Consider the following 144,179-nt stretch of genomic DNA (forward strand, 5'->3'; position numbering starts at 1 on the left):
AATAAGCTTGCAGGAAGTCCATATCAAAAAAGGTTACCAGAATTTACCCTTATGTCCCAAATTAGGTGATTTATTTGTATCCTTGGCTGACCAAAAAAAAAAAGAGGAGTTGCGATATATATACAGAAACATTTGGAACCCAAAAAAATCTTTGCTGATGAAGAGGGAAGATTCTTGCTAGTGGAAATTAAAATATGCCAAAGGAAGGTTTTACTAGGAAATATATATGCCCCTAACTAACCAGAAAAATTTTTATAACATGATTTATAACAAACTAAACGAATTGGAGTATGAACATGTTTGCTTAACGGGCGACTTTAATGTGGTTATAGATGCCACTAAAGATTATGCCAGGGGGTGGATATGGGGAATAGGAAAGGAGTAAGGAAGACACTGCCATTGATATGTGACCAAATTCGGGATGAATTAGGGCTGGAAAATGTTTGGAGAGTTGCACATCCAAGAGAGGCCCAATTCACGTATTTCTCCCCTAGACATAAGACATGGTCCAGGATAGATATGATTTGGGCTACTCCAGAAATATTAAGATTGGCTGTAGAAATAGAAATTGGACCAAACGAATGGGCGGACCACAATCCGGTGACAGTAAGTTGGAATGAAAGAAAGTGTAGGGGAAGATGGACAATGAGGACAGATCTGGTAAGGGAGGAGGACTTTGTCATGGGATTGAAAAAAGAACTAAAGCTTTTTTATGAGGAAAGCGGTTATAAGAGGATATTCAATAAAAATTTCGGCGCATAAATGGAAATTAGAAAGAGAGAAGAGGGGCAAAATTTTAGAAGAATTGGAAAAGGAAGAGAGGGCATTACAAGTAGATCCGAGAAATGAGAAGATAAAAGAGAGAAAAGAGCTTCTTAAACATAAATTATCATTACTGGATCAAGAGGAATTGGCAAACAAACTTAAGCGGGGGAGGCAACATTTTTTTGAACATGCTAATAAAGCAGGTAAATGGCTCTCGTATAGGTTAAGAAAAGAAACAGAAGCAAAGAGAATTGATGCCTTACAAGATGGTGAGGGAAATCTTGTGGGGAATGTGGAAGGGAAAAAGAGGGTGATTACAAAATTTTTTGAGAAATTATATCAAAAAGAGGGAATACAGGAGATGCAAGTAAGGGCATACCTGTCGAGCCCCGGATGGGTCTCGCCATTGTTGGGGAGGAAGATGAGAAGGGGCCGAGCGGCTGTAAACTCCGGTGACGTGCTCCCAGCTGTTTGGAGGGACCTTGCCGCTCAAGCACAAAAGAAACGAACGCTTTCATCGGAGCTCGGTGGAGCATAAAGCTTGCGAATGGCGCCTCCTTGTGACGTAACAGGAAGCGCGCCCTATCGTCGAGCAAGCTAGTGGGAAGGGGGGTGTGGTGTTAACTGTTTGATTGCCAAATGGTAAATTGCTTGTTACTAAGTGTATAAAGAGCGCTACACAGCGGCTGCGTGTAGCGCTAACTTTAAACGTCGATGCCGGCTTGTGCCTTACTCCTGCCTGTGTTGCTGTGCTTAACCTGATTAAAGACACTGCAAACTGCTTTGTTTCCTTCTGGTTGTTGTTTGCTTCCAGAGCGGTTGGGTGGACAAGCCGAGAATACCTTGAAAACTTAAAATTAGCTAAAGCCCCACAAAATATGAAGGATATTCTTAATTCAGAGATTAGGGAAGGAGAAATTGAAACTGTTATTAAGAAGCAGAAATGTGGCAAATCACCGGGACCGGATGGATTGCCAGTTGAATTATATAAAGAGATATACGACATACTATTGCCAAATATGAAAGACCTATTTAATGAAGTTCTAACTAAAGGTATAGTTCCCAGGTCATGGATGGAAGCTTACATCACGTTGCTTTCGAAACCTGATTCTGATTGAACACAGATTAAAAACTATAGACCCATCTCCCTACTAAATTCGGACTACAAAATATTTACATCAATATTAGCGGAAAGACTAAAGGTTTTTTTAAACAAATACATCCACCAAGATCAAAACGGCTTTTTGCCATATAGATACCTACGAGACAACGTTAGAACCATCATGGATACACTAGAATATTATGAAACACATACAGACAAAGAAATGGTTCTAATGTTCCTCGACGCGCAAAAGGCGTTTGATAGGGTTAATTGGGACTTTATTTTATTACAAATTGAGGAGATGGATTTTGGATCTAGCTTTACACAAGCTATCCGGGCACTTTATACGGCACAATATGCAAGAGTGTTAATTGAAGGTGAAACAACAGAGGAGATACAAATACGTAGGGGAACTAGGCAAGGATGCCCACTATCCCTGCTATTATTTATTTTGACTCTGGAACCTTTACTAAATCAAATCAGACAAAACAAAGAAATAAAAGGACTTAATGTTAGGAAAGAGGAGTTTAAAATACAAACGTTTGCAGACGACCTCGTCTTTATATTGGAGGAGCCAATGACCTCGGGGCCAAATTTGTTAAGAAGTATTGAGGAATTCGGCGCAGTAGCGGGTCTACAAATTAACAGGGACAAAACCAAATTACTTGTTAAAAATCTTAAGGGGACACGGAAATTGGAGATAGAGAATATGATGGGAATACAAATAGCTAAAAAGGTAAAATACTTGGGCATATGACTGACCCCAAAATGCTCCTCAATAAAAAAGAATAATTATGATAAACTCATCTTGCAAATGGAACAGGATTTAGATCGGTGGAGGAAAGTACAGCTATCCCTGTTAGGAAGAGTGGCAGTGATAAAGACACACGTGCTGCCAAAATGGATATATCTTTTCCAAACGGCCCCGGCAAGATTAGAGAAAAGTTTCTTTAGAAAAATGGATCAGATAATTGGAAAATTCATATGGCAAGGGAAAAAGCCACGTATTAAAAGGAAAATGATGCAGGAGCATAAAACAAGGGGAGGCTTGGGACTCCCCAACTGGGAGCGGTACTATCAAGCTTCTTGCCTGGTTTGGATAAAAGATTGGATAATACTGAAGAGGAAGCGTATATTAAAAATTGAAGGGTATAATCTACAGCAGGGGTGGCATTATTTTCTCTGGCCAATTAAAGCAGGACAGCATAAATATTTTACAAATCACTATGTAAGGGGATGTCTGATTAAGGTATGGAATAAGATCAAAGGAATGATGTATAGTAAGATTCCATATTGGTTTGTGACCCTTGAAGCGACTATATACCCACCTCTATACAACTTGGATAAACATGTGATATACAGGGAATTGTTGGACGGTGGGGGAAATCTTAGATCTAAAGCAGAATTACAAATACGGGGAATCAATTTGGTCTGGTGGGCATATGCACAAATTCAAGCAAGATATCAAAAAGATAAAGCCAATGGGGGGGTTTTCACTTCACCACAAGAGTTCGATAAGGCCCTCCTGGAAGGTGATAAGAAATGTATCACTAAGGTATATAACCTCCTCCTGTCCCGATTTGTAGCTGAGGAAATACTTAAAGACTCGATGATAGCCTGGGGGAGGAATTTCGGATATTCATTAGATCTGGAAAAATGGCAACAAATATGGAATAGAAATGCGAAAATGACGATGGCAGTGTCTTTTAAAGAAAATATATTTAAAATGTTATATAGATGGCATATACCACCAGCAAGAATCGCAAAGATGTTCCCTGGAACCTCAGCAGAATGTTGGAAATGTGGGTCAGCCAGGGGTACATTTTACCACCAATGGTGGACATGTCTACAAGCCCAAAACTATTGGAGTAAGATAAAAGTTTGGCTCATGGAGATTACAGGAGTCAGTTTTCAACTGAGACCAGAGGTCTACTTGCTAGGAATAAACCCTGGGGGCATAAGGAAAGCAGACTGGTACCTTTTCATACACATTACCACTGCGGCTAGAACTGCATATGCGCAACTTTGGAAAGGGAAGGAATTACCATCGGATCAGATGATTATCAACAAAATTTTGTGGTGTGCAAAATGTGATAGATTAACATATATACTTAAAGATAGACAAGAATCAATTTTCAATCAAAGTTGGGATAAATGGTACCAATGGATAGAATTAAAAATGTCATGAGGTAGATGTTAGGGAAGCATGTAGCATAGAAATGTAAATAGCAAGCTAAATATAAATAAGGGAATATTAGATATAAGATTAACAAATGCAAGATGCAGTATGATAAACCAAACTGAGGCTGTAGTATGATGATATGTAATGTTATTTAGAAACTATATATATGGGGGTTGAATCAACCTCAGTCGTATGTATGTGATTGTGTTTCGTTATAGTCTTTATTTTGTTTTATGTTTCTAAAACAAAACCTGGACCGGAAAACGTGTAAACTTTTGAATATGTACCACTCTTTACATCCACGAAGTGACACCGACAGGTTGTACCTGCCAAGAAGAATAGGGCTATTGCAAATCCATCAAACTGTAGAAGAAGAAAAACGAAGTTTGAATGATTATGTGAACAAAAGCCAGTGGTGGGTTTCAAAATTTTTTACTACCAGTTCTGTGGGTGTGACTTGTTTGGTGGGCATGGCTTGGCAGTCATGTGACTTGGTAAGAGTGGCTTGGCGGTCATGTGACTGGGTGGGAGTGGCCAAGTCGACATCACTGAATTCTTTGCCCTAATGAATGACCTGAAAAAAGAAGCTATACAAATAGGAAGTTTTTAATTTCGTGCACTTACTACTTAAATAAGAATAAAACAATAAAAGAGGTACACAAGTACTTACATAAAAGTGTTATTTGTCTTTAAGATGTTTTCACATCATTCTTTAATTGCCGCCCTCCTCACTTGCACTTTTCTTAATCTTGAATCTCGGATGATCGGCTGTGTGATGGTGTGCTCTTAACCATTGTCTGATGGTGGGAGTAGGGTCCCATTCTTGTAGAGGTAGGCCAATCACACTAATGGTCATCAGGCTGCTTATGTTGGAAACAGTTAGGCGACTTCTCTGTTCTGAACATATGAGGTTCATTTTTGAAAAACCCCTTTCCGCTTCTGCTGAACTTAACAGCAATTGTTCTGACAATAACGTTAGCTTTTTTAATACTGTCAGGAATTGCATAGTTCTTCGGATCTTTTAAAACATTTTCTACAAAATCTCTAAAATCATTCATATTAATTTGGTAATTAAAAATGTCAGTAAATTCAAGCAATTGTTCTTCGGCTTCTGGCCATGGAACTACTACTTCTTCAGTATTCCAGTAATCTGGCTCCAAAAAATTGAGAAATCGTAATTTATTCGTGTCTTGCAATTGGCTACCTGTCTTTAAATATTCACAATCCATTAGTCTTTTCTTCAAATTGGTTATGATGCTTTCCAAAAGTTTTTCCCGAGGAAGTCCGACAAATCGATGATTTTGTACAAATTTTATATTTTTGAAGGCTTCTGAAGCAATTACTCCATCAACCTTATTTTCGTATTGACCCTTTCCCTGTCTAAGCATTTGAAATGCTTTAATTGATCTCAGCACAAGTTTTTCAGCCTTTATGATGTCTGTATTTTTTCCTTGCAGTGCATTTGACAGAAGAGAAATTTCGTTTAGAATATCAATCAATGCCAAATCATTTTAAAAATATATAGTTTTCAGACGGGCAGCCATACCCGAGTATTTTTCTTTCTTTTTTTTTTTTTTTAAATGTTTTATTGTAAGAAATTATAATAATACAATTTTATCCATCCGGTTACATAGTATGGAAAAAGAAATAAATACAAATTGTACATATTATACATAAGTAGGTAATCTTTGCAAACCAGTTACATGGTAAAAAACAAACAAAAAAAAAAATTGTGTTCACATATCATTTTTAGTACATGTATATATGATAATCTTTAACAATAAATTAGTAAATACATAAGTTATGTCTTTTGCTTACCCATGTAACCTTTCCTTGCCTTATTATATTTCCTACCATCCACAGTACATCTTCTCTTATTATTTCATTTTTCTATTTCTTGTACTTGCTCTGGTCTCTTTCCTTTTTATTTCAATTTCCTCTTCTCTAACCACCCGTACCACTTATCCCATACGCTGTAATAATCCGAATCTTCTCTGTCATTAATTTCTAATGTTAATTTATTCATCTCGGCACATTCCATTATTTTGCCGATTACTTGTCCCTTAGTTGGTATATTTTTCTCTTTCCATTGTTGAGCGAAAGCGATTCTTGCTGCTGTTATTATATGCACTGCCAAGTATTTCTTCTTTTTTGCCATTTCCGTTTTAAGGATTCCCAGGAGAAGTGTTTTAGGGTCTAATTCAAAGGTTTCACCTATTATTTCTGAAAGCCAATTGCAAATCATCTTCCAATATTTTTTTGGTAAAAGGTGGTAAAAGGTACCTTGCTGGTGTCCACACTTCCAACACTTTGGGTTTGAGTTAGGGTAAATCTTGGCAATCCTAGCTGGTGCTAGGTGCCACCTATAAATCATCTTATACTGGTTCTCCTTGTAAGTAGTTGCCTTGGTAAGTTTTATATTGTTGTTCCATATTTGATCCCATTCTTCCAGATTTATGTTTTTCCCAATGTTTTTGGCCCATGCTAGCATTGGGCCTTTAACCACTTCTTCCATCAGGTCATATTCTACTAAATAGTTGTATATTTTAGCTAATAATTTATTATCTGTACCCATCCAAATTTTATCAAAATCTTTGCTTCCCATTTCTATACCGTATTGTTCTTTATCTTTTTTGTATCTTGATTTTATCTGTGCGTATGTCCACCATTCAACAAAAGTGCCCTGTTCTTTTAATTGTTCTAATGTTTTGAGGTTCCCTGCCTCATCTAGGATTTCTTTATATTTTACAGTTTTACCATAGTCCAGGACATTTGGGTAAATTATCGCCTCCATGGTTGAATGCCAGCTGGGAATTTTAGTGTAGTGTTTTCGTCTTATTTCTTCCCACGTTGACTTCAATATGTCCCTCAATTTATGTGTCAGGTTTCGGTGCTATCTTAAATGAGTTTCATTTTCAAGCGCAATCTCTCTAATGAAACATTTTTATTTAAGAACATAAAAAGCCGACAATCCTGATTTCATTTTTGCAGCCAAACTGGCCCCTCCTTCCAACCCCCTCCTCTTCCGCTCTCCAACCCCAATGTCCCATTGGCCATCATGCAGATCCATCTCTACCTCCCGGCACGTTCTTTTCACAGGAATGTAGCCCCCACCCTCGTCTCCCAGGAAACACTATCTGTACATACAAAACTAGGTAAAAGTTCATCTTGTTATGTCAGCGCTGGAAGAGAGTCTAATTTGGAACGCTGACATCCGGCCCCTCTCCCTTCACTTCTGCGACATCACCTATCCCATAGGGAAAACACAACAAGATTAGTCTCATCAGCCCCTTTGCTATTCTCAGCCTGCGGGTTCCCTCTTGCCACCAAATGATTGGGCCCCATTTGTCGAGCCATGAGAGTCCCAATATGACTGGTTCTGTCATCTTGGGGGCTATTATGAAGCGGATCGTCTCCCAGTGATCTGCGAGTTCTAGTCTCACGGGTTCAGTCAAGTGTGTGGCGTACGTTCCTCCCACTAGGGACCCATCAACTTGCTCGAAGCGAATTGGTTGTTTGAGCTGTTTAGCTCGGATTCCCAATTTTAGAACTGTGGGTAGGTTGATTAGGCACCGTGTGCTACCCGAGTCTATTAGGGCTTGGAAAGTCTCTTGGGCCCCTGTTTTGGGGGCTGTTAGGCGTATGGGGAAAAGAAAAGGATGGACGGGTCCACTCACCATCGGGTCATCCTCGCCTTCGTCTTCTGTGTCATAGGGTTCGGGGGACTGATCTCCCTCCACTGGGATTCCTCTGGTTTCGGTCAGATGAGCGAAAAACTCAGGGATTTGGGGAGCTTCCCGCGGTACGTGGGTGACGCGCTTGGGCCCTCGTTCCGGTCGTGCTTTGGGTGGTGGAGCTGGTCCCGGTCTAGGCGTTCCACATCTTGCTGCTATGTGGCCGCTTCCTCCACATCTGTAGCATTTCAGTGGGCTCCGTGGGGCAGTTGGTCTGTAGGAGGGCTGTGATGTTGGGGTTTCTCGTCTGTTGAGTGGCCCCTGGTCTGGTCGGCCTCTCTCCTTTTCCTCTGGTGGTTTTGACGTGTCACTCGCCCGCAGCCCTCTGTCGACTTTTATCGCTACCCGGAACCATTCAGCGAGTCGGTTTGGGATGTCACGATAGGCAGTCACTTGGGAAATTCTTTTATCTAGGCTTGTTCTAAAAAAATACACCAGCAATCGCTCTGGTAGGGGAGGCAGTGTCCCAATGACTCTCCTGAATTCACGGATATGCTCTCTGATAGGCTTCCCCCTCTGCATTAGGTTTCTGAGCTCGTCTTCCACATAGGGGTCCTCCTCCTCCTCCTCATAACGGGCTCTCAATAGTTGCAAGAACCCATCCGCATTTTGTAGCTGGGGGGCCCTGTATTTGTAGAGTGATGCTGACCACCTCTTTGCTTCTCCCTCCAGCCCTTCCGAGATAGCATTCACTAGGGCTCTGGGGAAAGGGTAGAGGTGTCCGAACCGCTCTATGTATATCTCAGCTGAATCGAGGAATTGGATGAGGTTGTCTGGGTCACCATCGAATTTCCCTCTGAACTGGGGTGGTTCCTCCCTCTCTGCCCTCTCCTCTCTGTGCTGAGCTCTGGAGGGCCAGCCTTGGTGTTGGTAGTCCTCTGCCTCGTCTCTCATCCTGGGGTGGGGAGGTGCTGCCTTGTCTGGGCTTCGCTGCCATTCCCATCCCCAGCTCGCCCTTCCCAATTCACTTAGGGGTTTTTCTTTATCTTTTACCTTTGTATTTTCCAAGTTGGCTGGAATCACGACCGCTTCTGCTCCTCCCGTTTCTTGAAGCAGGCTTTCCTCCGAGAGCTTGGCTTCAGCCATAGTCCGTCTGACCAGATGTCTGGGAGGGAACGGGATGATTTAAACTCAGCCAGCCTGGATTTGGAGGAGAGTTTGGCTGTCTGTCAGGTTTCGGTGCTATCTTAAATGAGTTTCATTTTCAAGCGCAATCTCTCTAATGAAACATTTTTATTTAAGAACATAAAAAGCCGACAATCCTGATTTCATTTTTGCAGCCAAACTGGCCCCTCCTTCCAACCCCCTCCTCTTCCGCTCTCCAACCCCAATGTCCCATTGGCCATCATGCAGATCCATCTCTACCTCCCGGCACGTTCTTTTCACAGGAATGTAGCCCCCACCCTCGTCTCCCAGGAAACACTATCTGTACATACAAAACTAGGTAAAAGTTCATCTTGTTATGTCAGCGCTGGAAGAGAGCCTAATTTGGAACGCTGACATTATGTTTGTTGAAATGTGTTTTGGTTTTTTTCCCGGTTTCCCATAAATAGGCATGCCAACCCATCTGGAGATCATGCCCTTCTAGCGTTAGAATTCTTTTGTTCGCTAACGTCGCCCATTCTTTTAACCAAACAAGAATTGCTGCTTTGTGATATGTTTCTCATATTGGTAATCCAAGCCCTCCTCTATTTTTTTTATCTTGTAAGCTCCTAATTGCTATTCTTGGCTTTTTTCCTCCCCAAATAAACTTCCTAATAGTAGTATTAAGTTCACTAAAAATTTTTTTATCAAATTTAATTGGCGCTGTTTGGAACAGGTACAACAATTTGGGTAAGATGCTCATTTTAATTGTCACTATCCTCCCAAGGAAGGAAATTTGTAACTTCCCCCACTTCTCTAAATCTTGTTTTATGCTTTTTACCAAGGGGACATAATTGTCCTCTTTGAGGGCCAGGTACTTTGTTGAGATCCATACTCCCAAATATTTAACTTTTTTCACAATTTGGATTCCCATAGATTCCTCCAGGGCATCTTTCTGGTTTTTCGTCATATTTTTGGTGAGCATTTTGGTTTTAGATTTATTTAATTTGAGTCCTGCTACTTCTCCATATTTATCGAGTGTTTCCAATATTTGTATGCCTGTTTCCACCGGTTCTTCCATAATTAGGACAACGTCGTCCGCAAACGCTTGAACTTTATATGTTTCCTTCCTGATTTTAAGCCCTTTGATTTGATCACTCTCTCTAATCTTCTTCAATAACACTTCTAATGCCAATATGTACAAAAGTGGTGACATTGGGCATCCCTGTCTTACTCCTTTGCTGATCTGAAATGTTTTGGTAAGCTCACCGTTTACTAAAATATTGGCCTTTTGCTTTTCATAAATCGTATTTATTGTATTTGTAAAATTTTGTCCAAATCCCATTATGTTCAGTTGTTGCTTTATAAACTCCCAGTTCAAATTGTCGAAAGCCTTCTGTGCGTCTAAAAAAACTAATGCCACCTCTTTTTCCGGGTGTTCCTCATAATATTCTATCACATCCAGAATCGTCCTTGTGTTATTCCTAATTTGCCTCCCTGGGAGGAATCCATTCTGATCGCTATGTATTATCTTATTGAGAATTCTTTTTAATGTTTCCGCTAATATATTCATGTATATTTTATAATCAGTATTGAGAAGTGAAATTGGCCTATAATTCTGTATCAATTTGGTATCCGATCCTTCTTTTGGTAAAAGTGTAATATAGGCCTCTCTCCAAGATTCTGGTATTTTGTTTTTCATTAAGGCCTCATTAAAAATTTGGAGCATTCTTGGGAGTAGAATGTCTTCTAGTTCTAAATTTTTGTATAATTCCCCTGGGAATCCATCCGGGCCCGGAGATTTGTTCTTTTTCAATTTGGCAATTGCAGTCTTTAACTCTGTTAATGTGATCTCTTTGTTCAACATCTCTTTTTCCTCCTCTCCAATCTGTGGCATTCCCTGCTCCAATAAATATTGTTTTACTTTCTCTTTGGGTATATCTTCTTCTTTATATAAAGACGCATAGAATTCGCATGCTATTTCCAATTTTTCTTCTTCTTTAGTTGTGATATGGCCTTCGGTGTCTTCTAGTTGGAGAATAATTCCTTTCTCTCTCTCTTTTTTGATTCTGTAGGATAACCACCTTCCTGGCTTGTTGGCATTCTCGAAGTAATATTGTTTTGTTCTCTTAATATTATATGCTAGTTTTTCTTGATCTATTATATTTAATTTGTGACGAATGTTCATCCAGTTTTCTTTTGTTGTTTCATTGTCAGGGTTTTGTTGCGCCTCTTTCTCTGCCTTTGCCAGTTCTTCTAGCAATATTCTTTGAGTTTCTCTCCTCTCTTTATTTCTGTATGCTCCGTATGATATCATTAGGCCTCTTAAATAGGCCTTCATCGTATCCCAAATTATCCCCCGGTCCATTGGTTCTTTTTCATTTTCTTCAAAAAAGATTTCTAACTCCCTCTTGACTTTATCAATATTTTTTTTTCTCGCAAAAATTGTGTATTCATTCTCCATCTTGTGTTTTTTCTCTTATATCTACTTTTCCATCTGATTTCCAGTGGATTGTGGTCTGCCCAGGTATTGGGTAAGATTTCCGCTGACGCAATGTCCATGCCCAAGTTCCTGCTTACCCACATCATGTCTATTCTAGACCATGATTTATTGGGGTTAGAATAAAAGGTGTATTGTCTCTTATTGGGGTGTAGTGTTCGCCAGATATCTACAAGGTTTAATTCATCCACTAAGTCGAAGAAAGTTTTTGGTAAATTTTTCCTTATTTTCTTTTGACCTCTGGGTCTTTTGTGATCTTTGTACGCATCTGCCACTCCGTTGAAATCCCCAATGATACAGATATTGTTGTTATCCAATCCTCTTATTATTTCTCTTGTTTTGTTATAAAACTCTTTCAAATTTTTGTTTGGGGCATAGATCGCTGCTATTAATATTGCCGAATTGCCCCTCTCAATTTCAACAATTAGTAATCTACCTTTGGGGTCTGCATATTTCAATTCTGTCTTTATCTCTTTTCTAATATATAGTGCCACCCCTCTCTTTTTCTTCATGGCTAAAGAGGTATAAAGGTTCCCCAATTTTTTATGTTCCAAATATTTTATGTGTTCTTGTTTAATGTGTACCTCCTGAAGGCAGACTATGTCTGCATTTTGTATAACTAATTTGTTAAAGAAGGTTTTTCTTTTTTTATGATCGTTAAGTCCATTTACATTAATCGATAGGATTTTCCAATCGTCCATCCTTGTTGCCTTGTATTGATTTACTTAAATTTGAGGTTTGTATTAGCTCGAACTGCTCTTTGAGGTCTTTGTTTCTTCCCTGCTTCGCTACTTTCTTTCTCTTCCTTTTCTTTCTCCTCCGTGCTCTCTTTCCCCGTCGGGACCTCTTCTTGGGATCTTCTTTGGGTGAGTTCTTCTTCTGTAGTAGCAGCTTCCAGTTCCTCTTTGCTACTTTGTTCGTCTTCTGACCCTCTCAGTTGGTCAAGGAATTCTTGAGCCTCCACCAGACTATTTATTTTAATTCTCCTCCCTTGCCAGGTAATCAGCATACCCTCCGGCAAGCTCCATCTAAAAAGTATATTCCTTTTATTCAGCTGTGTGGCCAGGAATCTGTAGTCTCTTCGTTGTTCTCTCACCCTCCTCGGCACTTGCTTCAGAACAATCACCTCCTTTTCCTTATAATTAATCGGTTCTTCTTTTACCATTTTATAAAAGATATCCTTAACTTTCTTTCGTGTGAACCTTATATGTACCTCTCTGGGTAGTTTGTTCCGTCTAGCGTAATTCGTCTGTATTCTGTACACCTCGTCCAATTCTTTTATTATGTCGTTTGGATCCTGTTGGAGCACCTCCGCTATTAATTCCGCCATTACTTGTCCTAAATTTTCGTCCTTGTCTTCTGTAACGTTTTGGAAACGTAGATAGAAAGAGGCCTTGTCCATTTCCAACTGCGTAATCGATTCCTCCAGATCCCTATTCTGGGCCATTAATTTTTGATCTACTGTCTCTAAATCTTTCTCTTGTTGTTCCACCTTAGATTCTATTTTTTGTATTCTCTGTTCGTTCTTTAGAATGGCTTGTTGTATGTCACCCATTTTCTGGTCAATGCCTTGTATGTCTGTTTTCATTTCCTGATGATTATTAGACATTTTCTCTTGCATTAAGAGCATTGTCTCTTGAATCATTGCTAATGATGCCTGCATCGCTTGCATTGTTGGGATCACTGATGTTTTCTCAATTTTTGGTAGCCCTTCCATCGATTTTTGGGTTGCAGGGGATGACATTATAATTGTGGGACTTGAGACGCTGGAGGTTACTTTCTTTCCTGTTTTTGCCGCAGTGGATGCAAAACTTGTCATCTCCCTAAGCACTTTTGCCTGTTCTTTGACTATCCTTTCTATGTTCCTCCAAACCGTCATCCACTAATTGACTTCCCTTGCTTAGTTTAACAGTACTAAAGAAAAGAATTTTTTTTTATAAGATATTCCCAATTTACAAGACAAGTAGAAATGATATAATCGACCTTTTCTCCACTATGCTGCCCACTACTTAGCTTTGTTGACTAATCATTATTTGAAAACTGTGTTTCTAATTTAGCTCAACTCCTAATTATCAATTAATTAGATTCTCAATTCTTAGAAAGAAAATACCAATATATATTATCAATAAATTAATACTCAATGTCCAATCAGTAGACCCTTAATTAATTGATGTTATAAATTAAATCATTATTTTATAAAGTTAATCCTTAATAATATTAAACACAATAGTCAATCAATAGTCAATCAATAGCCACTCTATGCTCACAGCCATGAAAAATAGAAAAACAAGACATAAAGAGTAGCTGATAAATAAATGATAGATATATAAATAAGTAAATAGTTAAATAAATATATATATAAATAGGTATATAGGTAGGTATATAAATAGGTAAATAAATAGAAAATAATAGGTTCTAATATGTCTATACAGGTATTTAGATATATTAATTAGCTATGTTGTATTACTGCTTTTAATACTTTGAATATATAAATACTTTGAATAATTTAAATACTTATATAAATATTTTGAATACTTTAAATGTGTAGAAAGGGGAAAAAAAGAAGAATAAATATGTATATATTATAGTCTTAGTCTTAGACTATTTTTAAAGTAATAACAATATGTATTAATACAGATTTAAATTCAGGTCTTCTTAGTCCCTTCAAGTACCACACTTATTAGAGTCTATGCGAGAAAGTACATTGATTTAATATCACCCTTCTACTTCTCGCTTCTTCAGGATCTCCAACACCTTGTAAAAAATAAGTTTAATTATTCCGTTGTTCTCTTCCTGGTGCTCCTTCCTTCCTCTCTGGCTCTTCGTTATTCCTCTCATTGGTATCAAGTATGGTTGCACTTCCGGTCCTAAATTTCCGGTCGGTCTCCTCTCCAGTCAGCAGAATCTCTTCCCCACGTCCTTAGAGCTCGATCTATGCAGCAAATTAAATCCAAAAAGGTAGTGCTGCTGGTCCGCTTGCCGATCTTTCCTCCTTCTTTCTTGCCAGCCTGTCTGCAATCTTTTTAGCTGTCAATCCTCCTCCTTTCTTTCAGTCACCGCTTTTTTCCTCTTTTGAGCCCTTCCACTCCGACCCGGCCAGCGAAGCTTTATCCGATCTCCCGATCTCAAGCGCGCTCTGGAGAAAGTGGTTGCTGGTGTACTCGCCTCTCTTTCCCGGAATCTTTGCTTCCCCTCTTGTTGGCTATCGTGGCTTCAGGTCTGCCATTAAGAGGCAGACGCGCCCCGTTAGCTTGACAGTGGAAATCGGTCGCGCCGGGTGGGTTTGCGCTCCGCCACTCAACTCACCGAAGCCCCACTATTGTCCGCGAAGCCCTCCAGGCTTCCACGCCTCGAACGGTCCCCAAAACGTTGCATTAAGTGGCAGTGGGAGAGAGCGATCACTCTCACCACGCTATAACACCACGAGTCACCAACCAGAAGTCCCCCATACCCGAGTATTTTTCATTCGCATGAAAATACTGATGTAGCACTGGTTAAGCACGCCACACAGCTACGGTTGACCTCAAACTACAGGCAGCCCATCTTGGTCCCAAAACTCTACCAATCTTTACGATTTCAAGTCCAAGTTGTTCAGATATGTTGAAAAGTTCCGTCTGGCTCTTACAGGATTTATAAAAAGTGGTGTGTATCTTGTCAATAAATATTTTAAAGTGGTTTAGTTGCTTAATGCCCTTTATGGAGTCATCTAAAACAAGTTGGAGGCGATGGTTTAAACAGTGCCATATAATGATGTTTGGAAACTCTTTTGCTGTTCTAGTGCTCACTCCAGATTTTCTCCCAAGCATAACGCTGGCACCATCAGAGCAAAATGCTATTAAATTTTTTTGTAGATAGTCCGTAGTAAACCCAACCTTATGTAAACTCTCCATAACTGAAGTACATATTGTTTCTGCATCTTGTTTTTCCAATTCAACAAGCTCAAGAAAAACTGTTGGTGGGTTATCTGAATCCTCAACTTTTATGAAAACTATCACAACCGGTTTGCATGATAGCGTTGAGGCTTCGTCAATGATCAAACACACTTTCAGATTCTGTGCAATAATGCTGATAAACATTTCGGTTATAATTTCTTTTGCAATGAAATCAATTATTTTCACTGCAGTTCTCCGTGAATGCAATCCTACTCCCAGATCTACTCCAGTGGTGGGTTGCCCCCAGTTCAGACCGGTTTGCAAGAACCGGTAGTAAAACCAGCGGGAGGCTCCGCCCACCGCCCTGGATGTCGTCAAAGGCGATCTGCGCATGCGCAGAAGCTTGGCTTGCGCACGCAATCCCGTTGCGAACCGGTAGTAAAGGTAAGTAGAACCCACCCCTGATCTACTCCAATTGTAGTTAGCAATTCTACTGTTGGAAGAAATATCCTTCTGGGTTCTGCTCCAAGTGGGGAAAGAGACACTGGAAACATGGAGACTGCTTGGAAAGATGTTTTAATGGTGGACAGGATCACATTTCTTGAGTTCCTGAACAGAAAAAGGGTGAGATACAGCGAGTCCCCGGGTTTTATGCTTTCTCTGGCTTTGAACTTCCTGGGGCCCCGAAAGAGTATCCTGATTGGTTGTCAGACTCCCAGGGGTTGGGGGTCTTAGCTAGCCTTGCTGGCTGATGTAATCTTCCCAGGTGCCATGTGGTGAGTTTCTGTCCTAGATGGGTCCTATTGTTTTTGCAAATGATGGTCCATTGACAAAGATGGGAGGGAATTGAGTTTCTGCCTTTGGCCCATTAACAAAGGTGTGGGGGGGGGAGGCAGGAAGCTACTTTGTCTTTAAAACATGTTTCTCCATTTCTCATCCAGGGAAATATAATATTCTGCCTTTTTAATATTTCCTAAAATATTTCATTCTTCCAGGAAAGGGGTGGGGTGCTAACTTCCTACAATCCCTACTTTTTTTTTTCAAAACGTGAGTTTTGAAACAAGTTCTTGGCAAAAGATTAAAACTGATCAGATCAGGGAGACTTGATGGGTGCTTTTAATTGTTTTATGCAAAGGGGAAGGTATGGATAGGGGCAACAGAAAAGGGATTCCTTCAGTGGCTTCCAAAAGCTTTCAACCATGAAGGTCTAGCAGCCAGGAGAAAAGTTCTGGTAAGAATTTTACAGTATCCAATTTCTATGCCAATTAATTTCAGATTTCAGATATCGCTTTCTGTGAGCTTCCAGTCAGATTTCAAGCAAGCACACGTCCCAAAATTTTTCACAGCCATGATTTTCCTTTAAATTGCAGGCTGCCCATTTCCAAGGGATGGTTACTTGAACCTGCCCTAGCTCTTACTTTAGTGCATCCAGGATTTGTGAGTCCTAATTGAGGTTAGTCTGTGCAATCCAGGCTTTTTTTTCTTTTTTCTTTTTTTTAATTACACACAATGAGCCCTGGGACTTCTACTCATGAGACCACCAATGCAACATATCTTTCTTTACTGGGCAACTGGGCAGCATCATTTGTGAGTCACAGTCAGGGCTTGGGTTTTGGATATCACTTTTCTGCTATCTCTTCAAGTGAGGGAATTGCCTGAGGGAGATTGCCCCCTCCCCCATGGAATTAGCAGGGAGATATGACTCCTTGGGCTTTTAGTGCCACAGAGCAAAAATCAACCTAGGAGAAGCTTTGTGTGGAGGTAAGTGAAGAGAATAGTTTCAGTCTAATTCTGAATAGTGTGTCTCTCTATGTGTGCATGTGTATGCAGCTACTTTTACAATACAGGCAATACAAACATTTTGGACATATTTCTCCTCCCCACCAGACAGAAATCTAAGGTGTACATAACTTGCTGTGGCAACCACTCCCAAATACAATTCTTACAATAAACTGATTACAATATAAATGGGACAAGAAAGAAAACCTTACAATGAATTTCCACCCTCCCCCATAGTCTCTCCAGAGTGTCTTCTGGGGATTGAAAAGAGTCTTTTGGTCTTTATACAACTCAGGGTCTTTTTTTTCATGTCTGCTGGGTGACGTGCTTGGTGGTAAGGCTGGTCAGTCAGGCTTGGGAAGGTCTGCCCCACTCTGGTTCCTGTGATGACTTTCAGTGGAGGCTGGATTCAAACCCAATTCCTGGTTCAAACAGATGGAGGGTCTCCTCTGGAGGCAGCATCTGGATCCATGTGCTCTGCTTTCACAGGTTGTAGAGTCATTTGTTCAGGGCTGAAAGACATTAGAACAGGGTCCCCTCCCCCCCTTGTGTAGGTAATCTTCCCAGGAAAGGCATTGTAACAGGATTAGAGATGGGGGGGTAGATAGCTTGCAGGCAGAGTTTGAAAAGAAACAACAACACATCAGTATTGCAGTTACTAAACAGATAATGCAGTTTCCACAAAATGGAGACACAACAGATGAGAAAGAAAAAACTGGATTCACATACTTCGGGAAAAAGATGAACAGGTAAAACCATTTAAACACATACAGTGAGTGCAAGACTGATTTTTTTTTCTTGTAAATGAACTTAAAACGTTTCCTCATAAACTTGAGTTGTTACTTTAAGATACAGAGAGGGAAGGAGAAAAAAAAAGATGAAAATGAAAAGTTCTCTTTACTCTGTTCTTGTTGGCCAGACAAACACAGGGTAAAGGCTCTTTCTTTTTTCTCTCTCTCCCCCATTTTTCACTGTTTCAACCTTCTTTTTTTCTCTAACAATTTAAAATTCTTGTCTCTAGGGATCAGATACATTTTACAGTTACAATTACCTCGAGGGCGCACAAAGACTTAGACACACACACACAAAAACAAGGAGGACAAAGAGAAGAAAACAGAACTCTGAGATTTACACACACACTGATCATTCCCGCCATAAATCTCAGTTAAATTAGGGAAGGCACAAATCTTAAACATATCACATGGTTGCATAGAAGACAGAGAAAGAGACAAACAGACAAAACAAACAAAACCCCCAACATTCCTATTTATACATTTCCCTTTTCCTTTAAGTACCTTTATTTAGCCAAATTTGTCTCCCCGTGTTCTCTCTTAGCATAGCCCATTTTTTGCACAATTTCCGAGCTTTCCTTTTGCTCATGCCAGGTAACATTGGCATCCGCCTGGCATCCTAGGCCACAATCAACTCTTTCAGGGGATTTCCCATCACCCTTGAGCCACTGCTTTCCATGGTCCTTGGAATGTAAGGTTCACTTTGGCTGTAGCCGGGCGACACTCCTTCGGTTTTCAGAAAAAAGGTTCTGGGAAGGACTTTGATTCCCTCATGAAGTACGGGCCCCTTCCTATTTAGGGAATTCTGCTAGGTTTTTGAATCAAAAAGAGATCCAGGAGGACTTGGCTGCCCCTACAGATAGTACTAGCACCTCCCCCACTTCAATACACATATACTCTGGGCTGCTTTCTTGGAATACACTGGGGACTCCTTTTTCTACTTTTAATTCCCCTTTCACTTTCGCTTGGCTTTCGCTCGGCTTCCATTCCTTTTAAACACAAAGTTCCACGTTTGGCGACCCCCCCCTTGCTTTCTCTATCCTTCCAGTCACAGCTCGGTGGAGCTAGCAGTAGGCAGAGGTGCGGCTAGAGGTCACTCAAAGAGGTGAAATCAGACTGTTTTCCAGATGGAATCCCCCCCACACACTTCCTCCTTCCCTAACAGAAGGTCCTGTGCTCTGGCAAAACCCCCATGCTCTCCAGACTGTTGGTCTTTCTGCGGTTAGGAAATGCACAGAGGAAGCAAGATCCAGCTGTGATTGGGAGAAGGGTCCTCACATACAGAGAGACATACACACATTTCCCATGCTTTAAATTAAAATGTAGAGGTACTCACCTTCTTTCCAAGCAGCCTTTGAGCTCAACACTCAAAACCCCTTTAAAACCTAGTTCCAAATGGCCAAGGTCCAGGAAAACTTGCCCACAGACTCAATGGGTCTGCTGCTAGCAAGGGAGGCTTACCTGGGCCATGTCCATTGGTTAGATTAGCTTGGAGTCCCATCTGGGGTGCCAAATTGTTGGAAGAAATATCCTTCTGGGTTCTGCTCCAAGTGGGGAAAGAGACACTGGAAACATGGAGACTGCTTGGAAAGATGGTTTAATGGTGGACAGGATCACATGGCTTGAGTTCCTGAACAGAAAAAGGGTGAGATACAGCGAGTCCCCGGGTTTTATGCTTTCTCTGGCTTTGAACTTCCTGGGGTCCTGAAAGAGTATCTTGATTGGTTGTCAGACTCCCAGGGGGTGGGGGTCTTAGCTAGCCTTGCTGGCTGATGTAATCTTCCCAGGTGCCATGTGGTGAGTTTCTGTCCTAGATGGGTCCTATTGTGTTGCAAATGATGGTCCATTGACAAAGATGGGAGGGAATTGAGTTTCTGCCTCTGGCCCATTAACAAAGGTGTGTGTGGGGGGGGGGAGGCAGGAAGCTACTTTGTCTTTAAAACATGTTTCTCCATTTCTCATCCAGGGAAATATAATATTCTGCCTTTTTAATATTCTTCCAGGAAAGGGGTGGGGTGCTAACTTCCTACACTACCTCTCCTTCTATGTCTGAAAATGGTTTACATCCTTGTGCCAGACTGTAAACTGTAATAAATACTCTAAGAGTAGTAGATAAATGTTTTTCAGTTGACCTATCTACTGATTTTGTTATAGCATCCTGCTCCCGTTGTTTTATGTTGTCTCTGCAAATGGTGTGAGATTTTGATGTAAAATGTTCTTTCATTTTTTTCCCTAAGAGATGCTTGCTGTACCTCTGTCCCTGCTGCCTCAATCTTGAAATGTTTTCATTATCTGGAAACATGAACACCTTTCTCTAATTCAAACTCATGTTTCGCGCAGTACTTACAACCTAATTTTTTGTTTGAAACTTCCAGTCCCTGATACTTCTTTTGGAAGTTGCTATATTGCTGCAATGTCCAGAAGTCAGGAAGATCAGGAAGACTTTCAGTTGAGGAGATTGACTTGCTGCTTTCTCCACGTTCAAGTGGTGGCAGTGGTGCTTGTGACGGTTTTGGATCCAATACTGCTGTATCTGATTGTTCCAGTCTTGGACTCTTGGTGAAGAAAGAGGTCAAACTCTGTTGCTTTTTCATCCTGTTAAAGGCTACTACTGCAAAAGAAAAGAAAAAAAAAACAATATTGTGCTTTGGACTTGATTGTGGTTGTAAGCTGAGGACTAAAGGTAACAGAAGGGATCTCTGTTTTCACCCAACAATGTACAATCTTTTCAGGATGTGATTGGGGTCCAACAAACAAGAAAGATAAAGTGTTTCAGCCAAGAAGTTAGATCAAGAAGAATGATTTCATAGGTACGTTCACAGAGCAATACTGAATTCTTTTTCATGAAATTTATTCCTCAGTTCAAAAAATAGGAATATATGAATTAGGTTGAGTATTTAGGTCAGTAAAAGTCAAGTAGCTATTCCAGAGTTAGTGGTGTAATCATGGTTAGAAACAATGGTAAAGCAAGATATGGATTTAAAACCAGAAATATATTGTTGGGTATTTTAAAGGGAATACTTATTTAATTTTACACATGTTAACAGCTGCTAGATTTGTGTTTGCACAACAGTGGAAAAACAAAGATATGAAAATGAATAAAAAATATTGGAATGTGCAGAAATGAATAAATTAACAATTTAAATTAAGGAGAAGGCTTGGAATACTTTTTAACGTGGGATTTGTTTTAGCAATGGCTAACTAACAGAAACAGATGTTAGAAATTGAAAAGTATAAAAGAAAACACCAATTATATAAGGAAAGTTCACTAAAATGGATAAGCAAATAATATTAGTATTTGATTATGATTAATGTGTAGATAACTGCGGGACCATACACCCCCGGGCCTCCCAAAACTAGGACAGTGCCAGGAAAACACCAAAAGAATAACAACAGGTTTTCCCCAAAAGACTGCAGATAAAACCAGTTTTTTCCCTAACCCTAAGGACAGGAAAGACAAAGCCACTGGAATAAAAACCATCATCAAGGCATTGTGGGAAGTATAGTATACCCCAAAAGGACAGTGCCAGAAACCTCACAGCACCAGAAACCTCAGAAAACAGTGCCAAGAAACTCAAGCCAGCCCTTCCCCCTTTAAGAAAACCCCAGGCAAAAGCACCAGCTGAATGGAACACTTAATTACAGCCATTAAGATAAGGGGAATCAGGCTAAAAATAACTCACCTGGAACTCCCCATTTCCCCATTTCCCCTTTCCTGGCAGAATTAACCCCCAGGATAGGAAAGACAAAAGACCTGGGACCAAGATTAACCCAGGAAAACAGGAAAACAAAACCCAGGGCATTCAGAAACACATCAAAACCCATCAAGCTGCAGGAACTCACGGACTATTGATAGTATTGATATTGGAGGGAAAGAAATCTTTCAACAAAAATTAATTAAAGAAGCTTTCGTGGACTATTATACTAAACTATATGCTAAAGATGAAGTGCAGAATGGACTTATAGAAAAATACTTAGATAATAAAAGAGTTACAAAAATTACTGACCAACAAAAGGAAAGAATGAATTATCCTATAACAGAGGAGGAGATAATAGTAGCAATTAAACAATTAAAAACAGCTAAAGCTCCTGGAACGGATGGTTTGACGGCAGTGTATTATAAAACTTTGCAAGCAGAAATGGTGGAACAACTTAGAGATCTATTTTGTAATATTCAACAAGGGGGTAAAATACCCCCATCATGGACAACAGTTTATATTTCTTTGATACCAAAAGAGCAAGCAGGTCCTAAAAAACCGGAGAATTATAGACCAATATCTCTTCTGAATACTGATTATAAAATTTATGCAAAAGTACTAGCCAACAGGTTGATGCCAGTAATCCAAAAGGTGATTCATGATGATCAAGCGGGATTTATCGAGGGTAGATATATGAAGGATAATGTAAGGCAAGTAATAGACTTATTGGAATATCTTGAGAGGAATAAACAGGTACCTGCAGTGCTGGTCTTTTTGGATGCGGAAAAGGCCTTTGATAGAGTGGATTGGAATTTTCTATTAAAGACTTTAAAAAAGATGGACTTTGGGGACCAATTTATACAGGCGGTTTCAGCAATTTACCAAGAGCAAAAGGCACAGATTATTATTAATGGAAGTTTGACAACAGAGTTTAAAATTGAAAAAGGAACAAGACAGGGATGTCCGTTATCCCCACTGTTATTTATTCTAACACTAGAAGTCTTGTTAAATACAATACGGGACTCTAATATCTTGAAAGGTATAATGATAAGGCAAGAGGATTACAGAATAAAGGCATTTGCAGATGATCTGGTCATTACCCTAACACAGCCAATGGAATCAATAATCCAGATGAAGGACATTATACAAGACTATGGTAAAGTTTCAGGTTTTAGACTGAACCAGAAAAAAACTAAGATGATAGTTAAAAATATGACACAAGATCGTAAACACGAGCTTGAAAGGAGGGCAGATTTTGAGATTGTACCAAAGGTAAAATATCTAGGAGTTCAGGTTGCAGAATCAAATATGAAACTGTTTCAAAATAATTATGAGGTGTTGTGGCGAGAGGTGCAGAAAGATATGGAGACTTGGAAAAAACTGCAGCTGTCTTTACTTGGAAGAATAGCAGCAGTTAAGATGAACATTTTGCCAAGATTTCTTTTTCTGTTTCAAATGATTCCGGTGCTTAAAAGTGATAAACAACTGAAAGTGTGGCAAACTGGAGTGAATAAGTTTGTCTGGAATGAGAAAAAACCGAGAGTGAAATTGAAAATTATGCAAGATGTTCCAGAAAGGGGAGGCCTTAAACTTCCAAACCTACAGTTATATTATGAAGCAGCAGCTTTGACGCAAGCAAGTGATTGGTTTGGAAGGAAAAAGACTGGAATACTGAATATAGAAAGTTTTGATCTTGAATTTGGATGGCATGCTTACTTATTTTATGACAACAAAGTGGATAAAGTATTTAAAAGCCATATACTTAGAGACTCTTTGATGAGAGTTTGGAAGAAGCACCGATTCAAATGGGATTATAAAATACCGCTATGGCTGGATCTTGGTCATATTATGTGGAATACAAATATAATGTCACTCGGGGGGGTTTTATACAAAGAGGTTCTTTTTACAGATGCGGGCAGATGGCAGTTGAAGACATTACAGACACTGTTGGACGAAGGGATTAACTTAACTTGGTTACAATATAATCAACTACAATTGAGATGGAAAGAGGACCAAAAAACTGGTATTATGTTGCATGAGGAAGAATTGGTTAGACACATAAAAGAGAAAGGTCCAATGCATATTAAAAGGCTTTATAATGTTTTGTTAGAAAGGGATTCAGAAACTGAATTGGTTAAAGATTGTATGATTAAGTGGGCACAAAATTTTGAGGAACCAGTGATGTTGGAAACATGGGAAAAAATTTGGGTTCAGAATGTTAAATTCACAGTGTCGCAGAATTTGAGGGAAAATTTCTATAAAATGTTTTATAGATGGCATTTAGACCCCAAAAAATTGTCGTGTATGTACCCTAATGTTCAGCCAAAATGTTGCAGATGTGATTGTTTAGATGCTACATATTATCATGTTTGGTGGACTTGTAGGAAAGTTAAGGCTTTTTGGATAAAAATTTGGTGGGTCATGCAGAATGTTTTGAAGAAAAAAATTCAATTTTCTCCACAATTGTTTTTATTGGGTATAGTTAAGGGTTTTACATTGGGTGAAACAAAATTGATATTGTACATGATAACAGCAGCGAGATTGTTGATAGGTAAATACTGGAAGAATGAAGCTTTGCCCACTATTGAAGAATGGATTTTGAAGATGGCCAGTTTTGCAGAGATGGCGAAGATTTCAGCATATTTAAAAGACTGTTCACAAGAGACTTATGAATGGGAATGGAAAAAGTGGATAGATTATGTTCAGAACAAATATCAAACTAGGAAGTATCAAATAGCTTTTATTTGAAAATGTTATATTAAGATAGAAATATTTTAATGTAATGAAGATGAAAAATTATAAGGGGGAGGGAGGGGTTCAAGTTTTATACAAGTTTTATACAAAGGAGGGTTTTTTTTACCTGATATGAGTATATTGTGCGGAAGTCTGGGGGGAGGGGAGGGTTAGGGTGGGTTAGGGAGGTTGGGAAGTTTGGGGTGGGTTGAGGGTGGGGGGAAAAGGGGTGAAAATGTAATTGTAAAACTTTTGCAATAAAAAAAACAAAACCCATCAAGCTGCAGGAGCTCACAAAGCTGAACATATGAAAGCAGCTATTGAGTCATGTAAAATGTGGTTGCTGCAAGAAGCAACCACCTCACAAAAATTACAGAACCTCAAAAACCAGTTATCACACACACAAAATCTCACAAAGCTGCACATATGAAAGCAGCTATTGAATTTGAGTCACATAAAACACAACCATGTTTTATGTGACTCAATAGCTTGCTTTTATATGTGCAGCTTTGTGCAAACTTTGTGAGATTTTGTTTGTTTGTGTAGTGATTCACACTCACTACAGAAACATAAAATCTCACAAAGTTTGCACAAAGCTTGCACAAAGCTGAACATATAAAAGCAGCTAAAATTTCCTAAATTATATGTGACTCTATTTCCTAAAAAAATACGTTTCCTAAAAACAATAAAAATTCCTAAAAAGAACATTATTACAATCATTTTTTTTAAAGCATAAAGAAAAAAAACCCAGCCACTTATCCAATTGAAGGTAAAAGGCAGGCAGGCAAATTCAGTTGCTCACCGATGAGATGGATGCAGCCATGGGATGTCTTCCACTTACAGCCAGGCAGGCGACCAAACCAGCTGCTCGGGATTCGACTCCTGAAGGTAAACTGGAGGCTGGGGGGAAGGTGAAAACTAACATTAGCCTAGGCCTGCCTGGGATGGAGCCAAGGTGGCTTCGCAACCTACTCGAGGACGAGGGGGGAGGGGGGAGGGCAGCAAGCAAGGCCTTAGCCGAGCGCTGCAGGCTTCATGACCTACTCGAGCCCGGGGATGGTGGGGTAGGCTAGTGCTTAAATGTAGGCGGGAGGAGGCAGCTCTGTTTGGGGGGCAGGCACTGCGGAAAGCGAATTCAGCAAGCCGCAGAGCAGACTGTGCATACACAAGCAAGTCCCGCCAGGGAGGTCACGTGAGGAGTGAGTCGCGAGGCAACTAGCGGGCTGCATGGCGAAGCAAAGGCATATATAGGGCTTGGATGGGTGGGGCAAGCGTCGAGCGGGTGAGTGAGCATCAAGCGAGCGTCATGCTGGCAGGCGGGGCAAGCGAGTGGCAACCAGGTGACCGGTTCTGGGGCGTGGCCAACAGCAGTCGCTACCGGTTCAGCAACCCAGGCCAAATTACCGCTACCAGTTCATGCAAACCGGTGTGAACCGGTAGAAACCCACCACCGACCAAAGCACAGAAAGATTGCTGCAGGCTGTGAAAATGGAGAACATTATAAAAACAACAGAAACAAAGGCAGAATATAAGGAAAAACAGTTGGATGACAGATTAAGTGGATGGAAAACCAAAGCTCTGCATTGACAGCACTTGAAAAACATTGAAGGAAAATGTGATAACAACTTGACATGGGCATGGCTTAAGAGAGGAACCATCAAGAAAGAAATGGAAGGTTTAATACTTCCTGCTCAAGAACAAGCACTACAAACTAATGCCATGAAAGTGAAGATACAAAAATCCACTGACAATCAAAACTGCCAACTTTGCAATGACAAAATTGAAACTGTTTCACACTTAATATGTGAGTGCAGCAAAATTGTGCAAACTGATTACAAAGCTAGACATGATCGAGTTGCTAAATTAGTCCACTGGTCATTATGTAAAAAATACGACATACCTGTATCTGAAAAGTCATGGGAGCACAAAGTGGAAAAAGTTATCGAAAATGAGACAGTGAAGCTCTTGTGGGACTTTCGAATACAGACGGATCATCATTTGGAACATAACACACCAGATATAACGGTTGTTGAGGACCGAAGCGTACAGTTTATCGATATCGCTGTACCAGGAGACGCCAGAGTCGAAGAAAAAGAACTGGAAAAAATCACGAAATATCATGACCTGGCCATCGAAACTACATGGCTATGGATGAAACATGTAACAGTGATACCCATTGTCATCGGGGCACTTGGTACCATGTCCAAGAATTTTACAAAACACATCAAGAAAGTGCAACTTCCTGCAATAACACCAGAGGAACTGCAAAAAACTGCACTACTCGGAACATCATATATTTTTAAAAGATACTTGGTTGATACCTAGGACGCTGGCAGCAACCCCTATCAACCATTAGCACCAGTCAATCATATTTGTGACACATTTTTAAATGTTCAGTTGACTGAGTTTCATGTTTAATGAATAGGCTATAAATACCTGGGCCATACCCGTCATCAGATATACTGCTGGGATTGTAAACTGGACACAGGCAGAGCTGGACAGCCTGGATAGGAAAACAAGAAAACTGATGACCATACACTATGTGCTGCACCCGCGTAGTGACGTCGACAGGCTATATTTGCCCAGAAAAGCAGGCGGCAGAGGACTTCTGCAAGTGAAGCAGACAGTCGAAGAAGAGAAGCATGCTCTGGCAGATTATGTGAAAGACAGTGTTGAACCAGCTCTGCTGGAGGTCAACAAGAGGAAGCTGCTCAAAGTGCAGCAAACCAAGACTCAATATAGGAAAACAGCGATGCAAACTCGGGCTGACAGCTGGTGTAACAAAGCACTGCATGGACAGTTCCTTGAGAAGATCCAGGGAAAAGTAGATAAGGAAAAGACCTGGTTATGGCTGATCAACGGAACACTGAAGAAAGAGACAGAAGGCTTGATACTTGCAGCCCAGGAACAAGCCATCAGAACAAATGTAATCAAAGCCAGAATAGAAAAATCTGCTGATGACCCCAAATGCAGACTCTGCAAAGAAGCGGATGAAACCATTGATCATATACTGAGCAGTTGCAAGTCAATAGCTCAGACTGACTACAAACAACGTCATAACACAGTCGCTCAGATGGTCCACTGGAACTTGTATCACAACTACCATCTGCCTGTAGCAGAGAACTGGTGGGATCATAAGCCTGAAAAAGTGGTCGAAAATGAGCATGCAAAACTACTGTGGGACTTCTGAATACAGACTGACAAAGTTTTGGAACACAATACCCCGGATATCACGATTGTGGAGAAGAAAAAAGTGTGGATCGTCGACATTGCCATACCTGGTGACAGCAGAATCGACAAGAAACAACTTGAAAAAGTCACCAGTTATCAGGACTTGAGAATCAAACTGCAAAGACTCTGGCATAAAACCAGTGCAGGTGGTTCCAGTGGTACTCGGCACACTGGGTGCTGTGCCTAAAGACCTAGGCAAGCACTTAAAAACAATTGGCGCTGACAAGATCACCATTGGTCAGCTGCAGAAGGCCACCTTACTGGGATCTGCTCGCATAATCCGCCGATACATCACACAGTCCTAAACGCTTGGGAAGTGTTCGACTAGTGATTTGGGATACGAAATCCAGCACGGTCATCTTGTTTGCTGTGTATACTGTAATAACAACAACAACAACATTTCATTACATTGCGGTTCTCTGACATGGTGTATTTCTGCCGCTTCTGAGGTTGTTCATCTTCTTCCAGTAGCTCTGCAGACCCATGCCCTGGTTGCTCAGCTATGGGACCCTTGGCCTGTAGCCCACTTATCGATGGATGCCCAGGTTCCCCAACATCCAACGCAGTCCTTGTTAACCCAGGTGACGACCGAGCCGGTATAGGCTTCGTTCAGTTGTGTTTCACCATGATTCATTGCATGGGTTGTTGGGTGCACTCAGTTCTGCTCCTCAGCCTAGATCTCTCTGACATGGTTGGACCTGCTGGTAGTTTACACTACCGCCAGCACAGCTCTTAGCTTCATTGGAGCAGGTAAGCCCCCCGCCACGTCAAGGCGGCACCCCGTGGGTTGTTGGAATCATCCTGGTGGGCTTCTCATGAGTCCAGATTAGGAAAAAACACAAGGACAGGTGTTTTCTCGGGATGAGAGAGCAGAGAACAAAAGCCTGCCATCTCTTTTATTAGTTATCCAAATACAGCGTCATCAGAAGGCGTTATTATGGCTACACATCTCATATTACATACAAGAGATAGAAAAACATCCATATATTCTCCAATATAAGTTTCACATTCTTACCAATTACAGAAAATCACGTGATTTCTAGGAAAGCGATACTTAAGGTGTAAAAAACAAAACTTAACTCTGGCTATATGGTGTCAGTTACTACCAGGCGAGAGGCCCATCTCCTCGTCTCCCCGCTATCAGAGATTACCTCAACCCTCAGGAATGTAGCAGGAAGGGATGTCTCTGGCTTTGCTAATACAGTCTATGTTAAGAACAAAGAGAGAATGAATAGGGCCCTTCAGAGAGTATCCATATGAACCCGCTTTTCATAGTCAGATTATTTCGGTGCTAAACTCCATACACGTGTCCAACCAGTTAAACTGGTCTATACATGTACTATGGCCACTGCATTCCCACAGTGGGTGACAGCAGATCCTGGTGACAGCAGAATCGATGAGAAACAACTTGAAAAAGTCACCAGATATCAGGACTTGACAATTGAATTGCAGAGACTCTGGCATAAACCAGTGCAGGTGGTTCCAGTGGTACTCGGCACACTGGGTGCTGTGCCTAAAGACCTAGGCAAGCACTTAAAAACAATTGGCGCTGACAAGAACACCATTGGTCAGCTGCAGAAAGCCACCTTACTGGGATCTGCTCGCATAATCCGCCGATACATCACGCAGTCCTAAACGCTTGGGAAGTGTTCGACTAGTGATTTGAGATACAAAATCCAGCATGGTTATCTTGTTTGCTGTGTATACTGTCAAGTTTGTGAATAATAATAATAATAATAATAATAATAATAATAATAATAATAATAATAATAATAATAATAATAATGCAGTCTAACAGCATCAAGTTGAAAAGAAGCTCTTTCCATCTGAGCAAAAAGGAAACTACCCAAACAGCAGAGGAACAAAAGATCAACTGCTAATTGACAAGATGATTTTGGAAAACTGCAAGAGAACGAAGACCAACTTGAATATGGCATTTGACTCCCTGCCACATGATTGGATAATCAAGTGGCTAGAAATAACAGGAGTCAATGGAAACATCAGAAACGTTCTGCAAAGATTGATTGCACAAGGGAAGACACAGTTGCAGGTCAATGGTGAGAGACTGGGAGAGGTTAATATAAAGAGAGGGATCTTTCAAGGAGATTCACTATCAGCACTACTATTTGTCATTGCACTGTTTCCTCTGTCAACAATACTGAATAACTCAGGCCATGGCTATCAAACATTAAAAACATCTGCTAGGCTATCCCACCTCTTTTACATGGACATCTGAAACTGTATGCAAAAATACCATCTGAAATAGAATTGCTGCTCAACACTGTCCATATATACAGCCAAGATATTGCAATGGAGTTTGGGCTGGACAACTATGCAATGCTCACCATCAAGTGTGTGTGTGGGAGATCCCTGGTGGCACAGTGGTTAGAATGCAGTATTGCAGACTAACTCTGCCCACAGCCTGGAGTTCAATCCTGACAGGCTCAAGGTTGAAGCAGCCTTCCATCCTCCATAAAGGTCAGTAAAATGAGGACCCAGATTGTTGGGGGCAATATGCTGACATTGTAAACCACCCAGAGAGAGCTGTAAAGCACTCTGGGGCGGTATATAAGTCTAAGTGCTAGTGCTATAAAAATAGTGAAAACTAAAGGAATGAAGATGCCCTATGGAAATAACATCAAAAGTCTGGATGAAGATAACTACTGTAGGAAGTTAGCACCCACCCCTTTCCTGGAAGAGTGAAATATTTTAGGAAATATGAAAAAGGCAGAATATTATATTTCCCTGGGATAAGCATGTTTTGAAGCAGCTCCCACCTTCCTGCCCCCACCCTTTGTCAATGGGTCATTAAGGCCTGGGCCAGTCTATTCTACATAACAAAGATCTACCTCCTTCAGGCAGAGCCATAGTAGGAATTGCCAAAGATCCAACAAAGATAGGATTAGCCTCTACACAATAGCAGCAGAAACTCACCACATGTGTCCTGGGAAGCACATGTGACCATCAGCCAGCAAGGCTAGCTAAGACCCCCACCCCCTGGGAGTCTGACAACCAATCAGGATACTCTTTTGGGGCCCCAAGAAATGCAAAGCCAGAAAGAGCATAAAAACCCGTGGACTCGCTGTATTCCTCCCTTTTCTGTTCAGGAACTCAAGCCATGTGATCCTGTCCACCATTAAACCATCTTTCCAAGCAGTCTCCATGTTTCCAGTGTCTGTTTCCCCACTTGGAGCAGAACCCAGAAGGATGTTTCTTCCAACACTACAAATACCTAGGCATCCTTCAAGCTGAAAAAATCAAGCAGAATGAAGTGAAGAAAAAGGTTAGAAGTGAATACATCAAGAGAGTGAAGAAGTTCTTAAAGTCCAAACTCAATGGAGGAAATACCATCAAGGTAATCAACTCCTGGGCAATTCCAGTCATTAGATACACAGCTGGAATAGTGGACTGGACTCAAGCAGAACTAAAAGCCCCAGATAGGAAGACCAGAAAAATATTGACAATGAATCATGCCCTTCATCCTTGCAGCGATGTTGACAGACTCTGTGTGCCAAGGAAAATGGGTGAATGTGGAATGTTGCAAGTGCATCCGATGGCTGAGGAAGAAAAAGGGCATTGGAAGAATATCTGAAGGATAGGGAAAAAGTTGCACTGAAGCTAGTATACCAGGAAGGCTTACTGAGTACTGGAGAGACCAAACTGGCCTACAAGAAAGACCAAATGAAGAATCTTAAAGAGACATGGAAAGACAAAGTATTACATGGCCAATATATTTTTTTAAAAAGCAGGCAAAGCAGATAATAACAAGAGTAGTCCCAAAACAACTGGAGCACCACTTCATGGGCATTAACAAAATAACCATCAATTGCAAAAGGCAGCTTTACTCGAACAGCTTACATCCTGGGAGGAGACCTTTAACACCATCAAACATCAACATCTGCCTATCACAGGTTCTTGGGAAGGACTCAATAGGTGGATAAAATGCCAAATCCAGTCTGAACATCTGGCTGAGTAATAATAGTAAAAATCTAACTTGGATGGCCTGGGTGTTTCCAGAAGTATTCTTTCCTTGTAATTAGTACCTTTCTAGAAGCAGCTAAATCTTTCAAAGGGGCAATTGTATCAGATATACCATGAGATTTGAACTTTTTTTATTCTTTTGTGGTATTTTACTTAGTTATAAAGACAATTGCACTTTCAACTATAACCCCCAAGACCAAAGAAAAAAGAAAAGCTTTCTCTTTCCCAAAGGAAGAAAAACCAATCAGCTGAATAATTGTGCTCTCTCTTGCTCTTTGCACATATATTGTATGCATACTAATTCCATTGTAAGTGTTGAGTACAGTACATAGGTACAACTGATATGTCTGTATGTGTGCCTTGTATCCACAAGGATGCAGTGTGTCAGAGTGCGCACACCGTGACTGTGAGACAACCCAGGAGCAAATACAGTAATAATGGTTTATCTATACAAAAGAATATACATACACGTACTATTTATTTATTTATTTATTTATTTATTGCGATTTATATGCCGCCTTTCTCCCTAGGGACTCAAGGCGGCTTACAAAATGACAACTTCAATACAAATCACAATACAATACCAAATTAAAATCAGTAACCCAATTAAAAACGATTTAAAATTATACCAGTGTACCCCCAAACGGATCAGTTTAATTGGCGGAAGAGCCACGTCTTCAGCTCGCGACGGAAGGAAAGAAGGTCGGGGGCTGTCCTGAGCTCAGTGGGCAATCCATTTCAGAGGGTCGGGGCTCCCACAGAGAACGCCCTCCCCCTGGGGGTCGTCAGCCGACATTGTTTGGCCGACGGCACCCTGAGGAGGCCGACTCTGTGAGAGCGCACAGGACGATGGGAGAACGGCTGGAGATGGTCCTGCAAGTACCCCGGGCCTAAGCCATGAAGGGCTTTATAGGTGAGCACCAGCACCTTGAAACGTATCCGGAGTGCCACCGGTAGCCAGTGCAGCTCACGCAGGAGAGGTGTTACACGGGAGTATCTAGACGCCCCCGTAACTACCCGCGCGGCTGCATTTTGGACTAGCTGAAGCCTCCAGACACATCCCAAGGGCAGCCCCATGTAGAGGGTGTTACAGTAGTCCAACCTAGAGGTAACAAGGGCGTGAGTGACCGTGGCGAGGGCATCCCGGTCTAGGAACGGGCGCAACTGGCGCACAAGACGGACCTGTGCGAAGGCCCCCCTGGTTACGGCCGTCAGATGGTCATCTAAAGACAGCCGAGAATCCAGGAGGACACCCAAGTTGCGGACCCTGTCGGAGGGAGCAAGGATTTCACCTCCGATCATTAAGGATGGAACCTCCAGATCCCGGGATGCCGGCATCCACAGCCATTCAGTCTTGGAAGGGTTGAGTCTAAGCCTGTTCCTCCCCATCCAAACCCGCACCGCTTCCAGGCAGTGGGACATCACGGAAAGGGCATCCCTAGGGTGGTCAGGGGTGGAGATGTAAAGCTGGGTATCATCAGCATATTGATGATACCTCGCCCCAAAACCACGGATGATCTCACCCAGCGGTTTCATATAGATATTAAAGAGCAGAGGGGAGAGAACCGATCCCTGAGGCACCCCACAAGTGAGAGGCCTCTGGGAGGATCCCTGACCCCCTGCCCAAACAGACTGCAGACGGCCCGAGAGATAGGAGGAGAACCACTGTAAAACAGTGCCTCCTAACCCTATCCCCCTGAGCCGCTGCAGCAGGATACCATGGTCGATGGTATCGAATGCCGCTGAGAGGTCAAGAAGGACCAGGATGGAGGAGCAACCCCCATCCCTGGCCCGCCAGAGATCATTTACTAGGGCGACCAATGCCGTTTCCGTGCTGTGGCCACGCCTGAAACCAGATTGGTAAGGATCCAGGTAGTCAGTTTCCTCCAGGAATTGAGGGAATTGCTGTGCCACCACGGACTCAACTACCTTCGCTAAAAAGCGAAGGTTGGAGACTGGACGGTAGTTGTTAAGTACGTCAGGATCCAGGTTAGGCTTCTTAAGGAGGGGTCTAGGTACTAGGTACTAGGTAAACAATCAATCAGTACTCAGCTATTACAGCACGGAAGCACACACAGAGACAGAGATATGCCCCAACAGGGCCTCTCTTATAATACAGACTCTTAAAGTGGTAACAGTCAAATAACCCTGCTGACTCATTCCTACCATTGCATCATCATCACAGCATTACAGCAGCTGGTCAGCTATTAAATCATCATTACCCTGACACAGTGTCTTATATTTGCCATAACTATGTGTAAGTAAAAGATATGTATTAAAGAGAGTAAAGAGTAATTGCAGCCCCTATAAAGGACAGGATTGCGCTCATGCCTGACCCTGGCATTCTCTCCACTCCTCTCCCGTCCAAAGTAATTATCTGAGTAAAATTAAATATGACCAAGATACTATGCAAGCGTATTATATAAACGCAAGGGGGAGAGCCCCTGAGTGGGGTGAAACTCAGGTCAGCTTGTCTAACAAATATTAAAATATTGGAGGCACTTGGGACACGCCTAGCTGTTTAACGAAGACTGACAAAGTATAGAGATTAATACAAAAACTTGCCGGTATCCGAATCGAAAAGCCTCAGTTAGGCCTACAGCTGCTTGAAAGCTAGTGGCCAATTATACTGTAGGCTAGCTATAAAGCCGAGAGAAAGAAGGAAGACAGAAGAAAAAGAGAAAAGCTTCCTACCGGGGGAAAATAATCTCTGACATGGAGGAGGGGAACATACAAGTGAAGAATCTACATTTCTGGTTAGTATTAAGGTTGAATGGTGTGTGTGTTGTGGCTGAAGTGGTCGGGGTAAGCAGCTGCATTTTTTATCCTGGCTGGCAGCAAGCCATCTTATGAATCTTTTTAACACGGGGAGCGACTTCAGGAATGTTTAAGAAGTCCCCCCCCCCAACTTTGGGAACCATGAAACAGGAATGGGGGTGAAGAAGCTGAGGGATTAGTTCCTGGGCCTCCTTTTGCGCATGCTGGCGAAGCAGAGGTGGTATTCAGCTGGTTCTGACCGGTTCTGGAGAACCGGTAGAGGAAATTTTGAGTAGTTCGGAGAACCGGCAAATACCACCTCTGACTGGCCCCACCCCCATCTATTCACTGCCTCCCGAGTCCCAGCTGATTAGCTGGGTCTTATTTTGTTGCCCTGCACAGGGAGCTGGAAAGCAGGTTAGTGGGGTGGGGAGGGAATGGCAATTTTACAGTATCCTTCCCCTGCCATGCCCACCAAGCCAAGCCACACCCACCAAGCCAAGCCACGCCTGCCAAGCCACGCCCACAGAACTGGTAGTAAAAAAAATTTGAATCCCACCACTGTGGCAAAGGGTGCTGTGAATTGATCATCCTCGGAAGTCAACGCAGTTCTAGCCTGAAAGAAGACTGAGTGGCAGCCATAAGCATTGTGGCGATTCTTGCGCAACCCCCCTCCCCCCCCCGAAAATGGAAATTGGAGCAACGTATGCCAGGCGGTTACAATAGACGCGACAGGTGTGTGCCGAAGTATTTAGGTGAAATGTCCTGGCAGGTGTTTTGTCCTATAGACTATGCTGGTGAGAAAGACTCCCCTAGGAATACCTTTTCTCACAGGACCCCGAAGGGTGAGTCACCTTTGTAGGCAATCCTTGCTCAACCATCCTCACCAATCTACTTAATTGTATTTCACTTTGCAAACAGGATCCTTGGCCACATTTGTGGAGGTTGGTTTTTGTTTTTGTTTTTAGCCCCATTAACTTTCCTGTTTGAAATGCAGAAGTATCTTGGCTAAATACGTCTTTCCGAAAAGTTGAGACATTTTTATTAGAGCAATCGAAAGTGCTTCTTCTCCACCTCCACCTCCCAATTAAGCGCAAAGGCTTAGGGAGTGGGGGGGGGATAGACGGGGACCGTGCTTTATCTTTTGATTTGCGGGTATGTGGAAGAGTAAAATGTGAACATTTCTGCTAAACGCTAGGGGTGCTGAGGATAATGGGATAAACCTCTTCCCCCCCATTTGTGTATTTGTACAAGAGATTTTTTAAAACTGGTACCGCTGTTTCTGTTCTTTGATTTGTTTGTTTTAACAGACAAAATGGTCCAAATGTTTTGTTTCCGGGAAAGCCTGTATCTTAAGGTGTTCTATGTACATTCTAGCCTTAAGTCGGTACATATAACACCCCCCCTCCCAAAAAAAGGAAAGGAAAAAATGAGAAAGATCCAAATCAAAAGAAAGACAAGAGTTGGTGTCTGAAAGATGTATTTTACCATATTTGGTAAACTTCCTTGAAGAAAGCAGGAATTTCTTTTCAACTTTGATCACCAGAATTGGGAAAAGAAACTTACTTGAAAGTAAGCCTCACTCATTGAAATCTATTCCTCATCAAGTGCTGTAGCTTAGTTCTGAACACCCTTTAATGTTCTTCTGCCAATCTATGAAGTTTGGAGTACTTTGGAAAGGGTTTATTCCCCCTTATAAAGACAAAGTGAATTGTCAACACTCCATTTGTGGTTGAAGATAGTAAATCTGGACATAGAAGACACTCCTGCTGAAAGCAGACTTGAAATATTATTGAAATTTTGATTATTGGAAAAAGGAACAAAGATGTTTTAAGAGTCTTTTTCAGTTGTGTGTTGTTTTTTTTTGGGGGGGGGATGTTTGTTAGGAAGTTGGGAAGTTGGGAAAACCTGAAAATAATGGTGATAAGTAGTGAGCCCTTGTCTAGACAAATTTCCTTCCAAATTTGTTTTGCTTTGTCTGAAATTAATATATCCCTGAAGTGAACAGTTTTGCTTCTCAAAATGCAACACATCCTACACAGCTTTAGGTAAGATCAAATTCTTATTGGTTTCAGTGGAAATTATTTCTAAACACACCTGTGTAGGAATGAATTGTGTGCTTATGTGCTCCGCTGATAAAGAAGGATGCCAGGCTCACAAATAGAAACCTGATACAATTTTATCTAGAGGAGCACACCTCAGGCTCCAGTAGTTAAATCCTAACTTCTGAAGAAAAGAAATAAATTGTTCTTCTGATAAATAAGTCTAGGTAATGAAAAGCTTTCTTTCTGCACTACGGTAACAGTGAAATCCTATGACCTACGAGACTTCCAGTGGCACCGCAGGTGCTGAGGACCCTCTTTTCTTGAGCGCCAGCCCCGCGATCTCGTAAAGCCGCTAGAACAGCGCAAATCAGCTGTCTAGCGGCTTGAAAACTTTCTCCCCGGGAAAAGGGGAGGAAGAGAGCAGACGGGCATAGGTAGAGCTCCCCAAGGAGCCCCAGGAACAATTCTGGGGCTCGAAGGGTGAGAGCTCCCTGGAAGCCCGACAGAGCTCCGGATCCGGGACGTTTCTGCTTCAAGCAGAAGAAGATGCCGCGACCACCCCTGCAAACAACGCTTGGAATAAACATCATTCGGAAGCAGGCTGAGCAAACTCAGGAGAGATTAGATCTGCAAGTACTGAACTTTAACTCCAAATGTGTATTACTTCCTTCTGACTTATTAAGGGGAGAAAGTGAAACCAAGATGGCGATTGAGCTTTAATGGGGCGCAAAAGCGAAAGTTAAAAAGGAAAATTTCTTTTAGTGTTGGCAGCCCCTGTTCAAAATTAGAGATTTGTGTTTTTTTTTTTTAAAAAGGAGAAGATCAAAGATTACAGCAGTGATTTTTTTAAAAAAGGATTGATATTATTTAAAGACTGATTTCTGGATTTGGTGGATCTATTGTTCTGGCAGCTGATTAAATTTAAATTGGAAACTAAAAATGGCTTCAAAACAAATTAAAGCTATTGTCCCCAAAAGTGCTGGGACTTCGCCAGCTCAAACGTCCAGATTGCAATCTCTCTCTGTTCCAACGGAACCAACAATATTAACATTTGAAATGTTGCAGGAAGCCCTCAAAACACAAGCCTCTGTTACAGAAAAAAAAAATTGCTTCAATGTTTCAGGAGCAAACTCGAGAAGTTGCTGAAGAAATAGCTCAGGTCAAAGAGACTATTCAAAAATGAAACCAAGAAATTAGAGAAGATATTATCATGGCAGTACAAGGATTGGCAGGACACATTGAAGCAATAGATGAAAAAGTGGAAGAAATTAAGCAGTCTAATGAGAACTTGGAAAATAAAATGGGGGAGGTCCAGGACAAGATGGAAAGAGCAGAGGCGGATGTGATAATGATACAATATAGAGACATGGAATTTGCTCTGAGAATAAGAGGCCTCAAGGAAAATAAGCAAGAGAATTTGAGAGAGATCTTTTCAGAAGCATTTGCACAGATAATGGAAGATCAAAAAGCAAATTTTGAATGGCAAATTGACAAAATTTATCGTGTCAATTCATGGGTGGCCAGACAGAAACATCTACCAAGAGACATTGTAGTTTATTTTACAACAAGGAGATTACGCAATGAAATCCTACAAGTCACTTTTAAAAATAAACTTCAAGTGCAGGGGCAGGAGGTTTTAACACTGAAAGAAATTCCCCCCAAAATGTTGAGAGCCAGAAAGGATTATGCCTTTCTGGTGGAAGAACTGAGATACCGTCAGATACAGTATAGATGGGAAGTTCCAGCAGGTCTAGTGGTGAATTATTCAGGAGAAAGATACCGTCTCAATTCAGTGTGGAAGGCAAGAGATTTCTATACCAATGTATTAAAGGCTGGATGCCCCGAGCCCCAGGAAGCTAGAAGGAAGACGGAAACAGAGGGGGCAAGAAAGGGGGAGAAAGAAGAATTGTTGGCACAGGCCCAAAAGGGTGATTTGATTATTCAAGAAGAATTAATACAATTTTCGACTACTGTTCAAGCTTTGGAGATAGAAGAACCTAAGGATTAAAGACAGACTCGAGCGGCAGCCAAGCGTCAAGAAGAATTAAGAGTGCAGCAACTTCAAATGATTCAAGATACTACAAAAACAGAAGCAGTGGGAGGAGCAAGGCCAAAAAGTAAAATGCATGGAGATTTCCAGCAGATGCTCCAAGTGCTTCAGGGGGCCAAGAATGGCAACTAGATTTTTGACCTGGAATGTTAATGGCCTAAATTCACCACAAAAGAGGAGAAAAATATTTCATTATTTGAAATAGTTTAAAAATGATGTAATTTGTTTACAAAAGACTCATATTAGAAGTAAAGATCAAAAATACTTAATAAATGCAAGGTTAGGTATACATTTTGTTGCATCTGCTCCTGAGAAGAAGAATGGTATAGTTATATACCTAAAAAAAGACTTAATTGCCAAATTAATTGAAGCAGATGATCAAGGAAGATTTATAGCAATTGAACTTTTAATAAAAGGAGAAAAAATACTTTTAATTGGAGTCTACGCACCGAACCAACAACAGGAAAGATTTTATAAGCTTTTACATTCCAAGTTATTACAATGGGACTATAAATCATGTATTTTATTGGGTGATTGGAATGGAGTTTTGGACACTAAAAAAGATAAGAAGGGGCTCTTGCAGAACATTTCAACACGTGCCAGATTGCCAAAATCGTTTTTTGAAATGATGGAGGATATGGAACTGAGAGATATCTGGCGAGAGAGAAACCCCGAAGAAAAAGACTTTACCTTTTTTTCTGATAGACATGATCTTTCTCAAGGATTGATTTTATATTAATTACAAATGATTTCTTTTCCAGAGTGAAGAAGACGAAGATTTGTCCAAGAGTTTTAACAGATCATAGTCCAGTCTGGATGGAATTAGAGTATGGAAGGGGATCTAAGAGGTCTTGGAGGTTAAATGAAAATCTGTTTAGATATGAGGAAAATGTAAAAGAATGTAAAAAATTTATGAAAGAATTTTTTATTATAAATATGCATAAGGGTACATCTATGGAAATGGTTTGGGATGCAAGCAAAGCATATATGAGAGGCATTTTGATATATTTGAATAATAAATATAGACACAAACAGGAAAAAAAAAGGAAGGATTTAGAAGAGGAAATCAGAAAAAAAGAATAAGCTTTGATATTGAATCCAGCAGATAAGAAAATAAAAGAGGCAATTAATTTATTGCGAGGGCAATTTAATATGTTAATGGCAGATCAGGTCGCAACTAATTTGCAATATGTTAAACATAATATTTTTTGTAATGCTAATAAACCAGGGAGGTGGTTAGCATATTTGTTAAGGAAAAAACAAAAGTCACAGACCATAGAGAAAATAGAATATAAAGGTAAAGAGGTTTATCAGCAAAATATGATTAAAAAAGCATTTTTAGAATTTTATACGAGGTTGTATGCTGGTGATAAAATTCAAGGTACAGATATAGATATCTACAGAAAGAGAATATTCCTACAATTACAAAAGAGCAAAGGGAGGGTTTAAATCAACCAATAACCACTGAGGAGATTATGTTTGCAATTAAGCAGTTGAAAGTGGGTAAAGCTCCTGGGACGGATGGCTTGACAGCTGCTTATTATAAACATTTGCAGTTAGAAATGGTGGGACCACTTAAAGAATTATTTACTAATATACAATCTGGAGGAGATGTACCCCCATCTTGGAGGACAGCTTATATTTCTTTGATTCCAAAGGAGGAGCAAGACCACACCCAGCCAAAAAATTATAGGCCCATATCACTCTTAAATACAGATTACAAGATTTTTGCTCAAATATTAGCAAATAGGTTAATGACAGTCATGCAACAAATGATTCATAATGATCAAACTGGTTTTATAAATGGGAGACAAATGAAGAGTAATGTAAGGCAAGTTGTTAACCTATTGGAGTATTTGGGGAAGAACAACCAAATCCCTGCGGTGCTGATATTTCTTGACGCAGAGAAAGCATTTGATCGATTGAATTGGCAATTTTTATTGAAAATAATAGAAAAGATGCAGTTTGGGGAACATTTCACAAAATCTATTAAGGCAATATATCAGAAACAAACAGCGCAAATAATAATTAATGGTAGTTTAACAGATACTTTTAATATAGAAAAAGGAACAAGACAAGGATGCCCTTTGTCTCCATTATTGTTTATTTTGACTTTGGAATTTTTGTTAAGTAAGATACGTGGGTCGGATAAAATAAGTGGAATTAAGATTAGGCAGTATGACTATGGATTACGAGCATTCGCAGACGACTTGGTTGTTACTTTAACCCAACCATTACAGTCGGTTGTAGGTCTAATGGATATAATTAATCAATATGGACAAGTATCTGGATTTAAAATAAATGCAGGGAAAATGAAGATAATAACTAAAAATATGACTATAAATCAAAAAGAAGAATTAGAAAGACTAACAGGATTTGAAATTGTAAAAAAAGTTAAGTATTTAGGGGTCTATATTATGACATCAAATGCAAAATTATTTAAGTATAATTATGATCCGTTGTGGCAAAAAATACAGAGAGAGATGGAAAACTGGAAAAAATTACAATTATCCTTGTTAGGAAGAATAGCAGCAGTAAAAATGAATGTTTTGCCTAAGTTTTTGTTTCTTTTTCAAATGATACCAATACTTAAAAAAGATGAGAATTTGAAGATATGGCAGAAGAGTATTAATAACTTTGTTTGGGCAGGGAAGAGACCGAGAATAAAACAAAAAATAATGCAGGATATACGTGAAAGAGGAGGTCTCAAAATGCCTAATTTAAGACTATATTATGAGGCAGCTGTTCTATCAGCAATGAGTGATTGGATGAATTTAACAGAAGAAAGAATATTGAATATTGAGGGATATGATTTGGTTTACGGGTGGCATGCTTATTTATTATATGATAAGAAAGTGGACAAGACTTTTAAAAGTCACATATTAAGGAATGCTCTATTGCGTGTCTGGAAAAAGTACAAGTATAAACTAAACGAGAAGTTACCATTGTGGGCAATACCCAGACACGCGATAGAGAATATAAGTGTAGAGCAAAGGCAGGATGTGATTACATATAAAGAGCTTCTTAACAAGGAAAGAGGTATACTACAATTAAAATCTTTGAATCAACTAAGAGAAGAAAGGATAATTCGAACATGGTTTCAATATGTACAGTTGCAAGCTAGATGGAGAGAAGATCAGAAAATTGGTTTTCTGCAAAATGAGGAGAACTTGGTAAAACAGATTAGAGATCAAAGTCAAATGCACATTAAAATGTTGTATAATGCGTTGATAGAAATAGATTCAGAAACAGAGTTAGTTAAGGACTGTATGATAAAGTGGGCACAAAATATTGAAGAATCAATAATGATGGAAACATGGGAAAAAATATGGGTTAGAAATGTGAAGTTCACGCAAGCCCAAAATTTAAGAGAGAATTTTTATAAAATGTTTTATAGATGGCATCTGGATCCTAAAAAGCTAGCCTGTATGTATCCAAGCGTGCAACCTAAGTGTTGGAGATGTGAATGTGATGATGCCACGTATTATCATATATGGTGGACATGTAAAAAAATTAAGGCATTTTGGATAAAAATATGGTGGATTATTCAAAATATTCTCAAAAAGAATATCATTTCTTATTGCTCTATCCGTGAAATATATGACCACATCTCTAGGCAATTGTTTCAAAATAATTATGAGGTTTTGTGGCGAGAGGTGCAGAAAGATATGGAGACTTGGAAAAAACTGCAGCTGTCTTTACTTGGAAGAATAGCAGCAGTTAAAATGAACATTTTGCCAAGATTTCTTTTTTTGTTTCAAATGATTCCGGTGCTCAAAAGCGATAAGCAACTGAAAGTCTGGCAAACTGGAGTGAACAAGTTTGTCTGGAACGAGAAAAAACCGAGAGTGAAATTGAAAATTATGCAAGATGTTCCAGAAAGGGGAGGTCTTAAACTTCCAAACCTACAGTTATATTACGAAGCAGCAGCTTTGACTTCAGCAAGTGATTGGTTTGGAAGGAAAAAGACTGGAATATTGAATATTGAAAGTTTTGATCTTGAATTTGGATGGCATGCTTACTTATTTTATGATAACAAAGTGGATAAAGTATTTAAAAGCCATATACTTAGAGACTCTTTGATGAGAGTTTGGAAGAAGCACCGATTCAAATGGGATTATAAAATACCGCTATGGCTGGATCTTGGTCATATTATGTGGAATACAAATATAATGTCACTCGGGGGGTTTTCATACAAAGAGGTTCTTTTTACAGATGCGGGCAGATGGCAGTTGAAGACACTACAGACACTGTTGGACGAAGGGATTAACTTAACTTGGTTACAATATAATCAATTACAATTGAGATGGAGAGAGGACCAAAAAATTGGTATTATGTTGCATGAGGAAGAATTGGTTAGACACATAAAAGAGAAAGGTCCAATGCATATCAAAAGGCTTTACAATGTTTTGTTGGAAAGGGATTCAGAAACTGAACTGGTTAAAGATTGTATGATTAAGTGGGCACAAAATTTTGAGGAGCCAGTGATGTTGGAAACATGGGAAAAAATTTGGGTTCAGAACGTTAAATTTACACAGTCGCAGAATCTGAGGGAAAATTTCTATAAAATGTTTTATAGATGGCATTTAGACCCCAAAAAATTGTCGTGTATGTACCCTAATGTTCAGCCAAAATGTTGCAGATGTGATTGTTTAGATGCTACATATTATCATGTTTGGTGGACTTGTAGGAAAGTTAAGGCTTTTTGGATAAAAATTTGGTGGGTCATGCAGAATGTTTTGAAGAAAAAAATTCAATTTTCTCCACAATTGTTTTTATTGGGTATAGTTAAGGGTTTTGTCAGATGTAAATGCCTTATTCTCCAATGTGTAAATAGTATATGAACGGGGTATCAGGGGTTAATTTATTCTTCACTCCTTAATGTATTCATAATTCACCACTCCCACATCTAGCTCCTCCCATTGTATATATAAGGAGCTGTCTGCATCTTTTTCCTTGCTTCTATCTGTGAATATTCAGTGAATATAGAATGCCTGCTGTAAATAAAAGAAAATATATTCAAACCTCTAACTCTCACTAATCTTATTGAGTCTGATCCTGAAAATATTGCAACAAGCTGGTAGCAGAGGATGGTTAATTGACTCAATAAAAACTTAAAAATGTCTAAGAAAGATAGGCCCAACACCAGGGCATACAGCAAAGAAATGGAAACAGAACAAGAAATAATCAACGAATCCACAAACGCAATTTCGAGAGAATCCGAAGAATACACCACTGAAGACGAAGAAATTATAGATGAAAATGATGACCAGGAGGAAATCGAAATAGAGAATAACGAACTCAGGTCAGAAATATTAAAACTATTAAAGAGCCAGAAGAACGATGAAAGCCTCATCGCGAACCTCCAAGATATGCTGAAGAACAGCGGAGCAGCGAGAGAGAAAAACATCACTAATGAAAAGTCTAAAGACCCAAAAACAGTGAGTGATATGACTGCAGAAAAAAATATTGTGAAGAAGAAAAACGGTGATCCAGCGCGAAATTTTGAATGGCAGCCATCTTGGTTTCAACAGGCCTCCAAGGTGAGCGAAGCAGAGCCAATCAAAAAGCTCAATTCAAAATTTCTGGCGCGAAAAACGTTATCAGACAACGAAAATGAAAAAGAAGATTCAAACTCCTCAGAAGAATCAGAATCAGAAAGTGAAGGTGATTCAACAAACTACCAAATAAAATCAGCAATGAAAACGCTTTTTGCTGCATTTGGGCCAAAACTAAAAATTACTAAAAAGCTAACGAAGAAGCAAGCGAGCAAGCCAATGCCTCAAGACCTGCCCGCTCCCATCCTGACTACGAGAGCGCCGACGCCCGAACCCAGAGAGCCCTGCCGATACCGCCCCACGCCACAGACCGAAGCAAGCACCAACGCCCTCAGAAGAAAAGGAAGAACAGCCGCCGTCGTCAGGACTCCCAAAATCGAACCAGAGACCGATTCATCTGAGGAGGAGCGGAACGAGCGAGCCGCGGTGAGGAGAACCTTTCACGACGACTCCAAGGAAGAAATGGACAACGCGCATGCGCAAGACTACGCAGACGGCCCGGGAAGACATGAACTGGCGAGGAGACCGTGCAGGCTCGTTGCGAGCATCCCCATGCCATTTTGTAACTTTCTGCAATTACGAGACCACGGACTACCTCAGGTTGTAAGTAATGGACCTAATAATGTCGGAAATTTACCCAGTGACTTCCCAAAGCTAAGGGTAGATGGCATTAATTTGCAAGAATGGTATCAACAGCTCCAGGTTGTCTTTATGAAGGAAAACTTACTGTTTTTTATCACTAGTCCCCCAAAAAGACCTTGGACTCTAAAAATAGATTGTTTACACCATAGAGCATTTTTCTTATTAATATCTAGTGTGTCTCCTGCAATGTATCACAGCATTAAGCCAAATCTGACTGTTTCAGAAATTATTCAATGCATGTTTAATTTGTTTCACAGTGACAGTGTAGCTACCACCACAAGGATGTCTAAAGATTTCTTTTCATCTAGGATAAAACCAGGGGTTTCCATAAGTGAGCACTTAATATCTTTAAACAAAATAAGAGCTGAGCTGCATTTGAGGGGGGAGGTGATTTCAGACCAAACAATGAAAAGTGTTATTATCAACTCACTTGATCCATCATGGGACAATTATATAACACATTTAGACACAATCAATCTAGGATACTTATCCATAGAAAGTCTATCCAATAAATTAATAGCAGAAGACAATTCAAGAAGGAATCGTTCTAACAATCACATAGAACACAAACCATATAGGAAAGTAGCTTTCCAAGAAAAATATAATGAAACATTTAAATGTCATAACTGTGGATCCAGGGAACACAATAGGAGAGATTGCCCCAAGATTTCAAAAGAAAGACATAGGTCAGAATATAGAAACAAATACAATTATAGACAGTCTTCCATAGATAGACATAGATATAAAAGCCCACCAAATTACAAAGAGAATAGAGGGGGCAGAGATAATTCAAAGGATAGAAAATCTGGTTCACTAAATGGATTAAATAAACAAGACAACACTAACATACAGCAAAATGAGAACAATAATTGGCTTATTGATTCTGGAGCAACCAGAGCTGTGGAGTCGGGAGATAAATGTTCCGACTCCGACTCCGACTCCGACTCCTCAGTTTTTTGTACTTCCGACTCCGACTCCGACTCCCCGACTCCGACTCCTCTGTATTAATATGCGAATGTATTTTATACATTCCTTGAAGGAAAGAAAGGCAACATACATGTCATTACCACAGGACTACTGGCTGGGAAGCCAACAGTCTACTGTATTGAACAGTTTAAGCAAAAGACAAACACAATGAAAACAACAAAGTTTTATTAATTTTTTTTTATTAATTTAATTAATCAAGTTGCTGGATAGTAGCAGCAGGCATAAACATCAGGAACAGGAACTTTACCAGTTCAAAAATACAAACCACATTATTTGGTTGTTTTAGAACAAAAACAAAGCTTATCTATATGAACCAAAAACAAAATCTGTAAAACCTAGAAATGGTTTATATTAATCTTGAAATGTAGTTATAGGCTTAGCAAATGCAAATCAATTCAATGTAGAGTTCTAAGGAAGAGAATTGCCTCTGCCAGATCCTCTTTCATAGAGGCTCTTAAGTCAGACTTTATTATTTTTAGGGCTGAAAATAATCTTTCGACACTGACTTGGGTGGGTGGCATTGCAGTAACTATTCTGGCCACATCACTAACGATCTCTGGATAAACAAGGATGGCTTCTTCAACAGTAAGTTTTGATGAGCGATCATACTTTTCAACTTCTTTTAGTGCTTTATAAAACTCCTGTTGGAATTTTTTTATTTGGACATTTACTGGTTCTGTAACGCTTATGCGACGTCGCTTTCCTTTAGCAACTTCCATTTTGTCTAAGAAGGAATCAAAGTCTAATTCTTCGTTTGAAGAAGATGATTCTGAGTTACCACTATTGCTTAAAAGAACTCCATCCTCCTGTGGAGGTATTTCAGGTCGTAATCCCTTCATGCGAACTGCTACATCATAGAGGGCCTTTTTCCCAGTAGCAATCTGTTTACTGTTCAATAAAAGTCGGCTCATTGGGTCGACATAAATAGCCGCTAACAAGATTTCATTTTCCAGCAAAAGACTCTCTCTTTTCATCATTGAAGATGCAATGCCCTCAGCTATTAACCCTCCATTTTTGTTCAGGCGATATAACAGGCTCTTCCATTCCAAGAGGAATTTACCCGGGGTTAGATCATCACATTGCAACCTCTTGGTGACAGTGAAGGGGTGAGAAAGAAGGTTCTCCAGCTCTTTTGTTTGTGTCCACTGGCTTGCAGTTAATGCAAGATTTTCATTGTCCATTTCTTCTATGAAGTCTTTAAGTTCAAGCAAACGCTTCACCATTAAATAAGTGCTTCCCCAGCGAGTTGTTTGATCCAAAATGGCTCCTTTTCCTGCACGTCTTTTCAAAATTGCATCTGTTTTTGGGGCCCTGGCTGCAACAGTTACTTGCCGTAATTTGCCAATTAATGTAGCTGCATGGCGATCTTTTAATCCATCTCTTATGGCAAGTTGCAGTGTATGAACAGCACATCGCATATGATGAATAGTAGCAAGCTTCAATGCTTCTTCAACAAAGTTGTCTAAAAAAATGTCAGCATTCTCTTCAGTTTCTAAACTTTCTCTAATACTTGCAGAGCTGTCTTCCTCTAAGTCTAATATCTGTTTGATACCTTCTTCATCTGCCTTCATCTTCTCAATTGTGCTCAACATGTTAGAAGCGTTATCTGTCACAACACATAAAATCTGTTCCTTTTTAATTTCAAAATCTTCTAGAACACCCTCCACTAACTTCTGAAGGTAATCACTGGTGTGATGTGCCTGAGTGTCCTTTACTCCGAGGGTCCGTGTTATTGTTTTGTTATTTTCATCCACAAATCTAACATTAATAGCGAAATAATTGACTCTGTGACGTGTGCATGCATCCATTTTAAGGAAGACAAAACGTCCTTTCATAACTTTCTGTAGTTCTTCCTTTTTACATTTGGCCTCCTCAATTATAAGTTTCCTTATACTTTCTCTTTCCAGAGAAACACCAAGTTTTTTTGCCATTTCTCCATTTAGGCCTAAAAAGGCTGTCTGTGAAAAGAAGGATAGTGGTACACTATTCTTTACTACCATTTCAATAATGTGGTGTTTGAATTTTTCTGGTGTCATCCTTATGGTAACTTTGTCAGATATAAAGAATTTTCTTATTTGTGATTGTTCTCCAGTAGATTTCTGAACGTTTTTTGTCACAGAAGTAGATGCAATGTTTTCATTGCTATCTTTCTCATTCACGGCTTCTAACACTTTGGGATGAAAACGCTGTAAGTGTCTTTTCAAATTTGATGCTCTTGTAGGTGCATTTTTATCAGGCCCACTGAAACTGCTAATTTTTGCATCACATTGTTTTTCACCATCATCATCTTTTCTAATACATTGGCACACGTAATGTTTTCCATCACTTGATAATGCAAAGTGCTCATAAACAGTAGACTTTGTTGTGTTTGTTGTTAGCAGTCTTTTTGCCATTGTTTAGGATGCCTCTTTCCCTAAAATATAAAATATGTTATACTAACTGGCATATAATTAGATTTTTAATATCAACATACACAGTCTTGTAAGTTGTACGTACATGGCTTTATACAAACAAATAAGCTATATATCCCAGCACTAAACCTAGACATGATTTGTCCTATACAATATAAACACTTACAGTTGAATCCAAGAAGCTGTTCCACCAAGTTCTTCTAAGCCAGTGGTTCTCAACCTTCCTAATGCCGCGACCCTTTAATACAGTTCCTCATGTTGTGGTGACCCCCAACCAGGGGTGGGTTCTAAATTTTTTTACTACCGGTTCTGTGGGCGTGGCTTATTTTGTGGGCATGGCTTAGAGGTTATGTGACTGGGTGGGTGTGGCTAGCTGGTCATGTGACCGGGTGGCCATGGCTATGTGTATAGAGGGCTGAAAAAAGTCATTTCTGACAGGTCCTCGCACTTTTGACTGGTCCTCACACTTATGACCATCCTCACATTTATGCCCGTGCAGCATTTTTAACAACCATGTCACTCATTTCACAACTGCTTCTCTTCACCATGGTGACAAGATAGGGCAAAAACGTAAAATGTGAGGACAGTCGTAAGTTCGAGGACTGGTCAAAAGGGAGAGGACCAGTCAGAAATAACTTTTTCAGCCCTCTGAGTAGTCCATATACATAAAAGGATACAGCAATAGAGAGGGATGAAGGAAGGGAAGGGAAATTAGAGTAGGAGTGAGGGTAAGAGAGGGAGGAAGAGAGGAGGAGAAGGAGAAAGGAAGAGGAAGTAGGGAGGAGAAGAAGAGGGTGAGGAAGAGAAAGTAAGAAGGAAAGAAAAGAGAGAGGTGGTAGGTTTGAGGAGAAAGATTGCTGTACAATAAAAAAGATGAAAGGGAAGAAAGCCAACCCCAAACAAATATAAAGATATTAAGATAAAGAATGAATTGTTAAACTTTAAAGAATAAAAGAGAACAAATATGAATAAATAACAATAATTAGAAACACACATACAAACATACAATGTATTTTCTTTGAACAGAGTATTTGGCCGGTTCATAAATTTAAACAGTGTTTAGTCATGTTTAAAGTTTAAGCTAACAATCAGAGTTACAAGTTTTTATAGCCTTAGCTGAATGACAGCAGTTTTTCCAATGGTTTACAGCTTCAGTCTTGAACTATTGACCCTCCATTCCCTTCACTTATGCAAGTGTCTCTAGTCCTGCAAAAAACATATTTACTTAATCCCTTATCAGTGAGAGGCTAGGTTACCCATGGGCGCTGCGTTCCCTGTAACAGCAGAACACAACACTATGGAAAGTATAAGTATTGCCACTCCTAATTGTGCGTTGCGTGCCTTATAGTGAAGCACATGAAAAGCATGCTTCTTCACGGTCACTTAACGTGTTCATTTTGCGGTTACGTGAGGCACTGCATGCATTGGTCTTTATTCTTACAGTAGAGAAGTCATTAATTATAACTTTTTGTGAATTGGGACATTTAAACTTGCTTTTTTTAAAATTCCAATCTAAATTTAGTAGGAGTCAGAGTCGGAGTCGGTGCATTGTTTGCCGACTCCGACTCCGACTCCAGGTACCCAAAATTTCCTCCGACTCCGACTCCTCGACTCCGACTCCGACTCCGACTCCACAGCACTGGGAGCAACTAATCACACCACTAATAACAAAAATATATTGTCTTCATTTATAGAAGATAAATTTGTAATAAAGGTAGCTAACCAAGAAAAGGTTCAAGTATTAGGTAGAGGGAATGTAACCCTGCCTGGTCTAGGAAAAATAGAGGGGGTATTGTTAATACCTGAAATACCTCATAACATACTAAGTGCCATAAAACTAAGTAGAGATTCTGACATTAACATTGTTTTTTCTAAAGGAAAAGCGACTTTGGAGAAGAATAAAATAAATATAGGCACTGTGATGATTAAAGGAGGCCTACCTTATCTGATAACAAAGGAAAAATGGTTGCATAACATTGATTCAAATATGGAAGATTGTATTGAAGTAGATAATGAAAATATTAGCAACAGTGACAATGATGAATGTAAAATATCTCATGATCACATAGATACACACAATAAAAAAAAACCAAAAATAGGTAAGCCAATTCATGATGAGTGTGCTCACATCTTACATAGGAAGTTAGGACATGCCAGTTTTCCTGTAGTACAAAAAATGACTGAACACGCAGAAGGTGTTAAAATAAAAAATTGTGAAAACTATTTGGAATGCTCAGTATGTAAATCTACAAAACTAAAAACTAGTCCCAGACCAAGAAAATCTACTAGATCAACCAACAAAATTTTTGATTTAGTACACATGGACTTAGTTGGTCCATTAACTCCATCAATCACTTATAGAAAACGTTACTTCTTGACAATAGTAGACGATTATAGCCGCTATGGATTTGTTTATACATTAAAACACAAAGATGAAACCTTTCAAAAATTTAAAGAATTTTACAAACGCATAGAAACACAACACAATATCAAAATAAAACAAATTATGACAGATAGGGGATGTGAATTCATGTCTAAAGAATTCTCCCAATGGTTAAAAGACAAAGGAATGTTACATTACACATCTAGCCCATTTTCTGCGTTCCAGAACGGGATTGCGGAGAGGAAGAACTCAACATTACAAACCATGATTAGATGCACATTGGAAGATGCTGGCTTAAGCAAACAATTCTGGTCAGAAGCCTTACATTATTCAAATTACACACAGAATAGAACCTGGTCCAGCATTGTAAATAAGACACCATATGAAGTGATGTATAATAGGAAACCAAAATTAGCACACATGCACATATTTGGAGTCACTGCAGACGTACACATACCTAAGCAATTAAGAAGAAAGGGAGAAAACGTATCCAGAAGACTCAGATTTATGGGTTACGAGACAGGCACTAAAGGATACACATTCATTGATAATAATAACAAATTTATAGTCTCCAGAACAGCTGTGTTCCATGAACAGGCCAACTGGTCTAAAATACATCTTAATGAAATATTTCCAAATAACAACAAAGATACAAAATCTCATGAGGAAGAGACTATAGAAAAGCAAGATATCAACAAATATAAAAACAAAACCAAAACATGGACAAATAGCCAACACAAAATAAAAACAGATACACTAACAAAAAAGGAAGCAAGATATTTGCATGATAACGATAGTAAACCTAAAAAAACTATTAGGAACACCAGAAATCAAATACCAAATAAATACAAGGATTATATAATGCATATGGATGGTGAGCCAACAACACCTAATACATATGAGGAAGTGTTAAAACTCCCTAGTAAAGAAAAAGAAAAATGGGAATTAGCGATGAAAAAAGAGATGGAAAGTTTACAAGGACTAAATGTATTTACACCTGCAATTGCACCTAAAGATAAAACAATTATTGGTACCAGGTGGATATATAAAATTAAGAACTTAGAGGGAGGCAATACCCTATACAAAGCTAGACTAGTTGCACAAGGTTATGCACAGAAATATCCGGAGGACTATACTGACACGTATTCCCCCACAGTAAGAACAGAGAGTGTCAAAACAGCTCTAGTGGTAGCATCAGCACTCAATCTTGATGTATTCCAATATGACATACAGACTGCGTATCTACACGCAAAACTAGATAAGGAAATATATGTAAGAGCACCTCACAGTCAATACACAAACAAAAATGAGATTTGGTTGTTAAACAAGAGTTTATACGGGTTAAAACAATCTGGTAAACAATGGTATGATTGTTTAGTAAAAGTACTTAAAACCATGGACTTCAATGCTACCACTGCTGATAACTGTTTCTTTGTCAAAAAGGGTGATGATTACATAGAATTTGTATTGATTTATGTGGATGACATTTTATACATAGGAAAACATAAAGAGAGAAGAGAAACTTTTGTAACTAAGCTAAATGAACATTTCTCGTTAAAATCTCTAGGCAAAGTAAACAAATATCTTGGTGTTCAAATTAATAAGACTAAAAGAGGATTCAAACTTACTCAGAGAGATAAGATCATAGAACTTTTAAATAAATGCAATCTAAATAATGCCAAACCTTGTGATACTCCTATGCAAACTGACTTTCTAAGAAATACTGATGAATCTTCTCCCGAATTCAAAGATAACACATTTTATAGATCAATCATAGGTTCACTTCTTTATATATCTAATTGGACAAGACCAGATATCGCTTTACCACTCAATTTATTATCCAGACATGTCAGCAAGCCAACAATGTATCACTGGGAAGCTGTTAAAAGAATTTTAAGATATCTGAAAAGTACACTAGACTTTTGTTTAATGTTAGAACCTAACGATAATAAAGAACCAAAGCTTACATGTTACGCAGATGCGGACTGGGCTGGAGACACCTCATGTAGAAAAAGCACATCTGGCTATATATTCCTCTTAAATGACTGTCCAGTTTACTGGTACACTGGTAAACAAGAACTAGTGGCCACTTCAACGACAGAAGCAGAATATGTTTGTTTATCCAAAGCTGCAAATAACCTTGTATGGTTTAATGATTTAATTTCAGATGTTTGGAAAAAACCTGCTTTGCCTTTTGTTATGCATGAAGACAACAAAGCAGCCATTGAAATATCTAGATCTGACGCCATTGGACAAAGGTCCAGACACATAGATATAAAATTTAAACATGTGAGACAATTATCTCAGGATGGATTTATTAAAGCAGTGCATTGTGATACTTCAGAACAATTAGCTGACATATTGACAAAGCCTTTACCTTCTAAGCAGCACAAATATTTAACTTCTAAATTGTATGTTTTGTATTGTCCTGAATCTGAATGTAATTGGTGTTGCATAACGAATCGGCATTTAGAGGGGGATTTGTCAGATGTAAATGCCTTATTCTCCAATGTGTAAATAGTATATGAACGGGGTATCAGGGGTTAATTTATTCTTCACTCCTTAATGTATTCATAATTCACCACTCCCACATCTAGCTCCTCCCATTGTATATATAAGGAGCTGTCTGCATCTTTTTCCTTGCTTCTATCTGTGAATATTCAGTGAATATAGAATGCCTGCTGTAAATAAAAGAAAATATATTCAAACCTCTAACTCTCACTAATCTTATTGAGTCTGATCCTGAAAATATTGCAACAGGTTTAACTACGGGTGAAACAAAGTTGATATTGTACATGATAACAGCTGCAAGATTATTGATAGGTAAATATTGGAAGAATGAAGTTTTGCCCACGATTGAGGAATGGACTTTGAAGATGGCCAGTTTTGCAGAGATGGCGAAGATCTCAGCATTTTTAAAAGACTGTTCACAAGAGACTTATGAATGGGAATGGAAAAAGTGGATAGATTATGTTCAGAACAAATATCAAACTAGGAAGTACCAAATAGCTTTTAATTGAAAATGATATTTTAAGATAGAAATATTTCAGTGTAATGAAGATGAAAAATTTACAAGGAGGAGGGAGGGGTTCAAGTTTTATATAAGTTTCATATCAAGGGGTTTTTTTTACCTGATATAAGTATATTGTGTGGAAGTCCGGGGGGAGGGGAGGGTTAGGGAGGGATAGGGAGGTTGGGAAGTTTGGGGTGGGTAGAGGGGGGGGGGGGAAAGGGGTGAAAATGTAATTGTAAAACTTTTGCAATAAAAAAAAAATATTCCCAAAAAGAAGATAAAATTTACTCCACAGTTCTTTTTGTTAGGCATAATTACAGATTGTACTGTTATAGAGACTAAGTTGATTTTAAATTTAATAACAGCAGCCAGACTCTTGGTGGCACAGTACTGGAAGAAGGAAGACTTGCCTACTATTGAAGAATGGACACTAAAAGTAGTGAATTTAGCAGAGATGGCTAAAATTTCAGCGTATTTGAAGGACCATTCAAATGAAAGATATATATTGGAATGGAGAAGATGGATTGACTATTCAAAACAAATATCGGACTAAAAAGTTTCAAATAGTTTATGAATGAAATCTATATTTTCTTTATGAATATGTTTAGCTAGTTGAAAGGGGAGTTAAAGAGCAAGGGGGAGTTTGGAGACCACAGAAAGTTAGCCTATTTTAGCTTATGTTTGTTATGCTATACCCTGTTTTTGCTCTGGGAAGTCCGGGGGAGTGGGTGTCGGGGGGAGGGGGGTTGGAGGGAGAGGGGGGGATGGGGGGGTGGGAGGGGGGAAATTGTAATGATTGTTAAAACTTTTTAAATAAAAAAAAAAGAAATCCTATGACCTACATAGGAGTAAAAAAAAAACTTTTTACAACCCTGTAATCCCTTAATTTGGGGTAGGAATAGAGCACAGTAAATTCAGTAGTATTGCAACCTAAAACAATATTGGAGTTGTACCCTACCTCTTTTGAATATCTGCTTACAGCTTTTCTCCCCTCTTTCCTACTTACAGAAGATTAATGGTTTACATAGGATACATATTTTATTGTTTTATATCCCCATTTTGGTGGTAGGATGGGGATTGTATTTCTTTGATCTTTTCTGTTCTTCATTTTTCTGGGGTTTGAAGGAAGTGCTAAGAAAAAGGCACCACATCCTATTTCCCCATCTACCTTTCCATTGGTTTCCAGATTTCCCTGCCTTTTCTTCTCTACTTCTTATTTTATGCAATTATCCAGAGTTGCCTAAAATCATTGCAATGTCTGGAACTTATTACAATGAAATAGTGCAAAGGAGTGATTTTTCACTCTAATAAAAGGATAAAACTTGTCTAATGATAAAACTTGTTGAACTAGATTCAGAATGAATTTCTTCCTACTTAACATTCCTCTAATCCACCAAACTAAGTATTTACCTTCCTACCTTCATTTTCTTTCCCTAAATTTCAGATTGTTTCTAAAGCCCTTTTGCAAAAGATGAAACAGTTATTGATGTTCAGTTCCAAATATAATTTCTTCTGGAAACTGGACTATTGTTTTTCCCAACACCAACCACATTTACTGAAAACTAACATATTTTTCTCCCTTTTTGGCAAAAGAAGAAGTCTCTCTGTCTTCTGTATGTACCCTGTAGATCCGAATTTGTGTAAAAGAAGCTGCCTCACAAACTCGCATCTAGGGGAATATGTAGTTGACACAAACCCTACGGAGCAGAGTGTAGCCTTAAAGGAAGAAGTAGAAAAAGAAAGAATAAATTGAACTCATTTTTTTTTCTTAAGATTTTTCCTTTTTGTTGAGTGTGGCCCTTGGTGCACCTTCTTCTGTGAGCTTTAATGGAATATATGTTACTGGCAATGTGTGAAAATATGGCGTTGTATAGAATGTCTAGGAAATTTATAGAATGTGTGACTTTTTAGGAAAAGTAAGAAATGTCTGCAATATTTTAATATGCTATATACTTTCCCTAAGAATTGTATATAATACCTATGCATTATATAGAATGACAAGAACTATTTAGGCAAACTATGAAAAGAGTCATAAAAAGGGTTAGGCCGTTAGGGTTAACCATTTATTGAAAAGAGGTATACAAAAGTGAAAGAAGAAATGCAAAATAAAGTACAGGACTTCTTACTGGGGAAAAAATTAGAAAAAGACCAGTATTGACCTATTTGTTGCAACAAGGAAGGTTGGAATGGCATATAAATTAAACTAATAATAATAATAATTTTAGTGGGAGTATTTTATAGTTTACAGGTTTGCCTTTTGACATTGCATAGAATGCAGAGGTGGGTTTCAGCAGGTTCTGACCAGTTCTGGAGAACCGGTAGCAGAAATTTTGAGTAGTTCAGAGAACCGGTAGTAAAAATTCTGACTGGCCCCGCGCCCATCTAGTCTCTGTCTCCCAAGTCCCAGCTGATTGGGAGGAAATGGGGATTTTGCAGTAACCTTCCCCTGGATTGGGGAGGGAATGGAGATTTTACGGTATCCTTCCCCTGGAGTGGGGTGGGAATGGAGATTTTACAGTATCCTTCCCCTGCCATGCCCACCAAGCCACGCCCACCAAGCCATGCCATGCCCATCAAGCCACACCTACAGAACCGGTAGTAAAAAATTTGAAACCCACCACTGATAGAATGCCTAGGAAATGTGTGAAATATTAAGCGTTTCATACTTTGACGTCTTATTTTTTCATTCTATAGATTTCCTAGGCATTCTATAAAATGCCTAATTTCATACATTGACATTGTTTTCTAAAATACCTATCACAGGTGGGTTTTTTTTTTTCACTTTTTACTATCACCAAACATTTTCAATTGTTTTCTATTGCAATGAAATCTTATTGTGGGTGGGTGGGAGAAGCACAGTAGTAGATTCCTGCCTCATGGAGTTTACAAAAGAAAGATGGCACCGTAAGGCGTGATGAAAAAGGGACACTCAGGATTTATGCCTGCCTGCGTGTATATGTGCATGCAGTCCTGTTGTATAGAACCCCTGTATCCACTTATACTTTTAAAAAATCTGATTTCTTCAATTAATGCCCATCACAATCTGATGAATGTAGTCCCAATTCTTCTGCTTAATGTTTATGATTTTTCTCTCCTAAACTTGGGAAAGAGAACCAGTCTAAACCAGAAGCTAAGTCATTTAAAGGATGACTTGAATTGGTTAATGATGTTTTTATCGATCCCAAATAACCTCTATCTATCTTCATCACTGGCTTGACTCACTCTCCAAATTTAAGCAGGCAAGAAAATAAATACATCATAAACACATACACCCCGTTCTTTCCCATCCAGTTTATTTGTTCTCAACAAACGTTTGTTATTTTTGAGGGTTTTTTAAAATATTCGCTACATAAAGAGACATTGGGGGCGTTTAGTTTTGACGAAACATCCGCGGATAAGCCGGGCAAGGATGGGAGTTTAAGATTTTGTATCTTCCTTATTTTGGAGAGATTATGGAATACCCGATTTTGGGGGAAATGAAATTGTCACATGTAAATGCCTTATTCTCTAATATGTAAATAGTATATGAACGGGATATCAGGGGTTAATTTATTCTTCACTTCTTAATGTATTCATACTTTACCACTCCCATACCTAGCTCCACCCATTGTATATATAAGGAGCTGCACGCACCCATTCCTTGCTTCTATCTGTGAATATTCAGTGAATATAGAATGCCTTGTGTAAATAAAGAGAGATATATTTGAACTCTTAACTCTTACTAGATTTATTGAGTCTGATCCTGAAAATATTGCAACAAGCTGGTAGCAGAGGATGGTTGAATTGACTCAATAAAAACTTAAATATGTCTAAGAGAGATAGGCCCAACACCAGGGCATACAGCAAAGAAATGGAAACGGATCAAGAAATAATCGATGAGTCCACAAATGCGATTTCGAGAGAATCTGAAGAATACACCACTGAAGACGAAGAAATAATAAATGAAAATGATGACCGAGAGGAAATCAAAATAGAAAACAACGAACTCAGGTCAGAGATATTAAAACTGTTAAAAAGCCAGAAGAACGATGAAAGCCTCATCGCGAACCTCCAAGATATGCTGAAAAACAGCGGAGCAGCGAGAGAGAAGCACATCGCTACTGAAAAGCCAAAAGATTCAAAAATAGTGAGTGATACGATTACAGAAAAAAACGCTATGAAGAAGAAAAACGGTGATCCCACGCAAAATTTTGAATGGCAGCCATCTTGGTTTCAACAGACCTCCAGGGTGAGCGAAGCAGAGCCAATCAGAAAACTCGATTCAAAATTTCTGGCGCGAAAGACATTACTAGATAATGAAAACGAAAAAGAAAAGTCAAACACCTCAGAAGGATCAGAATCGGAAAGTGAAGGTGATTCAACAGATACTCAAATAAAGTCAGCAATGAAAACGCTTTTTGCTGCATTTGGACCGAAACTAAAGATTACCAAAAAGTCAACTAGAAAGCAAGCGAGCAAGCCAACGTCTCAAAATCTACCCGCCCCCATCCTGACGACGAGAGCATCGACGCCTGAACCCAGAGAGCCCTGCAGATACCGCCCCACACCGCAGACCGATGCAAGCACCAACGCTCTCAAGAGAAGAAAAAGAACAACCGCCATCGTCAGGACTCCCAAGATCGAGCCGGAGACCGATTCATCTGAGGAGGAGCAGAACGAGCGAGCCGCAACGACGAGAACCTCTCACGACGACTCCAGGGACGAAATAAGCAACGCGCATGCGCAAGACTACGCAGACAGCCCAGGAAGACATGAGTTGCTGAAAGGATCGTGCAGGCTCGTTGCGAGCATTCCCACGCCGTTTTGTAATTTCCAGCATTTACGAGACCACGGACTACCTCCGGTTGTAAGTAATGGACCCAATAATGTCGGAAACTTGCCCAGTGACTTCCCAAAGCTGAGAATAGATGGCATTAATTTACAAGAATGGTATCAGCAGCTCCAGGTTGTCTTTATGAAAGAAAACTTACTGTTTTTTATCACTAATCCCCCAAAAAGACCTTGGACTCTAAAGTTAGACTGCTTACACCATAGAGCATTTTTCTTATTAATTTCTAGTGTATCTCCTGCTATGTATCACAGCATTAAGCAAAATCTGACTGTCTCAGAAATTATTCAATGCATGTTCAATTTATTTCACAGTGATAGTGTAGCTACTACCACAAGAATGTCTAAAGATTTCTTTTCTTCTAGGATAAAACCAGGGGTTTCCATAAGTGAACATTTAATATCTTTAAACAAAATAAGAGCTGAACTGCATTTAAGGGGGGAGGTGATTTCAGACCAAACGATGAAAAGTGTTATCATCAACTCACTTGACCCATCATGGGATAATTATATGTCACATTTAGACACAATCAATCTAGGATACTTATCCATAGAAAGTCTATCCAATAAGTTAATAGCTGAAGACAATTCAAGGAGGAGTCGCTCTAACAACCACATAGAACACAAACCATATAGAAAAGTAGCTTTTCAAGAAAGATATAATGAAACATTTAGATGCCACAACTGTGGATCCAGGGAACACAATAGGAGAGATTGCCCCAAAATTTCAAAAGAAAGACATAGGTCAGAACACAGAAATAAATACAACTATAGACAGTCTTCCATTGATAGACATAGATATAGAAGCCCACCAAATTACAAAGAGCATAGAGGGGGCAGAGATAATTCAAAGGATAGAAAATCTGGTTCACTGAATGGACTAAACAAACAAGACAACACTAACATACAGCAAACTGAGAACAATAATTGGCTTATTGATTCTGGAGCAACTAATCACACCACTAATAATAAAAGTATATTATCTTCATTTGTAGAAGATAAATTTGTAATAAAGGTAGCTAACCAAGAAAGGGTCCAAGTATTAGGTAGAGGGAATGTAACCTTACCTGGCCTAGGAAAAATAGAGGGGGTATTACTAATACCTGAAATACCTCATAACATACTAAGTGCCATAAAACTAAGCAGAGATTCTGATATTAATATTGTGTTTTCAAAAGGAAAAGCGACCTTGGAGAAAAATAAAATAGATATAGGTACAGTAATGATTAAAGGAGGCCTACCTTATTTAATAACAAAGGAGAAATGGTTACACAACATTGATTCAAATATGGAAGATTGTATTGAACTAGATAATGGAAACATTAGCAACAGTGACAATGATGAATGTAAAGTAGCTCATGATCACAAGGATGCACATAATAAAAAAAAACCAAAAATAGGTAAGCCAATTCATGATGAGTGTGCTCATGTTTTACATAGGAAGTTAGGACATGCCAGTTTTCCTGTAGTACAAAAAATGACTGAACACGCAGAAGGTGTTAAAATAAAAAATTGTGAAAACTATTTGGAATGCTCAGTATGTAAATCTACAAAACTAAAAACTAGTCCCAGGCCTAGAAAATCAACAAGGTCAACCAACAAAATTTTTGATTTAGTACACATGGACCTGGTTGGTCCACTAACTCCATCAATCACTTATAAAAAACGTTACTTCTTAACCATTGTGGACGATTATAGTCGCTATGGGTTTGTTTACACATTAAAACACAAAGATGAAACTTTTCAGAAATTTAAAGAATTTTACAAACGCGTAGAAACACAACACAATATCAAAATAAAACAAATCATGACAGATAGGGGATGTGAATTCATGTCTAAGGAATTCTCCCAATGGCTGAAGGACAAAGGAATGTTACATTACACATCTAGCCCATTTTCTGCATTCCAGAACGGAATTGTAGAGAGGAAGAACTCAACATTACAAACCATGATTAGATGCACATTAGAAGATGCTGGCTTAAGCAAACAATTCTGGTCAGAAGCCCTACATTATTCCAATTACACACAAAATAGAACTTGGTCCAGCATTGTAAATAAGACACCATATGAAGTGATGTATAATAGGAAACCAAAATTAGCACACATGCACATATTTGGAGTCACTGCAGACGTACACATACCTAAACAATTAAGAAGAAAGGGAGAAAATGTGTCTAGAAGACTTAGATTTATGGGATATGAGACAGGTACAAAAGGATACAGATTCATTGATAATAATAACAAATTTATAGTTTCCAGAACAGCTGTGTTCCATGAACAGGCCGACTGGTCTAAAATACATCTTAATGAAATATTCCCAAGCAACAACACAGATACAAAATCCCAAGAGAAAAGGACTATAGAAAAGCAAAATGACAACAAACATAGAAACAAAACCAAAACATGGACAAATAGTCAACACAAAATAAAGACAGATACATTAACAAAAAAGGAAGCAAGATATTTGCACGATAATAATAGCAAACCTGAAAAAACAATTAGAAACACCAGAAACCAAATGCCAAATAAATACAAGGATTATATAATGCATATGGATGGAGAATCAACGAAACCTAATACGTATGAGGAAGTGTTAAAACTTCCTCGTAAAGAAAAAAAAAATGGGAATTAGCAATGACAAAAGAGATGGAAAGTTTACAAGGATTAGATGTATTTACACCTGCAATTGCACCAAAGGACAAAACCATTATTGGCACTAGGTGGATATATAAAATTAAAAATTTAGAGGGAGGCAATACTCTATACAAGGCTAGATTAGTTGCACAAGGTTATGCACAGAAATATCCGGAGGACTATACTGACACATACTCCCCCACAGTAAGAACTGAGAGTGTCAAAACAGCTCTAGTTGTAGCATCAGCACTCAATCTCGATGTATTCCAATATGACATACAGACTGCGTATTTACACGCAAAATTAGATAAGGAAATATATGTAAGAGCACCTCACAGTCAATACACAAACAAGAATGAGACTTGGTTATTAAACAAAAGTTTATACGGGTTAAAACAATCTGGTAAACTATGGTATGATTGTTTAGTAAAAGTACTTAAAACTATGGATTTCAATGCTACTACTGCTGATAACTGTTTCTTTGTTAAAAAGGGTGATGATTACATAGAATTTGTATTGATCTATGTGGATGACATTTTGTACATAGGTAAACATAAAGAAAGAAGAGAAACATTTGTAACAAAGCTAAATGAACATTTCTCATTGAAATCTTTAGGCAAAGTAAATAAGTATCTTGGTGTTCAAATTAGTAAAACTAGAAGAGGATTCAAGCTTTCTCAGAGAGATAAGATCATAGAACTCTTGAACAAATGTAATCTAAGCGATGCCAAACCCTGTGAGACTCCTATGCAGACTGACTTCCTAAGAAATGCAGATGAATCATCCCCTGAATTCAAAGATAACACATTCTATAGATCAATCATAGGTTCCCTTCTTTACATTTCCAATTGGACTAGGCCTGATATCGCTTTACCCCTCAATTTATTGTCCAGACATGTCAGCAAACCAACAATGTACCATTGGGAAGCTGTTAAAAGGATATTAAGATATTTAAAGAATACCTTAGATTTTTGTTTGATATTAGAGCCTAATAATGTCAAGGAGCCAAACCTCACATGTTACGCAGATGCGGATTGGGCTGGAGACACTTCATGCAGAAAAAGTACATCTGGTTATTTATTCCTCCTAAACGGTTGTCCAGTTTACTGGTACACTGGCAAACAAGATTTAGTGGCCACTTCAACGACAGAAGCAGAATATGTTTGTTTATCTAAAGCAGCAAATAACCTTGTATGGTTTAATGATTTAATTTCTGATGTTTGGAAAAAACCTGCCTTACCTTTTGTCATGCATGAAGATAATAAAGCGGCTATCGAAATATCTAGATCTGACGCCATTGGACAGAGGTCCAGACATATAGACATAAAATTTAAACATGTGAGACAATTATCTCAGGATGGATTTATTAAAGCGGTGCATTGTGAGACATCAGAACAATTAGCTGACATATTGACAAAGCCTTTGCCATCTAAGCAACATAAATACTTGACTTCCAAGTTATATGTTTTGTATTGTTCTGAATCTGAATGTAATTGGTGTAGCATATCGAATCGGCATTTAGAGGGGGATTTGTCACATGTAAATGCCTTATTCTCTAATATGTAAATAGTATATGAACGGGATATCAGGGGTTAATTTATTCTTCACTTCTTAATGTATTCATACTTTACCACTCCCATACCTAGCTCCACCCATTGTATATATAAGGAGCTGCACGCACCCATTCCTTGCTTCTATCTGTGAATATTCAGTGAATATAGAATGCCTTGTGTAAATAAAGAGAGATATATTTGAACTCTTAACTCTTACTAGATTTATTGAGTCTGATCCTGAAAATATTGCAACAGAAATATTAATATTTTTAAAATATCAAAAGGGAATGCAGAGTACTGATTGTTCGTGCTGCAGTGCAGAAGCCTATTTGGGTCCCGATATATTTTCCACATAAAATAATACCAACTGACTTCAACGGTACTTGCTTGCTTGTTGAAAGCGAGGTGGCAACGGAAAGGCTAAAAGAACACCCACTTTCCTCTTCCTTGATTATTTCTTTACCCGGGAATCCCAGGCTACCCCTCTATTGGTTCATCGAGTTCAGTTTTGTTCAGCTGACGGCAAAAGTAGGAGGGCTCTGCAAAACAGGAAAACGAGTGAGAAGTATATTTAGTATATTTTTGGGGTGTGCGTGTGTGAGAGTGAGCGAGAGACTGCGTGCCGGGGCGCGCGCTCTTGCAATTCCAAAATTAATAGCCATGAGTTCTTTCTTGATTAACTCCAACTATGTGGAACCCAAATTTCCACCATGCGAAGAATATTCCCAGCACGATTACCTTCCCAGTCATACTCCGGAATATTTCAGCGGCCAGAGGCGACGGAAGTACTTTTTCCAACACTAGGTGTTGTACCCAGCGCGGTCCGCCTGTAACCAGCCATCCTATCTTCTATGTCAGGGCTCTGGGCACCAGCCACCGGTCCTCTCCCCCAGGTGCCAGCATGCTCCGGCTGGACTTCAGAACAATCTGTCGGAACCAAACCATACTTGCGAATCCATCACGCCAAGCCCACCCGTAGCCAAAACTCTCTCAACCAAAGCCCGTCCTCTGGCAATGAGCCGGTAGTTTATCCTTGGATGAAGAAGGTTCATGTTAGCGCGGGTAAGTGAAGCTTAAAGAGTTGTTTGCTTTATACTAACCTGCATCTCTAAGTCTCGTTTGGAAGATTTAGGGAAAGGGAATAAAAGCTTATTGCCCCCGTTGTAAAAGAACCATTCCCCTTGGATATTTATCGTCTCCTTTGAAGTCCCTGTTTAATACCCTTCTTCAGAATCTCTGTCTTTCCCTTTCCTCTAGAAACGTTTTAAGGAGGCATGGACTTTTTTTAAAAAAATCAATTTTTACATTTCTTTTTCGAATTTAAGGAAAAAAAAACAACTTTGCCTGTCTCTTGATGGTTTGTCACAAACTATTTTCAGAGCACTGGAGGTGGCTATAAGGTGGACTTAGAGAAAAGAGGATTTAGTATGGAAGAGTGTCTTTACACGTTGGGAGAAACTTTATAGAACTTTGGGGTGCACACTCAACTCTCCGGTACACGTGGATGAATATTACATTACTCCGGGACACTTAAATTGCCGCCCCTGAGCTTATTAATGCCTGTTCATTTCGAGTGATTTCGGCGTACTTATGCTGGTTATCAGTCCAGTAAGGCGAGGCTTAACTGCACTTTATATTTAACTCCTATTTTTGGTGGATTCGGTTATTAAAGGTGTCGTTTCTCTCGTTTCTGCTTATAATTGCCGATAAATTGTAAGACCTATAAGATTTAAACGTGGCCTGCTATCCATAGCTTAAACCAGTCCTCGGTCACTCTCTTTCTCAGCAACGATCCCAAATACTTTAAGGAACAATAGCAAGTAAATGGGTTTACTCTAGATTAATTTTAAAGTCCTGCGGTTTAAATGCTTTGAAGAGTTTAGCTACCTAAATTTTGGCTGAGAATGAAGTGGGAGTTTTTAATGTAGGATGTTTAGATTTTAAGGCTGTGAAAGGCTGGAGGAAGAGGGAAGCTTCAGCTACAGTATATGGAATATGGAATAAATAGGGCAGCCTTTGCTAAAGGCGTCTGACAAAAAAAGGTCGAGCAGATATTCTACTTCAGGTCTTCTGATTAAGCCTGATTCATTTTAAAAACATGGAACTCCTGCACCCATGCACACTCATGGATGTATTTCTGCAATGGGCGGGTTTATTCAAAAGTAAGGTGTACTAAACGCAACGGGATGTGTTTAGTGGGTTGGTAGAGATTTGAGCCTGCGGTGCCACGAAGTCGCCCCGTTCAGAAGTTTCCGAGAGGGAGGAAGGAAAGAAGGAAGAATCCAAACTCTTGAGCAGATTTTTTTTTTGGGGGGGGGGGCGGCGGCGGCGGCGGCTGCGGTTTGCGATTTATTTTTGTTTTTGTGGGCTGCGTGAATGAGCGACTTCGTCAAATGAAGGCAGTTGTTTTATTTGTTTTAAAAGGGCAGAGTAACCTTCACATTCCCCACCCCCGCCCTTGTTCTTTTCTCCTCCCCGCTTCTTTTGTGCCTCTTCTTCCAGTCAACTCCAGCTACACCGGAGTGGGCCTAAGCGCTCCAGGACAGCCTACACAAGGCAGCAAGTGCTGGAACTGGAGAAGGAATTCCACTACAATCGCTATCTTACCCGGAGGCGAAGGGTGGAAATCGCTCATTCCCTCTGCCTGTCGGAGCGCCAGAACAAGATATGGTTTCAAAACTGGTGGATGAAATGGAAAAAAGACCACAAGTTACCAAATACTAAGATCCGATTAAATGCTGCTGCCAGCTTGCCGGTGCCAGGCGGTGCAAGAGGCCTCCAGGACCGAATCAATGGGCCGGTCCCGAAACCCACCCCCAACCTATAACTGTCCTTGAGCTCGACATGAGTGTGGGTGTGGGTGGACGCGTGTGCTAAGAACTCATTGGAAGGGAAAGTTGCTTTGTGACTTTGTGACCTGAGAAGAAAGATAGGGGTCGTTGGGGAAGGGAAGAAAGGTGGGTGGTGTGAGGGATCTCACGAAGAATGATGGTTCATTGAGGGCGCTTCCAAGAAAAGGTCAGCACACAAGGATGCAATCAAATTAAGTCTTTATTTAGAAGTAAAAATGGAGTAAAATAAGGTCCCAGGCATGGAGGCATCCATGCCTGGATTGAGCCCATGGGTCAGTCCCATAGGAGACTAGAACAAGAGCAGGCAAAAGGGTAAAAGCAAAAGGGCAAAAAAAGGGAAGAGTAGCCCCTGTGCAGGGGTTCTTATAGGGGCCCCTGGCCCCTCCCTTACAAGGTGTGTGAGGGGGCCGGAGGGCCATTAACTTTCCCCAATGGGGCTGCAGGGGCTGGAGCCCCTTGACCCACCAGTGGGATCAAAGGTGTCTCTTTGCCCCCATCTGGTGGCCTTTGAAGAGACTGCCATGGCTGGCACAAAACACCTAACAGGTGGGTTCACTATTTATATGAGAAAGAGGGGACAAAGGAGAAGGGGGTACTTTTCCCATTGGCTGATAAGCCGGGTTGTGTTTGGGGGTAGCTTCTCTGTTTCTACTGTATAGGAGGTAAGGGTTTCCAGATTTGGATAAGATGGATCCTTTCTTTATCCTTAATCAAGCCAAACTCATTTGTCATCTTTACTGTCTGGTACAAATGAAGGACCTTATGCTAGCCCGTAGCTAGACAGCCAGAGTCCTCTTTAATAAATGAGTCCTGGTTTCACCTAAGGACTGGACTTTTCCCCCCACCCCCATCTCCCCTTTCTTTCTCTTTCGTCTTTCGCAATGGCTGGTGAATGTAGCAAGGAAGGGCCCAAGAGAAAGAAAGTGTAGGGAAACAATAATAAAGATAGAAAATAAAATACTGATATACTAGATTTAGTAAAAGCTTGTTATTCTGTAATCATTAGGTTCCTGTAACATATATATTGTGCTTTTTGTATCACATATATTATTCCTTTCTATTTGTATCTCCTGTTACAAACATATTGTCATTAGAAAAATGTATGTATCTCTGAAATGTATCTGGTATTTGTCAAACGTATGTCCCTACCATTTGACCTGAACTCATATCAATCTAAAAGCATGGTACGACTAGCCATCAACAAAGGAATAAACTATACCTCAGTCCTAATTTATGCCTGATCTGGATAAGATCTGATCTTCCAGAGCCAGGGGCTAAGTAGCCAATTAAGTAAACAAAGAAATGCTTAAGATAAGACTAATTGGAAGTTTAGATTCCTTTGCAGGGCAACAAAGAATACACAAACATAAATTAAGGGGCCAGAGTTAGGGATCTAACTGGTGCTTTAAAGGTATAAAAAGTGGTTACATCTTCTCTGAAGATGTGAACCCTCCCATATACATATCTCTTTGTATGTGTTTGGAATGGTTTTACCCAGCCTTTTGTCTTTGTTCAAAGATTAAATGTTGATTCTTATTCAAGCCTCCGTTTAAGTCTTTCTTTTTGGTTCACTGAGAGCTTAAGCGTATAGCCGGACCTTACAAAAGGAAATAAAAGGAGGAAGGCAACAAAAAAAAAAAGGGGGGGGACGTGAAATAGTAAAACTATTAAAAAGATGGGGGCCTCTTCAGATTAAATATATAACATGGGAAACATGGAAAGCAGAGTGGGCTGTGTATTTCAGTCTATAAAGTTGATTATAGCATAAGGCCATCTGCATTCTAGTAGCCATTAAAATGGAAGGGGGCATTATAAATAAGAGTGCCTCTCTGGTGGCTTTACACCTGAATTTGGACCCAATTATGTATAAAGATGGATCTTCAGGGAATTCTCCTGGGAAGTTAGGGGTGAGGGGGGGAAGATATATATTTGTGGTCTCTACCTTCCCTGCATCATTCTTTCACTGGCACAAATCCTTTTTCTTTCCCTCCCCTCCCTCTACGACATTCCAAATGTCAGCGTTCCAGAAAACCCCCAACTCCCAGTAAAAACGCGGAAGCAGGCATTTTCCAAAGTTCCTTTTACTAGAATAGGTATACTGGCACATCTGGGAAATCCCGAATCTGAAAAGCCCGGGCTTTCCTTCAGTAATTCAAAGCTCCCAAAACCACCCCCTTTCTCCTCAATCGATCACATGCTCCAATCAACGTCCGTTCCACCTCAACCCAGCCCCTGACCGATAGGAAGAATGCTATTATGTCTACTAATTCCCCTCTCCTAAATCCCCCCTCCTACTTTCCCACACATGAGGAGGTGTGGGAAAGTAGGCATTGACGCTTCCGGCCTAATATGGCTTCCAAGGCTGACACCAAAATGTGTTGATGCCAGAGAACTGTGTGGAGGGGGAGAAAATGCCTCCCTCTTTTGGTTTTGTACACATACAAACATGTACATAGTGTACCACAAAATAAAACATTTTATTGTGAACACGACTCCTGTGTTTTTCAGAATCTGTTAACAGCAGCAAAAATACTGACAGCGTTCCTTTGTTATGATTGTTCACCTCCCACTCCCACCCCACCCCAGTAATTCTTTTAGGTTCTCAAAGATTTTAATTGTCCATTTCTAAACCTAAATTTCTCTAACAAATGAAAGATGGTTGGCCATAGGCTATATCCGTGATGGCGAACCTATGGCACCTCTCTGGGCACGTGTGCTGTCACCAGCTGCTCTTCTGGGTTCTGTCGCTGCATGCACACCAGCCAGCTGGTCTGGTGTGCATGCACGCAGCGGGCAGCTGGTCATCTTCCATTAAACAGTGTGTCATCTGGGTACATATATTTTGTGCAAATATTTTATACAATAACAATTACAATTTACAGCCATATTTATCATTTTATCTATTCTTAACTTAATACTAATACTAATATTTACCTTACCTAATACTATAACAATCCTCTTAACTTATTTAACTTTGTCAAAACATTTTCTTTATTTCACTCTTCTGCTTTTTTCCACTTTTCATATTTATTCTCTAACCATTGATAAAATAATTCCCATATATTATAATCAGATTGTTCCTTCTCTTTAAAATTTGAGTCTTAACCAGGGGTGAAATGCTCCTGGTTCGCGGCGGGTGGTTCAGAGAACCGGTAGCAAAAATCCCTGTGCGCCCCCCCCCCATGCCCAGCTGAGCCGTGTGATTATCAGAGGCTGTTTTTTTTACTTTTAAAAGCATTTTTTCTACAACCTCTTCGGCAGAAAAAATGCTTTTAAAAGTAAAAAAAAAAAAAAGCCTCTGATGATCGCGGCTCAGCTGGGATCGTCAGAGGCTTTTAAAAGCATTTTTTTCTGCAACCTCTTCAGCTGGTTATACGAGGTTGTAGAAAAAATGCTTTTAAAAGTTAAAAAAAAAAGTTGGCCACGCCCACCCAGTCACATTACCTCCCCCCACCAAGCCACGCCCACAGAACCAGTAGTAACAAATTTTACATTTCACCACTGGTTTTAACCTATTCATTTCTGCACATTCTAATATTTTCCTAATCATATTCTCATCCGTAGGGATATCTTCATTTTTCCAATTTTATGCAAATACAATCCTAGCTGCAGTTATTACATGAATTATCTTTTTTTTAATTATTTTAAAAACAAAACTTTATTAAACATATAAAAAGTAAAATGTTGTACCATATATATACAAGATACGTATATTAATACAAACAACAATCCATAAAAAGAAAAAGTGATTTTGGTCTCACGTCCATTATATTATTAATGGTGCATATTTGTTAATATCATCATACAGAATTTTACATTTACTCTCATTTCTATGAATTATCCAATTATACCACCTATTCCACGCTATATAACCTTTTGAGTCTACCTTATCCTTCATTTCAAATGTTAGTTTGTCCATTTCCACACAATTATAGATCTTTTGGATTATCAATTGGTCTGTTGGCAGTTGATCTGTTTTCCAATATTGGGCAAGCACCAATCTAGCTGCAGTGACTGTGTAATATTAAGTACTTTATTTCTTTCCTATAGTTTTCTTTAATTATCCCTAGTAGGAAAATCTCTGGTTTGAGTTCTATTTTTTCTGATGTTATTTCTGTTAACCAAATTCTTATTTTTTCCCAGTATTTCCTAATTTTTGGGCCAAGCCACCAGACATGGAAGAAGGTGCCCTGTGCCTGATTACACTTCCAACAGATTGGACTTAAATTTGGATACATTTTTGCTAATCTCGAAGGTGCCAGATATCATCTATACCACATTTTGTATTGATTCTCTTTATAAACCACTGATTTTGTTATAATTATTTTCCCATACGTTTTCCCAATCTTCCAATTCTATATTATGCCCAATATTCCTTGCCTACGCTATCATTTGTCCCTTTACTAATTCCTCTGCTAAATCAAATTCCAGTAGGTATTTATATATTTTTGAAATCAATTTCTCTTCCGTGGCTTGTAAAAGTTTATCCAACTGATTTGGTTTTAATTCAATTCCTCCTTCCTCTTGATCCTTTTTATATCTTGTTTTAATCTGAAGATAGGGCCACCAATCTATTTTTATTCCTTGATCTCTGAGTTCCTCTTGTGTTTTTAGTGTTCCTTCTGGATCCAAAATTTCATAATATCTTACCATTTTTTGAATTGCTAAGGTATTGGGGTGTATTACCGCCTTCATTGTGGATAGCCATCCAGGAACTTTCATATAGTGTTTACTTTTAATTTCTTGCCATGTATAAATTAATGAATCTTTTAATATATGATTGCAAAAATACCTATGCGTTTTGTTCCTGGGGCTCCACAAGAAGGCGTGCCACCCCATCAACAAATCATGTCCCTCTAAGGTTAACAGTCTTTGGTTTTTCAGATTCACCCATTCCCTGATCCATGTTGCTCTATAATATGTCTCCCATGCTGGGAGTCCAAATCCACCTCTGCCTCTATCATCCTGCAAAATACTTAATTTAATTCTTGCCTTTTTTCCTTCCCACACAAATTTTGTAGTTATCTTATTGAGATTTACAAAAAAAAAATTATCCAATTTTACTGGAATTGTCTGAAATAAGTAAAGTAGCTTCGGCAGTACATTCATCTTTATAGCTGCTATCCTCCCTAATAATGATAATTTCAGTTTTTCTAAATCCTCTTTTATTTGTTGAACTAAAGTCACATAATTATTCTCCTTTATAGTTGAGCATCTAGCTGTCAAATATATGCCTAAATACTTAACCTTTTTTGCTATTTGTAATCCTAATTCTTTAATTAATTCCTCTGTTTGTTTCCCTGTTACATTTTTTGTTAACATTTTGGTCTTATCTTTATTAATTTTTAAGCCAGCCACCTTTCCAAATTCCTCTATTTCTCTTATCAATACATCAGCTCGACACGTTTGTCAGCAGGAGAGGCATCTAAGGCCGGCTGGCGAATCCACAGAAAGGCAGTGGGGATTGTTGTTAGACATTCGGGTTAGGAGTGGTGACGGGTTCGATGGGTTCTGGTGGTGGTGGTTGCTAATACTTGCGCATAGGCTGCGGGTCAGGGTTGCCTGTACAAAACCATCATCTGCAATGCCGTCTGCACCTCTCAAAATGCGGAAGTACTATTGGCTCGGAAAGGAGGAAATGAGGAGCAGCTGTGAAAGATAAATGTATGTGGGTGGGGCGTGGGCGCGGTCAGCACGCTGATTTAAAAAGCGTTGACTAAACCTAACATTCAGCACTGACTTTGTTACATCCGTACTTGGCTTTTCCCTGATACCTGACCGTTGCGGATTAAAGATTGTTTGGCTAAACTCTGTTTTCCTGTTTGGTGGTTCATCTGAAGAGCCGCCCAGCTGCAGATCAGAAGAGCTGAGAATTGGTCCTGTTTTTAATGGTTCTTCTATGAAAAATACAAGGTCATCCGCAAATGCTTGGGCCTTGTATTCCTCTCGCTTTACATTCAATCCTTTTATCTTTTTGTTTGATCTAATTCTTATCAATAAATTTTCCAATGTCAGAATGAAAAGCAAGGGTGAAAGTGGACATCCCTGCCTTACTCCTTTTTTTATTTCAAAGAAATTTGTAAAGTCTCCATTTACTATTATACTTGCTTTTTGTTTTGTGTATATGGAGGCTATTATATTTTCAAATCTCTCCCCAAATTTCATGTTTTTTATTTGCTGAAGCATAAATTGCCAATTGACCTGATCAAAAGCCTTTTGGGCATCCAGAAAGATCAGAGCTACCTGTCTCTCTGGATGCACCTCATAATATTCTAATACATTAATTACAATTCTTATAGTATTTTTTATTTGTCTCGCTGGTAAAAACCCATTTTGGTCCAGGTGTATTCTACAATTTAATATTTTTTTCATCCTGTTTGCCATTATATTCATAAAAATTTTGTAATCAGTGTTTAATAAAGAGATTGGTCTATAATTTTTTATTTGTGCTATATCTGCTCCTTCCTTCGGTATCAACGAAATGTATGCTTCTCTCCACGAATCTGGTAGCCTTGCCTCTATTAGTGCCTCATTACAAGTTTCTAACAATATCCAATCCAATACATCTCCTAATCCTTTATAGAATTCACTTGGTAGTCCATCCATCCCTGGGGATTTGTTAGTTTTTTGTTTCTTAATCGCCTCTCTTAACTCTTCTATAGTAATATCCCTATTTAATATCTCCCTTTCTTCCTCTGTTAAGACCGACATTCCCTCCCCATTTAGATATTGATTTATTTCCTCTTCTGTCACTTTATCTTGTTCATAGAGTTCTTGAAAAAATTGACATGCTATTTCCTTTTTCTTTTCTAAACTGTATTGCATTTTACCCCTTTTATCCTGTAGTTGCTGAATTGTTCTTTTCTCCCTTTCTTTTCTTAATCTGTATGCAAGCCATCTCCCTGGTTTATTCGCGTGTTCAAAATAATCCTGCTTTATAAATTTCAAGGCCTTTGCATAATTTTCCTGTTCCAATATATTCAATTTATGCTTAGCTGCTATCCATTTACCTCTAATTTGCTCATCCCCAGGTTTATCTTGTAATTTCTCTTCCCAATTTTTGATCTCTTCCTGCACATTATTATATTCTTTTTCCCTTTCCTTTTTTCGTTTTGCACTGTAGGCTATTGTTAATCCTCTCACATAAGCTTTCATTGTGTCCCACAGATTCTGAAGGGAAGTATGGTATTTTGTATTGTCTCTAAAAAACAACTCTAATTCTTTTTTCATTCGCTCTATATATTCCTTTTCCTTCAGTATCTGTGGACTCAACGTCCATCACCTCTTTTTCCTTTGATGTCCTTTCCATATCAACATTACAGGATTATGGTCAGCCCAATTGTTTGACATTATTTCTACTGTTTCTACCTCTTGAATAAGTGTCTTAGTTATCCATGCCATGTCTATTCTGGACCAGGACTTGTGAGGATTGGAATAATATGTAAATTTCTTTGCCTCATGATTGCAGAATCTCCAACTGTCTATTAAATTTAATTCTTCTACTAGGTCCGTAAAAGTTCTAGGAAGTACATTTTTCTTTTGTTTGTTATTCTGATCACTGCTATAATCCTTTTTTACATCTACAATTGCGTTGAAGTCGCCAATTAAACATATGTTCTCTATTTTTTCTTCTATTATCTTTTCATGTACTTTTTAATAAAATTTTAGTTGTCCACTATTCGGCGCATAAATGACCACCAATAAAATGTTTTTATATTCTAATTTTATCTCTATCATCAATATTCTTCCTGTTGGATCTACATATCTCAAATTACCCTCTATTCCTTCTCTAGTGTACACCACTATTCCTCTTTTCTTTTCTTCCGCTAATGCTACAAATGATTCCCCTAATTTTTTACAGTGTAAGTATTTTTTTGTCCTGTTTCCTTATGTGCACCTCTTGGAGGCACACAATTTCCATTTTTTGTTTTGCCACTTTTCTAAAGATTTGGTGTCGTTTAGTTGGAGAATTAAGACCATTTACATTTAATGATAAGATTTTAAACTTTTGTTCCATTCCTTTGTGGTTCTACTACAGACTATTTTCTATTACTTCCTGTCTCTTCTCTTAGCTCTTGTTCTCACTCCTTCTTCCTCTTGAAGTTCCACTTCTTCCTCTTTGTCTCCATACTCTAATACCTTTTCCTGCTCTTCCTGTCTTTGGGCCCCTTTAGTCCTCTGTTCTGGCTCCTCCCTATTACTATTTACTCCTTCTATACCCATCACTTGGTCATGGAGGTTCTGTGCTTTGCTCTGTGAATCCACTTTAATTTTTTTCCCTTGCCACGACACCAACATTCCCTCCGGTGTTATCCATCTAAACGGTATGTGCTGCTTATTTAATAGTTTGGCTAGGAACCAGTATTCCTTTCTCAGTTCTCTTATTCTCTTTGGGACCTGCTTTAATGTGATTATTTCCTTGCCTCTATAAAACATGGGTTCATTTTTTGTTATTTTATAAACAATGTCTCTTACTTTTCTTTGCACAAATCGTACATGGACCTCGCTTGGTAATTTATGTTGTCTGGCGTAGTTCGTATGGACCCTATAGACCTCGTCCAGCTCGTTTATTATTTCGTCGTTATCTCGCTGGAGGGCCTCCACAATCACTTCTGCCATCACAAATGTCAGGTCCTCCTCTCTATCTTCGACCACGTTCTGAAACAGCAAATAGAATGAAGCTCTCTCCATCTCCAGGTGGATCACCGTACTTTCCAATTCTTTATTTAGCCCCATCATTTTCTGAACCAATGAGTCCAATTTTTCTTCTGTCTGTTCTGCTTTTTTTTTCTATAACCGTTATTCGTTGATCGTTTTTTTGTATGATTTCTTGTATTGAACGCATCTTTTCATCTAATTTTTGAATATCACTTTTGACTTCCCTCTTGATTTTATCCATATCCCTCCTCACTTCTTCATGATTCTTTGTCATACATTCCTGCATTTTTGCCATAGTCTCTTGAATTGCTGAGAGGGTAGTCTGCATGATTTGCATACTTGAAGTGGGGGGTTGTTTTTCTGCTGGGAACATTCCTTCTATTGTTCTCTGCGCTGCAGGAGAAGCTGAAGGTCCAGTCAATGTCAAAGTAGTTTTCTTTCCTACCTTCACAATGGTTGTGGTGGTGCTGGTCATTTCCTTTAGTATTCTATACTGTTCCCCTAAAATCCTATCTATCTTTTCCCAAATCACCATCCACTTCACTATTCAACCTCCTTTCTTTCCTTTCCTTATCCCTTATCCCTTACTACCAGATTATCAACTAGTCCACTACAATTCACAATGCGTTATATCCCAAAAAGCTTATCTATATATTATAATTTCTAACTTAATTAATAAAATTCTATTAAAAAGAGAAATTCATTAATACCTTAATAATCCAATTACTAAAGTTATTCCACTTTTAGTCTAAACCAGCAAATAAGCAAATATACAAATACTAATTTAATCAATTAAAAAGCTCTAATATTTTCTTTAAATATTTAAATAATTGAACTATTCACAAGGAAAAAATAAAGAAAACGCAAGAAAAAGTATAAAAGAAGAGAAAAAGTAAAAAGACAATAAATTTACCAATAATTAGTAGTAGTTTGCTATTAATTATAAATGTAAAAATTTAGATTCTGTTTGTTACTATATAAATAAATATATCAGGATATAAATTATATATAAATTATATATAAATGTACATAGTCCTTTCAGTTCTTGTAAGTTTTAAAGGTTCAGGTATAATCTTTCCTTTGAAATTTCAGTCTTTCACTCAAAAGTGACCATCAGCTAGTCCTTGCCTTCAAGATGGCGATCTCCAATCTGCACTGTCACTCTCATGCGCTCTTTATTTTTTGCCAGTCCACACTTCTTCTTTCATTAGAGCAGCAAATATAGGGGTAAAAGCAGAATCCCGTGTTCAGATTCGCTCCTCTTTCCCAGCCTCCTGGAACACTCACTTTCCTTCCGATCATCTCCTTTTCCACTCCACTCACCTGGTGTTCTCCTGCTGGTCTACAGTTCGCCCTCTTCCCGTTTTGCTCTCCTCACTTTTTGCCACCCGTTTGCACTCGGAGTCTTTCTTTCCTCTCCGCTGCTCTTTCGAACTCCTCCTTTCCAATAGTCCAAAAACTGGAAACTTCTATTTTCTGCTCTCACCGCCGAGTCTCACACCATACTCACTCTTCACTTCCTATTGCTCTAAACCGGGACGTCAAGCCTCTGGGTCAGCCATGTCGGCTGGCCTCTTCTGCGTCTGGATTGAGGGTCCTTCCTGGTGTGGGAGACCGCACCTCTCCACACCTCCTCCGAAGATTCCCTTCCTTCTTGCCGGTCCCACCAGGAGCGATCCTCACCCCCAAGCGTTGTCCTAGCTCAGCTCCAGCACGCATGCGCGCTCTGGCCAACTGATTTCCGGGCCTTCTGGGCCCACCGGAAGTCGGCAAATGGGCTGTTTCTGGCCTCCGGAGGGCCTCCGGGGGGGGAATGCTGTTTTCGCCCTCCCCAGGCTCCTAGAAAGCCTCTGGAGCCTGGGGAGGGCAAAAAACGGGCCTACCGGGTCCACCGTGCCAACACATGCCAAAAGCGGGGGGAGCATGGGGCACATAGAATTATGGGTGTGGGCACGCATGTGTGCGACCACCCCGCACTCCCCCCGCTTTTGGCATGCGATGGCAAAAAGGTTAGCCATCACTGCTCTATCGTATAACCAAAGTTTTTTGCCCATGCTATCATTGTTTCCTTCACTTCTTGTTCTTCTAGTTTAATATGTAGTAAATAACTATACATTTTTTATCACACTCTCATCTGTTCCTGTTAATATCTTATCCAATTCTGTCAATTCCGTATAAAAACCATATAATTTTGCAGCTTTTTCATATCTAGATTGTATTTGCAGTTACGTGTACCAAACCATATTAATCCCTCGTTTTTTCAATTCTTGATTAGTTTTGAGCTCACCCTTTTCAGTCAAAATATCTTTATATCTAACAATGTTTCCCATATTAATAGTATTTGGATGTATAAGTGCTTTCATCGTCGAAAGCCAAACCGGTATCTTCAAATAATGTTGTTCTCTAGTTTTCTCCCATGTTAACAATAAAGCATTTCTTATATAGCGTCTTTGAAAGAAACCACGTATCTTGTTTTTCCCATACCACAAGAAGGCATGCCAGCACAATTGCAAGTCATGTCCCTCTAATGTCAATAGCCTTGTATTTCTAAGTACAATCCATTCTTTCATCCATGTTTCCATGCATTTCATCAGCCGAGGGCCCAGGGTACTGGTGGGGGGGTGGCGGTTATTGTAAAAGAAGGTCTTGATCCTAGGGAGGCCACTGTACCTCAGATAGCCGGCTGTGAGTCTCTCCTTGTGAAGTGGGGCCATGGGAGGCAGATGGGCCTGCTGGTTGCGTACCTGGCTCCTTGCTGTGTGGCAGCGGCCCTGCCTGAGCTCCTCAACGTTATAGCCGGGGTGGCGGTTGATACCCCCAGGCTTTTAGTCATGGGGGATTTCAACCTGCCGTCCATCGGTGAAGCGTCTGAGGTGGCTCGGGAGTTCATGGCTTCCATGACGGCCATGGACCTGACCCAGTTAATTCAGGGCCCCACTCACATAGGAGGAAACATGCTGGACTTGGTTTTCGTCTCTGGTCAGTGGTTGAATGGCCTAGATATAGGGGATATAGTCATTGAACCCTTGTCATGGTCAGACCAGTCCCTCCTTAGACTTGACTTTCTGACCGCTACACCCCACCGCAGGGAGGCGGAACCGACCAGGTGGTTCTGCCCCAGGCACCTGATGGATCCTGATAGGTTCCGAATGGAGCTTGGGCCATTTCCTGAGACTCTGGCTCACGACTCGACGGAAGACCTGGTCGCCGCCTGGGATAGGGCGGCCGCTGGTGCTTTAGATCGGGTCGTGCCTTTGCGGCCTCTGACCCGGCGCCGAATCTGCCCAGCTCCTTGGTTCTCCGAGGAGCTGAGGGGGATGAAGCGCCAGAAAAGACGCCTAGAGAGTAGTTGGAGGGCCAGTCGCTCCGAATCTGACTGTACACTAGTGAGGTCTTACATCAAGACCTACTTAGTGGCGATAAAAGCGGCGAAGTGTAATTACTTTTCCGCTCTTATCGCGTCGGCAGATAATCGCCCAGCTGCTTTGTTTAGGGTGACCCGCTGCCTTCTCCATCTGGGAGCGCGGGAAGACCCCTTGCAAGGACATGCTGAGGATTTTGCGCATTATCTGCACGATAAAGTCGCTCAAATTCGGGAAGGCTTGGACTCTGACTGGGTGGGTACAGGCGGGTTGTCCGAGGTGTGTCTTGAGACTGTTACCTGGGATGAGTTTGACCCTGTGACCCCCGAGGACGTGGACAGGATGCTGGGGAGGTTGAACGCAACCACATGTTTATTGGACCCGTGTCCCTCCTGGTTGGTGCTGGCTACCCGGGAGGTTACATGAGGCTGGCTCCAGAGGATTATAAATGCTTCCTTGAGTGAGGGTTTCTTGCCTCCCGCCTTGAAAGAGGTGGTGGTGAGGCCCCTCCTCAAGAAGTCCTTTCTGGACCCAGCTCTTTTGGCAAACTATCGTCCAGTTTCCAACCTTCGCTTCCTGGCGAAGGTTGTTGAGAGTGTGGTTGCGCGACAGCTCCCGCAGTACCTGGATGGAACCGTCTATCTAGATCCGTTCCAGTCCGGCTTCAGGCCCGGGTACAGCACGGAAACGGCATTGGTCGCATTGGTCGATGATCTCTGGAGGGCTCGGGACAGAGGTTGCTCTTCTGTTCTGGTCCTATTAGATCTTTCAGCGGCTTTTGATACCATCGACCATGGTATCATGCTGCGCCGGTTGGAAGGGTTGGGAGTGGGAGGCACTGTTTTACGGTGGTTCTCCTCCTATCTCTCCGACCGGTCGCAGTCCGTGTTGGCTGGGGGACAGAGGTCGACCTCAAGGCACCTGGTTTGTGGGGTGCCACAAGGGTTGGTCCTCTCGCCTCTCCTGTTCAACATTTATGTGAAGCCACTGGGCGAGATCATCCGTGGTTTTGGGGTGCAGTGCCATCTGTATGCTGATGACACCCAGCTGTACATCTCCACCCCAGACCACTCCAACGATGCCCTTGAAGTGATGTCCCGGTGCCTGGAGGCCGTGCGGGTCTGGATGGGGAGGAACAGGCTCTGACTCAACCCCTCCAAGACTGAGTGGCTGTGGCTGCCGGCGTCCCGATATAGTCAGCTGGTGCCATCACTGACTATTGGAGGCGAGACATTGGCCCCCACGGAGAGGGCGCGTAACTTGGGTGTCCTCCTGGATGCACGGCTGTCTTTATTTTTTTTATTGAAAAGTTTTATAAGAAATACAAACATTTTTCCACCCCACCCTTTCCCCCTCCCCCCTTCCCCCCCACCCCCCTCCCTAGACTTCCCAGAACAGGCACAGGGTATAGCATTCACAAACATAAAGCTAAAATATGCTAACAAATTATTGCATTCATATTCTCCCTAGGTCTTTAACTCCTTATAGCTCAAAAACTATAAACACAAACTACCTAAAAATATTTCATTCATAAGCTATATGAATCTTCTTGTTCGGATACTTTTTTTGCATATAGTCAATCCATCTTCTCCATTCTGATATGTATCTTTCATTTGAATGATCTTTAAGATATGATTAAATTTTTGCCATCTCAGCCAGATACACAACTTTTAATGTCCATTCCTCAATATTTTTATATATTATATTTATTAAATTTTTATACCGCCCCCTCTCCTGAAGGACTCGGGGCGGTGAACAGCTAAGATTAAAAAACATACAATATAAACATTAAAATACCTTTAAAACAAAATTAAATCCAAAATGGCTCCCCAATTTAAAACGCCTTACCCATAACCCTATAATTAAAGCAAATTTAAAATTTCCACATTAAAAGGGGGAAGATTTAGGCCAGCCCAGCTTGATGAAATAGAAGAGTCTTAAGCACGCGGCGGAAGGTGCGCAGATCCGGGATCCTCCGTATCTCCGGGGGGAGCTCGTTCCAGATCGTAGGTGCCCCCACAGAGAAGGCTCTCCCCCTAGGGGCCAACAATGGTAGGTGGATCTTCCTTCTTCCAGTACTGTGCCACCAGTAACCTGGCAGTTGTTATTAAATTCAAAACCAGCTTAGTCTCTATTACAGTACAGTCCGTGACTATTCCCAACAAAAAAAACTGTGGTGTAAATTTTTTTTTTTCCTCAAAATATTTTGAATAATCCACCATATTTTAATCCAAAAAGCCTTAATTTTTTTACATGTCCACCATATATGAAAATATGTAGCATCTTCACACTCGCATCGCCAACACTTGGGTTGTAAATTTGGATACATGCAGGCTAGTTTTTTTGGGTCTAAATGCCATCTATAAAACATTTTGTAAAAGTTCTCTCTTAAGTTTTGAGCTTGTGTAAATCTTACATTTCTAACCCGTATCTTTTCCATGTATCCAACATTATTGGTTCACCTATGTTTTGTGCCTATTTTATCATACAATCCTTAACTAGCTCTGTTTCCGAATCTATTTCCACTAATACATTATACAACCTTTTAATATGCATTTGACCTTTATCTCTTATTTGCTTTATCAAATTCTCATCCTGCTGCAAAATACCAGTTTTTTGATCCTCTCTCCATCTGGCCTGCAGCTGACCATACTGAAACCAAGTCTTAATAATTCCTTCTTCTCTTAATTGCTCCATAGAGTTTAATTGTAATCTAACTCCTTCCTTATAAAGGAGTTCCTTATATGTAATCTTATCTTGCTTTTGCTCCAAATTTATATTCTCTATCGCGTGTCTGGGTACTGTCCATATTGGTAACTTATCCTTTAGTTTATATTTCTACTTTTTCCAGACACGCAGTAGAGCATTTCTTAATATGTGACTTTTAAAAGTCTTATCTACTTTCTTGTCATACAATAGGTAAGCATGCCAGCCGTAGACCAGACCGTATCCTTCAATATTCAGTATCTCTTCCTCCATTAAATTTATCCAATCTGTAATTGCTGAGAGGGTAGCAGCTTCATAATACAGTCTTAAGTTGGGCATTTTAAGACCACCTCTTTCTCGGGTGTCTTGCATTATCTTTTGATTAACTCGTGGTTTCTTCCCTGCCCACACAAACTTGTTTATGCCCTTCTGCCATTCCTTCAAATTTTCATCTTTTTTAAGTATAGGTATCATTTGAAAAAGAAATAAGAATCTTGGTAAGATATTCATTTTTACAGCGGCTATCCTACCCAGCAAAGACAGTTGCAATTTCTTCCAATTTTCCATCTCTTTCTGTATTTTTTGCCATAACGGTTCATAATTATGTTGATATAATTTCATATTTGCAGTCATAATATAAACCCCTAAATATTTAACCTTCTTAACTATTTCAAATCCTGTTAACCTTTCTATCTCTTCTTTCTGGCTTCTGTCCATGTTTTTAGCTATTATCTTTGTTTTAGCTGTATTTATTTTAAAACCAGATACTTGTCCATACGAGCAAATTGTATCCATCAAGGCTGTAATCGATTGTACCGGTTGGGCTAAGGTAACAACCAGGTCATCCGCAAATGCTCGTAACTTATATTCATGCCGTCTAATTCTGATTCCCTTTATTATATCAGTCCCACGTATTTTATTTAATAAAATTTCCAGCGTCAAAATAAACAATAACGGAGACAAGGGACAGCCTTGCCTTGTTCCTTTTTCTATATTAAAATTATCTGTTAAACCACCATTGATTATTATTTGCGCTGTTTTTGATATATTGCCTTAATAGATTGTATAAAATGTTCTCCAAATTGCATCCTTTCTATTAGTTTTAATAAGAATTGCCAATTCAATCTGTCAAAAGCTTTTTCAGCATCCAGAAAAACTAGCACTGCGGGGACCTGGTTGTTCCTTCCCAAATACTCTAATAAGTTAACAATTTGCCTTACATTACTTTTCATTTGTCTTCCATTTATAAAACCAGTTTGATCATGATGAATCATTTGCTGCATAACTGTCATTAATCTATTTGTAAAATTTTAGCAAAAATCTTATAGTCTGTATTTAAAAGTGAAATCGGCCTATAGTTTTTAGGATCTGTATAGTCTTGCCCATCTTTTGGGATCAGCGAAATAAATGCTGTCTTCCAAGTTGGAGGTACCTCTCCTCCCTGTTGTATATTATTGAATAATTCCTTCAATGGTTCCACCATTTCCTCCTGTAAACTTTTATAATAAATAGCTGTCAAACCATCCGTTCCAGGAGCTTTACCCACTTTCAGCTGCTTGATTGCAAACATAATTTCCTCGGAAGTTATCAATTGATTTAAGCTATCCCTCTGCTCTTTTGAAGTTATACAAATATTCTCCTTCTGCAGATATCTATCTATATCTATATCTTGAATTTTATCACCAGTATACAGCCTTGAATAAAACTCTAAAAAGGCTTTTTTAATCAGTTCTTGCTCATAAACCTCCTTACCCTTGTATTTTATTTTCTCTATTGTCCTTGCTTTCTGCTTTTTCCTTAACAAATATGCCAACCACCTACCTGGTTTATTGGCATTACAAAAAGTATTATGTTTTGCATGTTGTAAGTTGGTTGCCACTTGATCTGCTATTAACATATTAAACTGACCCTTCAGTAAATTAATTGCCTCTTTAATTTTCTTATCTGTTGGGTTGGCTATTAAAGCCCGTTCCTGTTTATTAATCTCCTCTTCTAATTCTTTTCTTTTTGCCCCCTGTTTCTTTCTATGTTTATTATTCAAATATATCAAAATTCCTCGCATGTAGGCTTTACTTGCGTCCCATACCATTTCCATAGATGTACCCTTTTGCATATTCATAGCAAAAAACTCTTTCATACATTTTTTACACTCTTTTACATTTTCTTCGTATCTAAACAAATTATCATTTAACCTCCAGGACCTCCTAGGCCTTTTCCCATACTCCAATTCCATCCAGACTGGACTATGGTCTGTCAATATTCTTGAACAGATCTTTGTGTTCTTCACCCTAGATAATAAATCATTAGTAATTAATATAAGATCAATCCTTGAAAAAGATTGATGTCTATCCGAAAAGAAAGTAAAATCTTTTTCTTCTGGGTTTCTTTCACACCAAATATCCCTCAACTCCCAGTCGTCCATCATCTCCCAGAATGATTTGGGCAATTTTGCTCTTGTTAAAACATTTTGTTTAGGTCCCTTCTTATCTTTTTTAACATCCAAAACACCATTCCAGTCTCCCAATAGGATACAAGTTTTATATCGCCATTGTGTCAACTTTGAGTGTAGTAAGTTGTAAAATTTTTCTTGTTGTTGGTTCGGGGCATATACTCCAATTACAAGTGTTTTTTCTCCTTTTATTAAAAGTTCAATCGCTAAAAATCTTCCTTGATCATCCGCTTCTACTAATTTTGAAATTAAGTCTCTTTTCACATATATAACTATACCATTTTTCTTCTCTGATGCTGCTGCAACATAATGTATACCTAATCTTGCATTTGTCAAATATTTTTGATCTTGTATCCTAATATGAGTCTCTTGTAAACAAATTACATCGTTTTTGAATTGTTTAAGATAGTGAAATATTTTCCTTCTCTTCTGTGGAGAATTCAAACCATTGACATTCCAAGTCAAAAATCTAGTTCCCATCTCTGGGCCTCTGAAGCGTCTGGAGCAATTTTTGATGGTCTTGCCTCATTTGACCTTTAGGTCTTGCTCCCCCCCACAGCTTCTATTTTGGTAGTTTCTTGGGTTGCTATCTGCAGTTGTTGTTGTTGTTGTTGTTGTTGCTGTCTTAATTCTTCCTTACGCTTAGCTGTTGCTGCTCTAGTCTGTCTTTGATCCTTCGGTTCTACAAAAATATCAATTAAATCCACATCTTGAACAGCCATCTGAATTTGTAGTGGTTCTTCTTGACCAGTCGAAACTCCCCCCTGAACCACTGTCAGTAGCTCTTCTCTCTCTCCTTCCAGTACTTCCTTCTTTCTTTTCCCTTCTGGTGATTTGGGTGTCCCAGCCTTTAATATGTTAATATAAAAATCTCTTGCTTTCCATATTGTATTAAGCCGATATCTCTCTCCAGAATACGTCACCACTAAACCGGTTGGGACCTCCCATCTGTACTGTAATTGACGTTTTTTCAACTCATCCACCAGAAAAGCATACTCCCTTCTCGCTCTCAGCATCTTGGGGGGGATTTCTTTCATTGTCATCACCTCCTGGCCTTCAACCTGAAGCTTGTTTTTAAAAGTAGCCTGTAAAATTTCATTTGCGTACTCTCCTTGTAGTAAAATATATTACAATGTCTCTTGGTAAGCGTTTCTGTCTGGCCACCCAAGAATTGACATGATATACCTTGTCAATCTGCCAGCCCAGCTCAGTTTTCGTCTCCCCCCAGCAACTGTGCCAATGCCTCTGACATCATTTCTTTCAAGTTCTCTTGTTTATTCTCCTTCACCCCTCTAAATCTTAAAGCAAATTCCATATCTCGGTATTGTAACATCGTTACATCATCTTCAGCTCTCTCAAGTTTGCTGTGAGTCTCTCCTAATTTTTTATCCAAAATTTCTGTAGATTGCTTAATTTCTTCAACTTTATCATCCACCATTTCAATGTCACCTGCCAAACATTTAAATGCCAATGGAATATCATCTCTAATCTGCTGGTTCCGAATTAAAATCTCATCTGAAACAGCCTGTATTTTTTGATTAGTTTCATTAATTTTTTCATTGGTTTCATTAATATTTTCATTAATCACAGTAGCAATTTTATTTTGTGTAGCTTGTAGGGCTTCTTGTATCATCTCAAACGTTAAAGTCTGTGGGTCTGTTAGAGGGGCAGAGGCTTGCAATCTAGGGGTATGAGCTGGGGAGCTTTCAGCGCTCCCAGTTCCTTTAATAGGAACAGTCTTTACAGATTTTGAGTCCATTTTCAGTTCAAATTGATCGTTGTATTTTATTCAAAAGCCAAAAAGAAAAGTTCATCAAAGTCCAAGAATTTCCCAATCGTAAATTAACATTTAAAATCCTCCTTCTCTCAGCACAGCAGTTCTTTCCAGGCAAGAGGCTGCCAGGGAAACGAAACTTTCTGTAACTTTCCCTTTCTCCGCCCCTCCCTTCCAGGTTTCAGTCGCCATTTTGATGCAAATTGCTAACTTGTTACTTCCGAAGTGATCTGTCCCCATACCCACACACACACCCACACAGCCAGTCGAGGGTTAAGGAAACACTTTGGAACGCACCCAGGTCTTATCTCCGACTTGGCAGCGATAGACACACCGTCTGCCAAGGGTCTTTATTTTCACAAACAGACAGATAAGATACGAACGTTCAAGAAAGTCCAAACAGAAATAATATTCCTCCCAGCAGTTCCGGACGAGGCTTTAGTGACTCCAAGGTTTTGCTTTGTTCGTCACAAGGATCCTTTGACCACTACCCTCTATTATATAGTCTCTGGGGTGTGGTCCAGTGACTCAGTTCTAATCCCTAGCACGCCTCCCAAGCTGCTGCAAACGTTTATCACGCCTTCGGAGGCGTGCGTCCAGGAATGATGTTTCATTATCACTTTGACTCGAATCAGCTGTTTCCTCTCCCTCAGCCGGCACTTGAAACAATGCCAGAGGGGAGGGGCCTGGAGAGGGAGGCCTGGCTGACTCCTCTTCCTCATGCTCGGAGCTTTCTTCCTCCGATGGGACAGGCTCAGAGGGCGGGGCCACAACACTATCCCCCACCGCAGGGCCCTTCCCCCGGGTCTGACGGTCGGGATGGGGTCGGGACGGGAACTGTTCGTGGAAAGCCCGCACCAGGTCAGGGGCCTGAACGGCAGATGCGTCCACCCAGGTGAAATCCTCGGGCCCGTACCCCTTCCAGGCAATGAGGTATTGGAAGCGCCCCTTCAGCCAACGGGAGTCCCGGATACTGTCCACCTCGTACGTCGAGGCATCGTCCTCGTCGGCTGCGGCTGGGGGGGCAGGCGTCGGCGGGCGGCGGAGATGGCTCGCGGGGGCCTCAGGGACCAGGAGGGACCGATGAAAAACAGGGTGGAGCCGCATGGAGCGGGGTAGAGTCAACCGGTAGGCCACCGGATTGATGACCGCCTCGATAGGGAAGGGACCGATAAAGCGTTGGGCCAGTTTCCTCACCGGCCGGTCCGTGGGGAGGTGTTTCGTGGACAACCACACCCGATCTCCTACTTCCAGCGGTGGCGTCGCCCGGCGGGCGCGATCGGCGAACCGTTTATAATCCTCTTTCGCCCGGATCAGCTGCCGCCGCACCAGTTGCTGCACTGCCTGCAGCTCCGAGAGGAAGTCCCGGGTCTCGGGAACAGGGGAGTCCATGATGGTCAACGGGAAAAGCCGTGGATGGTATCCGACGTTGGCATGGAACGGGGTCATCTGGGTGGAGGTGTGTTGGGAGTTATTAAAAGCGAACTCCGCCAGGGGAAGGTACTCGGCCCAGTTGTCCTGCTGCTGGTTGACAAAACAGCGGAGGTACTGCTCCAGTATGCCGATGACCTTCTCCGTGCCCCCGTCAGTCTCCGGATGGTGCGACGATGACAGGCACACCTGCACCTCCAGCGCGGCCATCAGGCTTTTCCAGAAGCGAGCCGTGAACTGGGCCCCGCGGTCCGAAACCACCCGGTCCGGCAGGCCGTGGAGGCGGAAGATATGTTGCAGGAACAGGCGAGCCGTGGTGCGGGCCGAGGGCAGGCCGCGGCACGGGATGAAATGTGCCATCTTCGTGAGCGCATCCACCACCACGAGGACGGTCGTGTACGTAGCGGACAGGGGCAGGTCTGTCAGGAAGTCCATGGAGATGGCTCCCCAAGGTCTCTCCGGTGTCGGTAGCGGCTGGAGGAGTCCGGGAGGGGGGCCGGACGCGGCTTTGGCCTGTCGACACGTCACACAGGACGTCACGTAGGCGTGCACGTCGTGCCGTACCCGAGGCCACCAAAAAGTCCGCGTCACCAGGTTCAAAGTCTTAAAGAAGCCGAAGTGCCCCGCCGCGGGGTTGTCATGACACTGATTCATGACGAGGGCTCGGAGCGGACTCGTGGGCACGTACAGCCGACCCCGATGTCTGAGCAAGCCCTCCTCCACGGTCCATGGGGACGCGGGGCCGACGTCCGCTCTCCGCTGCTGCGACCAGTCGTCCCGTCGCTGCGCTTCCAGCACCCGAGCCCGCAGGTCCACCGGTTCCTGGACCGCGGCCAAGGAGTCCGCTGGCAGCACCGTCCGGGGGGGAAGGGAGTCCTTGGGGCAAAAGTATTCCGGCTTACGGGATAGCGCGTCCGCCCTCTGGTTGAGGTTGCTCGGAATGTAGGTGACGTGGAAGTTGAACCGGGCGAAAAACAACGACCACCGGATCTGCCGCTGGTTCAACTTCCGTGCCGTGGTGAGGTGCTCCAGGTTCCGATGGTCCGTCCGCACCTCCACCTGGTGTCGGGCCCCCTCGAGGTGATGTCGCCAAGCCTCGAACGCGGCCTTGATGGCCAGCAACTCCTTTTCCCAGATGGTGTAGTTGCGCTCGGAAGGGTTGAGTTTCCGGGAGTAGTATGCGCAGGGAAAAAGAGTGCCGCCATCCACCGGAGCCTGTAGCAGCACCGCCCCAATCGCCACGTTGGACGCGTCCGTCTCCACCACGAACGGACGGTGTGGATTGGGGTGCCTCAGGACTGGCTCCGTGAGGAAGGCCTGCTTGAGGACCTCGAAGGCCTGCTGCTGCGGGGGCCCCCACTGGAACGGGACCTTCTTCCGAAGGAGCTGGGTCAACGGCAAGGTCAGGGTGGCGAAGCCCGGGATGAAGGTCCGATAGTAGTTGGCGAATCCCAACAGACGCTGGACGTCCTTCACCCGACGCGGGGGTTCCCAACTGCGCAAGGCCTCCACCTTGTGCGGGTCCATCGCGATGCCCTCAGGGGTGATGATGTGCCCGAGGAACTCTATGGAAGTCTGGAAGAAGTAGCATTTCTCCAACTTCGCATAGAGCTGGTGCTCCCGCAGGCGCTGCAGGACCTGGCGGACATGCTGGAGGTGACTTTCCAGGGTCCAGGAATAGATCAAAATGTCATCCAAGTAGATCACCACGAACCGATCCAGCATGTCCCGGAACACATCGTTCATCAAGTGCTGGAAGACCGCGGGGGCGTTGGTCAACCCGAACGGCATGACGGTATACTCGAAGTGTCCGTACCGCGTGCCGAACGCCGTCTTCCACTCGTCCCCCTCTCTCACGCGCACCAGGTTGTAAGCCCCTCGGAGATCGAGCTTAGTGAAGATCGAGGCCTCCCGCAACCTCTCCATCAGCTCCGGGATCAGCGGCAGGGGGTAGCGATTTCGCACTGTGATGGCGTTCAAGCGCCGGTAGTCGCAACACAGGCGCAAGTCCCCCGTCTTCTTTTTAACGAAGAGGACCGGGGCCGAGAGCGGGGAGGTCGAAGGCCGGATGAACCCACGGGCCAGGTTCTTTTCCAGAAAGTCCCGTAAGGCGGCCAGCTCGGGCTCCGACATGGAGTACAGGCGTCCCGAGGGCAGGGGCGCATTGGGCATTAGGTCCACCGCACAGTCGTAGGGTCGGTGCGGGGGCAAGCGGTCCGCCTCCTTCTCGCTGAACACGTCGGCGAAGGGCGTCAGCTCCGGAGGCAAGGAGACGTTTGGGGCAGAGACGTCCTGGCCGGCGCAGGTGTGGCGAAGGTGGTCGACACACTGCAGGCTCGGGAACGAGATGGCGTTTCTCGACCACGCCACCTGAGGGTCGTGCGCCCGAAGCCAGGCCATCCCCAGGACCAAGGGAAAGTGCAGATCCGCCGTTACGTAAAACTGGATCGCCTCCTCGTGGTTTCCAATGGCGAGGCGCAAGGGCTGGGTAGCGGTTTTGATGGGTCCCGCCACGAGTTCCCGCCCATCTATAGTTTCAACCCTCAACGGAGGGTCCACTGGAACCAAGGGGACTTTGTAATGGGCCACAAAGGCCTGGTCCATAAAGTTCGTGGTGGCCCCCGAGTCCACCAGCGCGTACGCCTGGAGCCCCTCCGACTGGTTAGCCAACAACACCCGGGTGTTCAAAATCAGGTGCCGAGGGGGCTCACAGTCCACAGCCGCCGACTCCGGCGGGGCATGGTCACGTGCCTGACCCAGAGTTTCCCCTAGGCCAGGCCTGGCCCGTTTCCCGGCAGGTCACGCCGAGACTCCGGAACAGGCTTGAGCGGTCCACTCCGCTTCCGGGGACACGAGGCGGCAAAATGTCCCGCCTCGCCGCAATAGAGGCACAACCCCCCTTGACGTCTCCGCATCCGCTCCTGGGCCGTCAGTTGAGGTCTGGCTGCTCCGAGCTCCATAGGCTCCTCAGCCGTCGCCACAAAACGCTGTGCGGTCCGGAGCGCTGTCGGTGCGAAACGTGGGGGTGCCGACGCTGTCGATGGTTCCGGAAGAGCCCGACGGGGCCGTCGCCGTTGCAAGCGGGCGTCGATGCGCAGGCATTGGGTCACCAGCGCGTCGAGGGTCGGTGGCGCCTCCACACGAACCAGCTCGTCCTGCATCTCATCAGAAAGGCCGTCCTGGAAAGCGTCCATCAGCGCCACCTCATTCCAAGCCGAATCCTGGCCTAGCAGTCGGAACTCTGCAATATAGTCCTGCAGGGGGCGCTTGCCTTGGCGGAGGTCCTTGATGCGCCTCGCTGCCGTCTGCACCCGGAGGGGGTCCTCAAACATGGTGCGCAGGTGTTGTAAAAAGCCCTGAAAGTCCAGGAGCAAGGGGCTATCTTGCAACAACAGGGGCGTGGCCCATCGGGCGGCAGTGCCCGAGAGGGAGCTGATAACAAATGCCACCCGAGCCCGGTCATCCGGAAAATCCTCCGGCCTCATTGCCATAAACAGTTGGCATTGTCCCAAGAAGGCCGGAAACATCTCCTGCTGCCCAGAAAACCTATCTGGCACATTCACTGGGCATCTTGGACGGGGAGGGGGAGGAGGTGGAGCTGCAGGAGCATTTCCCAAAGCAAGTTGGGCAGTTAGCTGTGCTACTTGCTGTTGCAGAAGCTGATTGGCCTCCAGCATCTGCTGTATCTGCTGCTGCAGCTGTTGGTCCATCGTGGGTTAACGATGGAGTATGGGGTGACGAACAAGATGATCTGTCCCCGTACCCACACACACACCCACACAGCCAGTCGAGGGTTAAGGAAACACTTTGGAACGCACCCAGGTCTTATCTCCGACTTGGCAGCGATAGACACACCGTCTGCCAAGGGTCTTTATTTTCACAAACAGACAGATAAGATACGAACGTTCAAGAAAGTCCAAACAGAAATAATATTCCTCCCAGCAGTTCCGGACGAGGCTTTAGTGACTCCAAGGTTTTGCTTTGTTCGTCACAAGGATCCTTTGACCACTACCCTCTATTATATAGTCTCTGGGGTGTGGTCCAGTGACTCAGTTCTAATCCCTAGCACGCCTCCCAAGCTGCTGCAAACGTTTATCACGCCTTCGGAGGTGTGCGTCCAGGAATGATGTTTCATTATCACTTTGACTCGAATCAGCTGTTTCCTCTCCCTCAGCCGGCACTTGAAACAATGCCAGAGGGGAGGGGCCTGGAGAGGGAGGCCTGGCTGACTCCTCTTCCTCATGCTCGGAGCTTTCTTCCTCCGATGGGACAGGCTCAGAGGGCGGGGCCACAACACGAAGGAGGCTATAAACTTTGGAGTTAAGTGTGAATACTTGCAGTCTGACTTCTCCTGGCTTGTTCTGCCTGCAGCAATTAAAGATGTTAAAATCCCTCATTTGTTGTCAGCAGAAATGGTCGCGGCTTCTAGCCCATTAAATAGCGGAGTCTTCCCAGGTCCGGAGCAGATTGGCAGGCTTCTAGGGAGCTCTCGCCCTTCACGCCCCAGGATTTCTCCTAAGGTACTTGGGAGGCTCTACCTCCGCCTGCCGGCTCTTCTCTCTCCCCTTTGCCCAGGGAGAGGGTTTTCAAGCCCCAGACAGCTGTTTTTCAGCCGTTCTGGGGCTTTTACGAAACCGGGGATTGGACTCCCACGGAGGAGCGTCAGCGAAGTCCTGCGGAGCCAACTGGAAGCCCGATGCACGGCTGTCTTTAGAAGAGCATATGATGGCCGTGGCCAGGGGGGCTTTCTATCAGGTTCGCCTGATACACCAGTTGCGCCCCTTTCTGGATTGGGACTCCTTATGCACGGTCACTCATGCCCTCGTCACTTCCCGCCTGGACTACTGCAACACTCTCTACATGGGGCTCCCCTTGAGGAGCACTCGGAGGCTCCAACTGGTGCAGAATGCGGCTGCGCGGGTACTTATGGGGGCGACATGGCGCTCCCACGTGACACCTCTCCTGCGTGAGCTGCATTGGCTTCCAGTGGTCTTCCGGGTGCGCTTCAAGGTATTGGTTCTCATCTTCAAAGCGCTCCATGGCTTAGGGCCCGGTTATTTACGAGACCACCTTCTGCCACCGATAACCTCCCACCGGCCAATACGCTCCCACAGAGAGGGCCTCCTCAGGGTGCCGTCGGTCAGGCAATGTCGGCTGGTGACCCCCCGGGGAAGAGCCTTCTCTGTGGGGGCACCCGCCCTCTGGAATGAGCTACCCCCAGGGATACGACTGATCCCGGACCTCCGGACCTTCCTCTGGGCCCTAAAGACTTTTTTATTTCAGCAAGCCGGGCTGGGTTAAAAATCTTTTAATTGGGGAATTTTATGGGTAAGGGGTTTTAAATTGGGGAAGCCAAAGATAAATTTAAGTTCGTTTTATAGTATTTTAATGTTTGTATTGTGTGTTTTTAATTTTGGCTGTTCACCGCCCCGAGTCCTTCGGGAGAGGGGGTGGTATAAAAATTAAAAAAATAAATAAATTAAATAAATAAATAAATGTTAACACTGCTGCCTGGTAATACAGTTCCCAATTAGGTAATCCAAGACCTCCTCTGACTCTTGTATCTTGTAACATTTTAAATTAATTCTTGCTTTTTCCCCCTGCCAAATGTACTTCACTATTATTTTATTAAGATCTTCAATATATTTTTTCTCCAATTTTATCGGGATTGTTTGGAACAAATACAGTAACCATGGTAATATATTCATCTTAATTGTAGCTATTCTTCCTATTAATGATATTTGCAAGTTTTTCCATTTTTCCAAATCAGTCTTAATTTGTGTTAGTTTATAGTAATCCTCCTTAATTGTCACACATCTTGCTGTCAATTGGATCCCTAAGTACTTTACTTTTTTTGCTATCTGAATATCTAATCTCTTCGTTAACTCTCTCTTCTGCTTTTCTGTCATATTTTTCACTAAGATCTTAGTTTTTTCCTTATTTATTTTCAATCCTGCCACTTCGCCATACTCTTCTATTTTTTAAAACAATTTTGGCCCTGTTTCTTGCGGATCTTCTAAAATAAAAACCAAATCATCTGCAAACAGCTGTAATTTATATTCTTCCTTTTTTTATTTTCATGCCCTTTGTCTTGTCTAATATTTCTATTTAATACTTCCAACGTCAATATAATTATTGACATTGGAAGCATTAAATAGGAATTATTTATTTTCTGTAAGTCTGCACCGCTGTGGTTATATTTTGCTTTTTAACTGGTTCAAAACAAAAAATAGTACAGTATTAAATTTCTACCTGATAATTGATACTAAGAGGGCAGACTTACATTCTCCAAGAGATTTCTCCCTTCCCTTCCCCTTTTTTCTGTAAGAAAAGCTACCTTCTTTAAGGCATTTACTGCATTTTATGATCATAATTTTTGCACAGATGTTTCTTGGTGTTTGCAGGTTTTTTTGTGTATTTTTATATTACAAAGGAGCCAGCCGCTGCAATAGCTCAATCTCTGACAAGCAAATAGATACTCAAGAAGATAAATCACTTCTTTTGTGCTCCACAGGTCTTGTATTATTTTTCATTTTCTTTTCCATATAAAGTATTGAAAATACTGTTTAGGACAAAACAGCATTCCACTTCAAAGTTACAAACTCTCTGCGAGTGTGTGTGTGTATGTGGGTAGGTGTGTAGTGGTGGTAGATATAAGCTAGTGTGAAGAAAAATCTTAAATTCTTCCTAACCATACACAGTTATACCATTAATGTAGGTCCTAATTGTATTATATAGGCAGAATTCAGAGATTGTCCACCAGAAGACCTGTAAAAATAAATGTCACATTCATTTTAATTGAGCTTGTGCAAGAGAAATTCCAATTGCTTTCTACCCTGAGAAGTGCCTCAGAGAAAGCAATTTCCATGGTGTTGCAGAAAAACAACGGAGATGAATTTCGAGATCAGAAATAGCTTTTTTATTTTGGCCAAAAGGTTCAGACAAGCATTCTGTTTTACATTCTGAACAAAAGTCCTTCTTTAAGACACGTATCTTGTTAGGATGGGGTTGAGGGTTGTCCCCGAACCGTGAACCAGCTCACGAGCAAACACACTAGGACTGAAATAAAACTAGCAGAGGAGTCTTGTATAAAAATATACTTTACTTCAAAATGTTTAAAAAACACTATATCTTTAAAAAGGCACATTAATAACAAAGTCTTATCTTGGTTAAATGAAGCCAGGCCATCTCCCTAAATTCCTCTCCACAATACCGAAACAGTCCATAAGAAAAAACTAACATGACATTAAGCAGCTTTGGTGTCGATACATCATCGAGGTGGTAGAAGGGCAGCAGCGTAGGCTTCACAGCTAAAAGTCACCTGTGAAAAACAATTCAATCAGCAAACGTGGCTTGAAGCTCCTGGGAGGGAAACTGTCCAGCAGCAACAGTTCAGATGTTGGCTTGCGTGCTTCAACTCAGCAAAAGGCAAGCCAAAATTGGAGACTTCAAAAGGCTCTCGGCTATCTCAACTCACAGTTGCAGCTGGCTCCGTGGGAGTATCTTTACACAGCTCTTCCATTCCTTTTCTGCTGCTATCTCTGCTGCAGCTGTCAGGACTCCTTATCTGAGTTCTCCTCCCTTCTGCAGCTCTGCTCTGGGCTCTGCATCCAGGTGCTTCAGCACTGGCTCTGCATCTAGGCCTAAACAGCGTCTAGGCCCAAATAGCAAGCAGAAAGGTCCGTGCTTATATGGGGAGTTAACCTGCAATTAACTAGGGCGGGAAGGCTTGCAGTTAATTGCAAACAGGAGATGGCTTGATTGGATCCATACTGTTTGTAACTGATCAAGTAGCCACAGCAATCCTGAAAACACTCGTGACATATCTTTATAGAACAAAAACAGGAAGTATCTTAGATCTGCCTCTTTAGCTAGCCCCCTCCCTTATTCCTTAGGCAGGAAGCTCCATGTGGGTTAGTTCTGCATTTTAACATAGTACCTCTGCGGATTGACTTCTTGAACTCTCCAACTGTAGAAAGTGTGTTAATTCTGCGGTTTAACTTTTTGAACCCAGCATTTGTCTCTTTTATTTACTAGTTAAAGGGGCCCTTCAGAGATCCTCTAGGCTGACCCCGTATTATTTCACTCTTATATTTAATTTCACTTTATTGTCTGCCTTATCCCCCCCTTTAAGACTCTATTTTACTTGTTTACAATTGAGTCTTACCTATTACAGAGCTTAATTCAACAATGTAAGCATATAACATTTGACATAACATAATCAATTCAGGATAAGATACATAGTAATGCAAAAGAAGGACAAGTAATACATATGATTTTCAAATCTTATTCTCTGAAGCACTTTCTCTAATTACCCAGTTGAGAGTTGTACATATGTGTGAGGGATCTCACGAAAAACGATGGTTCGTTGAGGGTGCTTCCAAGAAAAGGTCAGCACGCAAGGATGCAATCAAATTAAGTCTTTATTTAGAAGTAAAAGTAGAGTAAAATAAGTTCCCAGGCATGGAGGCATCCATGCCTGGATTGAGCCCATGGGTCAGTCCCATAGGAGAGTAGAACAAGAGCAGGGAAAAGCGAAGGGAAAAGCAGGGAGCAGCCCCTGTGCAGGGGTTCTTATAGGGGCCCCTGGCCCCTCCCTTACCCATGTGTGTGAGGGGGCTGGAGGGCCATTAACTCTCCCCAATGGGGCTGCAGGGGCTGGAGCCCCTTGACCCACCAGTGGGATCAAAGGTGCCTCTTTGCTCCCATCTGGTGGCCTTTGAAGAGACTGCCATGGCTGGCACTAAACACCTAACAATTCCCCTTCTTGCCAGCCAATGACAGGTGCCAGTGAATATGTCAGAGAAAGTCTTTGGGGTGACCACGACGCTGTTGACAGATGCGACATGTCCAATGTCGATTCTCTTTGGTGGGACCCCCCTTGTTGGACCGCTTTGACCTTCTGACCTCCTGCCACTCACCACCCTTTTCCTCTGCGGGTTCTTCACCGACTGACTGTTCACGACCAGGATGTGGAGGCCCTCAGTCCCAGGCGTTGGGCATCATGGGCCTCTGGAGCGTCGCTGGAGGCGAAGAGTCAGGTGAAGATGGCGTGTCTTCCCCCTCAGGACTGGACGGCTCATCCTCCTCATCTGGACCAGGTAGGCTGACCTCTTCGTCCTGTTCCTCGCTCTCGTCGGTGGCAGGGTCTGTGGTTGTCTCAGGCGGTGTCATGGTTGGTGCAGCTTTGCTGGGCCGGTTAATGTATGGACCCAGATCATTTGAGTGGATCTGGGTCCAATTGGAGTCCTCTTCGAAGGAGGCAGATTGGGAGGTCACAGTCCTGCTCCCTTCTCCCAGGAATCGGTAGGCCTTGGAGCCAGGGGCATACCCCAAGTGTCAAGTTTCCGAAAGATGCCCTAATTAATTCATGAGCCATGATCCAAACTTCAAAGGAAATATAGTCATTTATTAGGAGCAACATTCCGGCAATACTTGGATGCAGTTAGGACTGATCCTATGTAGATTTACGTTCCCCTATGACCCTGTCTCTCCCCTCCTCTCTGGCCATGTCATAAATCACATTCTCCAATTAACCACTTTGGCTGGCTGTGAAACCTAACACCCTCCTGATTACGGTCAGAAAGAATGTATGGAATTCACTTCAGTTCTCCCACCCTCCTGCTCATGGCAACTTGAAAGCTTTGCAAGTTGACACCAAGAACCTCAGTCTCTGGGAGACGGATCTCCCCTTCTTCCGCAGCTGCTTGGGGATGTGCACCCAAGCGTAGGAGCCAAACACACACAAGTGTCCCAAACTTGGCTTCCTACCGTGGACCAGAAAATATGGGGTCTGGTTCACAACGCTGCTCCAGATGCGGTTCAGGGTGTAGTTGGCGTAGTGTACCGTCTCCACCCAGTACGATTCAGCAACCCCAGCATCCACAATCAGGCTGCGCACCATAGTCTGTAGAATGCCATTTCGTTTTTCTACAACGCCATTCTGTGCAGGAGAAAAAGGTGCTGTACGAAAATGGTGTATGCCCTTGTGCCTTATCCAGTCCTGGAATTTTCAGGACATGAACTCAGCCCCACGGTCGCTCTGCAGCTGTGCGATCTTTGTCTTGTACTGAGTTTCCACGTAGTTATACAGTGATTTTATGGCATCAAAGGCTTCAGACTTTTCTGTGAGGGTATACACATGGCCGTACCTCGAGAAATCATCAACGGCAGTGAGGAAATACTGCCTCTTTCCTAGGGACGGTGTAAATGGCCCTACCAAATCAACATGTATTAATTGATATGGGTATTGAGTTTTACGCAGTGACACCTTAGGTATTGGGGCGGCCTTCCTCTTTGCCCTCTTACAGATGGCACAGTCCAGAAACACCTCACAATCCTGGAGATGAATCCCCTCAGTGAATTCCCCCATCTTTTTAACCACTGGGAAGCTCTCAGCTGTTCCAGGCAAGATGCAATCAAAACGCAGCAAACTCAGTTCAGCTCTTTGAAGTACGCTGGTTTATTCACGTTGGCTTCCAGATACACACTGTGATTCGTAAAGACGAATGAAATCGGCGCTATGTTACTCTGGGAACGGGTGTTTATATAGCCCGCCCGTTCATTATCTCCTTTAATACCACACCCCTGTTTATTATACCACACCCCTCTTCATAACGCAGCGGCTCATCAGCACGTTCTGGAACCTACTCTCGTAGCATTGTTTAGGGAAAGGCCCTACACCTGCCGCACCCGATACCGCCACCCCTCACCCCGCACATGACCGCCTGCACCCAGTGCCACCGTCACCATGTATGTATATGTCCCTTGATGCTGTCATCGTGCGGTAGCATTGTCGAGCGTGTTGCGAGGCTTGACAGGCAGCTCCCCTTTCACCATGGGTCCCTCTGTAAGAGATAAATGAACACTATTAGTACTCAACCGAGGTTTCTGAGGATTTGCTCTATGAAACCGCCGAACCAGTCGTTTGGCATTTACATCGCCTCCTCTAATGGGTACCTCTTCCACTTAACCAGGTAATGGAGCTTTCCCCTTCGTACCTTAGAGTCTAGGACTTTGTCAATTTCATAATGACCCTCTGTGATTGGACCGGGATGATCATAGTCTTTTTGGGTTTGTTTAGCTGGTTTGAGAAGGCTACTATGAAACACGGGGTGGATTTTCCCCAATAACGGGGGCAGTTTTAGCACCACGGTGACCGGATTAATAACCCTTACCACTGGGAAGGGTCCTAGGTATTTCGGTCCTAGTTTCCAACTAGGGAGCCTCAGTTTGATGTACTTGGTAGATAGATATACCATGTCCCCCACCTGTAAGGGTTGGAAAGGGGCTCGGTGTTTGTCTGCCTGGGCTTTATATGCAAGGGCCGCTTTATCTAAGGCCTCTCTGACCTGGGGCCATACCGTATTCATTGTATTGGCCCATTCATGGGGCATGTGCGAGGTTGTCGGTGACTGGTCTAGTTCTGGTATAGCTACGAAGTCTCGGCCCATCGCTACCCGAAATGGGGTGAGTCCCGTACTACTATGGACTGCATTGTTATAGGCAACCTCCGCAAATGGCAGTAGGGAGGACCAATCGGTTTGTTGATATGAAACGTAACAACGGAGATAGCGCTCTATCATCGCATTTGTCCTCTCTATGGCTCTATTGGTACTGGGGTGAAATGCAGAATTGAGGCCTTGCGTCGACCTAATAGCAGAGAGAAAGTTCCTCCAAAAACCGAGCTGTAAATTGTACCCCCCTATCGGAAATGATGCGACGGGGTACCCCGTGTAACCTATAGATATGTAATATAAAAACTTTAGCCAATTTACGTGCTGAAGGCAACCCTCGACAAGAAATAAAATGAGCTTGTTTGGAGAACAAGTCAATAACCGTCCATATAACCATGTTTCCATTGCTTTCTGGCAGGTTGACTATAAAGTCCATTCCTATCTCCTCCCAGGGATAGGTAGGCCTGGCTACTGTCTGTAATAATCCGCAGGGTTTACCAGGTTGGGATTTGGCCTTTGCACATATAGAACAGTTTTGTGTGTATGTCTCTACGTCTTTCCTCATGTGTGGCCACCAAAACTGACGCCGGGTTAGATGAAGTGTTTTAAGGAAACCATAATGCCCGGCCGGTTTGTTATCATGACATCGTTGTAACACCATTCCCCGGACCCCCTCCGGAACATACAACCTGTCCCCCTTCCATGGTAGGCCGTCCCTATGCGTAAGCAGGTGGGTATTTTCTTTGAACCACATATCAGTTCTCAAACCCCTTTGCAACAACTCTTTCCATTCCATCTGTTTCTCAATTGTTGTTGCTGCGACAGTCTCACCATTGTTACCACTGTTGGGCACCATAGCTTGCACTATCTCATCCCATTTGCTGTGGAACTGTGGCATGCGGGATAGGGCATCGGCTAGGAAGTTCTTGCCTCCAGGCATGTGTTTCAATGTAAATTGGAAACGCTGAAAGTAATGTGCCCACCGAACCTGTTTAGGTGACAACCGTCTGGGGGTTTGTAATGCTATGAGATTGCGGTGATCCGTCCACACCTCAAAAGGTACCTGGGCTCCTTCTAAGAGATAGCACCAGGTGAGGAGAGCCCAATGAATGGCAAACGCCTCCTTCTCCCAGATAGCCCAGCCCCTCTCCGTGGGAGTAAACTTCTTGGATGTGTATGCACAAGGGTGTAACTGACCTTGAATATCAGCTTGTAATAACACAGCCCCTACTGCGACGTCACTCGCGTCTACCTGTACTACGAATGGCTTTGTTTGATCAGGATGTTGTAGTACCGGTGCCTCAGCAAAACAATGTTTCAAGGTCTCAAAGGCTGTTTGGCATTCTAACGTCCAGTCTAGGTGCTGTCCCGGTCGCAGTGGCCCTTCTCCTTTCGTATGTAGGAGGTTTGTCAATGGCAGAGCAATGTGGGCGAATGTCGGAATAAATTGACGATAGAAGTTGGCGAACCCGAGAACGCTTTGTAACTGTCGCCTGGTCGTGGGGGCCTGCCATTCTAACACAGTCTTTACCTTCATTGGATCCATCGCTATGCCATCATTAGATATCCGATAGCCAAGATAGTCTAATTCTGTGCGATGGAATTCGCACTTAGATACCTTAACATATAGGTGTGCTTTTAGCAACCGTTCCAGCACCTGACGAACAAGCCGGACATGTTCCTCCATAGACTTGGTATATATTAAAATATCATCCAGACACACTAAGACCCCTTGATACAGATAATCGTGTAACACCTCATTAATTAATTGCATAAAGACTGCGGGAGCGCCCTGCAACCCAAAGGGCATAACACAAAACTTATAACTACCCAATGGGCAGTTGAAAGTGGTTTTCCACTCATCCCCTTGCTTCACACGCACTCTATAATAGGCTTTCCGCAAGTCTAGTTTTGTAAAATACTTCCCGGTAGCTAATGCAGCCAGAAGGTCCTTCATTAACGGTAGCGGGTATAGGGGTTCTACGCTAACCGCATTTAAACCTCGATAGTCCATACATAAACGAAGACCTCCATCCTTCTTCTCCCTGAACAATACCGGAGCGGCCATACGTGAACGACTGGGTTGTATAAACCCTCTGGCCAGGTTTTTATCGATGTATTTACGTAATTCTTCTACTTCCCTTGGAGCCATGGCATACATGCGTGATTTTGGCAATTTCACACCGGGTATCAATTCAATAGCGCAATCTGTTGGCCGGTGTGGCGGTAATGTATCACATTCCTTCTCATCAAAAACTGCTGCTAGATCTGCATATACTGCGGGGACTCCATTGGGACCTATAGTATTGTCTAACCCTAATGACACCCCCTGCTGCTTTGGTACCTCATGTATAGTACCCGGCTCTGGGCCAATCGGTAACCGAAGTTTACGAAAAACCCCCTCCCACCATATCGTGGGCATCCATTTGTCCAACCAAGCCAAGCCCAGGATTACCTGTTCAATCATCGTGTCCACCACCATGAAACGTATGTATTCCCAATGAGCCCCTATTTCCATTTTTACTAATTCAGTCACCTGGGTTGCTGGGGCTCCCCCTAGGGTGGACCCGTCCATCTATTCGAATGTTATTGGGGTTTTTAATGTTTGTAACTGTATACCTAAATGGGTAGCTACAGATCGCCTTATCAAACATCTCGTACACCCAGAGTCGATAAGGGCTTTGTGCTGTACCCGTAGAATACCCTGTAGTGGGGTCAAGGTTATCGGGATAAGGAAGGGACGGATGGGATCACTTACCATCGGGTCGTTGGTCTCCTCCTCCTCATCGCTATCTGCTAGCACCACAGGGACTATCCCAGGATGTATAGTAGGACCCGTCTCCTTTGTTGTAGCACCAGTGGGGTTTTGTCCCAGCTGCGATAACCCCCTGGTCTTCTCTGGAGTTGATCGGCCCTGAGGTTTCCCGCTAGATGCCAGAGCATTTGGTCCGGTCGGTTGAGCTGGTGGTAGTGGGCATTCTAGAGCCCTGTGACCCGTTTGGTTACAACGGAAACAGCGCAGTGGCCGCCTTGTGGAATCGGTTACCCAAGGATCGGGCTCCCCCCTGCCTGCCGTTCTAATAGGACCTGGCCGATCTGGTTGTCGGCGGCTGGGAATTGAACTCACGCTACCCTTGATTCGGAATTCCCTTAGGCCAACGTCCAGGTCAATAGCTGCCATACACCACTCGGACAGACGAGGTGGCATTCCCCGATAAACACAAGCCTGCCTCAGATCACGGTCCAATCCAAGATGGAACTGGTGAACCAGCATGCGTTCGGGCCACCCCTGCACCCTCCCTGCCAACCGACGGAATTCCTTTACGTATTCTTTCGCCGGGCAACCCCGTTGTTTCAGGGCTACAAGCTCCCCCTCCGCCACCTGGGTTCGAGTATCGTCTTCAAATCTTGCTCTAAGACCCTCCAAGAACAGCCCAACATCGGTGAGCTCTCGAGCATGATCATTATGCAAGTCCGCCACCCAATCAGCGGCCTCCCCGGTCAGAGTCGTTGTAATGACCACTACCATAGACCATTGGGTGGGATACTGACGTCCGTAGAGGTCGATATAGCTGAGAACTTGGCTCAGAAAGAGAGCCGCCCGGTCAGGGTTGCCATCGAACGTAGTCTGCAAGGGGGGTGGTCCACATACCGGTTGAGGGTCCCATACCCCGGGCTGCCCAACCGGACCTGGGGGATAAGGCACCTGACCGGGTGCACTCGGGCCCCTGGGACCTGCTCCCTGTCCTGGAGCTGAACGAAGCGGGCCAGGCGCCGTTCCCATAGTTGACGGCCCGACCGGTTGAGGTGCAGGATAGTGTGTGGCAGGCGGTCGGGAACTACTACCCAGGGAAGGGCCCACTCGCAACTTGGGGCTAGCTAACCGAAACCGAGTCTCTTGTCCCGTGGAAGAGGTGTGCCAGCCGGTGCTAGGCTCAGTCCCCGTCATCCAAGGCTGCCACGACTGTGCATCCCGGAAGCTGGCTTCCCCAAACCACTCCCGGAGAACCTCTATGGTGGATTGGCCAAACCTGTTGAATAGCTCCACTCTCCGTCATCATCTTCTACCCAACGCCGCTCTCTCCATTGATGAAACCATTCGCTGTAAGGAGGCGATGTTGGGTCTTTCAAGGCGCCCATCGGAGCGGCCAAAGCAGGGCTCTGCCACCACTCTCCCGATACTGCTTGGTTGGCCACGCCCCTCGCCGCCCCAGCATCTTTAGCGTCCTCACCCTGGCTGCGGTTTCAACAGCGTTCTTTCGGCTGAGGCTGAGCCTCAGCTGGGCTCTCCCCCGACTCGGGTAGTCCTTCCTCCTCCAGGGGTGGTGGTGCGACAGTTGTATCCACCCCCTCCGCCATCCCATAAGCTAGGGGGAGCGCTGATTTCCTCTCAGATGTTCCAGGCAAGATGCAATCAAAACGCAGCAAACTCAGTTCAGCTCTTTGAAGTACGCTGGTTTATTCACGTCGGCTTCCAGATACACACTGTGATTCGTAAAGATGAACGAAATCGGCGCTACATTACTCTGGGAACGGGTGTTTATATAGCCCGCCCGTTCATTACCTCCTTTAATACCACACCCTTGTTTATTATACCACACCCCTCTTCATAACGCAGCGGCTCATCAGCGCATTCTGGAACGTACTCTCGTAGCATTGTTTAGGGAAAGGCCCTACACCCGCCGCACCCGATACCGCCACCCCTCACCCCGCACATGACCGCCTGCACCCAGTGCCACTGTCACCATGTATGTATATGTCCCTTGATGCTGTCATCGCGTGGTAGTGTTGTCGAGCGTGTTGCGAGGCTCGACAGAAGCTCACATGGCCTAACCTCCAATGTAAGAGGTGGGCACATTTAGTATGGAGCGGCTTTCCCACTGACACCCCCTTGGCTCTGGTTGCCTTGGGCGGTGCTGGCACCTTAGGCTCTTCTTTGGGCTTACCTGCCTTAGGTGCCTGCTGAGGCTTGGGTTTCTTGCCCGCATTGGCCTTGGAAGGCTGTGGTGCTGGTTGAGGCGGTGTGGGCGTAACTGCCTCAGTCTTGTGCATCTTTGACAGCCTGGGACCTGGCTGTGGAGCCTTTCTCTCTCTGCGCGCAGGCCCCTTCTGGGGTGGCACCCTGTGAGCTGTCTCCTGTGGCTGGGTACTTGGGGGAGAAATATGGCAAACCATTTATAATGGTAACATTCCCAATGACCCTTTTGTCTCGAGTGACATGACCTCCCCCTTTGCGAAACAATACCTCCACCCTGCCATCATCACATAGCCTGGTTATGCTTAACAGGTTATTGGCTATAGAGGGAGCATGTAATACACCTTCGACATTGCCCAGCCCTGGTACAGAGACAGTGCCCTCCCCAACAACCAAAGCATTGTTACCATTTGCAACCTTAACGGAGGAGTTAATTCTCCTTAACCTCTTAAAGCCTTGCCTCAAGTTAGAAATGTGAGATGAAGCCCCAGAGTCCAGTAACCAGAGGCCAGTAGGGCCGTCAGCCTTTGTGGCGGGGGTGAGGTAACTAGTATACACAAAATTGCCCTTAGCACCACCTTTTCCCCTTCCAGGCCCCCTTCTCTGCCCCCTGCCCCTTCCTTGATTGGAACCACGCTTAGGTCCTTGCTGGTAATGGGGGCAGTCCTTCTTCAGATGCTCCTCAGAACCACAGATGAAACACTTGGGTAGAGCGTTAACCTGCTCTGAACTCTGGTGCCTTCTGTTGATGCGATGAGTTGTGGCCCTGGTGTACTCTCCCGCATCTCTACGCCTCCTGTCTTCCTCATTGAGCCTCCCTGTGAGGTAGGACAGAGTCATGGCTTCCTTTCTGGTTCCCTCTAGTGAGACAATAAAATTGCCCCAACTTTTGTCCAGGGATGCCAGAATGACAGCGATCATGTTGGCCTCAGTCACGGGGTAGTCCCTGAGCACCAGCTCTGCCCTGAGTGCCTTCAACTTTCCCAGGTGCTCAGCCATGCTAGCCCCAAATTTTAGCTTGGTGTTATAGAACTCCGTTGTGAGTCTTGTGGTGGAGCCCAAGCTATCACTATTAAATAAGCTATATAACAACCCCCAAATTTCACCAGCTGTGAGCCCATCTGGAATGCTAGGGTACAATTTAGCATCCAGTGAGCTCAGTAGAGTGGTATAGGCTCTCCTGTGGTACCACTCTTCTTGAGGTCCCCAAGGGAAAGGTGGGGGGTCTAAAACCATTTCTAGGGTCCCCTCTTTTAAGAGACATACCTGTATCTCTTTATTCCATATGTTAAAATTTTTCCCTCCCAGATGTAATTTTCCAAAGTTATTTGGGAGAACAGACACAGCTGGGGCAGAAAATGCTGATGTATTTTGCTGTCCTTGGTATCTCTGCTTTGGTTCCATTGAAGTAAATGGGAGAGGGATCCCTCTGCTGGCCGGTGTAGGCATTTTTCTCTAATTATTTTTCTCCTTTTCAGATGGGGCCAACTGAGCATGCTCAGAACTCATTCCAGCCCAGGAGCCGATGGGAGCGGACCTCTCTCTGTGTGCTTCAGGGCCAGGCCTGGGCCCAGGCCTGTGGAGCTCTGAAGAGTCTTCTGGAAGCCCCCCTGGTACTGGAACACTTACCAGGGGGCGAAGGCTGCAGGATGGGGCTGGAAAAGCCCGAAAATGCTGAGGATCGCCTGGAGGGGCCCACCGCTGGTCCTGAAGACTCCGGAGGAGGCAGCCATCTTGGGAGGTGGGAGGCTCAGCTGGAGGCCCCCTGAAGTCATCCAGGTGAGTCCTCCATTGCCTCGGTGGGGGTGTTGGGAAGGCTGGAGCCCCCAGGGGTTCTTCTGGGGCTCTCTGGAGGCCTGGGTCCTGGCTGGGGGACTCCGGACTGGACGCCCCCCCTCGTTGGTCTCCTGGGGGTAGTGAGGGAGGCTGGCTGCCCCTGAGGTTGAGGCTGCGGTCATCGTGGCCTCCAGGGCTGCGACCAGGACTTGGATTGCAGCTCTGATGCCCGCTGCAGCAGGAGCGGCTGGGCAGACTTCGAGGCTTGCCTGTGGGGGTGGGGGGGCGAGCAGTTTGCATGCTGCTTTGGCTGGCTGCCATCGGTTGCTGGGCCTCGTGGCCTAGCTGAGGCCTACAAAGCCTCGCTGGAGTAGGTGGCCTGGGGGCCGCCATGTTGCTTCCGGTTGGCCCTGGAAGCTGCAGGTCACGATTTGGCGGGAATTTTCCCGCCAAAAGCTCCGGGTCCCCTGAGTCCCCCAGGGTGACCGGCGCCATGTTGGGGAGCCTCCTGGGCACTGGGGAAGGACTTTCCCAGTGTCCAGAGGCCCCCTGCGCTGGTGTCTCATGTGGCTGGGCTCCTGGCATCCCTCGGGTTGCTAGGAGCATTTGTAGCAGCTCTCTGCATTCCTCGCCAGTGAGCTGGTCTACGCTGGGGGTGGCCTGGTCCCTGGCCGCATCCCCGGTGTCCTGGCAGTCCTGGGTGGACTGCTGGTCTTCCATGCCTTCCTCTGTGGCTTGCAGCTGCAAGGAAGCATGCGAAGGGGTCCCTTGCGTTCCGCTGGGTCCTCTGGGGGCATAGAGATCATCTGTGCCCTCCTCTGGATCGAAGCTCGCATCAGGGACTGGATGCAGGGTTGCCCACCTTGCTTAGAGACTCCTGGTCTTAACCGGGGAAGTCCTACCATCCATCTCTTGGGAGTTCTTGCTGGAATCTCCTGGCATCTTGCTTCTGCTGTCTTGGAAGCGTTGCCTCAAACCATCCTCGGCTACCACTTTGTGAGGGATCTCACGAAATACGATGGTTCGTTGAGGGTGCTTCCAAGAAAAGGTCAGCACGCAAGGATGCAATCAAATTAAGTCTTTATTTAGAAGTAAAAGTAGAGTAAAATAAGTTCCCAGGCATGGAGGCATCCATGCCTGGATTGAGCCCATGGGTCAGTCCCATAGGAGAGTAGAACAAGAGCAGGGAAAAGCGCAGGGAAAAGCAGGGAGCAGCCCCTGTGCAGGGGTTCTTATAGGGGCCCCTGGCCCCTCCCTTACCCATGTGTGTGAGGGGGCTGGAGGGCCATTAACTCTCCCCAATGGGGCTGCAGGGGCTGGAGCCCCTTGACCCACCAGTGGGATTAAAGGTGCCTCTTTGCTCCCATCTGGTGGCCTTTGAAGAGACTGCCATGGCTGGCACAAAACACCTAACAATATGTTCCTGCATCAGAAACTTCATTTTCATTAAAGAGATCAGGGTCAATTTTACAGTCTATAAGGCTTTCCATCAAAATCAACTCATTTTTTTCAACTCTTATCTATTTCACTGCTCTCATAGCTAGTTGTCTGAACACGGAATAAAGGCCAGGCCTGTCACAACAGGAATAACATCTGTCTAATCCAGCCAGGCCCAGACAACTAAGAGAAACACATTTCTGTTGTTTGTAATTTCTGACCCATTTTGACAATCTCTCTGACCACTCCTGACTTATTCATGTAAAACAACAGTCTTCTCTCAAGAATACACACAAACCATCTTCTTGGGCCTTAACCAAGGTCCCTGCAATTTGGTTCAGGCTTTCTTGGAACTCCTCTGACAATTGCTTGAACTGTGTTATGGAGTGTGCCATTCCACCTACACCTGTTCCAACAGCAGTCCCTATCCCCAGGATTGCTAATAGTGGGACCAAGAGTGGCACCCTTTTTTGAACATGCCCTATAAGGGGAACAGGGATAGTGTGCTTTCCACTGATAACACCTATTTTTGGGGAAGATGTACATGTTTCAGTCCAGTTTGTAGGTAAACACAAGTACACATTTTTCCCACATAAGAAGAAAACTCCATTTTCCTTACACACACTCCTATGTTCATGGAAAAGGCATGGGCTCGTTGGTTTTTCTCATTAGTCCAGACCCCTAAAATCCCTGCCACTAGCATGCCAGTCAGAGGCTGCAATGGGACTTCTAGTGTAGGGTCCTTTTGCTTTTCTCTGAGAATTGTGCCTTCAAAAAGATAACGGGAGCTTGCATTTCCAAAGGGAAGTAGGACACATAAGCCTGTGTTGGACCTAATGGAGACGTGAGGTGGTATTGAGAAGTGACCTTCTGTTGAAATAAATAGTGGGCATAAGGAGAAATGCCACTAGTTAGTTTTTTTCATCCATAAGTGTCATTCTAGGGTCAAAGTGTATTTCTGATGGACATTGATCTCCCATCAGGGATCCTACAGGAATATCTGGTTCCTGATGTCACTTTACACACAAGGAGGGTGACCCTAGGATTTTCACACCAACGGCTATAGGGGTAGCAATAGGGAGGTGGCTCATCCCCAGCCTTTTGAAGGTGTTATAAAAGTCTCCTTGCAATTTGGCTACTGCTACTTTGGTTCTCCATTTAATATCTTTCTCAAGGACTATTGTGGCCCTGGTCCTGACCCAAAGACTGGAACAGCATTGTAAGATGAAGGACCAGCAGATAAATACAACCAGCAATTTGGCCTAAAGCAGGGTCAGACTGATTAACTAGGCTTTAACTCAATTCCAGTATTCTTAACATGTAATTCCCTTTTCTCAATTGTTACAGGGGCCCATTCTCCCTTTGTCCTAGGATTGTCAGACGCTTGTCTTTAGGTCTTGGGGTTGGCTTAGGTCCAGGGTACCGACCTCACCTATTGATGATACGTGGTTGGCGGGAGTGGACCTGGTCCAAAGAGTTCACACCTTGTGACCTGTTCCTGCCCTGTTCTTTGGGGTTTTTTCAACTTCCTCAGATAAGAGCAAGGGGGGGTCACTCGGGCATTCTCACAACATTGGGAACTACTGTTCAGGGTGTTATTACTCATTAGGCCCTTTGCCAATAATAGCCAAAGCCACAGAAAACTCATAATTGTCCTCTACACAGAACCTGTCCAATCACAATTCCCTTAACCTACAAAATCACCACATCAGGAAGAAGGTTAGGGTTATATATGACTTGGGAAAAGGCAATATTAGTCTTAGGTATCTCACAGAACCACCTCTTATTTGTTAATACAATATCCACATTCCTAGAGCTAAAGCAGCTCCACAGAGAGCCCACTCCCTGACTTCTTCAAACATAAGTATCTACAGGAGTTTCGTACTGCTCTCTGTCACAGTCGATGATTTTAGGTTCAGCACCTGTCTTTCTGGGGAAGAGGTGATTCCAGCATACTATATACAGCAAATCACAACTAATCACAATAACAGCAAGCACGCTTATTAAAATAAGAGATAGTACAGCTATGGCTATATATGTTTGACTTCCCATTCCAAATCTTCAGCCGTACGTGGAGGGTCAGCTTCCGGTGTGACACCAGTAAGGCCTCTTCTGCCCCGTATGTTGCCTGCCCATTGCCGGTAGGACAGTTATAGGGGGCGCTTCTTCAAGCGTACCACTAGGGGTTGGGCCTGGTCCTGGTCTGCCTCCTAATATTCCTAAACTGCGGACTTAACTCGAGTCCAGTGAATCCAAGACTTGGATTCCAACATTTTTTACTGCAAGTGGGAACACATGACCAGTATACGGGCCCTTCCACCTAGGCATTAAACTTTTTCATTTCCAGTGTTTTACTCATACAATTCTCCAAATCACAATTTAATCATTTCTACTTTCATCACAATATATATTTTAAAATATTTCTATCGTTACAATTTCCCTAATTAAATTTAGAAATGTTCTAGCTGTTATCCAAGTTACAACTTAATCCTTTTTTACCTTCACCACCATATACCATTAAAGGTATTTCAATTGTTACAGTTTATACTTATTCATATTTCTAAAAAAAAGATTAAAAAAGAAAAACTTATCATTGTCTAGATTTCAAAATACAAAGACAAATACTCCAATTATTATTCATTTCATTTTTACAATCATGTTTTCCCATTTATTTCTTACTACTATTTGAATATTATAACTAGAGGTGGTCAAAAATGGTGGGCTAAGGGACACACGATATTGTTGGATTTCTTGTATTGGCTTATTTAATTCTCCCACCATCTGATTCACCCTCTTAGTTCCTATCTGGCTTAGGTCTCCTATATGATTTTCAAGTATTTCAAAGGGAGATAATCTAATTCCTTTATGTGGAGAACATCGCACAGACCAAAGTACTAGTGGTAATGCATTTACTTGCTTAAGGTGATTTTCAAGGCACATCTTTGCCATCTTTTCTCTTATAGTCCTGTTCATTCTTTCAGCCTTTTTCATTCAAAAGCAAATAATTGCTGACTATCCTTTCTTTCATGTCGGCTTGATGGTAAGGCTGGTCAGTCAGGCTTGGGAAGGTCTGCTCCACTCTGGTTGCTGTGATGACCTGCATATGTTGTTTCAATTTCAGGACCCGATGCTTGCAAAAGAGTAGCTGGGTTAAAGCATTTGTTTGTTTCAGGGTCACTCGTGGTTTCTGAGTGAGGAGAACTTGATGCTTGTAATTTCTGGGGGTTGTCAGCATAAATGGCCTTTTGTCTCTAAAACTAGTTGGCTGCCTAAGGGTTAATTTCCTAATAGTTGGTTCTGCAATTTGACAAACAGCTTCCTTTAATCGCTCTCTGCCTTTGGCTTATTGCAATGCGGCGGGGACAGCTTTTCTGCCTGTACTTCAAACTCCTGCCAGGTACTGGGGATTTGACCCTCTTGAGCCATATGTCTCGCCGTATTTCATCTGGGAGGTCATTATTAATGACATCTTGTCTTCATCAAAGGACAGAATAGCTCCCATCTTATATAAGTTGTCATGACCCAGGAGGGAACTGGACACTCAGGCAGGGAACAATTCAGGGTTTTCAGCATGGGGCCACGATTTATGAAGCCATTAACCCCTTGGATATTTATTACATCATTAGAAAAGGGAGCCAGCAGCTTTGTGATTACAGATTTAGATGCCCCTGTGTCTCAGTCTTCAGGCCTCTCATCTACTGCAGCCAGGCCTATGGCTTCCTTCCTTTCTTGGAAACGACTTTGCCCTCTGCCTTGGAACCCACGGGGACGCACTCCTCTCCCTCTTCTTCTTCTCTGAATTCATAGATTTTGACCTCTCGAGTCAATTGACCACGTCCTCTTCCGCTATTTGGTCCACATTCTCCTTTTAATTCGACCTCAAGTCTTTTGGGACATTTTTGTTGCCAGTGGCCCTTTTCCTTACATCAATTACACCTGTCTCTTTCCCAGGCTTTGGAATTGTTTGATAAAGCAACTGCCAACAATTTAGCCTTGCATTGCATCACTTCCTTCTTCTTTCCTCTACTTTGTCTCTATTCACATAGAATTTTCGTGCTATTTCCATTAATTGGCTAAAGCTCATTCCCAAAGCTCCCTCTTGCCTCTGGAGTCTCCGGTTTATGTCCAGGGCACTCTGGGCTATGAAGGCTAGGGCTAACATGCGGGCATTCTCGGGATCCAGGGGATTGATTGGAGTGTATGTTAATGATGTCCAAGGATCGAGCCCAATAACTCCATCACACAGGTACTCCTTAGATCAGTAAACTTTATTTACATAATATCTTATCATTGCAGGTACATCTCTGGAAGTGAGCCAGGACCGCATGGCTGGACCTTAAGTACCCCCGGGGCGTGGCTAAGGTAAGGAGGGGTCAATGGATTAGGGTGGACCCTGGGGATTGGCCTGCCCTGCCCCCCTGCCTCCAGCCCTGGGTCTGAGGCCAGGCATTTATCTGTGACAAAACCCCCTCTAAATGCCTGGTCGAGATGCCCTTGGATTATGTGTACCTGGGATGTAGTCTTTGGGAGGACACCCAATTTGGAAGTTAAATATGTACGCTGTTTGTTTTGCAATGGCTTCGTTAAAATGTCTGCTGTCTGCTCTTCTGTATCACAGTGTATGACCTTTATGAACCTGATGCTTGAAAACTGTCTAACGTGTTTATGTTTTATATCGATATGCCTCGACCTCTGACCAACTGCTTCGGCTTTTGATATTTCCACTGCAGCTTTATTGTCCTCGTGGATAGTTATTGGGTAGTTGGGTTCTGTCCATACGTTTGTGAGCAGGTCATCAAACCCCAGACCAGGTTGTTGGCAGCTTTGGATAGGCATATGTATTCGGCCTCTGTTGTGGATGTGGCTACCAGGTTCTGCTTGCCTGTGTACCAATGTACTGGGCTGTTGTTGAGGAAGAATATGTAGCCTGAGGTGCTATTCCTACTTTTCACATCCCCAGCCCAGTCAGCATCAGCGTAGCATGTGAGTGTGGGTCTTGTGGCGTTTTCGGGTTCTAGTGATAGGCAGGCGTCAGCGCTATGCTTCAGATATCTCAGCACCCTTTTGATGGCTTCCCAGTGGTATACAGTGGGGTTACCTACGTGCCGAGATAATAAGTTAACTGGCAGGGCGATGTTGGGCCTTGTCCAGTTCGCAATGTATAATAGCGAACCTATGGTGGATCTATATAGTGTATTGTCTTTGAATGCCTCAGCTTCATTGTACATGTCCTTTATGAAATCTGGCTGCATTGGTGTCTCACACGTTTTGGCGTTTACCATGTTGCATTTTTGCAATAGTTCCAATATTTTGTCTTTTTGTGAGAGTTGGAAGCCTTTGGCAGTCTTTGTAATTTGTACCCCTAGGTATTTGTCCACCTTCCCTAGTATTTTTAGCGAGAAGTGTCTCCCTAGCTCGTTGGCAAAGTCATTACATTTGCTGGACTGGTCACTGATGTACAGTATATCGTCCACATATATCAAGACATATTCGACAGAGTTGCCTACATTCTTAATGAAGAAGCAGTTATCTGCTGAGGTGGCTGAGAACCCCATGGATTTCAGAGTCTTGGACAAGCACTCGTACCAACGTTTCCCTGATTGTTTGAGTCCATACAGGCTTCTGTTTAGGACCCAGGTTTCCCCCTTCTTGGTGCTTTGGCTGGGTAGATCTTCTTGTCGAGTTCAGCGTGCAGGTAAGCGGTTTGTACATCGAACTGATGTACTTCTAGGCCAAGTAGCGATGCAATTACCAGTGCGCATTTCACACTTTCGGCCCTGACCGTGGGGGAATATGTCTCTGTATAGTCCTCAGGGTATTTCTGGGCGAACCCTTGTGCCACCAGCCTGGCTTTATAGAGAACTTTATTTCCTTCTAATGTTTTAATTTTGTAGACCCACCTGGTGCCTATAGGTGTTTTGTCCTCTGGGACCTCGGAGGGGGTGTATACATTTAGCTCCCTTAGGCTGCTCATTTCCCTCTCCATAGCTTGTTCCCATTTTGTCCTCTCTCCTTCTGGTAACTTCAGCACGTCCTCGTATGTGTTGGGGGTTAGTTGGTTAGTGTGTAGGGATAAAATGTAGTCCTCTAACCTTTTTGGTGCCTTACCCCTGTTTGCCCTGACTGGCCTGTCAGGTGGTGTTTCGGTGTCATGTAGGTACTTAGCTTCCTTCTCTGTGAGTGAATCTACTTTAATGCTGGGGTGGTTCTCCTTCCATTCCTTAACTTGTACCCCCTGTCTCTTGGGTTTGCCCTTTTCCTGCTCTGTGGTCTCTCCTGTGCTGTGCCTTGCTCCCCCTTGGTCGCCTTCTGGGCTGTCCTTGCTAAGGGACACCTCATTGAGGTGTATCTTGGACCAGTTGGCGTTCTCGTGAAAGACATCTGTTCGTGATATTACGAATCGGTTGTTGCTGTCTATGAATCTGTATCCCTTTGTCCCTGGTTCGTACCCCATGAACCTCAACCTTCTGGATACTTTGTCTCCCTTATGCCTCAATTGCCTGGGGATGTGCACATCAGCTGTAACTCCAAATATATGTAAGTGTGATACCTGTGGTTTCTTCTGGTACATCAACTCATATGGAGTTTTGTTCAGTACGCTAGACCACAGTCTGTTTAACATGTAGTTTGAATAAATGAGTGCCTCTGACCAGAAATGTTGCCCTAAACTGGCATCCTCTACTGCGCACCTCATCATGGTCTGTAGTGTTCCATTTTTTCGTTCTGCAACGCCATTCTGGAATGCGGAGAATGGAGAAGATGTGTAATGGATTACCCCGCGTGCCTTCAGCCATCGTGAGAAATCGCTTGACAAAAATTCGGACCCCCGGTCTGTCATTATTTGTCTGATCTTAGTGTTGTGTTGTGTTGTGTTGTGTTGTGTTTCCACCCTTGCATAGAACTCTTTAAATTTTTGGAATACCTCACCTTTGTGCTTCAGGGTGTATACGAAGCCATAGCGGCTGAAATCGTCCACTATAGTCAAGAAAAACCTCTTTCTGTATTTAATGGAGGGCCTTAGTGGTCCCACTAGGTCCATGTGTATGAGTTGGAAAATTGAGTTGGTTGTGCGTACCGATTTTTTGGGCCTGGGTTTGGTTTTTAGTTTGGAGGTTTTGCAAACAGAACACTCGAGATAGTTCTCACAGTTTTTTATTTTTATACCTTCAGAGCATTCCATCATTTTTTGCACCACAGGGAAACTGATGTGTCGTAATTTCCTATGTAACAGGTGCGCACAGTTGTCATGCATTAGCTTCCCTATCGCTGGTTTCCCTTCCCGGGGTGGTCCTTGCTCTCTTGTTTCAACAGTTGTGTGTGCGTGCCTAGCCCCCTCTATTTCCTCACTGTTGCTCTCCTCATTTGTGTTGCGTGTGTTGTCGGGTGTCGCCCTCTGGTGGTTGTTTACCTTCGGCTGTGTGTCTCTGACTGGGTGGAAATATGGCAAATCCCCACTAATCACTGTTTTTCCTATGCTCTTGCCCCTTCTAGTTATGTGTGCTTTCCCTTCTTTGAATGTCACCTCAACGTTGTTATCCTTGCTCAGTTTCAGCGTGGCAAGGATGTTATAGGGTATGTTCAGTACTAATAGCACTCCCTGTATTATCCCTATCCCTGGCACGTATGTGTTACCTTTCCCTGTCACTTGTACATTGTTTTGGTTAGCTACCTTTATTATAAAGTTTTCCGTAGTGAATGAGGTCAGTGAGTTCTGGTCGTATGTGGTGTGATTGGTGGCTCCCGAGTCCAGTAGCCATGTGCCCTCTTTCCTGTCCTGATTGGTGTGTTGTTCTTGGTCCCCCAGTCCATACAGTGACCCGGTTTGGCTCTCTCTGGAGCTGTCCCTGTAGTTTCTCCTGTCTCTAGGGCTAGGGGAGTCTCTACGTCTGTGCCTGTTATCTGGCGAGTGCCTGTCGCTGTATCTCGCCCTTTGTTCTGGCCTGTCCCTCCGGTGTGGCCTGTCCCTGTCCCTAACGTTCCTAGGGCAGTCCCTTTTGTAATGATTCTTCGAACCACATATGTAGCATTCGGTGTTGTTATGGCTTCTACCCTGTGGTTCTGCCCTTCTGCTGGGTCTCTGCTCTCTACGGCTTAGTGAGCGGTCTTTCCTAATGCTATCTTCGGCTATGAGTTTACTGGTTAGTAATTCTAGTGTGAGTTTCCCTGAGCCGAGGTTATCTATCTGTGATAAATGTGTCCCAGCTGGGGTCCAGGGAGTTCACAATAATGCTGATCATGGTTCTCTCACTTATGACCTCCCCCCTTTGTGTCAGTTGGCCCCTGGTGGCATTTAAAGACAATAAATGTTCGCTCATGGGGGTCCCTGCCTTGAGTTTGGTTGAATAGAATTCCCTGGAGAGTCTGGTGGTGCTTGCTACACTTTGACAGTAAAACAGGTTGTGCATTCTCTGTATTATCTCTGAAGCCGTTAGGTGGTGGCTAATGCTAGGGTAAATGCTGGGGGTGAAGCTAGCAATAACTATATAATAAGCCTTATGATGAGTACAGTCTAATTCAAAAGTCCAGGGTTTTTCTGGGGGTCAGTAACTAGGGACAGCAGGTCTTCCCTCAGCAGAATGACTTGGAGCTGTTGGTTCCATTCCAGAAAATTCTCCCCATCTAGTCTCAGTTTGGGAAAGTCATTTGGTAAAGTCCCTGAATTGTAAGTTAAATTACTTACATTGTGTCGCTGTCCATGGTTTGGCACGTAAGGATACTCGCAATAAGGCAGAGGGATGACTGTGGCAAGTCTGTACTGACTTGCTTCTATGTGCTTGCGTCGGTCTATCTCTATGTTCCTCTCCGTTTCTCTTACAGGAAGGCACTGCGCATGCCTGAAGTTCATTTCAGCCCAGCCGCCGTGGAGTGAGGAGCTCGTCTCTGCAGCTCCCGGGTGGAGGCCCCAATCTTCCGGATGGGCCTTCGGTTCCTCCTTGGTCGGCCTCGCTCGGTCGAAGTGGCCTCGGATCGCCGTCTGGATCCCCAGAAAGTGATGCGGATCATCGAAGAAGGTCGCGAGTCCCGCTGGGGCCGCGAATGGTCCCGGATGGACCGGTCTTGCGTGGGTGCTGCCTCCTGGTGTCGGGCCGAGTCGCCTGCCCGCCGACGGTCGTCCCCTGCCTGCCGATGGTCCCGTGGATCCTGGAACTGGTCCTGGTCGCCGGTCGGGTGAGTAGTCCCATCGCCCTCGGTGCTCTGTCCCCGGCTCCGTCGTCCCCATGGGTGGGCCTCCTGGGAGTCGTAGGTAGTATTGGGCCTGCGCGATGGTGGTTGGCCCCCCTGGGTGGGCATCGGCGCTGGCTCCCCTCGGGTCGGTGTTTCCTCTGTGTTTTCGCCTGGCGCCAGGGTGTGTGTCCGGCAGCCTCATCTTGTCCCCTAAGGCCGCGGTGATTAATTCTATTGCCCCGTCGACCTCGGGCTCGGTAGGCGAGCCTGTAGGTTTTGGCTTAGGGTTTTTTTGTTCTTCGCGGTGGTCTTGGGTGGTCACCCTCGAGTAGGCCCCGATTCCCGCCATGAGATTTAAATCTCGGGAATCTATTGGTGGTTGGTCGGCCATTTTTGGTGACGTCACCACCCAAGATGGCCGCCGTGAAAAGGGCGCGAATTCTCTTTCGGCCTTTTCGGTGGGCTTCTGGTGGGGGCATTTTTCTCTTACCGCGTCTTCGTCGCTGTAGTCTGATTCGTCTTCATCTTCCTCACTCGCTGCTTCGCAGCCTTTGACCAGGCTTCGGAGTTCCGCGATGAGGTCGGTGTTGCTTTGTGACGAGTCTATTAGTTTCAGGAGTCTTTCCTTTAGGTCGTGTTTCTCGCTCGTTGGGCTTTCGGGTTCCTTGCACCCCTCGTCGTGTCTGGTTGGGGTGCATGGGTGGTGGAGTAGGCCACTCATCTCGGGTGCCTCTCCTTGCGTGGTTTCAGGTTGGGCAGGCCGTTCTGCCATCTTCTTGGTGAATGCCCTGGTATTCACCCTGTTCGTCATGGTCCTTTGCATGGAGTCCCCTGGCATGTCTTGGAGTATTACGGTTGGACTATTAAACCATCCTCTGCTACCATTTTGTTAATGATGTCCAAGGATCGAGCCCAATAACTCCATCACACAGGTACTCCTTAGATCAGTAATCTTTATTTACATAATATCTTATCATTGCAGGTACATCTCTGGAAGTGAGCCAGGACCGCATGGCTGGACCTTAAGTACCCCTGGGGCGTGGCTAAGGTAAGGAGGGGTCAATGGATTAGGGTGGACCCTGGGGATTGGCCTGCCCTGCCCCCCTGCCTCCAGCCCTGGGTCTGAGGCCAGGCATTTATCTGTGACAGTGTATGCCTTATAAATCTCAACAAGCCTTTGAAAGAAAGCTTCAGGGCTTTCCTCAGTCTTTTGTATTACCAAGGAAGGCATGGACATGTTCACTGGAGGTTTAACAGCCTGTTCTAAACCTTGTAGGATTAATGCTTGATAATCTTGGAGGTGAACTATGTCATTATAGGGGTCCCACTGTGGGTCTTGTCTTGGAAACTGTTGGTCTATTATAGCCTGGAGGTTTCCCCCATCTGTGGGTTTTAAAATCTTACCAATGGCACTACTTAATCTCTCTCTCTCTTCACCATTAAGGAGAGTGGTCATCAACTGGTCCAAGTCCTGCCAGGTAGATTGTGGGTCTTTATAATGACTTGTTGGAAGGAAAAAAGAAGCCTTTCCCTTTAAGGATTGTTGGAAGGCAGTGCTTCCTTTTTTCCTTGCTTGAGAGCAGAATTAGTTTATGGTTTATAGGAAAGCAGGCAAGAACAATACAAGCACAGCGTTCTGAGGCTAGTCTGGAGTTTAGTTTTATTCTTGCCCTTGCTTTCTTCTAATCCAATTTTTACTTTTTAAAAGAGACGTATAATTTTCTTGGAGTTCTTGGTAATTATGATTAAAATTTATTTCAGCACGTGAAAAGGAGTTTTTTTTTTTAGTGTATCAATCTCTTCTTTTTGTTTGATGTCTTCTTGTACAAGTTTTTCATTTTTCAGCTATTAATTTGTCTAAGAACTTCTATCTCTTCCTTGAGGTTATTTACCAGAAGCATCATTTCTTCAGAGATAGTAATTACTGTAGGTAAATCTTTTAGTCTTGCTATTTCTAATGTAAGTTGATTCTGATTTTATTATTATTATTATTATTTATTAAGCTGTCATCTCGAATTGCATAGCTTCTAATTTTTCTTGTTCATTTCATTTTGCAAATCATCTAATTGCTGTTTAGCTTGCATAGTCATATTATCTTTAAGATTTTCAATATTTATTTTGTGTCCTATTTGTAAATCATCTTTCACTTTTTGATAATTCTTCATGACTGAATAAAATTTGAGTCTTTAATCTCTCTAGTCCTGCTTTTACAGATCTGTGTCATCCTTGCAGGGCTAAAAGACATGAGAACGAGGTCCCCTCCCCCCTTTGTGTGTGAGGAAAGGCATTGCAGAAGTAGAGAAAGGGAGGGGGTAGATAGTTTGTGGTCAAAATTTGAAAGAACAGCAACTACACATCAGTATTGTAGTTAGTGAACTTAAAACATTTCCTTATAAACTCGAGTTTATCTTGAAGCAGAGAGAAGAAGGAAAAGTTTAACTTAGTTCTTCACCCAACTAGGAGGCGAGACCAGACTGGTGAGATATTTTCCTTCCTCTCAATACCCTCAATTCCCTTTTTAACAATTTAAATTCATATCTCTAGAGATCAGGCAGTTGCAGTTACCTTGAAGGTACACAAAAGACTTAAGTCATACACACTAGTCATTCCTGCCTTAAATTTTAGTTGAATTAGGGAATGCACAGACCTTAACAAAATAATTTTTAATAGGAATCATATCAAATTAATCAATTCAATTATCTGAGTCTTCCCATTTAGGCAGGCTTTTCTTTTTATTACCTGCTAAACCCCGGGTGGGAAGAACAATAACAAATTTCTTCTCTATTCTTAGTACTTTCAGAGTTCTCTGGCTCTTTTTTTTTAAGAATGGTAATTTTATCAGAATCTTTATAACACTGCAGTATTTCTTTTCTCCTACCACACATGACAGCATAATCTTCTTTGGTCAGCCCCAACGTCTGAATCATCTTACTGTATGGTGGGGCTTCTCAACTTCTAATTATTTTTCCTTTAAGGACTAGTCAGGTCTATTTGTAGTTTGGGATTTCCTAATTGTTTTAGTGAACTTCTCACTTTTTCTCTGCCCTGTGATGTTCTGTCTAGCTTTTTCTAGCTTGACTCTCCCAGCAGTCGCTGGCTATTTTTAAAGACCCAAACTCTTCTCCATTTATTTTAGATCTCCCAGCAGGCGCTGGCTTAATTTTAAAGTTCCAAAATGTATAGAGACTTTTGTTTGCACTTAGCCAGGGCTCTCATGAGCAAGTATGAACTTCACTTTTCTTTTAAGGACTTTTCTTAAAATTCTTCAACATACATTGAAGAGGTGTTCGTGGAACACTCTCTTTTCCACCCATTTTCTAAGACACTGCCATTGACCTGCGGTGCTGGACTTTTCCAACAGTCACCAACAGGAACTGCAATGGCTTAACCACCCACACAGTTCTAGAGTCTCATTAGGATACGCCAATTCCGTTAGGAAGGGACATTTTCCTGGACCCAGGGAGGTGATCAAGCTCCCTCTTCTACTCTCAAGGAGTAGGTCTTATAATTCCCACAATACTTGCCTGCAAGCGTCTTCTTTTTTCTTTCTCAGCTGACGTTTATCTATTAGCTAATTTTTGATCTCGTTTTAGTTCTTGGGTCGGTCAGAGCCATAGAGTACCCAGAGGGGTCATCTGCTTCCTTCCAGAGAAAAACTCTCAGAGGCGCCTTGAAGGTTGGGCAGGATGGCCTCGCCTGGGCACTGGCTGGTCTTTTCCGCCCGCAGCGAAATCTCGCTTCAGTCCTGCCGCGGTCGCAATAAATGTTGCAGAAAAACAACGGAGATGAATTTCGAGATCAGAAATAGCTTTTTTTATTTTGGCCAAAAGGTTCAGACATGCATTCTGTTTTACATTCTGAACAAAAGACCTTCTTTAAGACACGTATCTTTATAGAACAAAAAACAGGAAGTATCTTAGATCTGCCTCTTTAGCTAGCCCCCTCCCTTATTCCTTAGGCAGGAAAGCTCCATGTGGGTTAGTTCTGCATTTTAACATATTACCTCTGCGGTTTGACTTCTTGAACTCTCCAACTGTAGAATAGTGCGTAACCTTGCGGTTTAACTTTTTGAACCCAGCATTTGTCTCTCATATTTACTAGCTAAAGGGGTCCTTCAGAGGTCATCTAGGCTGACCCTGTATTAATTCACTCTTATATTTAATTTCACTTTACATTCTGCCTTACTGGGACAGTTGTAAGTGCGTACACAGAGGGACACACGCACGTGCACCCACAGAAAACATAATTTGTTTATTTATTTATTTATTTATTTATTTATTTATTTATTGGTTCGATTTATATGCCACCCTTTTCCGGAGACTCAGGGCGGCTTACAATGTGTTAAGCAATAGCCTTCATACTTTTGTATATACCTGCTTAGTAGGGCTTTTGACACCCCCCCCCAAGCGGTGTTCTTTTTTATACAAAGTCAGCTTATTGCCCCCACAAACCGGGTCCTCATTTTACCTACCTTCGAAAGGATGGAAGGCTGAGTCAACCTTGAGCCTGGTGAGATTTCAACTTGCAATAATTGCAGGCAGCTGGTGTTATTTTAACAGTGCTTTAGTCTGCTGCGCCACCAAGGCTCTTATTGTTAACAATATATTGTTTATAACAATATATTTTGATTAACTCCCTCCACCCCTACTTCTTATGGATTAATACTTGAAGAAAATGTCAGTTCAAGTATTTGGTAGATTTTTATTGTTTTTAGGAATATTCAGAACACATGTGATGGTGATAGGCTCAAGGAAGGCTTGGAAGAAAATAAGGAGAATATGACTCTATTCTTATCTTTAATTATTGGCATACTTAAAGGGAGCAAATGTTTTGTAAGCTTGATTATCAACCCCAATACCCACCCACTCCCAAAGACTGGTGGTATCCAGAGCACAGTGTTTTATTTCTTTATTTTTATTATTATTATTTTCAATTTTTTATTATTGAACACAAACGTACAACATAAATACATGTAGAAACACATACATATACATCAATACAATACACACACGAAGAAAAAAGAAAAAAAAACCAATCCTAAGAAGCTATCATATCGGTGGTTGTTTTCTAATTTAAAAGTTTGCATTTCTGCTTATTTGTGCCTTAGCATAGTTGTGCCTTTCTAAGCGTAGTTTTCTGCAATTCGTACTGACTATTCATAACTACCATCCTAATGTTTTTCACATGTGCCACTTTCTGTACTCCTACTTAGGTTTTCCTCTAGCCATGAATACCATCTTTGCCAAACTATATAATAATCGGAATCTTCCTTCTCTTGAAGCTCTTTAGTGAGCCTATCCATTTCTGCACATTCGGTTATTTTTGCAATTATTTTTGCTTCTGTTGGTAGTAATTCGGATTTCCAATTTTGAGCGTACAGTATGCGTGCTGCTGTCAAAATGTGAATAGTAAGGTATTTTATCTCCTTAGTATATTGTGGTGTAGTCATTCCAAATAGAAAAAAATCCGGTTTCATTTCAACTTTTTGTGTGGTTATTTCTTCAATCATTCTCTTAATTTCCTGCCAGTAATGTTGTGCCTTTCTACAAGACCACCAGAGATGGTAGTATGACCCCTTTTGCGACTTGCATTTCCAACACATTGGTGATGTATTTGGAAACATTTTAGCCAAACGTGCAGGTGGGAGGTGCCATCTGTAGAATATCTTATATAGATTTTCTTTGTATGGGATCGACATTGTCATCTTATGATTTTCTGTCCATAGCTTTTCCCATTTATCCAGTTCTATGTTATGACCTATATTTCTAGCCCAGTTTATCATGTTTTCCTTCACCGTTTCCTCCTATAATTTATACCTTAGTAGATAACTGTAAATTTTAGATATCATTTTCTCGTCCGTGCCTTTTAGTATTTTATCTAATTCATTCGGTTCGGTTTGGAATCCATATTGTATCCGGTCTGCTGTGAATCTTGACTCTATTTGAAGGTATGGCCACTAATCAATAACTATACCTCGCCTTTCCATTTCTTGTCTCGTGTATAGGTTCCCTTACTGCTCAACAGTTCTTGATATTTCCTCATCTTTCCTATTTCTATAGTATTTGGGTAGAGTAATGCTTCCATAGGGGACAGCCATCTCGGGATTTTACTATAATGGTGCTTTCTGATGTCTTTCCACATTTTGTATAATGAACCTCTGATTAAGTGCCTCTGGAAGTACCCGTGTTTCTTGTCTGTGCCTTCCCACAGAAAGGCGTGCCAACCTCAACTCAAATCGAATCCCTCTAAGTATAGTGTTCTCCTGTTTGTTAAGTCTATCCATTCTCTGATCCAGTTTAGTGACACTGCCTTGTAGTATAACTCCCAGTCCGGTAGACCAAGGCCTCCCTTCTCCTTGGTATCCTGTAGGCATTTTATTTTGATTCTAGCCTTCTTTGCTTGCCAAATATATTTCATTATTATTTTATTAAGGTCCTTGAAAAAATCTTTTCCTGGGCCAATTGGTATCACTTGAAAGAGATAGAGGAGTCTTGGTAATATGTTCATTTTTATTGAGGCTATTCTACCCAGAAATGACAGTTGTACCTTGTTCCAAATTTCCAGGTCTTTTTTAATTTGTTTCATCAATTTAATATAGTTGTCCTCTCTAATCGTTGTTACTTTTGTGGTGAGCCAAATTCCCAGGTATTTTATTTTCTTAACAATTTGTATTCCTAATTCTTCCTCCAATTTTGTCTCTTGTGTCTTGGTCATGTTTTTGGTTAGGACTTTGGTTTTTTGCCTATTAATTTTGAGTCCCGCCACTTTGCCGTACTCTTCTATCTTCTCTAATAATTTGGTTCCTGCTGCTTCTGGTTGCTCCACTATAAACACCACATCATCGGCAAAGGCCTGTAATTTATATTCCTCTTTCCGTATCCTTAGTCCCTTTATTTCTTCTTCCTTTCTTACTTCATTTAATAGGACTTCCAATGATATAATGAACAGTAGGGGCGATAGTGGGCATCCTTGTCTTACTCCTTTTTGTATATTTATTTTTTCTGTCATATCCCCATTGATTGTAATTCTCGCTGTCTGGGAGGAGTATACTTTCTTGACCATTTTTAGAAATTTGTCACCGAAATCCATAAACTCTAGTTGTGCTATAAGGAATTTCCAGTTCAAGTTGTCAAATGCCTTTTGGGCATCAAGGAAAATTAAGGCCACCTGTTTGTTAATTTTTTGCTCATAATATTCTAAGACATTTAAAATTGTCCTCATATTACTTTTTATCTGTCTCCTTGGGACAAAGCCATTCTGATCCGGATGTATATAATTACGTATAATTGTTTTCAATCTTTGTGCTATAATTGTCATGAATAATTTATAATTGACATTTAACAGAGAGATTGGTCTATAATTTTTAACCTTGGTCAGGTCCGTACCTTCTTTGGGGATAAGTGAAATAATAGTCTCTGCCCAAGATTTAGGTGTTTCTGCTTCCAGCAATGCATCATTGAGAACCTGCAAAAGTAGTTCTTCTCCATTGAGAGTGGAGACAGCAGCCAGCATGGGTAGTGCCCATCCAATCAGCTTGAAGGACTGAGCCTGCCAATTATTCATAGTCCCGCCCTTGTTGCCGGGTAGCCCAGTTTTTGGCTCAGTCCTTCAGCGCTGGCTGGTGTGTGGGACTTCTCTCTGGCTAAAAATCCTCCTTTATTTCTTCGTGCTGTTTTTTTTTTTCCGATTTCTTTGACTTGGACTGTTTGACTGTGATCTGGTTCTTCGATTTGGACATTGGCTGATTATTCCTGCTGTCTTGGACCGTTTGACATCGAGTTGTGAGTTACCCAAACCTTCGACTAACTTCGTTCTCCCCTGACTTGATCAGGGGCGTGGGGATTCCCTGCCCTCGTTCCCCCCGAACGAGAGCTAACGATCGTTTGATCTTCGAGGGACATTCTCTTCATTGCGCTCTCTTCGCCTTCTGTATTGGGCCACTTTTGCTTCTCCTTACTATCGGCGGTTTCGGCGGGCGTTCTTACAGCGGCGCCGGCCATTTTGGGCTACAAAGTTTCCCGCCATTGGAAAGAGCGCCTTTTTTCTGCGGCCTGCGATCCTCATTAAGAATCCTTGCCGGCTGAGGCTTTTCGCCCCGGAACTCCTCTCTCGCAGCCGCTCGCCTCAGGAATAATTTGTTTCGATGAGAAGCGTGGCGAGCTGAGCCGTTATTCTGTGGAGCCTTGCGCCCCCTCCTTTGCGCTACTGTGGCCGATGCCTACTGTCTCCTAAATTACCCCGCAGTTTCTCCTCAGGCTAATTACCGGCTAAGCGGCGTTGTGGCCTGTATGTTTGTAACTGAGGAGCTTCGCGCCCCCTCCCTTTGAGTGTCAGTGGCCCGGATCTGTAAGCGTGCTAAATTGTGCCCAGTGGAGCTTCACGCCCCCCCCTGACTCTGTTCCAATAATTATTTGTCTCTGCGCTTACCGTTAATTGTCAGTGGAGCTTTGCGCCCCCACCCACCCCCCTTTCTTTTTCTCCTTGTTTGTAACGGCCACAGGACTGTGGCCTTAATTGCCTAATTGATTAGTTGATTGATTCCTTATCCTCACCAATGCTTCAATTTGTTTCGGGCCTTCCCCACCACGTCTTCCACTTTGTGGAGTTCCTACGCTCCCAACTTCATCTATCTGGCATTGGATTGGTTTAAATTTAATTGACTATTTATTCAAGACTGCCTCCTGTGGAGTTCCTCTCGCTCCCTTCTATCTATTCAGAATCTAATTATTGAGGCACTGTCTGGTGCGTGGGGTTTTATATCCAGCCTTTATTGTCTGTCATGCCTAAGGCCCTTTCTAAGTCTAAGCACAGCCGGAAGGCCAGTGCACGTGAAATTGGCCAATCAGACTCCACGTCTGTTACCCAGCAATCTGCCATGGAAGATTCCAGGTCTCACTCCAAGACTTCTCATCCCTCACGTTCTCACCACAAGTCTTCCACAGGTGGTGTGTCATCTTCTTCTTCTAAAGTAGAACAACGTAGAGACAGAGTTCTGACCAGACTATGTGACAAGGCATGCGCCCAGTTGCCTCCTTCATCTCCTCAACAACCTGCTCCTCCTAATCCACCTCCAGTCACCGTACCCCATTCGCCTTCTCCTGACCAGTTATCTCTGCAAGATTGTCCAGTAACTATTTCCGAAGACAATTTGTGGGGCCCTGGCTCAGTTTCTCAGCAACCGGTTCCTGATCCAGCAACAGTACAGGCGGCTCATTCCTCTGATTCTGTACCTGCCCGCTCTTTGGATCCATTCGTTCCTCCAGATCAGCTGCAGCAAATGATTGAGGTGGCGGTTCAAAGGTCCTTAGCTGCCCGTTCGGGTTTTTCCAGTCGACAGGGATCGGTAAGAGAGACTTCCCCCTTTTCAGCGGCCCGCAGTGACGAAGGATGTTCGCGTTCAGTTCGCTCCGCTTCTCCTACTTCTTCTCACTACAGTCACCCTTCAGCCTTGATTGACGAAGGAGATCCTGATTCTGACCTGTCGGAGGATGAGAACCTTCCCCCGGATCAGCCGGCTTTCACAGGTCTCTTCCCTCAAGCCTTGTTCAAATCATTGCTCTTCAAGGCTGTTAATACGGCCCGTTTATCCTCCCCAAATGCGGATCCGATACCCCCTTCGTCTTCCTCTGGATCTTTGGATCCTATGTTCGCGGAACCAGCTAGACCTATAACATCCGTTCCTACTCCTCCTCTCTTTCTGGACGTCGTGAAACACCAGTGGGAATCTCCGGCTTCTGCTCCCCTCCCTTCAGCTAATGACAAAAGAAATTTTCAAGTATCCTCGGATCTGGAGGCTCTTCTTCAAGTTCCGTCGGTGGATGCCCCAGTTGCAGCTCTCCTTCCTAACTCCAATGTTCCGGGCGAGCCGGACGAAGGTCTCCGTCCTGATGAACGCAGATCTGATCAAGTTCTTCAAAAGGCCTTTCAAAGCTCCTCCTGGGCGATTTGTATTTGTATTTGTATTTATTGAATTTGTATACCGCCCTACTCCCGAAGGACTCAGGGCGGTGAACAGCCATAAAAATAAAACATGAAAGTACAAAATTTAAAATAGAGATAAAACAAATTAAATAAATTTGGCTGAACCATATTTAAAACCCCAATAATTTAAAACCAAATTTAAAATTCCCATTTAAAAGCGGAGAAGTTTAGGTCAGGCCGGCTTGCTGGAATAGGAACGTCTTAAGCGTGCGACGGAAGGTACGCAGATCCGGAATCCTCCGTATCTCGGGGGGGAGCTCGTTCCAGATAGTAGGTGCCCCCACAGAGAAGGCTCTCCCCCTGGGGGCCGCCAGTCGACATTGTTTGGCCGACGGCACCCGGAGGAGCCCCTCTCTATGGGAGCGTACTGGTCGGTGGGAGGCTATTGGTGGTAGCAGGCGGTCCCGTAAATAACCAGGTCCTAAGCCATGGAGCGCTCTAAAGGTGATAACCAAAACCTTGAAGCGCACTCGGAAGACCACCGGGAGCCAGTGCAGCTCGCGCAGGAGGGGCGTTACATGGGAGCGCCACGTCGCTCCCATCACCACCCGCGCGGCTGCACTCTGCGCCAGTTGGAGCCTCCGAGTGCTACCACTACAGCATCCTTCTTTAATCGAACAACGTTGCTTTGGTTGCGTCAGTTACAAGAAAAGCTAGCCCCCGGAGATACTCGTATCAGACAAGACCTGAATAAAATCGTGGCTGCTGTACAATTTTCAGCCGACTCTACTCTGAACGCTGCCAGGTTCTCCGCAAAATCGTTGGCCTCGGCGGTCACGGCTCGGCGTTTGTTGTATCTCCGTCACTGGCAGGCTGATGCCAGACATAAGTGGCGATTGGCTTCGGTTCCCTTTAAAGGCACGAAGCTTTTCGGGGATGCTTTAGATCCCTTCCTCACAGAAACCAGGGACAAAAAGAAGGTCCTAGCGGCTGTTTTCCGGAGAGGACCGCCCCGTTTCTCACCTTACCCTTCTCGCTCTTACTCCAGAGGTGCGGATGGGGGGTCCTCCTCCTCTTCTCCCTTCCCCTCATTTAGGAGAGATGGGTCTTTCAGCAGACAGCGGGGTTCTTCCGATAGGTCTTTCAGAGGGCGGCCCTTTAACCTTAAGCGGCCCTTTCGAGGGGGAGGAGGTCGTTTCGCCCGTCGCCGTCGCTGATTGCCCTTTGGATCCTCCCATTGGCGGTAGGTTGGGTCTTTTTACCGCTGTCTGGGAAGAATCCACCTTGGACAAGTGGGTCCACGCCACCTTAAAATCTGGGTTGGCCATTGAATTTATTGCCCCCCCCCCCTCACACCTTTGTCTGCTGTCCGATTTCTCGTAATCCCGTCAGGAAGTCCCTTATGGACTCATCGGTTCAGCATCTCCTGACTATCAGGGCTATCCAACCTGTGCCTCCCGGTCAGGAGGGTTCGGGATTCTATTCAAGGGTGTTCCTAGTCCCTAAATCTTCGGGGGGGGGGGTGTCCCATTCTGGACCTCAAACGTTTAAACAGGTATGTTGTGTACCGAAAATTTAAAATGCAATCATTAAAATCTATTCTGGACGGTGTTCGGAGGGGCGATCTCCTCTCTTCCATTGACCTAACCGAGGCCTACCTTCATATCCCTATCCTCCCTTCCCATAGACGGTTTTTGAGGTTTTGTTATGACGGGGCTCACTACCAATATAGGGCTCTCCCATTTGGCCTTTCTTCGGCCCCCCGCACCTTTACGAAGGTGTTGGCTGCCTTGGCGGCTCAGCTCCGTCTTCGTTCAGTCCGTCTCCTGTGTTATTTAGATGATATTCTGTTGTTGTCCCCTTCTGTACAGCAAGCTGCTTTAGATATTCGTTTGACGGTTGAGACACTGGCGGCTCACGGCTTCTCTGTTAATTTGGAGAAGAGCCATCTCTCTCCCTCCACTAGATTAGTGCACTTGGGTGCCCTGATTGACTCTGTTCAGGGCAAAGTTTTTCTTTCTCCCGAAAGACAAGCTAGTCTGAGGCAGTTGATTTCCCGGGTTGAGGGGAGTCGGGTGGTTTCCCCCTATGTCTTGTCCCAACTCTTAGGTAAGATGATATCGGCGATAGCTATTGTCCCCTGGGCTCAACTTCACGCCAGGGAACTCCAATGGTTTCTCTTGCCCTTGCAGAAGGCTGGCAGAGGCACTTCATCGAAGCCGATCCCTCTCCCTCCTGTGGTACGAAGATCCCTCCGGTGGTGGCGCTCCCCCGCTCTCTCGGCGGGTTGCTTCTTCCTCGAGCCCGCGAGGGTGGTGGTGACAACAGACGCCAGTCTCCTGGGCTGGGGAGCCCATTGCCAAGGTCATCTGGCTCAAGGGACATGGGCTCCCTCGGAAGCTCGACATCCCATCAATTGGCTGGAACTGAAGGCTGTCTTCCTAGCTCTAAAGTCATTCCACAGTCTGATCTCCGGAGCCCATGTCCTCGTCCTAACAGACAACGTCGCCGCAAAGGCTCATTTGAACAAACTGGGAGGCACCAGATCGAAGTCTCTTCTGACCCTGGCAGTCGCGTTGGGAATCTGGTCAGAGCGTCACCTGTGTTCCCTTCGGGCGGAACACATTTCCGGAGTTCAGAACGTTCAAGCGGACTGGTTGAGTCGCCGTCAGATAGACAATGCGGAATGGCGTCTCCTCCCGCTCCTCTTCCAGGAGCTGTCTCTTCGCTTCGGCCGTCCTGTGATCGACCTGTTCGCGACTCACGAGAACTCCCAACTTCCGCTGTTCTTCTCGCGATACCCACATCCTCGAGCAGCCGGCGTCGACGCTCTTCGAACTCCATGGCCGTCGGGTCTTCTGTACGCTTTTCCCCCGACGGCCCTCCTTCCCAGGGTCATACGCAAGATTCTATCCGAGCGAGCGGAGGTGATCCTTGTGGCACCTCATTGGCCTCGGAGACCCTGGTTTGCGGACCTCGTGTCCCTATCGGTGACCCCATCGTGGCGCATTCCTCTCTCGGACAATATTCTCTCACAAGGCGCCCTGAAGCACCCAGACCCGGCCTGGCTCAATCTAACCGCTTGGAGATTGAGCGGTGCACTTTGAGGGAAGTACAAGTTCCGGCAGATGTTGTGCATACCTTGCTATCCTCCCGACGGCCTTCTACGGAACGCATTTACTCTGCCACCTGGCGGAGTTTTTACAACTGGTGTGGTCAGGTCGGTGTCTCTCCTCTACAACCGTCTATTATACACATTCTGATGTTTTTGCAGAAGGGCCTTTCTCAAGGTCTCTCTCCCAACACTCTCCGTCGACACATTGCAGCCTTATCTTCGGTACTTACCTGCGGTTCCTTGTCGTCTCTGGCTCTCCACCCTTTGGTCCGGCGTTTTCTCCGGGGAGCAAAGAACTTGTGCCCCCCTGCTCTGCATCGATACCCAACCTGGGATCTCCCGCTCGTCTTGCAGTCTCTTACGGGTCCTCCGTACGAACCACTTCGGACTACCAGTCTCAGACTTCTAACCTGCAAGGTTGCCTTCCTGGTGGCCATCACTTCAGCTCGCCGCATATCTGAACTCGCCGCTTTGTCCACTCGTTCGGACCTTTGTGTTTTCCACGCAGACCGAGTGGTACTCCGTTTGGACCCGTCATTCATGCCGAAGATCAATTCCGTCTTTCATTGTGCCCAGGAGCTCGTCCTGCCAAATTTCTGTCCCCGGCCTTCTCATCCTCGGGAACGATGTTGGCACTCCCTTGATGTCCGACGGGCACTGCGAATTTACCTGAAGAGGACGGCTCCTTTCCGTCGCTCGGAGTCTCTCTTTGTCTCCTTCTTACCTACCTCTCAAGGCAATAAGGTCTCATCTTCAACCATCGGTCGTTGGATTCACCAGACGATTGCCACAGCCTATGATGTTAGATCCCTTCCACGCCCGTCAGGTTTGACAGCTCACTCTACCCGCAGCGCAGCTACGACGGCAGCTTGGGCTACGCAGGCTTCCTTGCTGGAAATTTGTAGGGTGGCCACGTGGACTTCTCCTAGTCCTTTCATCCGACACTACAAGATCGACCAGTTCGCGTCAGCCGAAGCCTCGTTTGGTCGCCGGGTTCTACAAAGGATTGTTGCCAGAGAAAACAATGCGGTCCAGCGTGATCCCCCCCTGACATAGGGACAGTGAACTTGGGTATGTCCCACGCTGGCTGCTGTCTCCACTCTCAATGGAGAAGGAGCGTTGGTCCTACCTGATACGTTCCTTCTCGTTGAGTGGAGACAGCAGCCAGGCCCCCCCTTTTTTTCCTCGAGCTGGACCCGGCTTGTTTTTCTGTTCTTTCTGTCTTTTGGTTCCCTTTTTGTCCCACACACCGAGTCTGTCTTCCAGTCTTCGCCAAAAGCTGGGCTACCCGGCAACAAGGGCGGGACTATGAATAATTGGCAGGCTCAGTCCTTCAAGCTGATTGGATGGGCACTACCCACGCTGGCTGCTGTCTCCACTCAACGAGAAGGAATGTATCAGGTAGGACCAACGCTCCATCTATTGCAGTTTGACAATTTTTATAAAATTCAGTTGGAATTCCGTCTGGGCCTGGGACCTTATTATTCTTTTGTTTCTTTCGGGCTTCCGTCAACTCTATCATCGTGATCGGTTTGTTTAGTATGTCTCTGTGGTTTTCTTCCAATTTTGGGATGTTTACTTTTTGCAAATATTCCTTAATATCTTGGTCTTGAATCTCATCTTGTGTGTAGAGGTTTTGGTAGAATTCCTTAACTATGCACTTTTTATCTAGGTTCATATTGTACATTTGTCCTGCTTCGTCTTGTAGTTGGTATATTATTCTCCTCTCCCTCTCTTTCTTCAGCCTATACGCCAACCAACGTCCTGTTTTGTTTGCATGTTCAAAATATTTCTGCCTTGCCATCTTCATTTTATGCGCAATTTCTGTTTGCATCATTAAATTCAACTTATGTTTGGTAAGGTTCAATTTTGCCTTTAATGTTTTATCGTCAGGCTGCCCCTGTAGTTGTAACTCGTATATGTTAAGTTCTTCTAATAGGTCTTTCCTTTTTTGTTGTTTATCTTTATTTTTTTTTTGCTGTATACGCTATAGTAAGGCCTCTTATGTAGGCTTTTGTAGTGTCCCATAGATTCTGTAATGAGGTCTGTTCCTTTGTGTTTATTTGATAAAATATTTTGAGTTCATTCTCTATCATCCGTACATACTCTTTATCTTTTATTGTTCCAGTGTCCATCATCCATCTCTTTTGCTTACGATGTCCTTTCCATATTATTTTTATGGGATTATGGTCGGCCCATGTATTTGGCATGATTTCGATATCTTGTAGTTCCTTTCTAAGATCTGACGTCATCCAAGCCATGTCGATCCTAGACCATGACTGGTGTGGATTTGAGTAAAATGTATATTGTTTAGATTGTTTGTTGGCCTCTCTCCATCCATCGTGTAGTTGCAATTCTTCAGTCATATCCTTGAATGTATCCGGTAAAGTTCTCTTTCTAGCTTTGCTTTGTTTATTACTTCGATAGTCGTCTTGTAAGTTCGCGATTGTGTTAAAATCCCCGACAATGCAGATGTTCTCATACTCCAAATTTTTGATTGTGTCATGTAATTTCTTGTAGAATTCCCTCTGGTTTCCATTAAGAGCGTATATAGATACTAGTAGTATTGTCTTTGTTTCTGTTTGTATTTCCGTTATTAGAATGCGTCCTTCCGTATCTGTGTATATTTGTTTGACTTTTAAGTGATTTTTGACGTATGTTGCCACTCCTCTCTTTTTGCTATCTCCTAAAGATGTATATAGTCTTCCTAATTTTTGGTTCTCCAAAAGTTTTTGTTGCTGTCTTTTAATATGTACTTCTTGTAGTGTTACAATGTCAAAGTCCAGTTTTTGCAGTTTTGTGAATATATATTTCCTTTTCCTTGGTGAGTTGAGTCCATTTATATTAATCGATATGATTTTCAGTTCTCTTTCCATCTCTATTGGATTTTTCTGTTCGTTATTTTCAACTTTGTTGTGTTTCTGGTGACTCTTTGGGTCTTTTCCCTCGTTCCCTCTCTCTCTCTATTCTTTCTCTCTCCGCATTTCTTTTGTCTTCCTGATCTTTTTCCTCTCTCTCCGTCCGCTGTATCTCTTGTCTCCTGGGTTCCATTTCTCCTCTCGTCTCCTGTTCCTCCTCGCAGGCGAAATGTTGTTCAAAGAAGTCTTGAGCCTTTTCTATGTTATCAATTCTGTATTTTCTTTCCACCCAAGAGATGAGTAGACCTTCCGGTAATAGCCAGCGGAATTTTATTTTGAATTTATTCAGCTGGGTAGTTAGGAAGTTATAATTTCTTCTTTGGTCTCTTGTTCTCCTCGGTATTTGTTTGAGAGTTAGGATTTCTCTTCCTTTATACATGGTTGTCTCTTCTCTCATTTTCCTGTAGATCTCTTCCTTTATCGATTTCTTCGTAAATCTTATGTGAATTTCTTTCAGTAATTTATTCCTTCTTGCGTAATTCGTATACACCCTATATATTTCGTCGATTCCATTTCGCAGTTCATCCTTGTCCATCTGGGTTGCCTTCGCCAATATGTCAATCATTGTTTCGCCTAGGTCTTCCTCCTTTTGTTCTTCTACATTCTGAAATCGTAAATAGAATGATGCCTTCTCCATCTCGGTTAATGCGTCTTCGGTTTCCTTGTTAAATGCCACTTGATCATGTTCCATTCTTTCCATTCTGTTAGTCGTATGTTCTATTTTTTCTTCCACCTTATTAATCCTCTGCTCATTTTCCGCTATGTTTTGATGGATTTGTTCTATCTTCTCATCCATATTTTTGATGTTATCCTTTATTTCACTTACATCTGACCTCAGTTCTTCGTGGTTTTTTCTTGTTTCCTCATGGTTATGTGCCATCGTTTCCTGCATTCTATTCATACCTTCCTGGATCATTGCTAGTGCGGATTGAATGTTCTGTATGTTGAGGGCGGGGCCCGTCTTTTCCTTTTCTGTAGTTTCAGTTACTTTTTGTTGGGCTGGCGAGGCCATGAGTATCATTTGGCTCGATGGTATTTTCTTACTTGATTTGGTTGTTGTTGCTGTGCCTGTAGTTGCCATTAGTATTTCTTTTTTTATAGTTTCCCAGAATTTCATATACTAATCAATATTTGTATTTCCGGTTCTTGGCTGTGCACCCAGATTTATTTATCACTATTCAATATTCTTCTAATATTTCACGATATTTGTGAGACAACAATGATGGAAACTAGGAGAAGGGGATTGAGGGAAAAGTGCACTAGTCTAGCAATCCATCAAACGGTTGTTCTTAAAATTAAATATTTAAATACCTGCTATAACTCTTATCCTATTAATCAAAAATCAATTTCTGTTGAATTCTAATTTATCTAATACGGTAAGGATATATTTTATATAGATATACTTAATATACTATAGACTAAGTCTTTGACACTAACAATGTAAAAATTGGCTAATAAGTTAATAGTTCACTTAATATTAATAAACTTATTTTATGCAATCATATAGAAAGGTAAGTCACAAGAACACAAGTATATATATATATATCTTAGTTCCAATAACTATCAATTGCTGTTGGTTTCTAATTTATCTGACATACATATATAAATATATTTAATTGTAAATCTTTGCTCCTAAATGTATGAGGGTAGACTGATGCAACAATAATTCAATAATCAATAGATAGTTCCGTAAATATTTCAATAATCCGATAAATATCAATTGCTATTTGTTTCTAATTTCTCTAGCGTGCATATATAGGTATACTTTATGTAAATATAGTAAATATGCTATAATCTGAACCTTTGTTTCTAAGTATATAAAGTAAGTAGAAGTATATAAAAATAGGTTAACGAGGCAATAATCGACTTAATCAATACCAAGCTATACTATGCAATCATATATAAAAATGAATTTCCAAAACGATGTGTGTGTGTGTGTATATATATATATATATATATTACTTCTTAGTCACTATTGATAATTAATGAGTAATTTTAATGACAAGTCTTTGATTCTTCTTTGGAAGTACTTCCCACACTTGTTACTTTCTCCTTCTTCTTACTCCTTATATTGAGTGTCCAACTAAAATCCAACTCGATTTGTTTTCAATTGTCCGTGATTTCAAAGTCTTAATATATCTAAATGTTATCCAGTTATTTCCTAGTCCTCGGTTCAAATCCTCTCAAACTGGAAACGGTAGAAAAAACAATGTTATAGATCCAGTATATTCCACGTTTGTTCGTACTTTTCCTTCCCTTTTATATATAGCCAATAAACACCAAATGTGCACCAATAGTGTCAAGCGTCTGCTTCTCTAAATAATTTAAGCCAATTATCCAGTTATCTTATTCTCCAATAATCCAATTATCTCAGTCTTGTCAACAAAACTTTGTCCGAGCTATCCGGTAAACGTAAGAGTTTTGTAAATCCCAAGCTCGCTGCGTTCTCTCTGCTGTAAGTCAATATGGCTTCTCCGTCTTTTCTTCTTTGAATATCCGGGGGTCTGGTAATCCTCCCGTCAAGTCTTTTTCACTTTCTGAAACTTTAACTTCTTTCGGATTCTTATTTATAAAGTTCTAAATGTCGCCCTCACGCTTGATCGGCTTGCTTCCCTCTGGATTTCCTCGGGTTTCACTGGCTACCAAATTACACACTGTCACTTTCAATATGGATTCCTCCCTCCACTCACTCATCAGTCGCCGCTTCTCTTCTTTCTTTAACTCAGGGGTTCCTTTCTCCCGCTTTCTCTCGACAATTAAAAGATGTAAAAGTACCTTTTCTCGCTTCTATTTCCACCGATGCTTCTTTTTCTATCTTCGCTTCCCTCTAAACAGCTGTCACCGTTTCTGGCCAGCCTGGGTGGCTGGTTCTTTCCCGGTCTGAGTTAAGGGGGTCTTTCTGAACCTTCGGGGGGATTGCTGTCCTCCCCGAGGTCCTCGGAGGTTTCCCTTTCCTCTATCAACCTCTGCAGGGTCGATAGCGCCTAAATCGGCGCTCAAATCAGGAATATTAGAGGCTTTGGGAACGGAGAGTCGTTCCTTTCGCCCCTAACATGCTGACGTCACTGCCGGAAGCCAGACCACAGTGTTTTAATTTCTGTTGATTTCAGTGATGCTGGAGGAATTCTCCTCAGACTGTTCAGGGCTACCACAAGTCCTTCTCTCTTCTACATACCCCGAACAAAATTTTAAAGTATATACTGGTAAGAATGCAACTTCTATAAAATCAAATTAAAGCTGGAGACTGTGAATAGAATTTAGGGTGGAGATTACTATAGCCTCCAAAAGTTCACAGGCATTGAAAGCAGACAGGAGCTGAGAAAAATGTGAGAATTATGTGGGGGTGTCATTAATCATTTCTTTTCTTCAAATACTTATCCTTTCCCTATTGTTATTCAACAGTAAGCCTCTATTGACCTACTGTTGGGGGGTGGAGGGAGAAGAGAGCATCCAGCAGCCTTGACTCTTTAAAGGTATCTTCCAGGAGATAATATTCATTGACATATACATTAAAAATTTAACACTTTTTTATTTTTAATGGAAGACTTAACTTCAAATATGAATGCCATCAGCTTTAAACATCTAGAAATAAATCCTGTTAAGCTAAAAAGGTAATATATGTAAAATAATATGTATATGTATATGTATATATGTATAAAATTTTAAAGGCTTGGCTTGCTCTTTTGAAACTTCATATTGCTTGGGTTTTAAGAAGGAAAGGGGGCAGGGACAATATCAAACATGTTCTGTTAAAATTGTATACTGGGAAGCAGTATTCTATGCAGCCTTGTTGATTCCAAAACAATGACCACTGGGTACTATGGTCTTACACCCCCTGCCCTCAAGTGTTTTCATAGAATTTGCAGTTCTGGATGAAGGCAGAGTTTTCATTTCACCAAAAGAACAAATAAACAAATGCAGTAGTGTTAATTTGTTTCATGATTATGTGAGATTTCTAAAATTTAGTTTTCTGTGCAAGGTTTACACTCTTTATGATTTGGGTAGAACTGATAAGACAGAAGGCATCAGAATTAAGAAAAACTCTGTCTTTATTTCTCTATGATTTTATGCTTTCTAGAAATATATTTTCCATGCTATAATGTAATATATTTCATCATTGCAATCTGGAAAAAAGGGTGTAGCTAGTGAATTTCTGCTAAAATGTTTGTGTCTCGTATGTTTTATAAGAGGTTTTTAATATTTGTCAGCAGAAGCATTAGGAACAAATTGTCTGTCTGTCTGTCTACCAGTCTCTCTCTCTCTCTCTCTCTCTCTCTCTCTCTCTCTCTCTCTCTCTCTCTCTCTCATCTATCTGCATTTCAAGGTGGGAAAGTCTTATATTAAACAAATACAGTTAAAATTTGACCCTTGTGAGCAGCGGAGTGAGTGCGGAGTTCATCCAAGGGACACATTTTATGAATGATTAGCCTGGTATTGCAACTACAGAATGACCACTCCAATCCCCTTGACCTTTTCAGGACTGGACACTGTGCCATGTAGCATGGCTCACACAGCAGCAGTGGCGGCCTAAATCAAACTCTGGAGGCAAAAGTGAAAACTCACAAAAATATGAAAAACAGTCATTTCACAACACCTTTCCCACCCCCAGATTTCCTTTTGCTTCTTGTGGACCTTGTTACTTTTTCTTCTAGTTGATGCTGCTTGAAGTTTCTTTTTTGGTAGGTTTTGCTGTTGAGGACACAATCCGAAGAGAAGTCCTCCTCCACAGTGTATGGGAGTTGTGGAAGATTGATGGAGAGAAATTTAAATGTGTGCCCCTATCTTACTTTGGTCTACTTGGATTTAATTATGAATAGGGACAATTTCTGTGTTGAAAAGTACAGTGGATATTACTTTGTCATCATCAGATGTGGCAACAAGAATCACAAGTGGTACTGATGCTGTGGCTTAGCCTTGCAGCTCTGTTGCTTTGGTTCTTCCACTTTCTTCTTTCCTGCAAAAACAATGGGCAGCATCAATACCTCTCAAATGTTTTAGCAACTCATTTTCTTCCCTTCCCCTTGAAAAAGCAGAGTTTGATGGTCCAGAGTTTGATAAATATATTTCTTGACTACTGTAGGTCGCCTGAAGACTAAAATGGCTGCCTTATCCTCTTTTGTATTTCTTTTCCTACTTGATATCAGTTTTTCTGTTTCTTTTTCTTCTCTGATGAAATTGTGGAATGTCAATAAAAATGCTTCTAATGTTTAGAGATTTTACAGAATTTTGTAGAGAATTCAGGCATAAGCTTATTCACCCATGCAATGCAGTGTCTTTATGATGTTTCTGATACTAAATTTAGGAGACAAGGAAAATAATGTTAAAGGGAATATATTTTTCAAAGGAGTCTAAATAAATCAAATCAATAGGTGGACTTATCCCTTCCAACCTGCACAAGGTGAGAGCTATAACAATGGAAATCCATGAAATATTTGCCATAAAACACAAAACAGCCTGTGAACTAATCTTTGTTGAGTGAAATGCCAAGATTGCTTCAAACTAGTATAAGGCCATTTAAACCTATTTAAAGAAAAGGCAAAGGACCTACAGAGGTTGCAATCCACACAGGTCAATCTAGGCAACTCAAAACCATGGCCAAAACTGCTCTTTTGAATCCTTTGCTTTGGGCTGCATAAAGTGTTCTTTAAAGATCACTTTAAAATCTGTCTCCCCCTTCATATCCCCAAGTTGGCATCTGCCAACCCACCCTCTAGATATTTTGAAAGTACAAGTGATGGGAACTATAGCCCAAGACATCTGGGGGGCAGGCAATTGAGGAAAGCTAGGATGTGTAGGAAAAGTGATCGATGAGAGAGAACATTGTATATGTCTTCTATACTCCCTCCCTCTCCCTCCCTCCCTCCCTCCCTCCCTCCCTCCCTCTCTCTCTCTCTCTCTCTCACACACACACACACGCACTTTCTCCAGGCACAACAATTGCTTGTCTTTGGATATACCAAGAAAAGCAGCTAGCGGTGCATATATAAAAATATGCCTTTGAATCCTCCTGGAGGGTGAGAGCTTCCTCTGTGCTTTGGTAATGGTTCTAGAAAGAAAATTTCCTAGATACAGCAGCTGTGAATCTTTGGTGGTCAGGCCAAGGAGACTGACTCACTCTCCCTTTTATGCCATGCCATGTCTTGTTATTTCAGCCTCCCCCAGTGTATTCACATGTGTTTTACTGCAACTACTTATCCCCATTTACGCTGGGAATGATGAGGTTATAGCTCAACACATTCAAAGGTACATTCAAAGTTGGGATATAAGTAGAAATATTATGAGTGTCTGGGTGTCTGCACTCAACCCCCCTTCCTGCGTGTATATTTGCTTCAAACCTAGCCCAAAGCATGTACTTTCTATGTCATGGTCCCACTGGCTTTTTCCTTCCCTTCCCTTCCCTTCACTCTTTTCTTTATGATAAAGGTCCCTTTTAGGGGGACAGAAAGAGGTGACTATTTGGGGCTGGCCAGAGAGAGGAGTTTGAGAATGTTCTCAGTTTGATCAGTAGCCCCCTGACAGATTTATGATCCCCAATAAAACCAGTGTGTTTAAATTTGTAAATCAATCTGCCTTTCTCCCTATATAAAGGTTCATTTTAAGTAAAGAGAGACAAAAACCTGCTCAGTTTTACACACCTACCAGGGCAAACCAAGACACTTCCATTCCTTTGAACTATAAAAGACAGAAAGTCTTTTTAAATCAAAGTTGCTCTTTTTTTTTTAAAGAAAGAGAGAGGGAGGGAGGAAGGAGGGAGGAGTCAGTCAGAATAGAGCTACAACAGACCTTGGAGGTCTTCTAGTCCAACAGCTTGCTCAAGCAGGAGATCCTATACCATTTCAGACAAGTGACTGTTGTGGGAATCAGGTGGCCATAGTATATGTGTAGACCAGTCTAGCTGGTTGGACACGTGTACGGAGCTTGGCACCGAAATAATCGAGTATGAAAAAGCGGGTTCAGCTAGATGACCATTGGAGGGACCCTATTTAGATTGGAGGCTGTGTTTGCTGCAAGGCATAGACATCTCCTTGTAGAACATTCCTGAGGACTGAGGTAACCTCTGATAACGGGGAGATGGGCCTCTTGGCTGGCAGAAGAATATGCTGGGAACGAAGCCAAATATGATAACATAGAAGAGTTAAGTTTTGTTTCTGCGTTAGGTATCGCTTTCCTAGAATTCACGTGATTTACTGTAATATTGTAGAATGTGAAACCTCGTTACGCACGGTCACTCATGCCCTTGTCACCTCCCACCTGGACTATTGCAACGCTCTCTACATGGGGCTCCCCTTGAGGAGCACCCGGAGGCTCCAACTGGCGCAGAGTGCGGCCGCGCGGGTGGTAATGGGAGCGACATGGCGTTCCCATGTAACACCCCTCCTGCGTGAGCTGCACTGGCTCCCGGTGGTCTTCCGGGTGCGCTTCAAGGTTCTGGTTACCACCTTTAAAGCACTCCATGGCTTAGGACCCGGGTACTTGCGGGACCGCCTACTACCACCAATAGCCTCCCACCGGCCGGTACGCTCCCATAGAGAGGGGCTCCCCCGGGTGCCGTCGGTGAAACAATGCCGACTGGCGGCCCCCAGGGGGAGAGCCTTCTCTGTGGGGGCACCTACTATCTGGAACGAGCTCCCCCCAGAGATACGGAGGATCCCGGATCTGCGCACCTTCCGCCGCGCCTTAAAGACCTTACTATTTCACCAGGCCGGCCTGGCCTAATTTTCCCCCTCTTTTATAAAAGATTTTTAAAATTTTAAATATCTTTTAGTATTTTATATATTCAATTTTAAATTGGTTTTAAAAGTTTGGGGTTTTAAATTTGTCGGGGCCAAAATTATTTAATTTGATTTTATTCTATTTTTTAAATTTTGTATTGTATGTGTTTTTATTGTTTGGCTGTGCACCGCCCTGAGTCCTTCGGGAGTAGGGCGGTATAGAAATCTAATAAAATGAAATGAAAATATGGATGCTTTCCTTTTTTCATGCATGTAATATGAGATGTGTAGCCATAATAACGCCTTCTGATGACGCTGTACTTTGATTACTAATAAAAGAGATTGCGAGGCTGTGTGCTTTGCTCTCTCATCCCGAGAAACACTTGCCCTGTGTCTTCTCTAATCTGGACCTCTCATGGGAAGCCCGCCAAGATGATCGCAACAGACTGTCCAGTCTTTTCTTAAAAACTTCCAGTGATGAAACGCCTACAACTTCTGAAGGCAAGCTGTTCTACTGGTTAATTGTCCTCACTGTTAGGAAGTTTCTCCATAATTCCAGGTTGCTTCTCTCCTTGAATAGTTTCCATCCATTGTTTCTTGTCTTGCCTTCTGGTGCTTTGGAAAATAAGTTGACCTGCTATCGTGTCCCCCCCCGCCCCCCGTCCTTCTTTTCTCTAGACTAGCCAAACCCAAATCATGCAACCATTCTTCATATGTTTTAGTCTCCAGGCCTTTAATCATCTTAGTTGCCCTTCTTTGCACTTTTTCCAAAAAAATTCTCAACATCTTTTTTGTACCATGTTTCCCCGAAAATAAAACCCTGTCTTATTTTTTTGATTTTATATTTTTTTGAACCCTGAAATAAGCGCTGGGCCTTATTGCCATGTGCTCAAAAGCCCGATTGGGCTTATTATCAGGGGATGTCTTATTTTGGGGGAAACAGGGTAATGTGGTGACCAAAACTGGATATAGTATTCCAGCTGTGGTCTTACAAAGGATTTATAAAGCGGTATTAATACTTCACATGATTTTGATTCTATGCCTGTTTATACAACCAAGAATTGTATTATCTTTTTTGGCTGCTCCCACACAGTACTGGCTCATGATCCAAGATGGCGCTGCCGAAGGCTGCCTCGGTGAAATGCTCTCTAATAGTTTCTTTATTTTTTATTATTCTCTGCAACTCACTACGGATTTCATACTAACGAGACCATCTGCTAAGAAATAAACAACATTTCTTTAAGGAGCAGCTTTCTTTAAAAACACGGAGGAGATTCTAACACAGGAAGAAGCAATTTCCCCCAAGCTATGGATTACCAAAAAAACCAAACAGAGGAAACAGAGACAGAGAGGTAAAGGGCCGGGAATTTTAAACAGGCTAAGGAATAGGAGAAATAAAATCCCTCTGCCTTCAATTTTCCTAACCAATTTACGTTTACTTGCTAATAAGATGGATGAAATACTCCTTTTAAACAGATACAATTCTGATTTTTACAATTCAGCAGCCCTATGCTTCTCTGAAACCTGGTTAAATGAATCAATTGATGATAGAAGCCTGCATATCCCAGGGTTTCAGATACATAGAGCAGACAGAATTGCAGAAACATCTGGTAAATAAATCAGTGAAGACTTGGACTGAGGAGGGAAAGTTAAAGCTACAGGCTTGCTTTGACTGCACTGATTGCAATATTTTTGAAGATACCACTGCAGACCTGGATGAACTCACAGATACTGTAACATCATACGTCAGCTTCTGTGAAGACCTATGTGTACCGACCAGGAACTTGCGAATATACAGCAACAATAAACCTTGGTTCATGGCTAAACTTAAGCAGCTATGTCGTACCAAAGAGGAAGCCTACAGAAAAGGTGATAAAATGCTGTACAATCAGGCCAGAAATGTATTAACAAGGGAGATCAGAGCAGCAAAAAGAAGCTACTCTGAAAAGCTAAAGAATCCGTTCTCAACAAATGAAGCAGCAAACATGTGGAAAACTCTTAAAAATATCACCGGTTATGGCAAACCTCCTTCCCAGGCTGCAGGAAATCAACAACTGGCAGATGACCTGAACGTGTTTTACTGCAGGTTTAAAAGGAAACTACAGCCACCTATCTCCACAACCCCCATCTCAGACACACTAACAACAGCCAAGCCTCCTACAACTGACCCCAACTCAGACACACCAACAACAGCCAAACCTCCTACAGCTGACCCCATCCCATTGGGTTCCCAGCCCCTAGTGATCACAGAAAAGGAAGTACAAGACCTATTTCACAGACAAAAGCCAGGAAAAGCTCCAGGCCCAGACAAGATAACTCCTCCTTGCTTAAAAGTCTGTGCTGACCGATTGGCCCCCATCTTCACCCGAATCTTCAATAAATTGCTAGAGATGTGCTATGTTCCTTCTTGCTTCAAATGCTGTACCATCATCCCAGTGCTGAAGAAGCCCACCATCAAGGAACTGAACGACTACAGACCAGTTGCTCTAACATCTGTAGTTATGAAAACCTTTGAAAGGCTAATGCTGTCCCACTTGAAAACCATCACAGATCCGCTGTTAGACCCCTTGCAATTTGCATACCGAGCAAATAGAACAATAGATGATGCTGTTAATATGGCTTTGCACTACATCCTACAACATCTTGAATCTCCAAAGACCTAAGCAAGGGTCCTCTTTGTAGACTTTAGTTCAGCATTCAATACCATCATTCTAGACACTCTTCTAACTAAGCTAAATCAGCTAGAGGTACCTGAACACACTTGTAAGTGGATCATAAGCTTCCTAACAAACAGGAAGCAGCAGGTGAAGCTAAGCAGAATCACATCAGAAACCTGTACAATTAGCACAGGGGCCCCCCAAGGCTGTGTTCTCTGTCCACTTCTCTCTATATACCAATGACTGAATCTCTAATGATCCATCTGTTAAACTACTGAAGTTCACTGATGGCACAACAGTGATCGGTCTCATTTGAGACAATGATGAATCCACATACAAATGGGAGGTGGAACAACTAGCCTCGTGGTGTGACCAGAATAATCTGGAACTGAACACACTCAAAACCGTAGAAACGGTGGTAAACTTTAGGAGAAACCCTTCCATACTTCCACCTCTTACAATACTAGACAACACAGTATCAACAGTAGAGACCTTCAAATTTCTAGGTTCTACCATATCTCACAACCTAAAATGGACACCCAACATCAAAAAATGTCATCAAAAAAGCACAACAAAGAATGTTCTTTCTGCGCCAACTCAGAAAGCTCAAACTGCCCAAGGAGCTGCTGATACAGTACTACAGAAGAATTATTGAGTCTGTCATCTGCACCTCTATAACTGTCTGGTTTGGTTCTGCAACCCAACAAGACAGACACAGACTTCAGAGGATAATTAGAACTGCAGAAAAAACAATGGCTACCAACCTGCATTCCATTGAGGACCTGTATACTGCACAAGTCAAAAAGAGGGCTGTGAAAATATTTACAGACCCCTTGCATCCTGGACATAAACTGTTTCAACTCCTACCCTCAAAACGACGCTATAGAGCACTGCACACCAGAACAACTAGACACAAGAACAGTTTTTTCCCGAATGCCATCACTCTGCTAAATAAATAATTCCCTCAACACTGTCAAACTATTTACTAAGTCTGCACTACTATTAATCTTCTCATTGTTCCTATCACCAATCTCCTTCCACTAATGACTGTATGACTGTAACTTTGTTGTTTGTATCCTTACAACTTATATTGACTGCTTCCTAATATGATTTGATTGCTTATTTGTACCCTATGACTATCATTAAGTGTTGTACCTTATGATTCTTGATGAACATTTCTTTTATGTACACTGAGAGCATATGCACCAAGACAAATTCCTTGTGTGTCCAATCACACTTGGCCAATAAAATTCTATTCTATTAAGTGATCGTCCACTAAGACTTCAAGGTCCCACTCACAGTTCCTTTTTTTGAGTCAGGTTTCACCTAGTCTGTACCTGTACATTTGGTTTTTCTTGCCTAGGTGTAAAACCTTGCTTTTCTCCCCATTAAATTTCATATTGTTGGATAGAGCCCATTGTTCAAGTCTGTCAAGGTATCTTTTTAGATCCTGAGCTTGTCTTCTGGGGTGTTAGCTATTACTGCCAGCTTGGTGTCATCTGCAAATTTGATGAGTTCCCCTTCTATTCTCTCATAAAGTCATTTATGAAGATATTGAAGAGTACTGGGACTAAGATAGAACCTTGTGATACCCCACTGCTTACTTCCCTCCATGTAGATGTAGTATCATTAAGGACTACTCGTTGAGTATGGTTTGTCAGCCAGTTACATATCCATCTGATGGTGATGCTGTCTATCCCACATTTTTCCATTTAAAGAAGTAAAATAGGAACTTTTTTTATCCATCATGTCCCGGTGATTTATATTCATCAAGGTCAAACAGGTGTTCTCTTACCATTTTCTTGCTTATTTTAATTTTTCTTTGTAGTCTGTCTTTTACAGTTATGTCATTGGTAGGTTGGGCTATAGTTTCTTTTTGTGTGAAGACTGATGCAAAGAACGAGTTAAGCAGTTCTGCTTTCTCTTTACTGCCTATTACTTCCTTGCCATCTTCTCTCTTAAGTGGACCTACTGTTGCCTTTTTTCTTGTTATTTATATGTTGAAAGAAACTTTTTAAAAATTAACTTTGACTTTTGTTGCAAGTCTTTGTTCATTCTGAGCCTTTGCTTTGCTGACTTCATCTTTGCAGATTCGGGCTATCTGCTGATATTCTGCCTTAGTTATGTGTCCCTCTTTCCATTTTGTGTACTTATCCTTTTTGTCTTTCAGTTTATCAGAGATATCTTTGTGCAACCATGCTGATTTCTTCTTGGATTTCTTGTTAGCACAAGGCTTGCTTCAGTAGAACCAGTGGTGGTAGCTATCCTGAGAGGATAAACATCTCATACTTTTCATGATCCTTTTGTTATATAGACCTTATAGTACCCGAAATTATGTTTTCTTAATCTTTTCTTAAGTCTTGCCTAAAATGCATTTCCCTTGCAGAGAATTACTATGGGTTACCTTTGTCCAAAGCATTTAACAACCAGAGAAAAAATGGAACATGGTTGTCAAAGTGTCACCTATGTGCTTATCACAGATACATCCAAATACACATTTTCTTTTCCTTGCAGAGAAAGGCTTTATCCCCCCTTCCGCCACCACACACACCTTTATTGGATTTGATTTTACTGCCTACTTACACTGATATGTCCCTGGCTGTTATCAAGCCTATTGTTTGGATAAAAGATGCAAACAGGCTTGATGTTATCAAGCCTATTGTTTGGATAAAAGAGTGTCAAAAGCCCCTCGACAACACATCACCTTGATGGGTGGTATTGAAGACCATGAAGGGGATCCGGAGAATACTGAAGGATTCCAGCAACAAAACACGGTGGAGGGGGGTGTTGCGTTAGGACACCATGTACACTAATAGTGGGTGATGGACGGAAGGCAAGAAGAGGGAGGTTGGAATGGGAACGTAAATCAGCTGCTGAAGAGATAATGAAGAGGGGGAGTGGAATGGGAACGTAAATCAGCTGCTGAAGAGATAATAGTGCAGAGGGGAATGACGTCCTATGTTTGCGATGAGCATGAACGGAACAAGCGGCAGCTTTGATTGTGACAGCTGTGAGAAATCATTGCCTGCGTAATGATAGTTAACTGTATCCACACCCTATAAAACAGTACGGGCGGAGAGCTAGGGCGTCTCTGACTTTGTTTTGCTTAGCAGCTCAATCTCTACTGTACGCTGCTGTGTTGCCTCCATTAAACCGGGTTTTGGAACAAATCCTCCTTTTCATGTGTGCATGTTCGTTTGCGCCCGGTGAAGCACTGGCGGCTCCAGAGGGGCTGAGAGAAAGTCAGAGACCAGCTTTCCATCTTCAAGAAATAGGTGTGAAGTGAGAGAGATATGGCAGAAGGTACGGAAGAGGGGATTGCCATTTTGGATTTGGAAGTGCCTGAAGGGACGAAGGATGGAAAAGAAGAACAGGGGGAATGTGAACAGCTGGTGGTGCATCCCAAACAGAGAGCAGTTCAACCAGAGGAGAGGCAGGGGAGTCAGAAGAGTACGGTTGCAGAAAATACCCAGCCATCCTCAGGACATTGGTGGCATAGTTCGG

General features: G+C 42.5%; 1 protein-coding gene and 2 pseudogenes across 1 annotated transcript; 1 reads left to right on the top strand and 2 right to left on the bottom strand.

Moving 5' to 3' along the window:
- Nucleotides 1–4,728: 4,728 nt before the first annotated feature.
- LOC139317600 (E3 SUMO-protein ligase KIAA1586-like) lies at nucleotides 4,729–26,684 on the bottom strand (annotated as a pseudogene).
- Nucleotides 26,685–26,766: 82 nt separating this feature from the next.
- On the top strand, nucleotides 26,767–66,012 carry LOC139317601 (uncharacterized; annotated as a pseudogene).
- Nucleotides 66,013–109,938: 43,926 nt separating this feature from the next.
- LOC139317602 (uncharacterized) lies at nucleotides 109,939–110,742 on the bottom strand. The gene has a single exon (XM_070944690.1). The coding sequence runs from the start codon at nucleotides 110,740–110,742 to the stop codon at nucleotides 109,939–109,941; it is 804 nt and encodes a 267-aa protein (XP_070800791.1).
- Nucleotides 110,743–144,179: the final 33,437 nt, after the last annotated feature.

This window comes from Pituophis catenifer, unplaced genomic scaffold (genome assembly GCF_029215685.1).
Source record: "Pituophis catenifer annectens isolate HBS135680 unplaced genomic scaffold, rPitCat1.0.hap2 SCAF_5, whole genome shotgun sequence".
In the NCBI taxonomy this organism is placed as follows: Eukaryota; Metazoa; Chordata; class Lepidosauria; order Squamata; family Colubridae; genus Pituophis; species Pituophis catenifer.

Coding starts and splice junctions, on each gene's coding strand:
- LOC139317602 (XM_070944690.1), bottom strand. CDS start 110,742: ATGGGGTTCTCAGCCACCTCAGCAGATAACTGCTTCTTCATTAAGAAT.